This window comes from Mustela erminea, chromosome 18, assembly GCF_009829155.1.
Source record: "Mustela erminea isolate mMusErm1 chromosome 18, mMusErm1.Pri, whole genome shotgun sequence".
Classification (NCBI taxonomy): domain Eukaryota; kingdom Metazoa; phylum Chordata; class Mammalia; order Carnivora; family Mustelidae; genus Mustela; species Mustela erminea.
Window position 1 is genome coordinate 41261087 of NC_045631.1, and position 137112 is coordinate 41398198.

Consider the following 137112-nt stretch of genomic DNA (forward strand, 5'->3'; position numbering starts at 1 on the left):
GCAATACATGCCCTCCATAACACCCACCACCTGGCTTCCCCAAACTCCCACCCCCCGCCCCTTCAAAACCCTCAGATTGTTTTTCAGAGTCCATAGTCTCTCATGGCTCATCTCCCCTTCCAATTTCCCTCATCTCCCTTCTCCTCTCCATCTCCCTATGTCCTCCATGTTATTTGTTATGCTCCACAAATAAGTGAAACCATAATTGACTCTCTCTGCTTGACTTATTTCACTCAGCATAATCTCTTCCAGTTTCGTTCATGTTGCTACAAAAGTTGGGTATTTGTCCTTTCTGATGGAGGCATAATACTCCATAGTGTATATGGACCACATCTTCCTTATCCATTCGTCCGTTGAATGGCATCTTGCTTCTTTCCACAGTTTGGCCACCGTGGCCATTGCTGCTATAAACATTGGGGTACAGATGGCCCTTCTTTTCACTACATCTGTATCTTTGGGGCAAATACCCAGGAGTGCAATTGCAGGGTCATAGGGAAGCTCTATTTTTAATTTCTTGAGGAATCTCCACACTGTTCTCCAAAGAGGCTGCACCAACCTGCATTCCCACCAACAGTGTAAGAGGGTTCCCCTTTCTCCACATCCTCTCCAACACACATTGTTTCCTGTCTTGCTAATTTTGGCCATTCTAACTGGTGTAAGGTGGTATCTCAATGTGGTTTTAATTTAAATCTCCCTGATGGCTAGTGATGATGAACATCTTTTCATGTGTCTGATAGCCATTTGTATGTCTTCATTGGAGAAGTGTCTGTTCATATCTTCTGCCCATTTTTATATATGATTATCTGTTTTGTGTGTGTTGAGTTTGAGAACTCTTAACTCCAGGAAACAAACAGGGTTGCTGGAGGGGAGGTGGGTGCAGGGATAGGGCTAACTGTATGATGAGCATTAAGGAGGTCACATGATGTGAAGAGCACTGGGAGTTATATGCAACTGATAGATTATTGACCCCTACATCTGAAACTAATGATGTACTTATATGTTGGCTCATTGAATTTAAATTTAAAAAATAAAATAAAAATAAAAATAACAAAATAAGAAAACTCACAACGGCCAGCCTACATCCCAGACCAATTAAATCAGATTCTCTAAGGGCAAACTCAGGCTTTAGCTTTTTTTTTAAAGTTCCCAGGTGATTCCAGAGTACCACCAAGGTGGAGAAAAACTGTCATCATGTATGATGATGATGACAGAATACCAGGAAACAATTTAAAAGCCACATGGAAGTATTTAAGGGAATGTAGAATACATTTACTTACAAAATTACAGTTCAGCTACAGGGATTGAGTTTTCTGTTTTGAAAAAAAAAAAAAAGGCATATCTGGGCTCTCTACTCTGTTCCACTGGTCTATGTGTCTGTTTTTTGCCAGTACCATGCTGTCTTGGTGATCACAACTTTGTAGTAAAGCTTGAAATCAGGTAACGTGATGCCCCCAGTTTTATTTTTGTTTTTCAACATTCCCTTAGTGATTCGGGGCTCTTCTGATTCCATACAAATGTTTGGATTATTTCCTCCAGCTCTTTGAAAAATGCCGGTGGAATTTTGATCGGAATGGCATTAAAAGTATAGATTGTTCTAGGCAGTATAGACATTTTTAACAATGTTTATTCTTCTGATCCAAGAGCATGACAGAGTAGAGAGCCCAGATATGGACCCTCAACTCTATGGTCAAATAATCTTCGACAAAACAGGAAAAAATATACAGTGGAAAAAACACAGTCTCTTCAATAAATGGTGCTGGGGAAACTGGGCAGCTATATGTAGAAGAATGAAACTCGACCATCTCTTATGCCATACACAAAGATAAACTCAAAATGGATAAAAGACCTCAATGTGAGACAGGAATCCACCAGAATCCTAGAGGAGAACATAGGCAGTAATCCCTTCGATATCAGCCACAGCAACTCCTTTCAAGATATGTCTCCAAAGGCAAAGGAAACAAAAGCAAAGATGAACTTTTGGGACTTCATCAAAATCAAAAGCTTCTGCACAGCAAAGGAAACAGTCAAGAAAACAACCCACGGAATGGGAGAAGATATTTGCAAATAACAGTACAGACAGTACAGACAAAAGGTTGATATCCAGGATCTATAAAGAACTCCTCAAACTCAACACACACAAAACAGACAATCATATCAAAAAATGGGCAGAATATATGAACAGACACTTCTCCAATGAAGACATACGAATGGCTATCAGACACATGAAAAAATGTTCATCATCACTAGCCCTCAGAGAGATTCAAATTAAAATCACAGTGAGATATCACCTTACACCAGTTAGAATGGCCAAAATTAGCAAGACAAGAAACAATGTGTGTTGGAGAGGATGTGGAGAAAGGGGAACCCTCTTACACTATTGGTTGGAATGCAAGTTGGTGCAGCCTCTTTGGAGAACAGTGTGGAGATTCCTCAAGAAATTAAAAATAGAACTTCCCTATGACCCTGCCATTGCACTCCTGGGTTATTTGCCCCAAAGATACAGATGCAGTGAAAAGAAGGGCCATCTGTACCCCAATGTTTATAGCAGCAATGGCCACGGTGGCCAAACTGTGGAAAGAAGCAAGATGCCATTCAACGGACGAATGGATAAGGAAGATGTGGTCCATATACACTATGGAGTATTATGCTTCCATCAGAAAGGACAAATACCCAACTTTTGTAGCAACATGGATGGGACTGGAAGAGATTATGCTGAGTGAAGTAAGTCAAGCAGAGAGAGTCAATTATCATATGGTTTCACTTATTTGTGGAGCATAACAAAAAGCATGGAGGACATGGGGAGTTAGAGAGAAGGGGGTTGGGGTAAATTGGAAGGGGAGGTGAATCATGAGAGACTATGGACTCTGAAAAACAATCTGAGGGGTTTGAAGTGGAAGGGGGGTGGGAGGTCGGGGTACCAGGTGGTGGGTATTATAGAGGGCACGGATTGCATGGAGCACTGGGTGTGGTGAAAAAATAATGACACTGTTATGCTGAAAATAAATAAATGAAAAAAAAATAGATAGATAGATAGATAAATACTTAAAAATAAATAAATAAATAAATGACAGAATTTACAGATCCAAAATCTTTGCTCTTGGCCAGAATCTCCTTTGTTCTAGTGATAGCCTCTATTCAAAACATGTTTGGAGTTTTGTGTTTTGGAAATGTCTGTATCTTTTTTTTTTTTCAGCATAACAAAGAAGGAAGTTTACAATAACATCCAAAAGAATAAAATACTTAGGAATAAAAGCAACCAAGGAGGAAAAGACTTGTACACTGAAAACTGCAAAACTTTACCAAAAGAAATTAAAGAAGATACAAGTAAATGGGGAAACCTCCTGTGTTTGTGGAAGATTTAGGATGTTTAAGATGGCAGTATTGCCCAAAGAAATCCCTATCAAAGAGATTCAATGTGATCCCTATCAAAATCCCAATGATGTCTTTCTAAGAAATAGAAAACCTCATCCCTAAAATTTACATGAGATTTCAAGGTACCCCAAATAGTGAAAACACTCTTTATTTTTTTTTATTTTTTCAGTGTTCCAAGATTCATTGTTTGTGCACCACACCCAGTGCTCCATGCAATATGTGCCCTCCTTAATACCCACCACCAGGCTCACCTTTAAAAAAGAAGAATGAAATTAGAAAATTCACACTTCCTTATTTCAAGACTTACTACAAAGCTATAATATTCAAAACAGTGTGACACTGGAGTAAGGACAGACATATAGACCAATGAAATAGAATAGGGAATCCAAAAATCATTCCTTCACATATATGATCAAATGATTTTCAAAAAGGATGCCATTCAGTGAAAGAAAGACAGTCTTTTCAATGAAGGGTGCTGGAAAAAACTGCATACTTACGTGCAAAGAATTAAGTTAGACCCTTACCTCACAACATATACAAAACACGAGCCCAAAATGGATCATGGACCTAAATGTAAGAGCTAAAACTGTTAAACTTTTGGAAGAAATCATAGAGAAAAACTTCATGGCATTGGGTGTTGCAATGATTTCCTGGCCATGGCACCAAAAGCATAGATAACAAAAGAGAAAAATAAGTAAAATGAACTCCAGAAGATGTAAAAACTTCTGTGCACCAAAGGACACTATTAAGAGAGTGAAAAGGCAGCCCACAGAATGGAAGAAAATATTTGCAAATTGTATTTCTAATAAGGGATTAATATCCAGAGTATATAAAGAACTCCTACAACTCAACAACAGCAAAACTGAAAGACTCCATTAAAAACATGGTCAGAAGACTTGAATAGATATTTCTCCAAAGGTAAACAAAAGGTCAACAAGCACATGAAAAGGTGCTTCAACATCACTAATCATCAGGGAAATGCACACTAAAACCACAATGAGCTACCACTTCACACCAACTAGGATGGCTATTAGCAAAAAACAAACAAATAATCCAGAATTTTTAAAGTTCTGGCATTGTAGGGATAGAGTAGCTGGGCGATGGACACTGGGGAGGATATGTACTATGGGGAGTGCTGCAAATTGTGTAAGCCTGATGATTCACAGACCTGTACCCCTGGGGCAAATAATACATTATATGTTAATTTAAAAAAAAAAGAAAATGAAAAGTGCTGGCATGGATACGAAGAAATTGGAACCCTTGTGCATGGCTGGTAGGTATGTTAAATGGCATGGCCTCAAACAATTAAACACAGTTACCAAAGGATCCAGTAACTCCACTTCTAGGTGCAGACACAAAAGAATTGAAAGCAGGGACTTGAACAGATATATGTATAGCAGTGTTCACAGCAACATTAGTCCCAATAGCCAAAATACCCATCCATGGACAAATGGACAAACAAAATGTGATATACACAATGTATATTGTGTTTTGGAAATGTCTGTATATACAATGTACAATTATCTAATCTTTAAAGGGAATAAAATTTTGATACCTGCTACATGAATAAGCCTTGAAAACATTATATCCAGTGAAATAAGCCAGACCACACACACACACACACACACACACACACACACAAAACAAATACTGTATGATTCCACTTATATGAGGTACCTAGAGTCTTCAAATTCATACGGACAGGAAGTGGAATGGCTGTTAGCAGAGGCTTGAGGCAGGGAGGGCATGGAGTTTAATAAGGACAGAGTTTTAGTTCAGATTGGTGAGAAAGTTCTGGAGATGGATGGTGCTGGTGGATGGAAATAATGTGAATGTACTTGATGCCCTTGAACTAAACACTTAAAAGGCAAAATTGTAAATTTTATGTTATATATACATATGTATTTTTCCACACACACACACACAAAAAAGAGAAAAACCAAGGTGTTGGCAGGGCTATGTTCCTTTCTGGAGGCTCTAACAGAGACTCCATTTCCTTCCCTTCTCCAGCATCTAGAAGCTACCTACTTTCTCGGTTTGTGGCCCCCCCTTCCTCCATCTTTAGGTCCTGCAACGAGGGCACCAGTCCTCATGCCACATTGCTCTGACCTGTGTCCTCGGTCTTATCTCCCTGTCCCTCTGGCTCTCCTCCGCCTCCCCTTCCATTTTGAAGGATCCCTGTGATTATATTGGCCTCATTGGATAATCCAGTTTAATCTCCCCCATTTTAAAGTCAGCTGGATGGCCGCTTCAATCCCCTTCTCACCTTTAATTTACCTTTGTGTACAACCTAACACATGCCTGGGTTCCAGAAAACTATATGCTCATCTTTGCAGAGAAGGGGGACAGTCATTCTGCTCACCACAGGAGCCATTAACATTACTTTTGCATTACTGTAAGATAATAGATGTAAGCAGAACGTGGAATAAAGGATCAAGCAAAATTATGGCTTCTGAACTGAGCTTGACCTCAGGTTTGGAAGAAATCACAGAAACAGTAGCAAACCACATCAGAGAAGGGATTCCAGGTCAGAGGCTGCTCACGAGCCAAGCAGGTGTGCATATCTGAATCCCTGGAAATTTGAGCTTTAAAAATAAGTGTCAGTGGTAACAATTATGGTGGAAACAATAAATAGTTGCTTTATCAAATATATATATAATTTCAATCCATTTGGTTATTTTAGTACACAAGATTGTGTTTCACCAAAGTGGGGTCTGATATCTGCCTCAGAAAGCCTGGTTTGATGGGACAGTTCATGGGAAAAGGAAGAAACCTGAGTGCTTTCTGATCGTTTCATGTCAAAATGGTCCTCTGGGGTTCTAGAAAGTCAATGCTTAACATTTCCTTGGCTCTTCTTTGAAGTTAAAGATTCAAGTTCAAGCCTTTCTTGATGAATGCTACTGTCATTTTCAGTACTTGGTGATTTGTTTGCAGCACGAGCCTGAGTGTTCAGTGTCGGGGACAATGCCTTATGATAGCATAACTTAGGGACTAGTTTTATTCCTCTACAAGTTGTAAAAAAAACTTGCAGCCAGGACTATGTCTTTCTTGACATGTGTCTCCCTTCCCCACTATCCAGGATGTGCATAGAGTAGGGAACAGGTAGTGGTTAGGATAGACTGAAAAAGGTAGGAATTATCAGATGAAGGTATCAGATCAGTTGGGAAAAGAAGTGAACCCCTGGAGCCCAGGGTGATAATGATTCACTGACACAGGAGGAAGGAGGAAGACCTGGGCATAGCAGGCAGGCCAGAGCACCCCTTTGCTGGGTGTTCCTGAGGCTGCCTGGAAAGCCGGGACCACCAGGAACCAGGAAATACAGCACTGGACCTGAGGCTTCCTGCTGAGAAAAGATGAACTTTCCAGAGCCTCTTTCTCATGCCCAGCTCATGCCTTCTCCTTTCGAATTTAGAGGCAGTCAGCTCTAGAAGATGTCCAGGTCAACAGGGGAGAGTGGGAAACATGCAGGAATGGTCAAGAAGAGATGAAGTCTACAGCACTAGGGCTGCTCTGCCCTCCCCTCTGACAGCCTGCCTCACCCCTGCACCCAGGGCGCCAGGCCAGCCATCTGCCCGCCAGGCAAAGAACGGCTCTTGTACCCAAGAGTCAGGCCATTATGCAGCCTGACTTTCAAGTGGCTTTTTATAGAGTGCTCAAGAGATGGGCGCGGCAAAACGAATGAATACCAATGAGAAAGGCATCTGCTTTGCCAGGGAAATCAAGTTTATTAGCAGGTTACAAGGGAACGCCCTGGCATTTCCGAGGGTTCCCTGGGCGAGTGAAAAAGGAACAGACCACAGTGAAGAGAAGGGTGGGCAAGGAACAGCCTGCGGGGGGTGGGGAAGGGTGAGTTTCATGGCTGCCTTATTGGGGCGGCTGGAGCCATGTTCTCTGCCCCTTTTTGTCCAGAAAGCCAGTGTCGGGTTGAAGCTCTGGAACCTTGTGCCCTGCCTCCTTGCTTCTCTGGCAGCCCCTGGGCTCTAGCGCACGAAGGAGTTGCAGGGCCCACAGCGCGGGCGGGGGACACAGGGCGTGCAGGGGGCACAGGAATTAGAGACACAGGACCCGGAGGATCCACATGCATTCGTTGTGGCACAAGGGTTGCAGGGCAGCCTGGAGAAAAAGAAAGACGTGGAAAAGGTGAATCGAGGGAGGCTTGTAGTATATAGAAGAGCAGAATGCCTGTGGGATTTGACCTGTAACAGAGAGAGCCACAGATTCACCTGCTGTAAAGCTCCCTATCAGATTGCTAATGTGTTCCTACCACATAGTGCCCAAAGTACTAGACAGAAGCTCTAGAACTCTGGCTTTGACTCCCAGCATTGTTCATTTGTAGCTAGTGAGACTAGGAAAGTCGCTTAGCCTCTCCAAGCCCCAGTTTCTTCACCTACAGAATGGAAACAGTACTGATCCAACCGGCTTGGCAGTAACTACAAGGTCAGATAAGGTAGCGTATGGAGATGCACCCTCAACACAATACAGTCTTGTAAAATGCAATAAACATCATTGATCTTATATCTATATGACCACAGTTGAATGCAAAGAAATAGCTGCACAATTGCAGTTTGTCCATCAAACAACTCTCTTTTTTCTGTATTTCTAATGATGGCTATATTGTGTTTTCTGAGTTCTGTTTGATCATGTCTGGTGTGGAGTCATAATTTCCTTTTGAAAGAATGCAATCTGTCTGGAGTCCAACGGAGAAGCACACTTATGTGAGCATGGTTTCATCAGATATCTCCAGCTAACTACTCACTTGCAGTCCTCGCTCTCTAGGAGGCCCCGGTACGTGTTGATCTCGCACTCCAGCCGGGCCCGCACGTCCAGCAGCACCTGGTACTCCTGGTTCTGCCGCTCCAGGTCACTCCTGATCTCAGCCAACTGGGACTCCACATTGGTGATCATGCATTGCAGCTGGGACAGCTGGGAGCTGTAGCGGGCCTCGGTCTCCGTCAGCGTGTTCTCCAGGGAGTCCCTCTATGTGGAGAAAATAAGGAAGGTCACAGAGTGCCTCCTCAGCGAGGTTCCCCATGGGGCTCCAGAGAAGTCCCAGGCTTCACAAGGCTTCCGCTGACTCTGGTTCCCCAACCTTACATTGGTCACCAGGAGGACTGAACAATACCCACCAGGTTGTGCTGGGCCTGCAGCTCGATCTCCAGGGCGTTGACTGTGCGTCTCAGCTCAATGATCTCCGCCTGGCAGGACTGCAGCTGCTCTGAGCTGGACACCACCTGCTTGTTCAGCTCCTCGGTCTGAAACAGCACAGGGAAGAAGACAGGGTCAGACCCTGCCTCAAGGGCCCTGAGGGGTTACGGGGTCCTTAGCGGCCAAGTGCTGAGATGCCCACCTGGGTGGTGAACCATTCCTCCACGTCCCTGCGGTTGGTCTCCACCAGAGCCTCATACTGACACCTGGTCTCATTGAGGACGCGGTTCAGGTCCACAGCAGGGGCTGCGTCCACCTCCACGTTGAGGCGGTCTCCGATCTGGCAGCGCAGGGTGTTGACTTCCTGTGGATGCAGAAAAGGCAGGAGTGACTCTCCTCAGTGAAGAATAAACTTGAGCCCCATTAGTCTATTTCCTTGGAAAAGAGACTTTGAGTGGAGCAGTCTGTGACAACTCAAGGCAAAATGCTCTGTGCTCCACGTGGCAGAGCTCCCTCCTCACACAACTGTGCCATGGCACTTGGGCTCAAATCCAAGGATTTGCTCGGATGCCACCAAAAGATGGACTAATTCCCAATGTTCCCAATTTGCAGACTGACTGCAGAAGACCTCATAATACAAAGAATTCACTGTACAATTTCAGATTGTATAGCAAACAATTCTTGCCATCAAATAAGATCATGGCATGGCCCCTCCAGGAGAAAGGAGGAGCCCCAGAACATTTTTCAATAAGACTTTGCAAGAGTGGAGATTTAGATCTACCAGGCTTGATTCTGTGACTTTTGGGGAGAGAGATGAGTTGGTACAGCATGAATACAGCAACGCTGAGGTTCATTCAACAGCTCAGTGATCAACCAGAAGCTGATGGAGAGACTCTAGGAAACTCACATGATGCACCAGTTTTGAGTGAAAGATACACCTTATCTGAGAACATGGATAGGTTTCATCTCTTGTTTTTTCATTCATCCTGAAGTTTTGGTGTTTTTAAAGGAAAATCATAACCTCATATTCCAGTTTCTGCCATCCCAAATCACTCAGTACCTGAGGCTGAGCTAGGGTACTTCATTTTTCATTTCTGGTCTCACCTCCTCATGGTTCCTCTTGAGGCACAGGAGCTCCTCCTTCAGGGACTCCACCTGGGCCTCCAGATCGGATTTGCACAGGGTCAGCTCATCCAGGATCCTGCGCAGACCATTGATGTCCGACTCCACCAGCTGCCTCAAGCCCAGCTCTGTCTCATACCTGCACAAGGACAAGGTCAAATCAGTGACCAGCAGACCTCCAAGACGTACAGAAATTACCTTTGATAGCCCCCATGCACTTAGCCTTTCCATTTTCTGCAATGAGTAGACCCAAGAGACAGAGGGTTCTGGAGTCTCAGTCCAGACCAAATATTGATCCAAAAATAAACGGATCGATTTGAGTCCTCATCTATTTTTGTGATTCCTTTACTTGGTTCTCCTCAATCCCTATCGGATTCTTCACGACCAATGGATGGAAGTGTGGTTCAGTAAAGCTATGGAAAATCCCTTTCACTTAACCAGAGATGAAACAAAAGGAATGACATCAGTGTGAAATCTGAACAACTCACTTGGTTCTGAAATCATCCGCAGCCAACTTGGCATTGTCGATCTGCACCACCAGCCTGGCGTTCTCAGACTTGGCACACAGAATCTGAAAGCAAGATTCTACTGTGAGGGCCACTTGAACTTGAGAAGGTCTTATTGTTCAAGGACAGTCAGTTGCTGTTGCACCCTCACAGAAGACCCCCCTCACCTTTTGCTGGAGCTCCTCAATGGTCCGGAAGTAGGACTGGTAGCTGGGACACACATAGGGCTCCTGCTGCTGGCACCGTTCCCGGATGCGGCTCTCCAGCTCCGCATTCTCCCGCTCCAGCTGGCGCACCTTCTCCAGGTAGCTGGCCAGACGGTCATTCAGGAACTGCATGGTCTCCTTCTCGCTGCCATTGAAGGAGCCCTCACAGAACCAGCCGCAGTTGCCCACATTGGCGGGGATGTTGCAGGCCCCGGGTAGAGTGCAGGTGTGGCAGCTGGGGGGCACGCAGGGCCGGGAGGAGCAGGTGGAGCGGCAGCTCACGTTGGGCAGGCAGCAGTTGTAAGGCATGGTGCTGGAGGGAGCAAGGCACCTGGCTGAACACAGAGTCCAAGTTCTCCAAGGAGCTTGTGGATTTCCTTCCTCTGACGAGGATTTATATTCCCTTCACAGAGGGTGTGGACATGGTATGTAATGTCTTTTTTCTCTCTGTGTCTTCTCTGGTTTTCAAATGCCCTTCCCTCAGTCTGTTATTTGCCTTCCTCAGAAGAGTCCCTTGTCCCATAAAATTCTTTACTTGGGCTTCTTGCTAAGTCAGGACTCCTCTTCAGGCAGTATACCCATAAAATCAGAGTTTTGTGGTAGATCTTAAAAGAGGCCACACAGTCTGGCCCAGGTATCTGCCCTTGTTAATTGGGAGTTGGTCCATCCAATGACATTCTTCTGTGTTATGTGATCCTGTAAACCCATACTCAGACTCATTTCCTGGCCCACCTGGCATTTCTAGGGAGGGACTGGGATTGAGTCAAAGAAGAAGTTTCATTGAACTCCCTTTCCATCTGCTTTAAGGGAAGAATCCTTCAATAGTGCACCATTCCAAGCCTTGTAAGCCTTGATGTGGATAAGGACTGAGTTGGGCCATGGCTGAGAAGGATGGAGAACTGTTTGTGGAATGCCTCCTATATTTTGTGTACATGGATTATAGAAGCATTTCAAAGGAAGAGGCTCTGATCATTGCTTTAAGAACAGGGAAGTTTCTGGAGGAAGAGATCATTTGGAAGGATTCCTGAAAGAATCATGTAAATGTATTTTAACTGTCCAGGAGAAGTATCTGGGACTGGCTTGGAAAGGAAAAAGGCACTGCTAGTCAAACCTTACCACTGGTCTAGCTTTAGACCAGGATGAGCAGATAATCGGGGAAATCGAGAGATTGCCCAAAGGAGCCTACTCAAGGAGGATGATCTTAAAACTTCATGTGAATTGACCTTATATTCCATCATATGCCCATGTTGGCTTTAATATTTTCAAAGAACAGTTTTACAATTTCCAGTTAAACTTTCTAAGATTTTGCCCAATCTTCTCAGTGAAATCAACACACCCAGAAGATGGGCCACATCCCGTCCTGGAATCCCATCCCCAGCCTCACTGAGTTACACACAATCTGGTTTAAGAACCAAATGTTAAAAGGCACCGAGGAGGGCTCTGTGGTGGTATAATTGAATCCAAGGACTAAGGCACCAGGATAGAAACTGCTGAGACAGAGCAGAAGCAAATTGGCAGAGCAAGCTTGAAGTCATACGGGGTTGACTTGGGAGGGGAGGGAAGGCACCAGAAGGTCTGTGGAAAGGGGTGGCCCAAGTTCTGAGTATATAAAGGTTGCATAATTATAGGCCCCACTGGGGTACCCCCTGCATCTTGGGTAGCAGCATCTCAATTTCCATTGTGGCTTTGGCTCCCAGCCAGAATGGTAGTTTTATTGACAACTTATTGGAGTCCTTCTCCCCAACAAGCTTTCATGATGGTATTCATGCAGCACTCCGCTTGGGTCCCAGATAAAAGGTCCTCCATCTACCCTCTCCAAAGTCATTATCTCACCACTTATTATAATGCCATTCAGACAGAAAGCCCCACCACACTACAAAGAAGCCCAGACTTATAATAAAACCAAAATTTCTTTGTTTTTCTCCCAGACAATTAAAGGGGCAGAAATAGGTGGGTCCTGAGGCAGGCACCACTGAGACTTTCCAGAGGAAGGATGCAAGGCCAGGCATAGGGAGCATCTGTCTCACTTGAGCTGGGCTTGGGACAGATGGAAAGGCCTGTCCATCAGACTGATGAGTGTTTGCTTAGAGGGAATAGCACTGGCATCCTGCTTCCTGCCTCTTGTCAGCCTGTTCCAGAGCACTGGCTTTCCAGCCCAGAGCAGTTCCTCACCCCTGCCTTCCTCCCTACCCAAGGACACTGGCCGCTGAGCACAGAACAATGGCCGCAGTTTTTCAAGTTCTCTGGCCAAGCCCACTGATTGGCCAGCACAGCCTCACAGGGGCCTTAGTCCAAGGAGAGTGTTTAGGTCTAAGAAAGAGAAGATTCAAGAATTGGGTCAACAAAAAAGCAGAACTAGAATTTGCATGCAAAGCCAAGAAACCAGAGAAATGGAAACCAGGAGCAGTGCATTGAATAAGAGATAACAACGGACCAGAGAAGCAAGGAAGGAATCCTCAGAACCGTTGCAGCCATGCTGCTCCGACAAAGTGAGCCCATCTTCAAATGAGTGGACCTGGAGAATGCAATGCTGAGAAGTAGCCAAGACGACCCAAATCCATGGGCAGAAGACTGATCCACCCTGCTGAGAGTCCCACATGATGTAAATCAAGATGATTCAGAAAAGATCTACAGACATGGGATCACAGCTTCTGAGGCCTCCAAAAGAAGTGACCTTTCCCGAGGTGCCCAGACCAGAGCATCACCTCCATGATCCTGTCTGAGATTTGTCTGTGGCTGAGAAATACAGGATTGTCTATACGCGGCAACATAAGGTCAGAAGGGGACAATGCCTCCTGTTCCTGAATGAGTAAGGTGTGAACAGGAGAAAGGAAGAAAGAAGCAGAGGAGGACAGAGCTGCACAGGCTTCAGATCATGGCCAACCAGAAACCACACCAAACACACAGGAATAAACAAGCTACAACCAGAGATTCTTTTTTCCCTGTTGGCCACCCCACAGATGCAATGGCACAAGGATTCAGGAGAGGGACAGGAGACGGAGTGACTGGTGAGTGAACACAATGCTGCCATCCCTTGTAAATCTTGCCTCTGCCTTGTAGTGTTTTTTAAAATTCCAGTAGGCTTGAGTGAATTTGCTTCTTGAATTAGTGGGGGGAAAGGGACTCCTGCACTGTAAGGTCTTCGAGAACTCACACGGGCTAGGAGTCAACTTTGTGTACTCTCTCGATTTCCTAATTGAAATATCTGCAAATTGTACTCACTCAAAGAGAAACTGAGTGGTCAAGAGACAATCAAGGTCACGTTCTTTCTTTAGATCAATTTTATTCAAAGCACATTTATGGTGCAGCTTCTCCATGCTGGGCACAGGGATACATTGGAACAGAAGAATCATCGTTCTGGTAGAGGATTATATTTTTATGAGCAATTCAGGCTCATATGGGTCCCCAAAATATCTGAGAAACAAAACGGTGAGATATTTAAGAGATGTGAGATGGACATGTCTGGAAATATGTTTGTATTTAATGTAATTAGGAAATTGCATATACAACATTAAGGGCAGAAGTCATTTATTGAATCTCTGGCAGGGCTGGGGACAGGGACAGGGAGACAGGGACACGGGGACAGTGGGGAGATGACATGCTGCAGTCCTCTGTGAGCTCTCAGTCCTGCTGAGCACACATATGGGCCCACAACAACCTCTAGTATAAGGTGATATCTTTGGACCCTACCCTCCCAAAAGTTTCTTCCTTATTCCTTCACTTCTTCCCACACATACTCCTGTCCCAGCCTCCAGTCAGATCATTTTAAACCAGTGTCTGATTCTCTGCCTGGAGATGGGGGATGAGACCATTTCAGATTATTTACCTGTATCCCGAAGGAGACTGAGTAGTAAACCCTATTCCCTAGGTGACTCGGGGGTAGGATTCAAAGAAGCAGTCTCCTCAGAGCCCTTAATCCCTTTAAGAATCCTGTCTTCCATGAGGTCTGGTCATTATTTTTTTGGTAGTTGGTTCTTTTTGCTTTGGACACCACAGTTGAGTGGTCTGGCTGCCCCGCGGGATCCCCAGAGGCATCATGGTACTAGGGTACGCTTCCAAGCACGTGGAAGAGTTCTCCAGGACACAGTATGGGGTAGCAGAAGAAGAAGCAGCAATATTAAATCAAGCAAGTGAAAGAGGAAGTGTCAAAGGGCCTGAGACTTATGTGGGAAAATGGGGGTGACGCGTGAGCCAGCTGGTGAGCAGGCACACGCCGGCCACCCTTGGGATGAGAGAGATCTACTACCAGGAGAGGCATCTTGGTGGAGGGCCTTGGGGCACGTGTTTAGCATGTCCGGCAACCCTGCAGGGAGAAAGGAGAGGCAAGGGAGGGAGCTTTAGACACAAAGTCCAGCGTAAAACGGGAGCCTCAGCTGAAGAAGGCTAGGGGACGGCCAAAGGACAGAAGCTCGGTCTGAAATGTGGTTGGGATGGGGAAGATCCGGCAAGCGGGGAGTAAACACAGGAAGATTCTCCTTGGGGAGATTCCCAGGCCCTATAAAATCCATCAGAGCCGCCTCACCGCAGGATCAGACAGTCGGTCTGAATGGGCAGTCTTAGGCAGATCTGCCTCCAGCCCTTAGCAGTTGCGTACAGGGACCGGGCAAAGGGCTTGAGAGACAGACCACAGGGAGACCTCGTGGGCTCATTTCCCTCCCAACCCTGAACTTCTCCCCCTGCAAAATGGGGACTGTGGAGCCTGCTCTGCCTCTCCCGGGCGTCTGGGGCATTTCAAACTGGATAGCCTGTGTGAAAGCACGTTGTAAGTGGTGAAGGGATGGATAGCTAAGTGATTCGGACGGTTTTTCTCTCCTCTTCCTCAGTAGACAGAGTGTTTTTAACAATGGTGGGGGGGGGGGGTGACCTTCTTTCATGATTTGCAGTCCTTAAAATTGCCAGGGTTCTCAGACTATTTTGAAATGAGGTACAACCTTTATTTCTTGTGCTGCCCTTTGTGGCAGAAATTCTCAGCAGTGGTTCTGCTAGCATAAACACTCTACCATTTCCTTCAAGGAAAAGGAACCAAAACAATGGGGTGATTATGGTTCTGTCATCCTGCCCACACAATCGGAGACTTGGGCTATGTGCAGCACAGTGGTTAGGAGTACAGTTGCTAGAGGTAGACAGCCTGGATCTGAATCCTGGCTTCACCACCTACTAGCTGTGTGACCTTGGGCATGTTCCTTAATCTCTCTGAGCCATGGTTTCTCACTCCAAAACGGGGATTATATGAGTTTATATACATAAATGTATCTGTAACTTAGATGAGTGCCATGGCTCGATGAATGTGAGCTTCAGTGTTGGTGACGATGATGGTGATGATGGTGGTGATAAGGGACTGGTCTCTGAGGAAGCTCTTCACACACACCCCAAGCAGAGTGATGCCTCCACCCAGCATTTCTTCCCAGGAAACCCAAACCACTTCACACATACATTACGCACCACACACAGACACACACACACACAATGTCTCATCAAATCTCCTCTTTTAAGTATAATCAAGGGGCTGGACATGAACTTAAGAAGCACAGGTCAATTACCCTGGGGCCCCACTGACTCATTTCATGTCACCAGAAGAATCCCTCAACCACTCAATGACTCATCTTCTCTCCCTCTCCTTAAAAGGGAAAAGCAATGCTTACCTACTGTCACGGTGCAAGAATAAGTGGGTTTGTTTTGTTAGACTGCTTTGAACTTGTTGGATGAAAGGAGCTTTTAAAGTACAAAGGAAAAGCAAAGGTATTTTGGCCAGGTGCTAAATTAAGACTTACCAAGATTGTTCTTTCTTATTGGGACCTACCCTTAGAGATGTATCACCTGAGACACCTGGGTGGCTCAGTGGATTAAGTGTCTGCCTTCGGCTCAGGTCATGGTGACCTGGATCCCAGGATCGAGCCCCATGTCAGGCTCCTTGCTCAGCAGGGAGTCAGCTTCTCCCTCTGCCTGCTCTGTCTGCCACTCCCCCTGCTTTGCATTATTTCTCCCTCTCTCTCTCTTACACACACACACACACACACACACACAATCTTTTTTTTAAAATCCTTAAAGGGGCACCTGGGTAGCTCAGTGGGTTAAAGCCTCTGCCTTTGGCTCAGGTCATGGTCTCAGGGTCCTGGGATCAAGCCCCGCATCAGGCTCTCTGCTTGCTGGGGAGCCTGCTTTCCCCTCTCTCTCTGCCTACCTGTGATCTCTCTCTCTCTGTCAAATAAATAAATAAAATCTTGGGAAAAAGTCCTTAAAAAGAGAGACAGAGAGATGTCACCTGTACCCAAATACCTATACAGCTTCGAAAAAAGAACAGAGGCAGAGTGGAGGAGAAGGGAGAGAAGGGTGTGACCGCCTCTGACCCTTCCAGATTCCCTGTGTTGGAAGTCCTGGTGCTTTCCAAGCAAATCAGTCTTGCCCACACAGATGGTGGCCAACAGGTAGGATTTTGGATTTGAGAACAGTCGGAGGCACAAAAACCAGGGCCTGGCTTAAGATCTCTCCACCCTTCAGGCTTGGGACTATGGTCACTCCTCACCAGGATGGGCTGGACTTTGTAAATTTCTCAGCAGGCTACTCTGATTTGGAGAGCTCACGGAGCAGAGAGGAGACAAGAACCAGCTTGTGGGGGCTGGTGTGTCAGCTCTCCTTTAACACTTGTAACCTCACCAATGAATAAGATCTAGACCTCAGGGGGTCATAGAATCTGGGAACTAAAACACCCTCTAAAACCATCTCATCCAGCCCCATCAGATGCCTGAGTATCCTCCTCAACAGCCCCACCAGGTGGTTATAAAGACCTGTTTGTTTGCCTCCAATGATGGGGAACTCACTGCTTCCCATCTCTGGGCAGCTCTGACGATGCTCTCTGGAGACATGCTGTTTTGGCCATGGCTGCCTAAACATGGAGCTTCTGGTTCATGTGTCTACTGTCTACAAGGTCCAAGCCAAGCAGCTGCCAGAAAGCTTGCTAGTGGAGCTCATGAGGAAGCTTGGGTGGGTCCATTTGGCCTTCTCTAGACTGATAGTCTAGACAGGCTCAACAACCATCATCCTTTAATACATTCAGCATTTCATAGCGTGCAGGGGAAAGGTGCTGCCTTGATCCGATGAGATACTGCTCACACACAGGATCTATAGGAGGCCACAGCCAACTCCTTCTACAACATATCTGGCCCGTGAGGGGTTCAGTCTCCAAAGAAATGCCCTAACCCAGTTATTCTCAAACTTGAGCCTGTATAGAATCACCTGGAAGGCTCAATAAATCAGACTGCTTATTCAGAAAGTCGGAGGTGGGGCCCAAGACTTTGCATTTCCTAAAAGTCCCCAAGTAAAGCTGGTTCTACTGGTTGGAACACTTTTAGAACCACTACCTCAAAACTTCTCATGTTTAATATTTTTCCCTACAGTGCCTCCAAAGTATGGGCTTTGGGCCTAACTCAGGGAGACCAGGATTCAAGTCTTGATTCAGCCACCAGATGCTCCCTCATTGCAGGCTTTGGCAGGCCTCTGTTGTCACAAGATCTCTGAATCCCCAGGACTGAGCCTTGCTTGCCATGGGCCCATGATCACAAAAGCTTACTTTAAGTAGAGCATTCTAGGGGTCCTGGCAGAAACTCTGACCTGAGCTTCTCCTTTGCACAAGGATGAAGGCTCTGCCCTGATAAGGGGAGATTTTAGCTGGTGCGAATATTTTAAAAGCTCTGTGAATCCAGCTCTAATAAGCTTTAGATACTTATGGATACCCAGTTACAGCTGGGTATCTGTCAACGGTGTCATTTTGCTGCAGGCCGATTTTCAACTGTGGTCCTGGCTGCCTTTGCCATCTCCCAGGACCCCTTCTGTGAGGGAGCCCCCAACCCCTGCTTCTGTGGGAACAGCTGTCTCAAGGGGTCCCTCGGCAACACTCTTGGCATAGGATGGAGACACTGACCACAGGCCCTGGACTCTTCGTGCTGCCGAAGTGAGGTTTATTAGCAAAATAAAAACAAGGCTACCTACCACTTCTCAGACTGTGAAGCAACAGGAGAAAGCAAAAGAAGTGTTCAGGACACCCTAAAGAGAGGAAGCCAGAGCTGAGCCGCTGGACTAGAAAGCCCATCAGCAGAGAAGCGTCGCCGGGCATCAGTCTCCTGCCCTATAGGCCAAGGGAGCAAGCCCTCGGGGGTCGGGCCTGCGGAATGGAGACAGCGGAGCTGCAGACGGTTCCCATCTCCTGAGTCCTCAGGGCTGAGGAGTGTGTCAGCATCGAGGTGTCGAGCTGGAGCCACAAGAGGCCCGAGGAGGCCCAGAAAGGCAGGGAGAGCAGGGGGTACAGGCTGCAGGGCTTGGGCGGGGGGTGCTGGAAGCTGGGGTCGCACATGGGTTGCAAGGGAGCCTGCGGAGAGAAAAACGTGTTTGAAACACTGACGTCAGAAGTGCATGAAAGACAAAAGTACACAGGCATTTCAAAATCGGAAAAGCAAAAGGGGACTGTAGACCTTGGAGTTCCAGCTGGGCCTAGAAAGTCCACAGTGGAGCTGGGACCAGAGCTCATGGTGCCCCTGTGCAAAACCAGCCCTTCCGGCTGCAGGTAAAGGAACACGGACAAGAAAGGCAGAAAGGCTGGCCAAGCAAAAGCAGCTCAGCTGCCCTCCTGATTGACACATAGCCCCCAGTCTTGTTCCTTATTGCTTAACGGGGTGTTCTATCCACCTTACCTCTTGCACAGCACAATGGGAGGACAAAATGAAAGAATGGTTGCAAATGCCCTTAGCAATGTTTTTTAACATTGAGCATCAAGAATCCCTGTTACTAGAATACTTCTTCCAGAGAGAATTTAACAAAACCTAAATACACTGAGCTTTCAGTATTTCAGCCCCCCTGTGGCAGTGATTAACATCTGGGAATATAACATGGTCAGCAGAATGGATGGCATGAGCTGAAAAGTTCCCTCACACCTTCCCTTATGTCCAAGCAGCTCACCAGGCTTACCAGGTAGCAGGTTTGTCCCCAGAGATGCAATCTGCCATGCCACCCCTCCTTTCAAATCATCCCCACAAAAGGGCTTTGTTTTTATACATGACATTGGCACAAACATTGGGGTACACACTTGCAGTCCTCGCTCTCCAGAAGTTTCCGGTACGTGTTGATTTCGCCCTCCAGCCGGGCCTTGACGTCCAGCAGCACCTGGTACTCCTGATTCTGCCGCTCCAGGTCACCCCGGATCTCGGACAGCTGCTCCTCCACATTGCTGATCAGCACCTGCATCTGGGCCAGCTCGGTGCCGAAGCGGGCATCAGCTTCACACAGGGAGTTCTGCAGACAGTCTTTCTGTAATGGCAAAGGGGGAGGCAGGTGGAAAATTGTGGACTGCAGCTCTCAGTCTCTCCAGTAAGACTGTGATACCCCGGGGTATTGCCAGACCTGGAGAGCAATCTAGCTCCTGTTAGAAGACCTCAGATAGAATAACCAACAATGTGCCATTGCTCTTCATTGCAGACACAGGATAAGTGTGCAGGACCTGCCCCATAGGGGTGAATGTTCATTCCCCAGCATCCACATCTATGAGAAGGTTCTTGCACAGGCAAGGAAGTTGAGGTTTGACCTGTGTCCTGGTCTGTATTTAAGGGGGGCCAGTACTGAGCCAGGAACTGCTCTTGGGAGTGGGAGCCAAGCAGAGGCCTCTAGGTGTACACAGGAACTCACCAGCGTGTGCTGAGCCTGAAGCTCCACCTCCAGGGCGTTCACCGTGCGTCTCAGCTCCAGGATCTCCGACTGGCAGCACCGCAGCTCCTCGGAGCACGACATGTCCTGCTTGCTGATGCTTTCAGACTGAAGCACAAGCCACAGAGACATGATCAGCAACCTTCCCATGGGAAAGCCGGGGTCCCTCCCAGCTCTGAGGCAGCACCCTCACCTGATCTTGGAACCACTCTTCCAGATCATTGTGGTTGGTCTGCACCACGGCCTCATAGTGGCACCGCATCTCCTGGAGCACACTGCTCAGGTCCACGGTGGGCTCAGCATCCAGCTTAATCTGGAGCTTGTCCCCCAGTTGGCTCCTCAGAATGTGGACTTCCTGTGGGCACAGGAGGGGGACATCCCAGTCATGGAGTCCCCACTGCCCTCCACCCCAAAGCCTCATCTCCCGCTATCTACCCTCCCCAGTGATTTCCCTGTGCTCCTCTGCAGATAAGGCACTAGCCTAGCATTAGCCTAGCAACTTCCAAAGGCTGTGGATGAAGAGCAATTTCCTACTGAAAGCTGGAGCTCACCTCCATAGCTTTTGAGGTTTAACCACAGGGCAAGGCCTGCAGATCTTCCATCCTGAGCAGGAAGAAGAGCTTCACTGCTCCCCCCAAACGAGCCCGAATTCATCCCCAGAAAGTCTGACACAAAGGGCCATGTACCTGCTCGTGGTTCTTCTTAAGGCAGAGCACCTCCTCCTTGAGGGATTCCAGCTGGGCCTCCAGGTCACATTTGGCGAGTGTGAGGTCATCCAGTGCCCTGCGCAGGCCACAGATGTCGGCCTCCCCCAGCTGGCAGAGCGAGTGTTCCGTCTGGTACCTTTAGCAGGAATGATATAGGAGTAGGGGGTAGAGAGCAAAGGGTCCCCAGGACACTGGCAGCCATTCTACCAGCATCCTTCTGCAGTCTAATTGTGAGCTGACATTTTGTAGGTGGCACACTCCCAGCCCAAAAAGCAATGGGGTATGTCCCATTCATTTGACACTAAGCACCACTAGGCAGAGCGGCCAGTACTGAGGGTGCTGGGGTAGACACATGGTCAGCACCTGCCCTCATGGGCTAGTGGCGAAAGACAGGGCAGTAGAGTAATCTGACAACTGCCATGCCAGGTGATCCCCACAGACCCTCCTCTTCCATGCCCCCTACTAAGGCAGACTCTGGGTCCTCTCTCAGATTAGAAGCCAAACGCTTCTAATGGGAGGTTGGAAATGGCTTTCTTTAGCCCCAGAGGAGTGAGGCTTCTACAGAGCTCTGAAGAAAGACAATAAAACACAATGCTCCTTCCTGTTCCTGGGTTGGACCTTCTCGGGTGGCATAAATCTTTTGACCTTCCCAAGCCTCCATCATAGACAGTGGAGCATGATATTTGTCGTGAGTTCCTAGTGCTAGTGCTCACAACTGGCTGGGCTGCAGCATGGAAACACCCTCATGGAGGCAGCAGAATTCGGTAGGAAATGGACTTTGGGGTAGGAAATGTGGTGCCGGTTCCAGTCCTACCACTCAGTAGCCACGTGGCTTCAGACAGGTCACTTCAGGGCCCTGAGCTTTGGTACTTTCACAAGGATGGAGCCATTACTGCCCTGCCTACCTCCCCAGGTCCTGGGAACAATAGCAGCAAATGTATGATGTATTCTCAAACATGCCATGAACCATAAAAGCTAAACAACCGAGGGGCAGAGGAGTGTTCTTTCAAGACCTTGGACATCATGCCCTCTCTTTTCTCCTGCTGTAACTATCAGTTTGGGATCTTGGTCAATTATATCTCTGATGCGAACTTCATCACAAGAAGCAAGAAGTTAGGCTAGGCACCTGCCTCCTCCCTCTGCCTGTTCTACCCCAACTCACTTGGTCCTGAAGTCATCTGCAGCCAGCTTCGCATTGTCTATTTGCACGACCAGCTTATTGTTCTCAGATTTGGTGCACAGGATCTGGGGAAAGAAAGTAGGTTTAGTAAGTCCCTATCCCCAGAGCCATCAATGGCCTCGGGTCAAAAGAAGTTACATTGGCTGAGATTCAAACGACAACATCCCTTTGAACAACACAAACTCCCAAACATGTAAGAAATGCTGCTGTGATACAGGGTTGGAGCTATGCTTGAGGATGCTTGGCAGAGACAAAAGGCATATAGCCAAAAGAACTGGGAGATGGAAAGGAATAGCAAACTGAACATATAAGAGAGACTTAATTTTATTTTGCCAGCCATGATACTTAGCCTGATATAAACAAGATCTGAAATCTAGGCCACAGAACAATGAGCTAGCTGGTTATGAAAGCTTTAAATGAAGGGGGACAGATTCTCAATCAGAAGTCCCTTATGCTGGTTGGCCAACTTCCCCAAAGGTCTTCTGTGAATCTATCCGGGTTTCTGTGGCCCCTATTTGACATGATTTGCCTTCCTATCTCCAAAGCAAAGGTGTAGTTTCTTAAGAAGCATTGGATTGATTATCAAAGGGGCCAGTAGCTATGCAGAAGAGACAAATACTACTGAATGGACATATATTGGTTCATAAAAGACACTAGAATACACTGCCTTGTACTGCGCCAGAACTTAGATTGCACTGTTTTTGCAACTACAATGTTAGAATTTTTTTTAAGATTTTATTTATTTATTTGACGAAGAGAGATCACAAGTAGGCAGAGAGGCAGGCAGAGAGAGAGAGGAGGATGCAGGCTCCCCGCCAAGCAAAGGACCCAATGTGGGGCTCAATTCCAGGACCCTGGGATCATGACCTGAGCTAAAGGCAGAGGCTTTAACCCTCTGAGCCACCCAGGAGCCCCAATGTTAGAATTTTAAGTACCGAGACTAAGTAAACATAGACTCAGAATCCTGGAGAGATTCAATTCCAACATCTCATCTTTTACATATTCCCATTCATCTGCACTCGAGAAATTATCTTCCCACAACCAAAAAAAAAATTTTTTTTCAACAGTGGCTGTTTCTACTTCCAATCCAGGCCCTGAAAATTTTGTGCAAGTGTCAGTAATCTTTTTCTATAAAGGGCCAGACAGTAAATATATAAGACTTTGAAGGCCATGCATCTCTATCACAACTATTCAGCTCTGCCATTAGAGCACAGAAGCAGCCATATGCAATACATTAATGAATGAGCATGGCCATGTACCAATAAAACTTTATTTATAAAATCAGTCAGTAGGCCAAGTGGGCCATAGTTTACCAACCCTTGATCTGAAGCACCACAAACCTCACCTTCTGCTGGAGCTCCTCAATGGTCTGGAAGTAGGACTGGTAGTCTGGACACATGGTGGACTCGTGACATTTGCTCGACTCTCGGATCATGGTCTCCAGCTCCTCATTGTCCCGCTCCAGCTGGCGCACTTTCTCCAGGTAGTTGGCCAGACGATCATTCAGGAACTGCATGGTCACCTTCTCATGGCCATTTGGGGCACCTTCCACATAGTTCTCACAGACTCCAATGTTGCCGGGAATGTTGCAGGTCCCTGGCAAGGGGCAAGCGGTGTGGCAGCTGAAAGGCATACAGAGGCTGGGTTTGCCCAGAGGGGTTGCCCCCACACGCGCTCGGTTAGCATGTGCCAGGATGGCTGACAGGCACTGAGAGGCAGCCTTGGTCTCTGGAACCTGTCCGCTCAGAAGAGAACTACAGCGATGAGAAGTCATGGTGCTGAAGACCAGACGTGTGCTTTGCCTACAGTTAGATTTGCTTGAAGTAGAAGCCTTCTTCCTCCAGACCTTATATAGGTCTGTAGTGGGTGTTGGTGCAAGAAAACAGGCATTTTCCTCATTAATATTTATGTTGATTCTCATACAATCACTCTATTAGTCAGTGATTTTTTGTCTCTTATAAAGAGTTAATGAGCTCATGAAAGAGGCCTTCACCCACACAGGATACTTCCCCTCACTGCAGGGTCCTAGAACACAGAGAAATGAGGTCTTTTTCAAGCCCACATTCTGTGGCTTATGTCTCTTTCCCCTCTGTCAGCTTATGTCTGTGAGGTAATTAAGAACCGGAGTCTCCTAAAATCCCCTCAAAATCTCTCCCACTCCAGTATTCTTTTCCTGCCTTCAAATCTTCCCGTCATGGCAAAGTCTAAAATGGTCATCAATCAGGCACATTGAGGAAAGCAAAACAAATCACAATTAGTTTCTTTCGGCAGGTGTGTATAGAGATCTCCACTGTGGGACACAGCTTAGCCTGCTTGGAGGGAGGGGCTTAGATTTTAGTAAAAGGAATAAGAAAGTAAATGACCTTTACTATAAATGCAATAAGAGAAGGGGTTTAAAAAGAAGCTGCATAGATTTTAAGAAGAGAGCACACTGTGTGACTAGAAAAAGACTTTATGGAACAGGGAGCATTTAAGATGTGTTTTGAATGATAGTTTCCAGGATACAGTGGGACAGAGACCATCACTCATAGAGACCAAAATGAACAGAACCAAACGCGTCTGGAAAATGGAAGATAGTATAACTGTGCTGGCATTTATAAGGAAGACACATATACCAGCCCTGGAAAGTTGCATTCAGTCCAGGTTGTGGGAAGCCTTGAATACCAGGACCACCCCATATATAGCCTTCAAGTAAACCCAAATCAAAGGTGGGAATCTGTCCCTGGAAGCTGACTCTCCCCAAATATGAGGAAAAATAAATATCCATGTTCCTTATGGAGGAAAGTAATAGAGAAGAGATGAAAATCTCCAGTATCATCATTAGAGGACAACATCAGACCAGAAACAACAAAAGAGAAACCTAACTTCCAGATTGATTTTGGTGTCTGAAAACTGAAGAGACACTTTTTAACTACCATGGGTCAAAGGGTAATGAGAAATTAAAGTATTTTAAACTGAATTAAAATGAAAATAACACCTATCAAACTGATTTGGGCAATTAAGACTTCCCTGTGCAAGCATGAGACAAATTAGCTTGGGAGGTGGGGGGAAAAAAATTCATGAATGAAACAGGGTAATCTGTGATTCTCAAGAAATAAAAAATTATGTTTTTGTGTATTAGAGTCTATAGGCTAATTAAGGCAGGCAGTGATTAGTATTTTATGGTGTCTGTTCTCAGGCACCTCCCCCTCCTTTCCGGCAGCTTTCCTTGTAAGACATTGGTCCTCTCACCCACTGACTCCCTCTTCACCTTGTTTAAGAAGATACGTACTCAAGAACTTTGATCTTCCATCTTTTGAAACTTGGTACATTTCTTTGAAATGCACCTACCTTGATGGTCCTTTACTTAGCAGACTGTAAAATAAAATTTAAATTTCCTTAATCTTCAGACACACTCAGCGCATCAGAAGCTTTATGGCCTCCTCTATTCCTAAACAAATAAGCCAGTGGCCAGTTGTTCAGTAAGCTCTGGAAAAGGGCAGCCAGCCAGCTTCTAGGCTATGCTAACGAAGACGCTGCTTTGACCCCATTCCTGAGATGAATGCATTCACCAGGAGGGCCCTTGAGGCAGTAGCTACGTGTTTTAGGTAGCTCTAAAACATGGAATATGAGCCAAAGGAGATCTCAAAGTCCTCTAGTCTAAAGCCCTTTGGCATTAAATGTCTTCTGATAACCTTCCAATTCATTGTCCAGTCCACCGCTCCCCAGAAGGCCCCTCCCGTCATTGGTCAACTGGGCCCCTGTGGCTCAGTTTCCCAGGCTTTGGGCAAGATGCTAGAGTCAAGAGATAATAACAGCTAGCTCTGTCTTCTGGAGTTATAATACAGGGGACAGTTAGAATGTCCTTTATGCAGAAAGACATATCTACCTCCGTGCTGTTTATGGCTCTTGCTTTTATTTGTTCCTGCATTCATTCAATAAACATTGAGTGAGGACCCATACTGTGCCAGGCAGGGTCTGATGTTGGATGCTGGTGGTATGCTAGCAAGTAAGTCAGAGAGTTTGCCTTTAGTTAATTTACTTTCTCGTTCTACCCATGGGGTCCCACAGAGGATAAATCAATCATTCGGCCACATGGCAGACCTTCAATTCTTTCTAATCCCCTTTCCATCCTGAATACATTCCTATGAATACATCCCATGGAGTCTCTGTTACTCTTTTTTTTTTTTAAGATTTTTATTTATTTATTTGACACAGAGAGAGAGAGATCACAAGTGGACAGAGAGGCAGACAGAGAGAGAGGGGGAAGCAGGCTCTCTGCTTAGCAGAAAGCCTGACGTAGGGCTCAATCCCAGGACCCTGAGTTCATGACCTGAGCCAAAGGGAGAAGTTTAACCCACTGAGCCACCCAGGCACCCCCTCTATTACTCTTAAGTGAGGACCCTAGAATGGAATTTCTGATGAGCTGGCATTAAGAGGCTGCCAACAAATGGCCCAGCAAACCTTCTTGGCCAGGACTCCTGTGTGCTCTATGCTGATCCCTCCAACTCTCATATACAATACGATGTCTCATATACAATCAGTGAGACCCATGGGAACACTTCCCCCTTAATTACTCTATGTATGGATATGGGCAATATTTACCAAGGCAGAGGCTTACCACCATCTGTGAATTTGTCCCAGTGAGCTACTCCAAGTGATTCAATATTCATATAACCTCCTCCAATGTTCAAAGCCCTTTCAAGTCACCATGAGGATTGCAATGATGAATCAGAGAAGTGCCCATCTCTGAAAGCAGGAAGAGCAGAAAGAGCAGAGGGGACTCAGAGCAGAAAGAGAAATAGTTCATGTCACTCAAAGGAAAGAAAAGTCACAGAGAGAGCTGCAGGCATGGGGTGGGGGGTTGGACATCAAGAGACTTTAGCTGGAGCTTGAAAGACAGGTAAGATCTGGACAGGCAGAGGAAAGAGGGAAAGAATTTCTAGAAAACAAAGATAACCACAGGCACACACTTGGAAGCAGAACCATAATGGTGGGCTCCAAAGAAGCAGGGGTGCAACCTCAGGAATGCGAGCATGCAGCCAACAGAGGCCTGCCCCAACAGAGATAACTTTGAATGACAGAAAAATGTAGACCCCCAAGAGTCAAATAGCATTTTTAAAGCCTATAGAAGTGGAATTTATACTAATTTATGCAAAAAAATCATCTCCTTATATTTTTATAACTTCCACACAGTTGATTCTCAAACTTTAGGCTGTATCAGAATCATCTGGAGGGCTTGCAGAAAGACAGATTGCCAGAGCCCCATACCAGGGTATCTGATTCAGTAGGTTTGGGGTCAGGCCCAAGAGTCTGCATTTCTAACAAATTCTCAGGTGATACCAACTCTGGGGTTTGGGGACCACACTTTGAGAACAGGACCTCTGTTCTACAGAAAGAGAAGAGCTTTCTGGTGGCCGTCATCCTATATAAATGAAGCCCAATGTAGCAAACTGGTATTTGAAGATTCAGGAGGGGCCAATGTTTGCGCACACTTGAAATGTGTTAGCATGGGTTGTCTTTAATATAATAAGCAATTCTGTTTGTTTTCATCTTCCTAGTTTACTCTTCTTCACAAAGGTTTGTTTTCTAAGAACATCTAAGACAGAAGGAGAAGGGAGGGACCAGAGGGGAAACCCATACAGTGTTTGTTAAACCTGTGGGTATGAAGTCTGTCCACAAGAAACAATGTCTGTAGCGGACAGATAAAGGTCAAGTGAAGTGGTACTGATTAATATCTACTAGGTGCTGGGAATCTGGCTTGGCAGTCACACAGAATTTCATGACTCTCTCTCTCTCTCTCTCTCTCTCTCACACACACACACACACACACACCACATATTCAGAGTTGAGACACACTATCACGTTTGACTACCTACTATGTGCTCCCCAGTATTGTACCTCAGGCTTTAATCCTTTCAATCACACTGCAAAATGGTTGCCAGTATCCCATTATAGAATAAGCAAAAAGCTCAGAGCAGTTAGGTTACTTGTCTGAGCTCACAAAACTAGAAAAGGAAGTCCGAGAAACATTAGCTCAGGTCGACCAAGACCCTCAAACCCAAGCCAAGGCTTCTTGCCAGCCACCACGGACACCCATTCCATCCACGTGCTCCACTCATTGAACCAGTGCCGCAGTCCCCTCTGGGCTGCACGCTCATCCAGAGAGCTAGGAGTATAGCGGGGAACAGGACAGAGTCCTCTGAAGGTTTTGACTAGACAAGAGAGATGACCAAAGGGTAGTTTAGGAAAAGCAGCGCCCAGAATGCACCCTGGGATGGAAACACTGAATCTCCATTCTGCACAATCTCCAGCACCTAGTGTAGTGCCTGGTACATAACACATACCCAGGAACTGTTAAATGAAATGGTGAAAGGCTGAAGTGTGTGCAGGATAAACTCAGTACAGAGGAGACGGGGCAGACGGAAGAGGAGAAAGTTCCTACAAGATCCCTAGCAGCATGTGGTAAAATCAGGAGTGCTGACAGAGAGGAAGAGAAGACAAGAGGACTCTACCAAAACACTACAGGGCTGAGTGATATGGGGGTGGTCAAAGGAGAGACAGCAAAAGTCTTTGAGGTCCCTGGGTTCCTGGGACAAGAATGGGGTGATAAGGGAAGCCGGGAAGTCAAGGCAAAGAGCTGGCTCGAGGGGTAAGATGCTGACTAAGTTCTGAGAACGTGAAATGTGGCCCAGTGGGACTACCCACCAGGAGGACAGAGGGAAAGGTCTGGAGCCACACGAGAGCAACCTGAGTGGCTTGGACTCACTGAGACACTCTCCAGAGTCTCTGAGATTTCTTACACCTGGCAGGCAGGTAGAGCCTGGGTTGAGCTAGCCCAGAGGCTCCTACCTGAACCAGGCAGTGATTCTCCAAGGGAAAGTCCCCTCTCCCTGCCAGAGGGGACATGGTGAGGAGGATATTTTGGTTAGAGGGAGTGTCATTTAAAAACAAACCGCCTGTGTTCTCAATGAGCTTTTAGCCATGACGGGGCTCGGTATTCATATTTTTGAGAGCTAAAACAACATTAAGTGAGAAGTGAGGGGTTTTTTTTTTAATATTTGTTAAAGAAAAGCCACAGATAAGGAAGAAAAAAAGGCTGAGAAACACTAAATTAGGTGACAAGAAAACAAAGAAATGATTCAATGAGACGAACTCGGGGACATTATTCTAAGTGGCCCACAGAAGGGGCAGATTTGATTTTGTTCTTAGTCAGGAAGACGAAGGGAGGATGAAGGAGTGGCGAGGCAAAGCGTTAGCGATCACACGTCATGGACCCCAACGCACAAAAATTAGTATCTAAATAAAAAATGTTCCTGTTCGGAAAAGTCCAGAATTCCACCTCAGTACTCTTGGCTTCCAGGAGTACACGGTGGTGGGAGCAGACATGTGGGCCCTTCCCCAAAGCTGGCTCAGTGACTGCCAGCCTCTGTCCCGGGGCCTGCAGCCAGCTACCCTCACTCCTTCCACTTTGCTGGTATTTGGGAGAAATGGCATTTGGAGTAAAAAACAGGCAATGAGTGGAGAGGCCTGCAGAGGCCTGCCTGGTGTTACTGTGTGAAGCCTGGAAAAAAACATTACAGATCAGCACATTGGTAGTGCAGAGGCAGTAATCTGAAAACTAGTGGGCTTGGAACTTAACTAGGTGGCTCAAAAGAGGATCTGGTTCCAAGCCAAGAGAGCAGTAGTCTCAGGGGGAAAAAAACAATCAACCTCATTGAAATCTAGACACAAAACTAGACACTGCATCCAGGGTTCCTATCAGTCCAATATGCGAGGACAGTGGAACCAAGGGAGGCGGGAGGGCCCAGGGTGGAATGTACAACGCGAGAACCGGTCTGTAAATGGAGAAATGCTTGGGTTTTGGCACCAGAGGGCGCCCTGAGCTGCCGGGCATCATTACGGATGATTGTAAAACCAGTGTCTAGGTGCCCTGGGCCAGGCAGGATAGCCACCTGCCAGCTAAATAGCCACCTGCCAGCTTCCCTAGACTGCAGTGCCCCCTGTGTCGGAATAGCCTTTCCTATCACATCCACTAACCGTGGGGGTCCCAAATTAGAGTGCATGCAGATTGTGACCTGGCCGGTCAAGGCAGGAACAGGCCAGATTTTCACGACCATGTTACATGAAAAAGTTATGGCCACTCCTTATAACATACGATTCTTGTGAGTTACTTATTAGAAGGAGGCCCACAAGAGCCCACTTGTCCTCTAACAGCCCAAAGAATGTCTTTTGTTTGTTTGATTGGTTGGTTGGTTGGTTTGGGTTAGGCCATTTGGAGAGAAACACTAAGCTCCAATAACAAGAGTGGTTGGTTTTCCTTATTGCTTAGAAGTGGACAGGAGGATGGTCAAACTTCCAGGCCACCGACTTGGAAATACATCATGGCCCCTGATCCTGCTAATGGGTTCTGCTATCAACTCTTCAGTCCCGCTTTCCTTCTAAGAGGAAAACGTCATCCCTGTTGGTTCCCAGGGAGCCCCATAGGCCAATATCCACTGAACACCCTCTCTATGCCAAGAGCATTGTATGAATTACCCCTCAACAACAGTGAAAGGGAAATAACATTTTTCTACTTTGACAACTGAAGAGTAGGTCTCAAAAGAGTGTAGTGGCCTGGCCACTGAACTGGGGTCACAGAGGGTGGGATCTGAGCCCAAACTGGCCCAACTCCAGAGCAAGTGCTCTTTCCACAATACTATGCTACCATGCAGAAGAACCGAATCCGCCTTGGTCTTTGGACCAGGGTACACAGGGGAGCCAAAATCTGAGAGTTTTATTCTTGGACACGCTCAGCCCATACCAGATGCTAAACTGACTTGGACAGCAAAGAAGGCACATAATCTCACAAGTGCTATGCTGCCATGCCTGGCTGTGACCCACCTAAGTCTGGGTCAGAGCCATGTCCAAGTGGCAGACAGGCATACGAAGCACTCACACCAACTGCATTCCTCAGTCAGCATCGGTGCTCCAAAGGCATCAGCAGTGGAGACCGGCACACATCTCTCTGGAAGAAAATATGTGCAGGACCCAGACAGCTGTCCCCAGAGCCCAATCTAAGACAGTATGTGGTAACACCATGCCTCCATAAAAGGAACAATCTGAATGAGAGAGAGAACTTGGCAACCCGATCAGGGCAGTTCTCAGCATGATCTCCCTTTGGCTAGCTTGGAAATCTAAGTTGTGTGATTTTGTTCTTGGACAAAATCAAAAGTCTGAAGATGCCAAAAGCATGATAGAGACATGTTAGTCCTGAGCTGTTCTAAAGGAATTCAAACCTGGCAGCCAGCATGGCTTGCTTTCACCAGTCCATAGGAATCAATGGGCAAGGTAAGTACACATCCCATGTCAGCAAAGGGCCTTCATCCAGAGGCTAAGACCCCAATGCCCCCAGAGAGATCCTGGCAGCAAAGAGACATGTTGGAGCCAGCGACCACCCAAGGTCTTGAGGGCCAGAGCTCTTTATCTCCCCATATACATTGCCAAACACCAGAAGTATAGAACTTAATGCAGGAAGGAGGTTTATTGACCATTTTGTACAGGAATCCAATTACATCTTAGGAGAGGCTGAAGCATTGGAGTAGAACCAAAATCCCAGAAGAGGTACTGGGAACAAACAATAGCTCAAGTGAAAGACAATTACAGCTTTGGGGGAGAAACACAGCCTAGGGACGCACAGGGAGTGACTGCTTAGAAGTTTCTGTTACACTTTGATTCAGTGAAAATGCCTCCAGTGAGTTTGGTCTTCCTGGGAGGAAGACTAAGCAGGTGAGGGCAGCCAGTCTTGACCTTCCATGCTGGCATTCAGACCTTCAGAATCGGGTCTCAGCGCTCGTGCCACCGGCTTAGAGAGGGCTGCAGGTGGCAGGGGCACAGCCTGGACAAAGGACACAGGAGGCAGCCATAGAGCAGGGATTCATGGGGAGTCTGCAGGGAGAGAGAGAAAGAGAGAGGAAGAGTTAGACACAAGAGGTGCAAAGGTGTCTCAGGGACGCACAGAAAGGGTGACGCCAAATAGGTAAAGGACGGGTCTACCACCAAGTCACAGGGCCGCATGAACTCCATATGACCAGTTCCTCGTCGACCCTCATCTATGTTTTTCCACATCCAGGAGCCCTCTGGGGGGACTTGACTTAGGAATCAGCTCTTCATATAACAACTGACCCACAGGGGAGTCTGCACACAGCAGAGAGCTGAGTGCGTCCCTTAGCCAGCATGCACAGGGAGCTTTGTTCTTTCCGATGACATCTCCTTCCACAACCCCATCAGTTATCTCTGAGGACCCGCCTGACCATCAGGTATGTATCTCGGGCAGAAAAAGACCCAATCACACATACTTGCAGTCCTCGCTCTCCAGAAGTTTCCGGTACGTGGCAATCTCGCACTCCAGTCGGGCCTTGACGTCCAGCAGCACCTGGTACTCCTGATTCTGCCGCTCCAGGTCACCCCGGATCTCAGACAGCTGCTCCTCCACGTTGCTGATCAACACCTGCATCTGGGCCAGCTCGGTGCCGAAGCGGGCATCAGCTTCACACAGGGAGTTCTGCAGACAGTCTTTCTGTAATGGCAAAGGGGGAGGCAGGTGGAAAATTGTGGACTGCAGCTCTCAGTCTCTCCAGTAAGACTGTGATACCCCGGGGTATTGCCAGACCTGGAGAACAATCTAGCTCCTGTTAGAAGACCTCAGCTAGCAGACCTCAGCTAGAAGAACTAACAATGTGCCATTGCTCTTCATTGCAGACGCAGGATAAGTGTGCAGGACCTGCCCCATATGCCCCAGCATCCACATCTATGAGAAGGTTCTTGCACAGGCAAGGAAGTCGAGGTTTGAACTGTGTCCTGGTCTGTATTTAAGGGGGGCCGGTACTGAACCAGGAATTGCTCTTGGGAGTGGGAGCCAAGCAGAGGCCTCTAGGCATGCAAAGAAACTCACCAGCGTGTGCTGGGCCTGAAGCTCCACCTCCAGGGCGTTCACCGTGCGTCTCAGCTCCAGGATCTCCGACTGGCAGCACCGCAGCTCCTCGGAGCAGGACATGTCCTGCTTGCTGATGCTTTCAGACTGAAGCACAAGGCCACAGAGACATGATCAGCAACCTTCCCACGGGAAAGCCAAGGTCCCTCCCTGCTCCAAGGCAGTGCCCTCACCTGATCTCGGAACCACTCTTCCAGATCATTGTGGTTGGTCTGCACCATGGCCTCATAGTGGCACCGCATCTCCTGAAGCACCCTGCTCATGTCCACAGTGGGCTCCACGTCCAGCTTAATCTGGAGCTTGTCCCCAAGCTGGCTCCTCAGAATGCTCACTTCCTGCAGGAACAGAAGCAACCACATCCTGAGTGAGGAAACGGCTTTTGACAGAGCAGATGGCACCTGAACCTCTCCTCAAGACTAATAGCTTGAGGGGTGCCCCCACTCGTGTGCTGATATGAAAGGGCTTGCCTATGGTCCACTGGGAAGAGCCCATTTGGACACCTTCCTAAACTGACAAGACAAACCTTTATAAACAAGAAACTCTCTTTCCACCACCTCCCACACAGTCAGCCTGACTCCCAGACGCAGATCAACTCTTCATCCCAATGCCAACTGAGCCCAGGTTTGAATCCTAGAGCCCCAAGCTGAGCAGTGTTCTCCTTCCTGCCCAGGACCCTCCCCCAAGGGGCTGCAGCCCCAGGCCCAGACCTGTTCGTGGTTCTTCTTGAGGCAGAGCAGCTCTTCCTTCAGGGACTCCTGCTGGGCCTCCAGGTCAGCCTTGGCCAAGCTCAGGTCATCCATGAGCTTGTGCATCCCACACATGTCTGCCTCTATCACTTGGCGCAGGGCGTGCTCACTCTCATGCCTTCCAGCACAGGAAATGCAAAGTCAGCGGGACACCAAGGACATGTCCTCTCAGCTGCCCCTGGTTCCCACCAGCGTGGATCCTCATTTCCTCAATTCATCAACATTCACCCTATTGGATCCTGTAGCTACAGAGCTCATGGTCAGGACAACTATCATTATGCCCACTGGATGGGATGAAATGGGAAACTGAGGCTCAGAAAGAATAAATGGATATTCCAGGATTGTCCACTTGGTCAATAATAAATACACAGATTCAACCAAAGTGTTCAAACGAGAATGCAGTGTCCATCTGGCTAAAAAAGATCATTCAGCTGGAAAAGAATGGCTTAAAAGTAAGCCTTCTGGACCTAAAGCTTTCTAGTTTATCCCATGGATTAATCATTTTGCAGGATTTTTACAACTTTCTCATTCATTCAATTGCAACTCTTGAAAACAAGGAACTACAGTGACAATTTCTCCCACCGATGAATTTGGCCAAGAGTCAGTGCATCTGTCAACAGCCAATGCATTGAAAGTTTATTCTTACAATGACTTGATTTTGTTTCTGGCTCTAATACCAAGTTCTCTTATCTTCTAGATGTGGGGAGAAAATGACATGGGACCTGACCAATCTAGATGATTCTTCCTCTTTTTGTTTCAATGCTTTTGTTCTTTTTCTCCTATATAAGGACAATTTCTAGTAATAGGTTAAATTATGGTTTGGAAAGGAAGAATGTGAACACTTAGGTATTGATCCATTAATGCTTCTATCCAGCAACTATTTTCAAACATCTACTTTGGGCAAGTACCATGATGGGCACCTAGAAATAGAACAAAAAAGAGGAGTCACTCTGAGCCCTCTTCTGGCCCTACTTACTTGATTCTGAAGTCATCAGCTGCCAGCTTGGCATTGTCAACTTGGATAATCATCCTGGTATTCTCAGCCTTGCTGCACAGGATCTGAGGAAAAGCAGGAAGACAGTTCACACACAAAACATCATACTCTGGGCCCCAGCTCTACAGGTAGCATCTACACTCATATTCGAGAGAATCCAAGAACCCAAAGCTCCTTGAGCCTTCAGGACCATGTCCTATGGGTGTGAAGCTAACAAATCTCTCACTGACTTGGTTCTGGGGCAAAGGTATGTTTAATGGAAGGGAGAAAAATGCCATGCCCTTCCACCTTCCTCAGACCCAACGCACCCCAGGCTACTCTAAACCTCACCTTCTGCTGGAGCTCCTTGATGGTCTGGAAGTAGGACTGGTAGTCTGGGCATATGGTAGACTCATGACATTTGCTTGACTCTCGGATCTTGATCTCCAGCTCCTCGTTGTCCCGCTCCAGCTGGCGCACCTTCTCCAGGTAGTTGGCCAGACGGTCATTCAAGAACTTCATGGTTACCTTCTCGTGGCCATTCGGGGCGCCTTCCGCATAGTTCTCACAGACTCCAATGTTGCCAGGAATGTTGCAGGTCCCTGGCAAGGGGCAGGCGGTGCAGCAACTGAAGGGCATACACAGGCTGGGTTTGCCCAGAGGGGTTGCCCCCACACGTGGTCGGTTGGCATGTGCCACGGTGGCTGACAGGCACAGGGAGGCAGCCCTGGCCTCTGCCCCAGGCTGGGTCACAAGGTCCATGGAGGGGCCATAGACACTTGTTGGGGCAGGCAACCTGGTGCTGCCCGGACACTGGGATGAGCTGATGTAGCAGGAAGTCATGGTGTTAGGCTGAGGTTGCAGAGAAGGTTGAGAGCAGCTGGAAAGGCCAAGCCACTGAGTCTGACAACCTCCTTCCCTCCTGGGCCTTTTATACCCCCATCCCAGGTGGGTGTTGGCTCCATGCTTTGACCTCAGTGCCTCGATTCCCTCCCTATTGTTGTACGGTCATCCTGTTACTCAGCTGTTTAGTTTACTATTAAGAGTTCCCTGCCTCATTATAGGAATGTTGATGAATTTGTGGTGCCCTTTGATTTTTATATCAGGTTATCTATTGACAAAAGGTCAGAGATTTCTATGTCTACCCAACAATCACCAGCAGTTAATTCAACTTCTAGACATCCTTTCTCTGGACTGGGCCAGTATCTCTATGGATGTGGACACACTCAAGGATAGACTCTTTCAACCAGTGATCTTTGTAGCAAAAGGGACAATGACTCCTGTGCTCAGGCTCACCCAGACTTTCCTTGGAAGAGAAACACTAGTTTATAAAACTGGTAAGTCTACAGATACTTGATCATTGAGAGGTCCGATTTTTTCTTTCTTCTATCCTTTACACTGCACACTCCCCTTAAGAAGCTTAAAAGCATTAATGCATCCAGAAACATTAGAACTGGCTAAGTTTTGGTTGACTAGTCACAATCAGTTTTCAGTCATTCACTTGTTCAGCATGTTTCCTGAACATTTCCTAGAACTTGGGCAGTGTGCTGGCTCTTGAACATGCAATGGCCCCTATTCTTCAGGAGAAAAGGGTACCCCAGAAACCTCACGATGTCTTCAACAAATTTGAATGAGAACCATTGATCAATGGGAATTGGTGTAAGAGAGGATCCATGGTCCTAACCAAGGATATTTCTAGTATCTAGAGCAAAGCTACTAACAAACAACAACAACAAAACAACAATAGCAACCACATAAAAAACCTTTTATTTGACCCAGAAAAGGGAACTGGGAGGGGGTATAGCTCAGTGGTAGAACATCTGACTGCAGAAAAGGGAACTGGGACCAGAGCTCAAAGGATATCTAAAGAAAAGTTCAAGAACTAACATTTATGAAGATGTAAGTTACAATAGCTATTCTGTGGTATTCTTTCTTATTTAATCCTTACCACCTATGAGGCAGCTAGTCATAGCCTCAGTGTGCAGGTGAAGAAACTAAAGTCCATCTTCCAATTGACAGAGAAATAAATTGTCAAGAGCTTGATTCTGTCTAAGGTCTATGGGGCCCATTCATTCTCTTCCTACCCTGCCATGACCCCCAGTGAGAACAACTTATGTACTGCCTATGTTGTTGCTTTGTTGCAGGACTTAGTTGTTGGGCAACTTAGTTGTTGGACTTAGTTGTCGCAGGCTTAGTTGTTGGGCTAGAGGCTAATGTGAAAAGAAATAAAATATCTGAGGATCCTTGTGTTCCAGCAAAAGAAGATACCTACACCCAGAGCAGAAAAGACAAAAAAATGCACACAGAAAGTCATATAAAAAGTCAAGAGTCTAAAGTGGGCCTCACATCCCAGAGATTTTTGTTAGAGACCAAAGCAACCATGGGCTGTGAGGTCAGAGGTCACCCCTCCAGAGTGCTAGAGGGAAAGTAGACAGACCAAAGAATGGAGGAAGAGTTAATCAGAGAACAGCCCAGGAGAATATAAACAGGTCTTTTCTCTAATTCCTAAAATTCAAGAAAAAGCATCTCTAAGAAAACCAAATGGGAGGCAGTGGGTATAAGTATTGCTGAGTCCTGGGCTCTTAGAATTCTCTCAAAAAGAAATAAAGAGATCTGGAATTCTTCCCAAAAGGAAAACCCATTGTGGGGTCAGTGCCAGTTACCCTGAGGTCACCAGTGAATAACCCCTTACAAACACTATAATTAGGAGACATCACCAGACTTGGCCTTCCCATCCTTCAGAGGCTTCTAGGTCCAATCTGCATAAGTTCCATCTTCAAACACCTCTTTATTTCCCTCTTGCCTCATCCCAATGCATCACTTTAATCCAGAGAATTGGACCATTACAGTCATTTCCTTTGATTTGCTAAATAGGCTCCACGTTGTGGCCCTACTTCCTGGAAGGATTTATCCCATTGACTGAAATTATGGTTCCTTCCATCTCAGGACACACGCCACTTGTTACTTCTTGGGCTTCCCAGCTAGAGTGTTGATGCCCTCCCTGGCACCCCTCTCTAAAGTCCTGGCTTGGACTCAGCGTGGTCTGTTTTACATAATGACACTGATGCCACCTGTTGCTCTTAAAGAAGAGGGTTCTGCTGATTTTCTTTTGTCTCAAAAGAACTGGTAGTAAGTGGAAGGCATGAGACAGGTGTTTGAGATGGTGTGAGCTGGGGAGGAGCCCATCCTTGACATGCCAGTCTGCCTCCTTTCACTCCCTGTAAAGAGACCAACATATGGGCCAGGTTGTGTGGAGGGAAGTCCTGGCGATGAGTTGTGAAAAGAGAGGCAGTCTAGCAGCCCTCCTTCATTCACAGGGACCACCCTGTCGCTCTTTGGGAGTACAAGTTTTAGAGTTATAGTTTGTCTTCAGGGCTAGGTGAAGCCCTGGGTCGAGAACAGCATCATTCAATGCCGGCGCTGGGACCTACCGAGACAACTCTTTGTGAAAGAGAAAGCAGTGAAATTGGAGCAGCCCAGGGTTAGGATCTAGTCTGCAGCTACCTTATCTGTTGCCAAGGGGAGATTCTGAGGGTGTCTAAGGAAGCAGGTGCTGTCCACATGCAGCGTGCTCTGTGTGTGTTGCACCAGGAAGATGTCAAACCACAGCAGGTGATCCATCCTGACCCAGCTGTGTCCGTACACCCTCAGACATGTTGGATGCGGGGGTTCCAGGACGGACACCTTCAGGGACATTTGTGAGGAGGAGGTTCTAGGACGGACACCCAGAAGGCCACCTCAAGAGGCTTTGAAAAAGACCAAAAGCTGCCACTGTCTTCTCTATTAAGTGAGATTTTATGATATGATTACTTGGAAATCTTATCTGATTTAAGGATCTTTATTAATAGTTTCTGCTTTATTCTTATCCCAGGTTCTCTAGGGCATCAGAGACTAGCTGATAAAAACAATTATCTGTACTTCCTCTCTCCATCCCCTGATAACAGGTTTCCTTTGTAACACTCTAGGGCAGCACATTTGCCCTTATTTATCTCCTACCCAGGCCCATTATGAAGCCCTTTAATGCAGCATAGCAGTGTAGTTAAGGCCAAGAACTCTGGAACCAACCAGCCTGGATTCAGATTTTGGTTCTACCATTTACTAGCTGTGAAAACTTGGCCTGGTGGCTTGACCTCTCTGTGTTGAGATTTCTACATATGCAAAACAGAGGCAGTAATAGCACCTAGCTCATAGACTTGTTTTAACTATTAAAGAGTTTGATCTCTGTAAACCACTTAAAATAATGTCCGGCACATGGCAGAGTAAATACTAAAATAAGTGCTAGCTGGCTTTTTTCCAGTGGCTTTTAATCATCGGTTTAGATGCTCACATCATTTGAAATTTTAAAATGCTTATTAAATTACCATTTTTTAACTATGTAAATGAGCAAAGATCAAACAGGTTGATGTCACAATGTTGGCAATGAATAGAAAACTGGCATTGTCGAACACTGTTGGGTGGGCCAGTAAATCATGCAGCCTCTTCAAGGCAGTTCAGCAACATCTATGCAAATAGCAATTGCGCATCCCCCACGATCCAATAATTCCACTTCCAGGAATTACCCCAGATGCACTTACATAGACACGTGCATAAGAATAACAAGAATATTTATTGCAATATCTGGGGAATCATAGCAGACTAGAGAGAACTGAAACACCCACCGAAAGGAGCCTGGGTAAGTGAATTGTAGTATATGCATGTAGGGAAAAGCTTGCCACCATTGCAAATAATGAGGTAGATATATAGAGATACAGATATAGTAACATAGAAATAACACCTTCAATGTAAACTTCAGTGAAGAAAAGGTCAAATGCTCAACAAGATACCCAGTATGCTACTTTTTATATTTACCCAAAGGGGAATACATTTATGGTAAGAATGAATCTCAGACCATAAAGTCAGGTGTAGCTTTACTTTCTTGTGCTTGAACTAAATTGTAATTTTAATCTTCATCCTACATGACACCAAGTGGCAGAATCATCTTGAGGACCCCTTCCCGAGAGGTGACCCTGAGTTCCAGGGGCCTTTTCTCCAGGATGTTGGGAGACAGGAGGTGGGCAGGGATCAGCCCTTGGCATTGTCCTCCATCCACACTGTAAGAGAGACCCATGTGGGCCCTTCTGCCCAGTTCTCAGCTATCAGAACACCCCGGTGTTGCCATGGAATCCTCATCGTCACTCGCATGTATCCCAGCCTTGAGCTCTTGGGGCTCCCTTTGCTCCATTTGTGCTACTCTCTGATCCACAGAGTCATGTCTCAGCTTCAGTACCATCCTGGGCCTCAGGATTGTCTATATTTTCTCAGGCCCTCTGTCCAGACTCCCCATGAACTATTTCTCCCCTAGGGTCTTGGTGCCTCTCCAGGTTCTACCTGGGAAAGGGAGAACAGATGCCCTCTGGTCCTACCTTCCCCAACCTATTATCCTCCTGACCCTTGACTCTGTATCCCAGCCTGGGGAAAGGGGTGGGACAAACAGGGGATCTTCCAGCATCTACATTCTCTTCCCTTTCCCTCCTCTTTGTTCCTCAATCCCAGATGCCTTCCTCTGACTGGAGGGTGGGACATTTTCCCTTACTCATCTCATCCAAGGCCATTCTCTTGTCAACTCAGGGCTTGGACTCATGAGACTCAAAACCTCTTCCCTGTCTTCTGCTATGCCATCCTTCTCCCAAATCGCTGAGAGCTGCTTGGGCTACAGCTATTAGAAGGGCCCAGGGTACGAGGAAATATAGTGATGATCATCTGTTAGAACCTCAAAATTTGCTTCCTCTCCTCTGTATACATACGGAAACTAATTTGTGGAGGAGGACTATTTCCATGGTGTAGGCTTCACTTCTGTTTCAAGTTTTCACAAGATGTATGTTCTATGTGTATAATTTTTGTAAGCTAGTTTTTTTTTAAGAAGACTTTCTACAAACAAACAAGCAAACAAACAAACAAACAAATGCTTGGTGTTTTGTGAGAGTTTGCACATCCTTGGGGTCCATTTCCCCTTTCAGGAATCTGTGACTTTTGTGCTGAACTGGTTGGGTTCAGATGTTGTTCTGCCCAGCATTCAAAAGCCCCTTTGCCCTCCACAGTCTCATCTTTGAGTGGTGATTCTGGTTGATGAGGTCCTTGGGACATTAGGCTAGGAGCCATGTCCTCTATCATGTGCCCCCAAAGGCTTGTGGATTTCCCCCCAATGTTGGGAGTCCATTTCTCTGAGCTTCTCAGGATACCATGTCCTATGGATGTGAAGCTAACAAATCTCTCACTGACTTTGTTCTGGGGCAAAGGTATGTTTAATGGAAAGGAGAAAAATGCAATTGTAGAAACATGTAGAGTGGATGATTTTAGGAAGCTGGGAAAATATGAAATTCTGAATAACTCATTGTCAAACTATTTATTTGGTCCACTTCACAGTTTTTATGCAATATAAATAGGTAAATATTGGGGTGCCCAGGTGACTCAGTCAGGTGAACATCTGACTCTTGATTTCGGCTCAGGTCATGATCTCGGGGTTGTGAGATCAAGCCCTGCATCAGGCTCTGTTTTCTGTTTAGAATCTGTTTGCTCCTCTCTCCCTCTTGCTCTCCCTCTGCCCTCCCCCTGCTCACTCTCACTCTCTCTCTCTCTCAAAAAAATAAATAAACAAACCTTTAAAAATAGGTAAATATTGACAACTCTCCATTATTTTTCACACTGAAAACCTATTATTAAATACCCTAATTCTGAATCATTCTTAGGGTCAAGTGTATCTCTGGGGATTCATGTTTCTCAACTGAAAAGTTGCCTTCAAGAGAAAGCTTCGTCCAGGTTCCCAGAGCATTCAGTCAGTGTTCCTCTTCTCCACTCACACTGAATCCTCAGTTTACCTTAAACATATCCCTCTCCATAGATTTCTCTGTTGCCAGCATATGTGGAAGACCCTTGGAAGCAGGGATTTTGCCTTATTATTTTTGTCTTGTTCATCTCTGTAATTCCCAACACAAGAAATCAAAGGAAATGCCCAATCAATAAAAACATGAAAGAAAGAACTAAATGAACTCAGCTCAGAGCCAATCACACTCAGTTTATCCTCCACTGTGCCTGGTACATAGTGATGCTCAGCAATTATGTGATGAATGAATGAATGAATGAATGAATGAATGAAGTATGAACCAAATAGTAGCTTCTTGCCCCAAGGACAGAAAATCCTTGAATTCTAAACGCTGTCATCTTAAATCAAATCAAAATCAAGATAATGTTTGTTTTCATCTAGGAACATATTTCTATGAAAAGTCCTACAGAGCATTCAAAAGCAGATCATACTGAATTATGTATTTAGCCCATGTCCTTTTGGGAAAAGAATAGAATTATTTAATGACAGAATCAATCACTTTGATTGTACTGGGAACAGTCCTTCTCTGCTAATGACATAGTCCCCCCTTCAAAGTCATCCTCGACCCCTTCTCAGATAACTGATTTGACCCATGAAATGTTCAAAACAGACAAGGCATTTAGGAGGAACTAGGCAGCAGTGAGCGGGGGCAGATTAGCTCATTCAGGAACTGATAATACACTGTCCTGTAAGGTTTATACTAATAAATCAAATGGTTTATATGGTTTCAGTGACCATTCCCAAATTATACTACGTCAGTGATCCTGAGTATGAAAAGTGGGGCTATCCAAGGCTCACATTGCAGGGTCTCCCTATATTGTTTTCTGATTCAGTGTACTTTCAGATGTACAATACAGTGATTCAACAATTTTATACGTTATTCAGTGTTCATCATGATAAATGCATTCTTAATCTCTTCTATCTATTTCGACCCTCTCCTCATCTGTATCCCCTCTGGCAACCACTGGTTTATTCTCTGTATTTAAGGGTCTGGTTTTTTGTTTTTCTTTTTTTTTTTTTTCCTTTGTTCATTTGTTTTGTTTCTTAAATTCCACATATGAGAGACATCATGTGGTATTTGTCTTTCTCTGAATAACTTATTTCACTCAGCATTATACCCTCTAGAGCCATTCATGTTGTTGCAAATGGTAAGGTTTCATTCTTTTATACAGCTCAATAATATTCCATTGTGTATATATACCACCTCTTCTTTAACCATTTGTCTATCAGTGGACCCTTGGGTTGTTTCCATATCTTTGCTATTGTAAATAATGCTACAATAAACATAGAGATGCATATATCTTTTCAAATTAGTGTTTTCATTTTCTTTGGTTAAATACCCAGTAGTGGAATTACTGGATCATATGGTAATTCTATTTTTAAATTTTTGAGGAAAGGAGGTATCTTTTTATAGTACATCAGTAGTTTTTGATGTAGTGTTAAATGATGCATTGGTTGCATATAACACCCAGTGCTCATCACAAAACGTGCCCTCCTTAATACCCGTCACCCAGTTACCCCATCCCCCACCCCCTCCCTTCTGTAAACCTCAGTTTTTTTTCCAGAGTCCAGAGTCTCATATGGTTTTGTCTCCCTCTCTGATTTCTTCCCATTCAGTTTTCACTCCCTTCCCCTGTGGTCCTGCATACTATTCCTTATGTTCCACATGAGTGAAACCATATGATAATTGTCTCTTTCTGATTGATTTATTTCATTTAGTGATTTCCTCCAAGCCCATCCATGTTGATGCAAAAGTTTGGTATTCATCCTTTCTGATGACTGAGTAATATTCCATTGTGTATATTATCCACATCTTCTTTATCCATTCTTCTGCTGAAGGGCATCTCAGCTCTTTCCACAGTTTGGATATTGTGGTGCATATGAACACTGGAGTGCCTATGACCCTTCTTTTCTACATCTGTATCTTTAGGGTAAATACCCAGTAGTGCAATCGCTGGGTCATAGGGTAGCTCTATTTTTAATTTTTTGAGAAACCTCCACACTATTTTCCAAAATGTCTCTACCAACTTGCATTCCCACTAACAGTGTAAGAGGGTTCCCCTTTCTCCACAACCTCACTAACATTTGTTGCTTCCTATCTTGTTAATTTTTGCCATTCTAACTGGTGTGAAGTGGTATCTCATTGTGGTTTTGACTTGTATTTCCCTGATGGCTAGTGATGTTGAACATTTTTTCATGTGTCTGTTAGCCATTTGCATGTCTTCTTTGGAGAAGTGTCTCTTCATGTCTTCTGCCCATTTCTTTTCTGTTTTTTTATTTTTTTATTTTTTTATAAATATATAATGTATTATTAGCCCCAGGGGTACAGGTTTACACACTTCACAGCACTCACCATAGCACATACCTTCCCCAATGTCCATAACCCCACCACCCTCTCCCTCCCTCTCCCATAACCCTCAGTTTGTTTTGTGCGATTAAGAGTCTCTTATGTTTTGTCTCCCTCCCAATCCCATCTTGTTTCATTTATTCTTTTCCTACCCCCCAAACCCCCCACATTGCATCTCCACTTCCTCATATCAGGGAGATCATATGATAGTTGTCTTTCTCCAATTGACTTATTTTGCTAAGCATAATACCCTCTAGTTCCATCCACATTGTCACAAATGGCAAGATTTCATTTCTTTTGATGTCTGCATTATATATATATATATATATATATATATATATATATATATATATATATATATATATATATATCACCCCTTCTTTATCCATTCATCTGTTGATGGACATCCAGGTTCTTTCCATAATTTGGCTATTGTGGACATTGCTGCTATAAACATTCGGGTGCACGTGCCCCTTCAGATCACTACGTTTGTATCTTTAGGGTAAATACCCAGTAGTGCAATTGCTGGGTCATAGGGTAGCTCTATTTTCAACTTTTTGAGGAACCTCCATGCTGTTTTCCAGAGTGGTTGCACCAGTTGCATTCCCATCAACAGTGTAGGAGGGTTCCCCTTTCTCCACATCCTCACCAGCATCTGTCATTTCCTGACTTGTTAATTTTAGCCATTCTGACTGGTGTGAGGTGGTATCTCATTGTGGTTTTGATTTGTATTTCCCTGATGCCAAGTGATGTGGAGCACTTTTTCATGTGTCTGTTGGCCATCTGGATGTCTTCTTTTCCTGCCCATTTCTTAAAAGATGATTTATTTGGAGGGTATTGAGTTTGAGAAGTTCTTTATAGATCTTGAATACCAGCCCTTTATCTGTATTGACATTTTCAAATATCTTCTCCCATTCTGTGGGTTGCCTCTTAGTTTTCTTACATTTACTCTGCTGTGCAGAAGCTTTTTATCTTGAAGTCCCAAAAGTTCATTTTTGCTTTTGTATCCCTTGCCTTTAGAGACGTGTCTTAAAAAGAAGTCCCTGTGGCCAAAGTCAAAGATGTTATTGCCTATGTTCTCCTCTAGGATTTTGATGGATTCCTGTCTCTCATCTATTTTGAGTTTATCTTTGGGTATGGCCTAAAAAATTGGTCCAGTTTCATTCTTCTATATGTGGCTGTCCAATTCTCCCAGCACATTTATTGAAGAGACAATCTTTTTTCCATTGGCTATTCTTTCCTGATTTGTCAAAGATTAGTTGACCATAGAGATGAGGGTCAATTTCTGGGGTCTCTATTATGTTCCATTGATCTATGTGTCTGTTTTTGTGCCAATACCATACTGTCTTGATGATTACAGCTTGGTAATATAGTTTGAAGTTAACCATTGTGATGTCACCAGCTTTGGTTTTCTTTTTCAACATTCCTCTGGTGATTCAAGATCATTTCAGGTTCCATACAAATTTTAGGATTGTTTGTTCCAGCTCTGTGAAAAATATCAATGGTATTTTGAAAGGGATTGTTTTGAAAGCATGGATTGCTCTGTGCAGCATAGACATCTTAACAATGTTTATTCTTCCAATATATGAACATGGAATGTTTTTCCATCTTTTGTGCCTTCCTCAATTTCTTTTTTTTTGTTGGTTTTTTTTTGTTTTTTTTTTATTTTTTTTTATAAACATATAATATATTTTTATCCCCAGGGGTTCAGGTCTGTGAATCGCCATGTTTACACACTTCACAGCACTCACCAAAGCACATACCCTCCCCAGTGTCCATAACCCCACCCCCCTTCTCCCAACCCCCCTCCCCCCAGCAACCCTCAGTTTGTTTTGTGAGATTAAGAATCACTTATGGTTTGTCTCCCTCCCAATCCCATCTTGCTTCATGGGGTTTTTTTCATTTTTAATTTTTTATTTATTTCCAGCGTAACAGTAGTCATTATTTTTGCACCACACCCAGTGCTCCATGCAATCTGTGCCCTCTCCAATACCCACAACCTGATTACCCCAACCTCAATTTCTTTTATAAGTGTCTCTCTTTAAGAAGGCAGCTCACTCATTCAAAGGAACAGAGGATAAATGCGTTACGTGATAAAATGAGAGTTGCTTTACAGCCAGTGAAATTCAGATCTGAGTCCTATATCAGCCACTTGCCAAATTACATCTATAGTCAAGCTATTTAACTTCTGTGAGCGTCACTGCTTCGTATTTTAAAAGCAGTTATAACATCTGCCCTACAAGAATGCTGGAGAGTGGTATTCTGTTCTTGGGAAGAAGAGACAGCATTTAACATTGGGTGGGAGAAGACACAACTATATAAAACTCCATTTTACAACTGTGCCGTTAAAATAAACTGAGGGTTTTGGAGGGGTGGGGGTGGGGTTGGGTGAGCCTGGTAGTGGGTATTAAGGAGGACACCTATTGCATGGAGCACTGGGTGAGGTGCATAAACAATAAATTTTGGCACACACACACACACATTAAATTAATTTTTTTAAAAAGGAAAAAAAAATTTTTTAATTAAACTGTGCAGTTATATTCAAATATTTAACCATCAAAGAGGAGGAGAGCAAAGCAGGCTCTGTGCAACGTAGATGTTGCTTTTCACGAGAAGGAAAGAAATGCACCAGTTACAAAGTGAGGGGACTGAAGCTGGGCAAAAGTAGGAAACTGGATCGTTCCCGAAAGGCAGTGCTCCAGTGGTGGGCGCCAATACAGCAGTTCCCATCTCATTCATTTCACTTCTCAGAAAAAAAGCAAAAGTTGCAGAGGAAGCTTTCCATCTCATGGGGGAAAAAAACAAACCAGTTTCTGGAAAGACTCCTATTCCTGCCCCAACACAGGCCAGTCAATCCACTTCAGACAAAATGGTGAGTTGATATCATAAGAAGTTCTTCCTGAACATCACCCCTCAGCACCAGGACACACTCAGGACTGGTATCTATAGCCCAAAATGCCAACAAGCAGTTTGTCCCCATGGCTGCCTTGAGCCATCCCAGTCTTTACTCTGACATAGGTGGTCAACGTGACTTCATTTCTCCTTGTTGCTTTTTTCTTTTATAATGATGGCACAAGACCTGAGAAGCAGTGAGGCTAATAGGAGCTGTTCTTTTTTTTTTTTTTTTTTTCCTTCCTTTTTTTTTTTTTTTTTTAGCTATTCTTTTTTAGCTGTTAACCACATTTAGAAGACAGGGCTGCAAATGGTAATAATCTGTATTCCCCCCAAAACAAAGCCTCCAAAATGGAGTTCTACAAGAATCATAGTAGCCTTTAGAATTAGTGAGTGCCTCTGGGGACTAGAGTGTATTCTCCCATCACTTCAACAATGGTGGATCCAAAGGAAGAAAAAAGGAAGTAAGAGCACCCACAAAATTGGGCCCCCTGTTGTTGGATAGATTCAATAGAAAGGAGTTGCTAAGAAGGCTCTATCTACCCCTTGGAGCAAAGTTTTCTTTTTCCAGAGCAAAGTTTGCTCTGGAAAGCAAGTTATTAAGTGCGCCATTTTGTTTCTGATTGTATTTAGCTGCTGGAGGAAATTCATTTTAGCTGCCCAGAGGAAAAAACCTGAGGCCCTGGGTGAACTCTGAGCAGTTTGGCTCAGCACTCACATTCCTACTTATATGACATTGGCTCTGGATGAAATTAATATGGTGCTTTCTCCTTTTCAGACTTTTTAAATTTCTGTCATCTCACCCATAGAATCCATGACAGATCTAGGATGTAAGTAGGAAAGATGACATATCTTTCCCCAGCAGGGGGGAAACGCTGAATTACATGATGATTCTCAAGCCCCGTAACAAGTCAGAGATAAAGTCAGGAAGACACATTCGTTCTTTCAATAGATGTTTATTAAGCATCTACTCTTTACCAAGCAGTGAGCTAGGCTCTGGGGAAGCAGCAGTGGACAAATGCTAATCTCCAGGAAGCATTTTAATGAAAAAACAATGGAGAAGCGGGCAATTTTAGTTGTTGAGAGCTACCATGGTGACAGTAAGCCGGACAGAGGATGACAAGGCTGTGATCATTGTGGACCAATGGCCAAGCAGGCGCCCTCAGAAGAAGTGACATTTCTGCTGAGGCCTGAATAACAAGAAAGAGGGAGAAAGCATTCCAGGCAGGAAGAAGAACAGGCACCAGCCTCAGGCATGTCCAAGGAATGCACTGGTCAATGTGGTGGCATCATGATGAGGAAAGAGAGGGTGGGAAGACATGATGTGGGGGCATAGAAAGTAAGCAAGACTAAAAATTTTGAAACAATCGTAATGCTGTATTTTCCATTACCCTACATCATCAAGTCTGTCACATAAGGCAGTGTGACCTATTTAATCAATAGATTATTTCAGGAGAAAGTACTAGAAAAAATAAAGTCAGCATTCAAATTTTACTGTAAAATTAGATGAAGAGATAGGTATAACCAGATAATTGTTAGGAGAGTCAAGATTTCTGGAGAAGATTTTTTTTTTAATCTGAAAGTTCCCTTTATATAGCAAGAGGCAAGCCTGGTCCTTTGTCAGAGATGAAACTCTGAGTGAAGAGGCTCATATCTGATACAAGGGAAGCTCCCATTTAACCCGAGAGAAGAAATGGAGCCACTTCCAAGGCAGGGAGGCAGGAGGATAGGAGAAAGGAAGTAGAAGAGGAAGTAGTCAGATACGTAGTATCTAGTTCCATTGCCCCCTTGCAGGAACCATTACCCAAGGCTGGAGATGTGATAATTAGTACATTGGGAAGAATCCCAAACACAGAAGTTTGTTCCTCACTTTCCTGGTCACAAACTGAAAAGTTTTCAAACTAAAATTGGTATTTGAAATGCAAATGCAATCGCGGGTCCCACCCTATCCTCTCCTCCAAGATACTTCCTCAATCTGATCCTATACCAGAGTCTCTCCAATGTAGATATCCCCAAGCCACCACTGGTGGCTGGAATCCAGCCACTACGGTCATGGAACTGATCTGGGAAAATTCAGAGCTAAAAAGGAAGACTCTCAACTAAGATTCCACTTCTCCTGATATCTTGTGGCCTTTGAAAGGCCTCTGCATAGAGAAAGTCAGCAATAGTTAGAAACCATACTGCCTGGATGTATAATAAACATTTCTCCTTGGCATCCCCTCACTTTAATCGCCCCTGCTGGTGCATGGGCATTCAGAACCGGCTCCCAGTGCTGGTTCCACAGGCTGGCCCAGGCACACAAGTGTTGCAGGGTGTGCAGCTTGGACGAGGTGCGCAGGGGGTAGTCACACAGGAGGCAGAGGTGGAGCATGGATTGCAAGGGAGTCTGTGGAAAGATAGAAAAGGTGAACAAAGTTAGGGATGGGAAATGAGTGATATGTGATGGAGAACAAAGAAGAAGTCCCCACTCCAAAACTACAGGACAGGGACCCAACAGAAGCCCTGGCCATTGACCCCTACTGTGCATCCCTAGGACTAGACTGAGTAATCTTAAAATGCCTTCCAGAATGAGGTTTTCTATATGAGAATCAGGTTCTATCCTACAGGATAGAAAATACAAAGAAGGGTTGACAAGAGAGCAAAAGCAAGTCTTGCTGGGGACTATACTCAAATCCCCTGCTGGAAGTGTAGCCACATGTCTACATATCTGCTCTCCCCAGTCAGTGGCTAAGCCAAGCAGCCCCACTGAAGACCTGGCAATGGACAGTGGACAGTCACTCCCTTCACATTCTCTCAACAATGCACAATATAAGAAGAGGACAGAGCAATGGGTCACTCAGCAGAAGCATAGACTGCCTTCTTCTTTGTAGACAACACTGCCTGAGAACACTACCCTGAGAATCTCATTAGAATTGAGCAAATGATTTGTCCAGGTGCCTAGATCACACATACTTGCAATCCTCGCTCTCCAGAAGTTTCCGATACGTGGCAATCTCGCACTCCAGCCGGGCCTTGACGTCCAGCAGCACCTGGTACTCCTGATTCTGCCGCTCCAGGTCACCCCGGATCTCAGACAGCTGCTCCTCCACGTTACTGATCAGCACCTGCATCTGGGCCAGCTCGGTGCCAAAGCGGGCGTCAGCTTCACACAGGGAGTTCTGCAGACAGTCTTTCTGTAATGGGAAATAATGGGGTTAGAGACCAAGATGTCCCAAAATTCAGCAGTGAAAATCATGGCCAGTCTCACCATAGGGCACATTCCAAGAGGTGACAGGACATTCCCACAACTCTAGAGGAATCACCGCCAACGTCACCATGACTTTTCACAAAAAAATCTAGCTTGAGGAACAGTGTCCTGGTCATCCCTAGATTCCCATTACCTGACAAGTAGAAGCCCAGTGAAATCTTGTGGAATGAATGAGTGCCTGAACCTCCACATGTTATTCTAAAGAAAGTGGAGTTGACTTGTAAGAGGAACTGCTTTTCAGGATCAAACTAACCTTGACAGCAAGACACCTTCCCCAAGGATAGAGGGACCCAGACCCTGAGTTCTGCCTGTCAGTGGAACTGATGAGTGGGACTCCTGAGAGATGCCACTAGCAGGCCATGGTCTGCGGCACTAGCAGCGTGGTGCGGGTGTAGGACCTCACCAGGCTGTGCTGGGCCTGAAGCTCCACCTCCAGGGCGTTCACCGTGCGTCTCAGCTCCAGGATCTCTGACTGGCAGCACCGCAGCTCCTCGGAGCACGACATGTCCTGCTTGCTGATGCTTTCAGACTGAAGCACAAGGCCACAGAGACATGATCAGCAACCTTCCCATGGGAAAGCCAAGGTCCCTCCCTGCTCCAAGGCAGTGACCTCACCTGATCTTGGAACCACTCTTCCAGATCATTGTGGTTGGTCTGCACCATGGCCTCATAGTGGCACCGCATCTCCTGAAGCACCCTGCTCATGTCCACAGTGGGCTCCACGTCCAGCTTAATCTGGAGCTTGTCCCCAAGCTGGCTCCTCAGAATGCTCACTTCCTGCAGGAACAGAAGCAACCACATCCTGAGTGAAGAAAGGGCTTTTGACAGAGCAGATGGCACCTGAACCTCTCAGGTTCAGGGGTGCCCCCATTCGTGTGCTGATATGAAAGGTCTTGCCTATGGTCCACTGGGAAGAACCCATTTGGACGCCTTCCTAAACTGACAAGGCAAACCTTTACAGACAAGAAACTCTCCTTCCACCACCTCCCACACAGTCAGCCTGACTCCCAGACCCAGATCAACTCTTCATCCCGATGCCAGCTGAGCCCAGGTTCGAATCCTAGAGCCCCAAGGTGAGCAGTGCTCTCCTTCCTGCCCAGGGCCCTCCCCCAAGGGTCTGCAGTCCTGGGCCCAGACCTGTTCGTGGTTCTTCTTGAGGCAGAGGAGCTCTTCCTTCAGGGACTCCTGCTGGGCCTCCAGGTCAGCTTTGGCCAGGCTCAGGTCATCCATGAGCTTGTGCATCCCACACATGTCTGCCTCCACCATTTGGCGTAGGGAGAGCTCACTCTCATGCCTTCCAGCACAGGAAATGCAAGGTCAGCAGGACGCCAAGGACATCCCCTCTCAGCTGACCCTCGTTCCCATTTCCTTCACCAACCAGAATTTTCATTTGCTCACTGTGCTCATTTCTAGCCTCAGAGATGAATTAAACTCCACCCCTCTACTCATTCTGCTCATGGTCTAGCAAAGCACTCCTAGTGGGTATCATTTTGCCATCGGGCACTGAGGCAACTTTGATTCCAAAAGATTACCTGGCTTCCCTATGACAATGTATCTTAGGATCCAAGACCGGACTCACACCAGCTACTATCACTTCACCAGAATAAGCAACAACCAGGTGCCAAGTCAGCACTTTGCTCCCTTATTCCTTGTATTGGACTACTTCTCTATCTCTGATCTTTGTTTAGTAGAAATATCTGGTATTTGAGGCCCCATAGGTAAATCTGGACCCTGGCTCATCTGTAAGTTGATCCTCTAATTACATATGAAATTCAGTGACTGTCCTTGCTCAGTTTATTCTTCAAGTCACCTTATTCTGCCCCCAGTTAGTGAGCTCAGGAAGCCTTGTCTTCCATTTTAGGAAAATAAATGAAGAAAGGCTAACTCTAGGCTATACTATACATGCTAAACTTGGTGGTATTTTTTTCTCATCCAGCTTCTATTAGTTTTGTTTGTAATTAAAATTTTTGTTTGGTGAATTTAGAAAGGAAGAAATAAGACAATAATTCTGTTAATCAAGTGTTCGGCCATTGGGAGTTAGGGTGGAGGAAGGAGTCACTCTGAGCCCTCTTCTGGCCCTACTTACTTGATTCTGAAGTCATCAGCTGCCAGCTTGGCATTGTCAACTTGGATAATCAGCCTGGTATTCTCAGCCTTGCTGCACAGGATCTGAGGAAAAGCAGGAAGACAGTTCGCACACAAAACGTCATACTCTGGGCTCCAGCTCAGGTAGCTTCTACACTCATATACGAGAGAATCCAAGAACCCAAAGCTCCTTGAGCCTTCAGGAAATTTTTGCCTCCCAAGCCCTTACCTTCCTCAGACCCAGCACACCCCAGGCTACTCTAAACCTCACCTTCTGCTGGAGCTCCTCAATAGTCTGGAAATAGGACTGGTAGTCTGGACACATGGTAGACTCATGGCATTTGCTCGACTCTCGGATCTTGGTCTCCAGCTCCTCATTGTCCCGCTCCAGCTGGCGCACCTTCTCCAGGTAGTTGGCCAGACGGTCATTCAAGAACTGCATGGTTACCTTCTCGTGGCCATTCGGGGCGCCTTCCGCATAGTTCTCACAGACTCCAATGTTGCCAGGAATGTTGCAGGTCCCTGGCAAGGGGCAAGCAGTGCGGCAGCTGAAGGGCATACACAGGCTGGGTTTGCCCAGAGGGGTTGCCCCCACACGTGGTCGGTTGGCATGTGCCACGGTGGCTGACAGGCACAGGGAGGCAGCCCTGGCCTCTGCCCCAGGCTGGGTCACAAGGTCCATGGAGGGGCCATAGACACTTGTTGGGGCAGGCAACCTGGTGCTGCCCGGACACTGGGATGAGCTGATGTAGCAGGAAGTCATGGTGTTAGGCTGAGGTTGCACAGAAGGTTGAGAGCAGCTGGAAAGGCCAAGCCACTGAGTCTGACAATCTCCTTCCCTCCTGGGCCTTTTATACCCCCATCCCAGGTGGGTGTTGGCTCCATGCTTTGACCTCAGTGCCTTGATTCTCTCCCTATTGTTATAACATCAGCCTGTTACTCAGCTGTTGAGTTTACCATTAAGAGTTCACCGCCTCATTAAAGGAATGTTGATGAATTTGAGGTGCCTCCTGGCTCTTTGATATCAGCTTGTCTGTTGATGGAAAGTCAGAAGCTTTTCATCGTTTTTCAAAGAACAAAATCCTTTTGGCCATCAGAGGTTTATTCCTTGACTAGAGTTCACACTGAAGGCATGATTGCTCCTTTTGGTCACAGGAGTGACAAAAGAGATAAATCCCTATGCCCACAGTGGTGCTCACCTGGGCTAAGAGTAACCCAGCCTTCCCTATCCAGGGAAGAAACTGCTTCTTTGCTGGGTTTCGATTACCAAAAATTTCACATTACTTCTTTCTTCAGTTGTGTGTCTTTGAAAATTAGTTTGAGGAACAATAAAACTTTAATAAGTCCATTCATTGTACATGCATCTCCTGGCACATTCTATGTGACAGGCACTATGCCACACACCTGCCATACAGTTATTTAAGCCTGGATTATTTCCTGTCCATCAGGATGCAACTCAAACTTGGGTAGCCATTGATGTTTTCAATAGGTTGTTCTGAGAAGCTCATCAGTTTGAGGATGACCCTGAACTTTGCCTGATCTGGACCAGGAAAGATGAGTTCAATAAGCCAGAAACAAATTAAAATGAACAATAATCTTTTTTTAATCCCAAATAAGAACCTGGTCATGGAACTCAATGGGGCACTGAGTTATCGGAGTTATCGATTATGGGGGTGGTTTTCCTGCCTTACTTCCTTGATTCTGAAGTTCTTCATTGAGCACTTACCATATGTGTTGGGGGATTTATCAAAAATATTGTTTAATCCTTCCTACCATTCTATAAAGTGGATATTCTTATCTTAATTTTACAAAAGAAATAAATAAGGCATTAAAGTCCAGAGATGTGAAGTCATTTTTCCTAATCTCTACCCCCACTATGAAGTGGCAAAGCCTGTTCTCAGTTTCTTTTGACTCCTGTGTGCATTCTTTTTCTCTTCACCTTGACCACCACCACATCCCTCATCCCACCCCCCAAAAGGAGAACAACTGTGTCATTGCCAGAACTAAGAAAGATTATAAGGTCTAGAAACTGGGTTAGAAGTTAAAATTAAAAGACAAAATAAGAATCTGACATTCTATGTGATTCTTTGCATCTCAGAAAATACAAATGTTGGAGTACCAAAGCAGTAGGGCAGGGTTTCTTCAAGGGCCAAGCAGAAAAATGCCCAGGAGAAAGTTTCATCTCTATTATTGTACTACATCCCACACCCCACTAGCTCTTGGTACTGGGGGAACAAGGCAACTAATTGCTAAGGTCCAAAAACTTTTCTCTCAAAATTTGTGGCAGGAGATAGATGGTCCCCTAGGACTGAGAAAGACCTAATGTGGAATAAGACCCCCTCAAAGTGGTTATAAATATATCTTTGTGAAAATGAATATTTTCCAGTCCTCTGGGCATTGAGCAAAACCTCAACAAATATCTCTATAAGGGTGAGATATGTATCTGGGAAACATAAGCTATTGGAGTTCTAGCAAGAAGAAATACAGAATCTGAGACTTCTTTCCAGATTGGGTTTCCCAGGAAAGGTAACTGGTGGTCAGCTCTGTCCTAAGGGTTACTCAGAGCTCATCAATGAATAACTCTTTATAGACATGATAATTAGAAGACATCACCAGGTGAGGCAGTCTCACCCTTCAGAGGCCTCTGGGTGCAATCTGCATAGGTTACATCTTCAAACATCCCTTTGTTACTCTCCTCTGCCTCATCACATAGCAACAAGCTTCTCTATAAACCAAAGAACTAAACTTATAAAGTCTTTTTTTTTCTTTTTCTTTTTCTTTTTTTTTTTTTTTTTTTTTTTTTTACTCACTAAACAGAATTTATCTTTTGGCCTTATTCTCTGGCAGGATGCATTCCATTAACTAAAACTCATTATTTCTTCCATCTCAAGATACACAACACTTGTTACTTCATTAATGTCACTGCTGCAGGTGTCTACATCCGGGTGACGCTCCTCTCTACTGAGGCTTCCTCATGGTCCTGGCGTGCGCTTCTACTGAGTATGCTGTTTTGCATAATGACACTGATGTTGCATGTCTCTTTGTAAAGTTGCTTGGTTTCACTGATTTGCATTTTTCTCAAAGAAGGTCAGTGTGAGGTGAGGATCCCTGCCCTTATATCTAAGACCATCTTTCGTCCTGACCCTTTGGAAAGAGTCCCTCTGGCCCTTATTGACCAAATATGAGCCAGATTCAGTGACAAGAAGTGGTGAAGATGGAGTGTAAGAGACAGGAACTTTAACCCTGCTTCACTCATGGTGTGCACAAAGTTGTCTCACTGATTCTGACTTTAGAAATACCAGTCTCTAGAGGCAGGAAGCCTACTGCAGATGGAAAGCCCAAGTGATGTCTTGAGATGCTATTTTCAAACATGGCGTAGTTACAGATGGATGCATCTCAGCCAGTGGGAGGGAATGATGTGGACTTGTAGACTAGCACCCAGAAATTGTGCCTAGCCCACAGCCTACCTACCTTTCTATGTCATGGCTGCGGGAAGATGTGTGGAGCATCGAAGTGTTCATGCCCTGTGTAGGAACTTTACCCATCATATAACACAGTGGTTGCAAAGGTTGAAGCCAGCTCCTGTGTGTGGAGCCTCATACTGTCATGTCTCTTCAATGTTAGAAAATGGTACCAGAGAGAATTAAAGGTCAAGAAAATCATGAAGTCTCTCGAGAGAAGAGTAATAAATAGTAATAGTAAGTAATAAATAATCAATTTATTATTCTTGGTATGCAACTCTTCAGGCTTTGACAAATGGGAAAGATCATGCAGGTGGTGCCACACTCACTCTGAGGTCTGCAGACATGTCACCATCTTTTTTCCAATTATCCTGTTGATGGCCCAAGAGCAAAATCGACTTTTCTTTCACAACTGCCTATTCTGTACACCAAGCAATTCTCTGTCACACCAGCTGCATGTCCTATATATCAATTTAATTCTGATGTTATCTACATGGATTTAGCATCATCTCACAAGGTAAGGACTCAGGGCAACAAGACTCTCTCTACTTCAGACACCAATCCCAAGTCCCAGTTTGTCACCTGTCCTTCTGAATGACTGGCTATAAGTCAGGGTTCCCATGACCCCTTCCTTGAGTTGATAATTTGCTGCAATGGCTCACAGAACTCAGGGAAATATTTATGTTTATAGTTTATTATAAAGGACACAGATGAATGGCCTAAAGAAACGCATAGGGCAAGATATGTAGGAAGGGGTACAGAACTTTCAGACCCTCTCTGAACAAGCCATACTCCCTAACCACCACATGTTCGCCATCCTAAAACCTCTATAAGTCCTGTACTTTGGGGACTTTTATGGAGGCATTATTATGTAGGCGTGATCAATCACTGAGGTGAAAAATGCCAAGATTCTAACAGCTTGGTCTTTGTGATGACCAGCCCCCACCCAGAAGTCCCAAGAGTGGCTTCATTAGAACAAAAGACACTCCTCTCACCCACAAAATACCAAGGGATTTGGGAGTCTGTGTCAGGAATCAGGGTCAAAAATGAAATATTAGAACTAAAGATGCTCCTAATGTTCTTATCACTTAGGAAATTACAAGAGTTTTAGGAGTTCTGTGCCAGGAACTGGGACCAGGAGAACAATATACATTTTTTTTTTATAATTTTCACAGTAATGGGAATAGAAAATACCCAAACCTCAATTTCTGAGCTGCCTGACTTCAACCAAGTTACATGACCTTTAAATGTCTCTGTTTCCTCCTATGAACACTTACAATGATATTTATCCCAGGGCTACTGGTTAAGAGTTAAGGTACCATCTAGATAGAACTCCTAGCATAATGCCTAGCACAGAGTAAGCACTTAATAAATGTCAGTTCCCTTCCACTTCAGGGTCTCCAACTATCACCACTACCCCCCCCTTAAAAGGCCTAGTGTTCTCAGAAAAATAAAAATCAGGATGGCTTATAAATACATGAATGTATGCTAACTTTTTGATGTAGTTCCACTTGTTTTTATCTTGTTGCTCGCACGTTATGTGTCATATTCAAGAAATCGAGACCAAGACCTATTTTTTTCCACGTTTTCTCCCAGGATTTTAATGGGGCTGGGTCTTGCATTAAGTCTTTGATCCACTACGGGTTAATTTGGGTGAGTGGTATAAGATGGGGTGAACGGTCATGTTTTCCAGACCATTTATTGAAGAGACTGTCTTTTCTGTATTGAGTATTCTTGTCTCCCTTATCAAATATTAATTGGCTGTGTATATACATGGGTTTAGTTCTGGGCTCTTGATTCTGTTCCATTGGTCTATGTGTCTATGCTTATGTTAGTGCCATGCTGTTTTTATGTCTATAGTTTTATAATATAGCTTGAAATCAGGGAATATAATGCCTCTTGCATTGTTCTTCTTCAGACATCGGTATTTTTTTAAAGCTCCCCAAGTGGTTCCAGTGTGCAAGGCTAAGAAGCAGTGACTTAGAAGAACAAGGAAAGAGAGAATGGGAAAACCATTGTGTATTTGTGAAAAACATCACTTTGGAGCCACTCAGGTGTCATTCTGGCTCGACTAAGTTTTTTAAGCCACAGAGTTTTCATTTTCTCCAGTGGAAAGTGAAGGTTATAAAATCTGCCCTGGGAGTTACTTGGGAGGATTTACACACCCCAGAAAACAGATTTCAGTTGCTAATGAAACTATTTCTAATACAGCAGGATAAAACCATAAGAGCTTATGTGCAATTCCAAGATCCAAAACATTCTGAAAATTGAAGTTCGCTCCTAACTTTTTTGTCTTTGTCTAGTGTTTATTTATCCCACTTAGTAGAACTATCCATATACTTCACGGCAGAATCAGTAAGGAGTTCATTCACAAGGTCTTCCCCACAGTTATCTGAGGTCTGGGAGAAAGATCCCCCAGCCACTGGGGCTCTGTAAGGAATTCACTCTCTCATGCTTTTTGGGTATCTTTCCAGTGAATGCCAGGATTAATATGTTGAATCTGGTGTGGTTGAAGTCTGTGGGGGTAGAGCAACACCCCTGTGCTATGTGGGTACCCATTCAACATGTCCATCACTGGCATAGGAGGGGCAGTCACAGAAAGGAAAGAGACACTTCAAGGCTCAGCTCCTTCTTGGTCCAGCATCTGGGAAGGAGCTCCTGGGAGCCGAGGGGCTGGTTATGATGTCCAGAACACAGGGAAATAAGAGCTAGAAGGAGAGGATCTCAGACAAGATCACTTTCCTCACAAAACCATGCGATTAGGACAGCTCTATATGTCCCACAAGCAGACGGTGAGCCAGGTCATCTAAACTCATGACCCATAGATCCCTTTTGCTGTCATCAACATGGAGCTGAATCCTCTCTCAACCACCCATCTCCCACACAGCGGCAGGGAACCTGGGGTCCTTTATTCACTATTGACCAGTATCAGAGTGAGAGAAGGCTCCCAAGTCCTGGCTGTGGTGCTAGGGACAGTCCCTAAGGGCAGGTGACCCAGAAGGCAAGACCAAATTATTTGGCCCCTTCTCCATCCCAGAAGGGCCTCCTTCTAGCGCTGACAAGGCAGGATTAGGACTTTGTTTTCATTTAAGGATGGGGTATTTCTAGACAGTTTCTTCTCCCAGCTCTGCCTCTCACTAGCTAGGTGGCCCAAAGCAAGTCAGCCAGTTCTTCTGGTCCCCAGTCCCCCACTGAAAATGCAGACTCTAGAAGAGACCATGGGCTTGAACAGTTGAGCATAACCCAAGTAAGAATTACATTGCACATTTTGCAACCTAACACACACACACATTATTTTCTATTCTGTTCTCTCTCTCTCTCTCTCTGATCAAAATCCACTAAAATGACTTCACAGATCATCAATGGGTCGCAGCCATAGTTTCCAATACACCACACCCAGTAACGCTGTAACTCAGTGAAATAACCTGACAACAATAGACACACTCAGTAGGCAACTTCACATGTTCATGTATTCATTTAATTTATTGACCAGGATCCAGAAGAGAGAAGCAGCTCCCCAACTGCTCCAGAAGGAAAATGGCCCCACTAAGAAAAGTTGAAAGTCAAAACACATGTCAAAGTCATGAGAAGCTGCAGAGCCGCAAGGGCGCCACACCTCAGAGATGAGCCATTCAGGAGTGGGCGTCAGCCACAGGTGAGTCCCTGAATTCCTGCATCCCTCTCATGTGTGGTGACAGGAGGATCCCCACTGCCCCAGGTAGAGGATCCACTGCAACCCTGCCAGCCTCTCATGGACACGAAGACTGGGCTCAAGAAGGAGGTGTTCTGAGGCCGTGTAGGATGCAGGTCATGGGATGCCCTTGTGTGTTTCCTGAGGGAGTGACATGTGGACTGAAGACATTCTGCAGCCCAGACACTCAGCACCAGGGCCCCAGAGACACCAAACAGTAGAACAGAGAGGAGCAAAGGTGCTGGAACTAAAGAAAAATAAGAGTGACTTCAACCCCCTCCTGCTTCAGCCAGGGCTGTGAGCTCCTCAGGGGTACAGAGCTAGTCAGCCACAGGGTCCAGACGATGGCTCAGGGCTCCTGATTCCAGAACGTTCTCTTTCCCCTACATCAAACTTCTCCTATTAAAAAGCCAAATGGTGACTATTTTAGGCTTTGCAGGCCATACAGGCTGTGATTGTAGCATAGGACAAATGCAGATGGTACAGAAGCAGATGAGAGGGGTCGTATTCCAATAAAACTTTATTGACCGAAACAGGCAGCAACTGGATGTGACCTGTGAGCTGTCACTTGCCAACCCAGCTCTACGCAGCACAGTGAATGAGGCCTAAAACTTGGATCCCTCAGAGCACGTGGGGTTCATGTCAGCCTGCCCTGGAGCTGAGGGCTGGGGCAGGGGAAGAGCCTCACCCAGTGTACTCCAGAAGTGGACACTGGACCTCGGACACTGGGCCCTTCACTGCACTGAACCATTTAGACCAAGACCAGAAATCTATCCAGAAGCTCTTCAACCTCAGAAGAAGACAAAGCTGCTCAGACAGTGGTGGTTAGTGTGGTGGTGTCACTGTTCTTTCTGAATTTGGGGGTAAAATGGCTCTGAAAAGTGACTCAGCTGCCATAGTCCCTAGGGGATGTCACAAGAGGGACCTGTTGTCAATGCCAATTTTTAACTGACATAATTTGAGCGCTTAGGGTCTGCCAGACATCATAATGGACAGTTAAGAGGCATTCTGTCCCACTGACTCGTGGAGGAGATAGACTGCCATGCATGGAGTTAGGGGACCCATCACAGTGGCACAGCTAGTGGCGGCAGGACTGGGATCCCAGCACTGGATTTGTGAAGCCAAAGTTGCTGATAGTTTCCCTTGTGCCAAGAGGCACATTGGTGTATTTGGCTACTTATTTAGGGCTTAGGGAGAGGACTTTTCGGAAATGAATTTATCTTGACCAGCTGTTCCAAAAGATAAAATTCAAACGATTTTAGGAAATTTTTACTTAGCAAAATTGAGATCATTGCGTGATTGGTACTAAAATCTACGAAACACACAAAAAATTGTTTTCTTATTCATGATCTTCCCAATTTTCAACAGACATCTCCTTTTCTGGTTCTATTGCAGACATCCTTCCCAATATCATAGGGAGGGTACCATCCAGTGCAGTTCAGTCCACAGACTATCCTGCCGATTCTCTTAGTCAGTGTGTCCGAGAGCTGGGCCTTTCTGGAAGCTTCCCTGAACCCAGCTTTGCCCTGGTCAGCCCTCACTCCCACCCCGAGAAGGGGGCCTTGCTCTAGGGCAGTGAGACCCAAGGCTGTGCACCTGTCCCCTTGATGGCCTCAGGGAAAGTCTCATCTTTGAAACACATGTCCTTTCTTTTCCAGTCCCCACTCAGGGAGGATCCAGCGACCTGTGGGAGTTTCTCTCAAACATCAAATATGCCAGCGGTTTTACTACTTTACTCTAGTCCTGCCTAAGTTTTCCTATAAACTGGAGGTCATTAATTCCGAATGCTTTGAAATGAGGACAGAATTCCTCTGAGAATCCCCATATGTGTAGCCCTGGGTCCACTTTCCAGGAGATTCTGGTGCTGGTGAGTATAACGATTTCTCAAAGTTTACACCCCTGGTTTTTCCATCCATCAAAAAAGAGAGATGGGCTAGGCAGGAGGATAGCTCGCAAGCTCCCTCACTTGGAAGCACCATCCAAACACAGAAGATGGTGGCCACCCATGTCCAGCAGAGGGGGCCGCACTCCGGGCTTGGTATCATATAAAAAGCTTTAACAGGCATTTTGGTGGTCAGACAGGTCTTGTCAAGTTGGATGACACAAGGGTGGAAACAGAGACCTGGATGAATTGGACAGGACGCTCTGAGGGAAAAGAAACCTGCAGAAGTCCACAAAGGGTCCAAGGGCCTGGACTCCTGGCCTGCAAGCCCTGTGTGGTTGCTACGGCTCTGGCCGCAGCCTGGGGTCTGTGATGTTACTGAGCCACATGCTCCAACAATAAGGCAATTCTAAGTTTGGTGGTTTCCAGTTGTTGTTGTTTTTTTAAGGGGAACTATATCATCCCAGGATCGAATTTCAGCATCTCAGAGAAAATGCCTCTGCTCTTAAGGACATGAAAGGAGGAGAAAGAAAAAATATTTATTAGCCTGAAATAATAATAAACCTTGGTCCTAGGAGAAAACATGAAGGGCTCAGAGAGACTCACCAGACTTTGATTCTCATCTGTTGGTTGTATGTCTGTGAGCACATCTTTCCAACTCTCTGGGCCTTAGACTCCTCATCTGTGAATGGAAGAGGCTAGGCCAGATCATCTGGAAGTCTCCTTATGATTCTGACAGTTTAGGACAGTGCTGGTGAATAGAACATTCTGGAATAATGGAAATACTCTACATCTGCCCTATCCAGTATGGTACCCCATCACCGTGAGCACTTGAGGCACGGGTTGTACAATTGAGGAACAGAATTTTCCATTTTATTTAATTAAAAATTCAAAAGCCATCTGTAGTTTGTGGCTTCCATATTGGACAGAACAGGCCCAGGATTTTAGAACCAAAGATCTGGTTCTGTTCAGTCTATTGTGTTTATCAAGCTAAGCATATTCTAGGCAAATTTGCACAGGGATTGAAAACAAGAAGGGCCGCTGGTTGGTACTCAGTTACAAGATTATCCAGTTGGCCAGAAGCTCCTCTCCCTTGGCATTCCAGCTCGATGAAATGTTCCCCTCACCTCCACACTCACAAACCACAGCTGGCTAAGCAGTGTGTTTGTGTGTCCCGTAAGGCTCGAGGTCCTTCCTGCCAGGTCTGCATGCAGGATCATGTCCTAAGAGCCCCAGGCAGTGGCAGGAGCCAATCCGTCTCTCGTCATTTCTTGGCAAGGCCAGAAGGTATATCTTTAATAGAAACATCACCTCAGCTCATTAAGGAAGAACGGTGTGTTTGGAGGTTGAGGTTCAGAAAGGGGTGCAAGATTCCCATTTCTGGCGTTCTCCTCGTCATCTGCCATGGCCAGCCTTGCCAAGTGGGGTTCTTTACTGAGCCTCCCACATTGACCTTCCCACTGTCACAACCTGAGCTGAGGTCCCCTTAGCTTCTTCCACACACTCGTATGATTTCTCCCCCTGCCTCTCAGTCATCCTTTTGACACTCCTTGGTGAAACTTTCTAAAATATCACTCCAGCCATGCCATCCTGGGGCCCAGAACCTGCAGCAGCTCTCCCGCTGCCTTCGGGATGGAGTCCGGGCTCTTTTGGGTACACAAGGCACCTCCCCCATAGTCTGATACCCCCCTACCACATGAGCTTTATTCCCACCAGGCTTCCACAGGGACACCTGCTGCCCCAGCCACTCACGACTTCTGCTTCTATGCAGGCCCCACACGTGGCTACCTCTCGTTTGCTCTGTAGACATTCAGGCCCATCTCAAATGCCACGAGCTGCTTGAGGCCCTTCCTACTCTCCCCAGTCAAGTACTTTCTCCCAGTCGTTGCTAGTGTGTGCTCTTTCTCGGTGGGAAGGTAGCTGTCCAACAGAGTGTTTCAAATAAATTTTTCGGTGGAAACAGCAGGACCTGGGTTTGAATCTCTGTCCTTGCATGGAACTTTGGGCAACTGACTAACCCATCTTCCACTCCTTGGTTTCTCTTTTCTAAATGGATACGATGCCTCTCTTACATGGTGATTGTACGAGCTGCTGTAGGCTGATTTACGTAATGTGCTCAGCACAGTTCCTGGTGCATCGTAAGTGCTCCGGAAGGGGTAGTCATGATTATTACTATTGTCGTTATTGTCGTTGTTGTTATCTGGCCTTTGTTGAGGAAGAGTGGGGCCTTATACACACTGCCCTCAGCCCCCTCTCCAATCCTAGACATCTAGACAGTAGGGATCACTTTCAATTTTTGTAACCCCTGCATCCAGCTCTAGTTTGCAAATATGAGGACTCAGAATTATGAATTGCTTGAGTGTCCCTGGGGTCTAACAGCCTATACTGAGTCCTGGGTCCACTTCTTACTAGCTGTGTGACCTTGGGCAAGTTTCTTAACCTCTCTGGGTCTCAGTTTCCTCATATGCAAAGAGAAAATAATGGTACCTTTCTCACAGATTGTCGCAAGGAGCAAGCAAGGCATGAACAAATGTCTGGAGGGCTACCCAGGCACTGGCCGGCTCCTAACACCCAATCTGCACATAGGAGGCCATAGTAAAGGTTATTTGAATGAGTGAATGAATGATCGTATTGTACCAGCTGTAATGAGGTAGGAGGGGTGGGGTTATAACAGTATTCTCAATTACAGTAGTTTGGCCTAGGTTTCTGGCTTAATTATCTCCCTCTTCTCTTTATTCTTTTATTACTTGGCTCTGGACCGATGGCCTAGCTTTAAGTAGTATATGGCATGTGGGTCTTTCTAGCGAGTGCCTCCCAAGCCTGTGGAAGCAGACGGGACATAAAAATAAATACAGAGTTTGGCGACATTCCTCTTGAGCCCAGCTGAGTAGAACTGGCTGGTGGATACAGCAACAAAGCGACAAATAGAGAAAGATGTGTTTGCAGGGCCACTGGATGAGGCTTTATTTACCAGTTAAAAGAATATGCTCTTGAGGCCAAACAGACAACCATGAACATCAGCAAAGAGCAATGGGCAGGTGGAAAGGAGAGGCAGCGTCTAAGAAGTGGGAGCTAGGGCGCCCCCTGCAGGCCATAGCAGGTTGCACAAGCCCCCCTCCCAGCACCGCTGCTGGAGGGCTTCCTTGGGGCCTGGGACTGTGGTCAGACTCTGCCTGAGGAGGCTCCAGCCACCCAGCTCTGGTGTCTGCAGGATCCATCAATATGAGAGACTTCAGAAGCGGCTCTGAGGGCAGGGCACGCAAGGCACACAGACGGTGCGGGGCACACAGACGGTGCGGGGCATGCTGGGGGAAGGTGCACAAGGAGGACAGGAGGGAGTGGAGCATGGGTTACAGGGCAACCTGCAGAAGAAAGACATGTGGGGCAGGATTAGAAAAAAGTCCAACTCAGCAACACATGCCGTGGTTCTGCCCCCCGGAGGCCTCTCACCTTCTCCGCTCAGCTTCCCTAGTCCCACCTCCACCATCTTTGCCTGTATGACCCCAGCAGCCTCCTCATTGGTCTCCCAAGCTCCACTCTTGCCCCTCCTAACTACTGTCAACTTCGAGGGCAGAGCGATCTTCTACAAATACAGATAGAAGCGCGCCTCTCCCTGCTCCATGTGGGCCATGAGGAAGAACGGCTTCCTTCAACTCAACAGCCACATCCTTGAAGCCCTTCCTGATCTCTCTGTATCAAGTCCCCCAGAACTACCGTGTTCCTCCTCCCAGAATGATTCATGATTATCCTGTTACAGTCTGTGTCCCCTAAAACAGTGAGGTCAGCAGCCGTGTACGTACGCACACCCTGCCAACCTGGCCTGGAGCAGGCACGTCATGAGAATGTGTTGAATAAGAAGAGGTAAGTAGGGGCGCCTGGGTGGCTCAGTGGGTTAAAGCCTCTGCCTTCAGCTCGGGTCATGATCCCAGGGTCCTGGGATCGAGCCCCATATCGGGCTCTCTGCTCGGCGGGGAGCCTGCTTCCCCCCCCGCCCCCCGCCCCGCCACCTGCCTCTCTGCCTACTTGTATCTCTGTCAAATAAATAAATAAAATCTTAAAAAAAAAAAAAAAAGAAGAGGTAAGTAATGCATGCAGAAGGCATACATGGCAGAGAAAAAAGGGTGATCTCAGAGACTGGCAGATGTGGGCTCAAAACCAGAAACAACACACTAGACAATATATGGGAACCAGATAGCCCAGAAACTGGACAGGCACCCAGGGACCATATCCAGCCTGCAATATGTTTCATATGGTGCTGTATTTTTTTCTAATTTGTTGAAAATATGTAAAAATAAGAAGAATTTGATGTTTAAAAGACATCAGGATTCCCAGCTTCTCTTGAACAATCGAAAGACCTAACAATACTGGTTGTTAGAAATGGCCCCGAGGCGGGCAGTGCCCTCACTGGGTTAGGCACAGCTCTCTGGTCCTCCACAGCCCCACAGTGACCCATGTCACTCGTGCATAGTAACAGCCTGCTCCCTGAAGAGCATTTGACTTTGCAACTCTTGCCCCAGGGGGTGAGACTAAATGACAGAAAAGCAAGGCTGAATGCAGAATAAAAAAAGGTCTGCAACAGCGGTCAGCCCACCAGGTGTCCACAGTCCAAGGCATCCTGTGCCCAGGTGACCAGCAGGCCGTGCTGAGCCTCCTTGCAATGCCCAGCTTCTGACCCTCCCTACTGTTTGCCCAGACCATGGCCAGGGCCTCTAGAACACGCTCCTTGTGGGGACGCCCCCGCCCCGACTCTGTCCTTCCTGCAGCCATCTGTGCCATCTTCCTGAAGAGCAGCTTTGAGTTTTCACGGACTCAGTCAAGGAACATTTACTGAGCATTTACTATGTGCCAAGTGCAGGAGATAAAGAAAATTTATAATGTCTCTGAGTTATAGGTGTTTACCATATCACTGGGGAGATAGGCAGTTGAGAAAATTCTATCATTTCCTTTTCAAAAAAAAAAAAATTAAGGCCTTTCAATTGTCTATGAAATAAGGTCCTCCCTCCCCAGCATGGACTTCGTGGTTCTCCCGGAACGGGCCTCACCGGTCTTTCCTATTCCCCTTCCCACCATAGCTCAGTCATGTTAAGCTACCTTGTCCTCCCAAGTGCAGAAAACCTTTACCCCAAGTATGATCTCCAGTTGCTTGGCTGTCTCCCTAAACAGATGCAAACAACTTGAGAGCAGAGGGCTTGCCACCATCTATCCCCATGTCCCCCATGGTGCCCTGCCCCTGGAAAGCCCTTGGAAGGAGTGTGCCGACACAGAAAGGAACACAACGGTCTCCAGTGGGCCGGGTTTGGGACGGCAGCACCAACACCTGCCCGAGTTTCTTTGGATCGTACCGGCTTCCCAACTGTTTCTTAATCATGGCAGGGCTCCATCTCATGGGTAGGCCCAGTGGCTTCCCATAGCCTCCTCCAGCCCTCGCCTACAGCCATACAGCCTCAGCCAGGCCCACTCACTTGCAGTCCTCGCTCTCCAGCAGGCCCCGGTACGTGTTGATCTCGCACTCCAGCCGGGCCTTGACGTCCAATAGCACCTTATACTCCTGGTTCTGCCGCTCTAGGTCACACCTGATCTCGGCCAGCTGGGCCTCCACGTTGCTGATCAGGCACTGCATCTGGGCCAGCTGGGAGCCGTAGCGGGCCTCGGTCTCTGCCAGGGTGGATTCCAGAGAGTCCCTCTAAGGCAAAGGGAAAGACAAAATTGCCGAGGAATAGACCTATTTTCCTGGTTCAAAAAGAACCAAGAAGAGTCACCTCTCTCTCTTTGGGGCTGGGAATGACCCCTCCCCACCTAAGTCACCATGAAAACTAATCCCCAAAAGGCTGGGGTGATTTATTCAAACTTAAGCAGCTGGCAGGTAACAAGACTAGAATTTGGGGGCACCTGGGTGGCTCAGTGGGTTAAAGCCTCTGCCTTTGGCTCAGGTCATGATCCCAGGGTTGTGGGATCGAGCCCCGCATCGGGCTCTCTGCTCAGCAGGGAGCCTGCTTCCCCCACTTTCTCTCTCTGCCTGCCTCTCTGCCTACTTGTCATCTCTGTCAAATGAATAAATAAAATCTTTAAAAAAAAAAAAAAAAGACTAGAATTTGAACCCAGATCGTGTGATCATAAATCCCTTATTTCTTCTTCAGCCTCAGTCTGGCTTTACACTTTGGATTTGAGGTTCACCAGGCTCATCCCCTACGGCATTATTCAGATCTGTGGTCTTCAGCCCTGGCTGCACATTGAAGTCATGTGGGAGCTTTCAGAGAATCCTGGGGCCTACGCCCCAACTCCACAGACTCTGATTTCACTCATCCAGAGAGGAGCCTGAGCGTGGGAAGTGGTAAAACTCCGACAGGCAGCATGGGTTTGGAAGCACAGACCAAGCGGAGAATAAGCCTTCCTGGGGAGTTGTGTTCAACAGCGCCCACCTGCCCCATGTCGGACGGGAGACACGCCATGATGGCTGAATCTGGGCCTCCATCTGCCTCCTGAATGCCTGCCTCTAAGCACAATGCCACCCGGGGTTCCAGAGACCACCCAGTGGGCAGCACCCACCAGGCTGTGCTGAGCCTGCAGCTCGATCTCCAGCGTGTTGACCGTGCGTCTCAGGTCAATGATGTCCGACTGGTAGCTCTGTAGCTGCTCGGAGCTCGTGGCCACCTGCTGGTTAAGTTCCTCCATCTGCAATGGGGGGAGATAGAAGAAGGGCAGGTGTACCTTCCCGGGGATCCGAGGGAGGCCGGCCCACCGGCGAGAGGCCCACCTGTGTGTTGAACCATTCCTCCACGTCCCTGAGGTTGGCCTCCACCACAGTCTCGTACTGACACCGCATCTCCTCCAGCATCCTGTTCAGGTCCACGGGGGGCGCAGCGTCTACTTCAATGTTAAGGCGGTCCCCCAGCTGGCAGCGGAGGGCACTGACTTCCTGAAAAGGCACAAGGGTGAAGTCAAACGGTCGCCACCCCAGCGAGACACAAAATGATGGAACAGAAGATGCTAAGATGTCTAGGTTCGAGGGGCCCTTTGAGGACTGCAGTCCACTAATGAAACGTGCCCTGTGGTCTTCCAGCGCCGGCCGGGTGCTCCCATAACAGCAGAAGCAGTCCATCGCACTCCCTGTCACTTTGGCAGAAGCCGAGAGCAACGACGGGATTTGTTTGATCTCCTTGGGCTGAAAAGGGAAACCCATGCCCCTGTATCGCCAGCCCCCCTCCCAGCCTGTGTATATCTGGGACAGAGGGCAGCAGGAGCCTGGCTTCACTTGGTTCAAGGCCTGAATGTGAGCAGGCAACCCCCCGCCCCAGGCTTGGCTGCCAAGGAGAGAAAGTTGTCTCGGAGGCTGCCCGGAGTGTGTGATAATGCCTCATTAGTGGCCTCTTGGTGTGGTTCCCAGCTCTCTGACTTAAGCAGGATGAGTCAGTTACCTTAGGGCACTCAGTGAGTATGTGGTACCAATTGTTACTTTACATCTAAGCCTAAGGAGACCCAGCCAGGATTCCAAAACACTTGTTCTTTCAAATCCCAAGTCAAGAGGTTGAGAATCCATTCAGAGAAGGAGAGGGAAAACATCAGAGCTCCGGTGGGCTTTGCAGCACACCGGTGCCCAGGGTGGAGGAATTTTCCTTCGAGGACCTGCCGGTGACGAGGGGGGAACATCAGAAAATAAAGGGTTGACCTGCAGCTTTTGGATATGCAAACAGGAGAGCAGAAGAAGAACAGGGTGGGGACAGAAAAAGGAAATCCACCTCGGAAAGGTTCAGTAAACTGGGCAAGTCCCAGAAACTTTACACGGCAGTCCCTGGGAATTTCAACCCCAAAACCTCGCATTCTTCCCGCTCGGCTTCCCAGGGCCAAAGTCATCTTGACTTCAGGTCTCACCTGCTCGTGGTTCTTCTTGAGGCACAGCAGCTCCTCCTTCAGGGACTCCACCTGGGCCTCCAGGTCAGCCTTGCACAGAGTCAGCTCGTCCAGGATCCGGCGCAGGCCGTTGGTGTCGGCCTCCACCAGCTGCCGCATGGTCAGCTCCGTCTCGTACCTGGGCAAGGGCAGGGGCAGCAACTGAAGGCTAAAGCTGAAGACCGAACTCAGAAAAGGCCTGGAGCTGCTGGGGCTTCTCCAGCCCTCTCTGAAACTAATGGAGAGCTGCTCCCTGAAGACTTGCAGGGAGGGAATGGCCCGTGCGCCCCCGCCAAACTCACTTGGTCCTGAAGTCGTCCGCAGCCAGCTTGGCATTGTCAATGTGCACGACCATCCTGGCGTTCTCTGCCTTGGTGCACAGAACCTGGTGGGGGCCAAGGCACAAGAGGTGGTTAATCCAGGACAAGGAAAAGGAAAAAGATCCCAAATGAGAAGCCAGTAGCTGATGGGGTTCAGCAGCCTGGGACCCATCACTGCAGAAGCCCTGTTTTCCTGGAGCTCTAGAGAATATTAGATGAACCACTAATCATTGGAGAACATGTAATTTATTTATTTTTTTAAGATTTCATTTATTTATTTGAAAGACAGAGATCACAAGTAGACAGGCAGGCAGAGAGAGATGGGAGAAGCAGGCTCCCTGCTGAGCAGAGAGCCCGATGCGGGGCTCAATCCCTGAACCCTGAGATCATGACCTGAGCCGAAAGCAGAGGCTTAACCCATTGAGCTACCCAGACACCCCCAAAATTTATTTTTTAAGCACTAGGTCTTCATGAATCCAACTGCCCCTATTTTGGCTGCAATGAACATTGTGGAAGGAAAGAATCTCGTTAAGTCTGAAGTCATTCATGGGACAGACGGACCCTTAATAAGCACTAGCATTTACGGAAAACTCGCCGTTTACCAGAGGCTATGGTAAACACATTACCTGCCTCGATTCTTGGAATCTTCTTACCAGCCCCACCAGATGAAAGCTCTTTTCATCCCCATTTTACAGATGAAGAAACTGAGGTCTAGGGAAGAGAAGGGCCCTCCCAAAGTCATGCAGTCGTAGAGCCGAGACTAGATCCCAGTCCTCTTCTGCATTAAGGGCTCTAGCTGAACACTCAAATTATGAGATAACCCCATGCCCTAGGGAAGTGTCTTTCCCCTGAATGTGGCTTAATGAATTAACAAGATTCAAATCTGGAGCGCTAGCCCTTCTGGCTGCCTTCCCCGTGAGTCTGTTTGCTGCTTGCGCTCACCTTCTGCTGGAGTTCCTCAATGGTCCTGAAGTAGGACTGGTAGTCAGGACTCATGGTGGCCACTTGAGACTGGCAGGCCTCTTGGATCTTGCTCTCCAGCTCCGCATTCTCCCGCTCCAGCTGGCGCACCTTCTCCAGGTAGCAGGCCAGGCGGTCGTTCAGGGACTGCATGGTCTCCTTCTCGTTGCCATTGAAAGAGCCCTCGCAGAACCAGCTACAGGTGCCCATGGAGCTGGAGATGCCGCTAGTGGGCCGGCAGCTGCTGGGCCAGCAGGAGCTGGAGAGGTAGGTCTTGGAGAAGCAGCTGGAGGGACGGTAGGTGGTGGGCACGCTGACAGAAGGCACACAGCTCACAGGCTGGCAGACATAACCCAGGCACATCTCGGGCCGGCAGCTCATGCTGCTGGAACAGACAGAGGAGGGCCGTGGGCAGCTCTTGATGGAAGCTGAACAGTTGGAAGTCATGTCTGGGAAGGTCCCTTCTCCTCAGCGGCAGCCACCTGGATTGCTGGTGTCTACAGACCCTAACCTGCTTGGGCCTTTTTATACCCCTGGAATGAGGGGGTTCGCTCTAGAAAGTCATCATGGGGTGGTGTTGATGTGCATAGCCCCAGAAGAAGCTGCTAATTAATTTATAATTTGGTTTCCAATAAGGAGTTCCTTTTCTCATAAAAGAGGCTAAGCTAGTCATTTGGCTAAAGCAGGACACCGGGCTCCTGTCACTGATCACCAGGGGAGAGCTTTGGGACACATCTTCAAAGGATCAGCTCGGTGGCTGGGCCCTCATTACTAGGGCGGGGCTGCCAGGAGACCACAGCACCTGGCCCTGAGCCGCCAATGGCTTTGCCCACTGCACCCCCGCCTGCTCAGGCCCTGAGAAAGGCTGGAGTTCTGTGGGGCAGCTGCTGTTCCTTTTAATGAGAGCATTCCCCGTGGGGACAGGCCTGCCCCCTAAGGAGGAAGTGTGTGGGTGCTGGAAGCTGCATGGATAATGGCAGTGCTATGGTATAAATCCAAGGAGATAGGAAACAGAACCTCGGAGGCTTCTAGACCTGTATCATCTCTCCAACCCGGGGAGACAAACTCTGGACACAGACAGAAAGCTGAAGAATCGGGGGCATCTTTTTAGTCAGATGCTAGTAAGAAAGAGAGACAGGGGCAGACATTCTATCTGGACCGTCTCGGGGATCCTCCCTTCGTTTAGCCCTGCTCCACAGAGATGCTGAGAGTTTGAGGATTGTCTGTCGGAAGGACGGGGTCAGGCTGGAACAGGCTCTGTTTTCACTTCCTGCCACGCGGGCCTCACTTCGGGACCTCAGAGACAGGAAACAGAGTGAATCAGCTCCCTCGAGAAGCCACCCTCTGCAGCCCTGGAATGAACGGAGCTAGGGGACTGGAGCAGATGTCTCCAGCTATAGACGCCTTAGGCATTCCTCAAGAAAGCAACAGGCAAGGGGCACCTGGGCGGTTCAGGTGGTTAAGGACCCGACTCTTGATTTGGGCTCAGGTCATGATCTCAGGATCGTGAGATTGAGCCCTGAGTCGGGCTCCACACTGGGCATGGAGCCTGCTTGGGATTCTCTCTCTCCCTCTCCCTCTGCCTTCACTCCCTCTCAAAAAAAAAAAGGCACTAGGCAAGACCAGTGGTTTTCAGTCCTGTCTTTGATACCTGCGGGCTCACATATCAATTTTTCAGTATGTGGGGTTAGAGAGCCACTATTTTTTTTAAAGATTTTATTTATTTGACACATGGAGATCACAAGTAGGCAGAGAGGCAGACAGAGAGAGAGGAGGAAGCAGGCTCCCTGCTGAGCAGAGAGCCCGATGCAGGGCTCGATCCCAGGACCCTGGGACCATGACCCAAGCCGAAGGCAGAGGCTTTAACCCACTGAGCCACCCAGGTGCCCCAAGAGCCACTATTTATTCATTCAGCTTCTCAGTATAATATTAGGGTGTAAGTACTTGCCTTATTTTTTTTTTCATCTATTTCTAGAAATGTTGGCAGAGAGCCAGGGAAGGGGAAATGCCGTGTAGCCCAGTTCCCTGAAATTTGTTGCACCAACCATAACTTCCAGTTCTTTTGTCTGGATTAACTGTTCAGAGAAGACAGTAGCATCAGATAGAAGGCGGTTACGATGACGATACCAGGTAGCTGGAACGAAACTCATTGGACCAGCCTGCGAAATCGTAACCAGCATCTATTACATCTATACAAGCACCAGGCACCAAGCTTGGTGCCTAACATTAATTTGCCCACTTAATCCTCACCCCCCCAAAAAAAAGGTAAAATAATTATTATTGTAATAAGATGTAGCAATGGTTCTCCAAGTGTGGCCTCCAGACCAGCAGCATCATTTTGAGAATGTGTTAGAAATGCAAATTCCTCACGCCCACCCCAGGCCAGCTGAGTCAGAAACCCTGAGGGTGGGGCCCAGCCATCTGTGTTAGTTAGACAGGTGCCTTTCCCAACTCACTCTGTGTTAAGTGAGTTCTCCAGGTGGGCTTGAGAATCACTAAAGTGTAGGAGCATCTCTCAGTACCTGCCACCAGCTTTCCTCTTGCAGAAAGAACAATCCTTTTTTTTTTTTTTTTTTTTTTTTTTTTTAGATTTTATCTATTTATTTGCCAGAGAGAGAGCGCCCACAAGCTAGGGGAGCAGCAGGCAGAGGGAGAAGCAGACTCCCCGATGAGCAGGGAACCCGACGCAGGACTCGATCCCAGGACTGGGATTATGATCTGAGCTGAAGGCAGACACCTAACTGACTGAGCCACCCAGGTGTCCCAGAACTGTCTTTATTAGAAAAAAATACATAAAGTTCTTGGGGTAGAAGATAAGACTCCAAATACCTGGATATTGACTAGCAAGACGTTAGAGGGAGACAAGGGAGAGGAGTTGGAAGTTCCCAGGACAATCATGGAAGCAAAGGGTGTAGGGGGAAAGGATTGCAGGAGTGAGGAGGACGGACACCAGGAAGGAGCTGAGAGGCCGCGCTGTGAAGTGCAGTCCCACCCCGAGGCATCCACGGGAACTTCAGCAAGATGCACTAAATCGAAACTCTTGGCATGAGCTCCGGTTCCCATGACAGAAGAAGGACTGGGTCTCACGCCCGAGTGTGTGTGAAAAAGGAAAACAACGGTGTTCAAAGCCGAGATCGGGTGAAGGTTGGGGACAGGGACAGGTAGCGCAAGGGCAGGAGCAGGCGCAGCCGGTTCTCAAACACAGATCTGAGTCCAGAGCCTAGCCACTGTACACCAGCGCCTCTGAGGCCAAAGTCAACCACTGGGCAAAGAAGTATATTTGAAAAAGGGAGAGAAGGGAAAGTCGCTCAGAGAAGGGCAAGGAAGTGGGAGCAAAGGAGGAAAATGAGAGCTAGGAACTGACTATGTTCAGGGTGGAGGGCCCCTTTAAACAAGGGTAGGTGGGCGGTGCCTGGGTGACAGTCAAGCGTCTGCCTTCACCTCAGGTCATGATTTCAGGGTCCTGGGATGGAGCCCCTCAGCGGGGAGCCTGCTTCTCCCTCTCCCCCTGTTCTTACTTGTTCTATCTTGCTCTCTTTCTCATAAATAATTAAAACCTTTAAAAATAAACTTATAAACATAAAAATAAAGGTAGGTAGGATGCACATGGGGGCCTGGCCCCAGACTGTCTCGTTCTCACCGTTCTTTGAAAAACTGGATTGACCCCAGACAAAAGACCTATCAGAGCTGAATTTAGGTAGTTCTATCATCCAAAAAATCAGTTTGCCAACCTGCCTATAGCGTTGTGTCGACAAACATAAGCAGAAGGATCATCAGACATTTGAGAGAAGTTTCCAACATTGCAGACAGAGACACAACAAAACAAGCAAACACATGGAACAGTGAAGAGGAAACTGGAGGAAACGGAAACAATGCAGAAATCTAGAACAATCTACTAACATGGACACGTGTGTGTATTTTTTAATGACCTCAGAGTTAAGAACGGGAGTCATGAAACAAGAGCTGGATGTTATAAAAAGAGAAACAGAGAAGAAAAAATAACTCTCTGGAATTAAAAATATGATAACTGAAATTCAAAGTTCAGCACAGATGCTTGAGACTAAAGCAGAAAAACAAGCCAGAGCTGAGGGGTGGTCCAAAGCACCTGTCAGAGATCCACTGGGACTGAGGGCTCACAGCCTGAGACCCCCCAGCTGCCGTGCAGAAAGGCCCTCGCCCTAACAAAGAAGGCCCCAACCCTGGTTGTGCACTAGAGTCACCTGGTAAGCTTTTTAAAACCCCGACACTCAGCCATATCCCAGACCAACAAAGTCAGTATTGCTGGGGGTCAGACCAGTGACCCGTCTGCTTTCCACGTCATTCCAGTGTGTGGCTAAGGCTGAGAATCTGTGACTTGATGGAAGCAGCATTATGTTCAAAGAGCACAAGCAGATGGCATGAATAGTTAATGAGGCAAGGCTCTACAGGCTCTGGTTCGCTGCATCTTGGAGGGATACAGGATGACTTTGGAAGGGGTTTGGACCACAGAGGATGTCATTAAGGAGGAAGTGCAGCTGATGGGACTTGGAGTTCACTCAACCCTTGCATGGCTTGCTGACAGCGGGTCCCCCATGCCTGACTTTCCTCCGAGTCAGAAAAGATAGTAAGCCACAGAACGGCATCTCTCCTTTGGCTGCTTGGAATTGCTACCTGGAAGGAAAGCTCAGAAATGACACTCTGGGCAGGGAAAAGGCAGATGTCAGCCTCAGCACAACCCAGACCTCCAGTTAGAGTAGACGGTCAACAATACTGAGCCAGCTTCAAAGGCCCAGCATATGCTTGGGAAAGCAGTACGGACCTCACAGTACGCTCAGTGTCCTGGCCCCTGTTTTACTGATGAGGAAACTAAGACTCAACCAGGGGCCACCCCCTGCTAATCTCCCACAGGCAGGAAGTTCTGGGGATGGGATTTGAACCTGGATCAGTCTGACTCCATGTTCGGTGCCCATCTTCATCACACTAACTCCACGACCCCTTCAGCAGGCCTCCTCCTACCACTGAGGCAGGGAATGGGTACCCTTCCTTTCCCACCCCCAGGCCCCCTCTGACAAGGCTTAATCCAGATCCGGGCACCTGAAACCCTGTCTGGCCCAGGGAGGTGCCCAGTGAAGGTTTGTTGAATGAAGTGAATGATCAAGAGACCATCATCCTCTTCGGGGTGGGGGGCTGAACCTCAACAAAACCAGGCATGATGTTCCAAGAAGACCAAAGTCGAGGCAGTGGAGGAAATCAGGAGTGAGGGGGCTGAGAGAAACCAGAGCCCCAGGCTCTCCTTTATGGGGGCTTAGGAAGGGAATGACTCTAAAGTCGAATCAGGGTGAATGATATCAGGACCCCTTCAGGGGTGGGAGTCTCAGGCCCGCTGGGTCATCTGTCTTTCCATAATCCAATCTCCACCTTGCGTGCTGTTACAACTCTCTTAACATCACTCAACTTCCATAGTGGTGTTCTTGGCATCTTATGAGGAACACAGGATTATCTGGAGACAACCCACCTTCCTTTCTACCTGAGGAAGTTTTACCTTCGTTGCCATGTCCCATTAGAATCCATGGAGTTTGGCATTTTCCAGTTTGTTGGGGGAGGATTGTCTGGACATAAATGAGAACCTTTGGGCAAAAATGCTGGGAGCCCCTGCTTCCATTCGGAAATGCTCTGGTACCCAAAGGCACTGTATGCAGCATCAGATGCCACAGGCACACCGAGCACAATGAGTCTCTTACAGACAAGAATCTCTGAATTGTAGCTGGAGGTCACAATGGCCAGCTTACTCGTGCACCGGAAGGGGTGTAGGTCTTGGAGGGACCTGCTGAGCTGGAGAGCTATATGATAGTATCATGGTGGAAGGAGGGAAATGAAAATACCCTGGTGTGGGCTGTCTATGTTGCTGCTCTTTTGAGAACCACAGGCATGAAATGAAAACCAGCTTAACATGCTTCACCTTGGACTGCCCCCTGGCTTTATCCACCTTCCTCTGGGATCCCAGGGTGGCCATGTAGACCAAGGAGGGAAGTGGGGGAGGTCTGGTAATACGGATCACCATATAGGAATCTTGAAGAAGGGTCTTCATCAGGAGAGCTGAGCCACTGAACAAAAAAGCCCCCTGGGAGGCCCTTAGTCATCCCAAACAGGGCCACAGGATCTGTCGTCCCCCGGGTCATATGCGGTCAAACATCCCTATCCACCTGGCCAGGAGTCACCCCTCTTCACGCAGCAGAGACACACAACAGGGACACCGGAACGGTGCCATTAGGCATTGAGAGCCAAAGCCAATACACTTTATTATTCTACCCACAGAGGCCCTCTAGTATATTTCAGAACCCACAACAACAACACCCAGAAGGAAACCTGACCCAGGAGGCAGCCTCAGAACAGACAGCCCGGCTGGCACCCACTGAAATGATGAGGAATTGAGGCTTCCAGGGACAGCCAGCCTTAGCAACAGGCTTGGAGAGACTTGGAGGGATATATTTGCAATGAGCCCTCCTGGAGCCAGGCCCTGGTGCCCCGGGCTCTGCACAGAGAGAGGGGATTGGTCTTTAGGGTCAGGGTTGAGCAAAGGCCAAGTTCAGCCCCTGGAGACAATGACCTCAGCTTTCTAGGCCAGTTCGTCTCAGAACCGGCCCCCCGGGCAGGGCACACAGATGGTGCGGGGGCTGCAGGTGGAGCGGACCGCCCCAGGTCCGCAGGAGACAGCGGGAAGGCAGGGGAGGCACGACTTGGCAGGAGTGTGGTCAGGGGCACACGGGTTACAGGGCAGCCTAAGAGAAAGAGAAAGTTCACATTACTGTGATTTTTTGATTCAATAACTCAGAGCACCTTAAAAATCACCCAGTCCTGCCCGCCTTGTTTTACCAATGGGAAAAGAGAGGCCCACAAAGGACTGGCCGGGGTCACGTGATAAATTTATAGTAAAAGCAGAGCTCAAACTCCAAACGCTGGGCTCTCCCCAGGCACCAAGGCGTCTCCCCAGAACTTTGTAGACTGCATCGGGAAGATGCACTCACTTGCCCTCCTCGCTCTCCAGGAGGCCCCGGTACGTGTTGATCTCGCACTCCAGCCGGGCCCGTACGTCCAGCAGCACCTGGTACTCCTGGTTTTGCCGCTCCAGGTCACTCCTGATCTCGGCCAGCTGGGATTCCACGTTGCTGATCAGGCACTGCATCTGGGCCAGCTGGGAGCTGTAGCGGGCCTCGGTCTCTGCCAGGGTGGATTCCAGAGCATCTCTCTGTGAGGGCAAAAGGAGAAGGTGAGAGGTCAGAGAAGATGCACTTAATCATCGTGGGTCTCAGTGAGTCCTCAGAATCCAAGAACAGAGACTCAGAGAATCACTTTGAACCCGGAGGAACCATAATCAGACATCTCATCTGAGACTGCCAGTTAGCCCCTGGAGCCTCCCTGATCTAGAGAGCATCTCACCTAGTAATGAGATCTCTGAGGAAGTGATAATTACTCAGAATGAACCTATTTACACAAGGACAGGAGCTACTGTTGCTATAGGTCTCCCATCTTTTCCTCCCAGGACATTTGTGAATGGGGGCTGGGACCTCATTCCACCCTACACAGAAAATTCCTAAAGCACGAGAACTTGAATCCCCAGAGTCGGCCTGTGTGGTCAGAGCATGGAGGCCCAGAGGGCCCATGTGCTGCTGGGTTTGGTCCCCCAGCAGCCCTGCTCAAGCCTCGGGCTCACCATACTCTGCTGGGCCTGCAGCTCAATCTCCAGGGCGTTGACAGAGCGTCTCAGCTCGATGATCTCCGCCTGGCAGGACTGCAGCTGCTCCGAGCTGGACACCACCTGCTGGTTCAGCTCCTCAGTCTGAAACATACACACACAGGACTTAGTCAGGAACATCAGGACTTAGCTTCAGAGGTCCACGGAGACCGCGCAGAATCATGAGCCAAGAAGGACCTTCCAGAACACCCAGTCCAACCCACTCATTTCGTCCTTGAGGACGTTATTGCTAAGAGGACAGCAAGGTGCACAGCAAGGTCCAAAGAGAGCTGAGGCTCAAACCTGGTTTCATGATTCGGAGCCCCAAGGTCAGTTCTGTTTGATACCCCATGTCTCTGTTGCACTGACTCTTTCCAGGTACCTACCTGAGTATTGAACCATTCTTCAGCATCCCGGCGGTTATTCTCCACCAGGGTTTCATACTGGCACCTCATCTCATCCAGAACACGGTTAAGGTCAACAGGTGGGGCAGCGTCCACCTCAACGTTGAGCCGGTCACCAAGCTGGCAGCGCAGCGAGTTCACCTCCTGTGGCACAAATCAGGGTCAGCATCAATTGTCCCAGCCCGCTGCCTCACTCACCCTCCTCCCCTACTCCTACCTGCTCCCCATGCTCACCTGTTCCCCTGTGCTCACCTGTCCCCCTCATGCTCACCTGTTCCCCCATGCTCACCTGTTCTCCAATGCTCACCTGTTCCCCCATGCTCACTTGTTCTCTAATGCTCACCTGTTCCCCCATGCTCACCTATTCCCCCATGCTCATCTGTTCCCCCATGCTCACCTGTTCTCCAATGCTCACCTGTTCCCCCATGCTCACCTATTCCCCCATGCTCATCTGTTCCCCCATGCTCACCTGTTCTCCAATGCTCACCTGTTCTCCAGTGCTCACCTGTTCCCCCATGCTCACCTGTTCCCCCATGCTCACCTGTTCCCCCATGCTCACCTGTCCCCCCATGCTCACCTGTTCCCCAGGCTCACCTTCCCCCTATGTTCACCTTCTCCATCTCCACCTCCTTCCCCATATTCACCTCCTTCCCATGCTCACCTGCTCCCCTCCTCCCCTGTGCTCACCTCCTCGTGGTTCTTCTTGAGGCACAGCAGCTCCTCCTTCAGGGACTCTACCTGGGCCTCCAGGTCAGACTTGCACAGGGTCAGATCATCTAGGATCCGGCGCAGGCCGTTCATGTCTGACTCCACCAGCTGCCGCATGGACAGCTCCGTCTCGTACCTGCCACATACGTAACAGGATGCCTGAAGCTCCATTTCCTTTTTATGTCCAAGTCAGATCTGACCCCAGGCTGTCCTCATTCTGTGTGTCCCACCTTAATACCTCAGTGACTTAAGACAGCAAAAACCCTGCATCCTGGCATTGCCAATATCCAGGTCTACCAGCCCCCAACCAAGGAGCAAGCAGGACACTCACTTGGTTCTGAAGTCGTCTGCAGCCAGCTTGGCATTGTCGATCTGCACCACCAGCCTGGCGTTCTCTGCTTTGGTGCACAGGGTCTGGGAAAATAAAGAAGTGACATGTGAAAGGAAGGACAGTCTGCTAGCCAGAGCTCTCCAGAGCTCCCCAAAGCTGGCAAGAGCCACCTCCAGAGGGAAGGAATCAACCATCTCTGGATTCCTGGCTTCTGAGGCTCCGTGAAGTCTTAAGGGCACACAGTAGGGATCAGACAGGGAAGCCTCTACAGCCCCACCCAGTGTAGAGCCTCTGAGACCCATAACGCAGCATGGACTAGGGGAGATGAGGAAATGCTGCAGCCAAGACTGGCAGGGGGGCTAACTCTTGCCTTCCTAACTCCCAGGCCACTGGGGCCTCAGGGCAGGTCCTGAACAGCAGCTACTCTCTGATTCCTTGGTCACAAATGGTCCCTCCCAGGAGCCAGCAGGGACCCTCAGAGGATGTGGGCTGGGCAAAAAGGAAACTGCTGATGGGTTTTTCCTTCCCTGAGTTCTTTATAGAAAATCTGACCTGCTCCAAAGAAATGAAGTCCAATCCCCTCACCTTAAAAAAAAAAAAAAAAAGGAGGGGGGAAAGAATTAAAACTCATAGAGATAGACCATGCTAGCAAAGGTTATGCAGTCAGTGAGTTCACAGAGCCTGGCTCCACCAGCTGCCAGCCGGACCACCTAGAATAAGTCACTTAATCAGCCTGAGCTCTGGTGTTCCCATCTGTAAAATGGGTAATGATATCTTCCTCATCAGATGACGGGGAGGAGCAGATGAGGCCACAGATGTGCAGATGTGCACACGCTCCGTGACCTCTGAAGTGTCCCATAGGAGCAGGGCCAACAGCATGGGTGTCCTAGCTTCCAGTCCGGGGCTCATGGCTTCAGACTCCCGAGCAGCCAGAGACACTCTGAGCCCCTTACCTTCTTCTGGAGCTCCTCAATGGTCCGAAAGTAGGACTGGTAGTCAGGGCTCAGGTAGGGCACCTGCTGCTCACACCACTCGCGGATGCGGCCCTCCAGGCTGGCGTTCTCCCGCTCCAGCTGGCGCACCTTCTCCAGGTAGCTGGCCAGACGGTCGTTCAGGGACTGCATGGTCTCCTTCTCGCTGCCGGTGAGGACGCCATCCCCAAACCAGCCCCCACCCAAGTTGTAGCTGGTGGTAAAGCCTCCGGCCGGGAGGCAGAGAGCAGACAAGCAGCCAGCTGCCCTGCTGCTGCTCCTACCCAGCCCGACAGAGCATGCCGAGAAACTCCGGGCCCCGCGGGAGAGGCTGGGGAGCTTGCAAGAGCTGCTGGAGTACATCGCGGACACGCGAGCAGAGCCGCCGCCAGCTCCCCCCAGGCCCCTGAGAGATCCTGAAGAGAAGCTGGCCTTGAGGCACTTGGAAGCCATGGCCTCAGCCGCCCAGACGCAAGTGAGAGAGGTCTTCAAGGCCGGATGCCCCCCAGTGCAGAGAAGCCGCTCTTCACCCCAGGTTTATACCTCTGCTCCAGTGGGCGTTGGCCTTTACAAAGGGTTTTCTCCTCATTAAAGTTAATACCACTTTCTATAAGAACCCCTCATTACCCTGTTAGTTAGCTTCCCATGAACATTTCCCGGCCTCGTAAACTGGGAGTCCCGTTGAACTGACGGCCACGTCGAGACGTCTCCTCCGCCCCGTGTTGCCGAAAAGACCAAGTATCCTCAGTTCTTCAAAGGGGCCTGTCATCCAAGCCCAGACCTCAGCCTCAGCCTCAGCCTCAGGAGGTGTGGGAACCCACAGCCACAGTCTTGACTTTCTCTAGCTTCATCTCCTTTTATGGGCCCAGAGCGGGGGGAGGGGGGGGGGAGGTGTAGAGGAGGCTCCTGGGTTGGCCCCTGGGTGATGGAAGAGCAAGCCTAGTTATTGCAGGAAGCAGAGACCTCATGCCCAAGGAGACACAGAAGGCTCTAGAATGACCCTGGAAATAGGGCCATGGCGACCAGTTATCCCCGTTTCCCCAGGACTGTTCTGGTTTTAGTACCGAAAGTCCCCTAACCCTGGGAGCTTCTCAGTCCCATGCAAAATGGGAAAGTTGGTCACCCCAGACAGAGCAGAGCCCTGGGGGACAGATACACCCCCACTTCCTCCCTCCCTCCCTCACAAGGAAATCTGGCTGGTTGTATAGCCCCGACATCAGCCAAAAAATCTAGAGGTCAGCTAATTGAGCACCAGCCCATGGTGACACGTACCCTACATAGGAAGATATGTCTCCCCAGGCCCTGGATGAGAAGTGGGGCAGCCTTTCTTGCAGCTGCTTGGGGACTGAGACAGAATGCCGGGCATGATCACAGACCTCAGGAGACACAGTCCGAACTTCAGAGTTTCAGCTCTGCTACAGGAGTTGTCTGGGCAGATGTCCAGAAAGCTTGACAAGGGTGGGTTCTTTTTCCAGAAAACCCAATGTGCTAAGGGAGCGAGGCCTGGGAGAGGGGCCAAGAGCTGAGCCAGAGGGCAGGTGGAGCTTCAACGGATGGGGCCTCATCAGGAGGAGCCCCATGTAACTTGCCTTCCAGGCAGCCCTGAGGTTTGGGGTCCTGTTGGCTCTTCTAGGGATAGCTTTTACCTTCTTGTCAGGAGAACAGCAGCAAGCTGAGCTCCAGCAGCCTTCCTGGTGTGGGACTCACAGCTCTGCCATGCATGGTCTCACTTCCCCCTCATGTTGCCCTGTGAGCCCAGGCTTGTCACCCCCACCTCAGAGCCAAGGAAACATCTAGAACAGCACCTGCTCGTAGTGAGTGCTCAGGAACGGCAACCACTATGATTCCTGGTCCCCACATGGGTGGAGTCTTGCTGTAGTCAAGGTGACAAGGCTAAGAAGCTGTCACTGGGGAGTGTGGATGGGCTCTGAGCACCTGGGCCACCATCCCACAGGCCGGGTGCCTGTGTTTGGGGGCCTCAGATCTAGAACTCTCATGAGTCACCATGCCCTTCCCACACCCAAGAGCCTGGTGAGACCGGCACCCGCCCAACAAAATCCCAGGACCCATTGGCTGCCTCACCTGCTCCTCCCTGGAAATCCATGCCCCAGTGCAAAGGACGCAGCTGAGCTGAGAGCCCGGATGAGCCACCTTTGCCGTTCATGTTTCCCATCCATGTGCGTACAGGGCTCCACCCAAGCCCTGCTAAGTCACAGCCTCCCGTGCTCTGGGCTCAGTGAGGGTTACCCTGGATCCACAGGACCCAGAAAAGCCACAGCAGCCAAGGCCTGGGAAACCTCATGCTGTTTACACACCCCTGGGGGTCACATGGGTTCCTAGGCAGGGCTCCACACCTGGGCTGCCCAGAACAGGTTTGTCTCCCCGACACAGACCAATTAATGACAAGTCTAATGGTACCTGCCATCCGTCGCTAAGTGCTTAGGACTGCCAGGCCTCGTACTGAGCTGTCTCCAGGCATTGTCTCATTCACAGGTCACAACAATCTCATGAGACTAGCATCGCCAATAGCCCCATTTAGTAGATGAGTAAACTGAGGCTTGGAATGTTTCTGGAGCCTACCCCTGCTCCAGCCCCACTTTGCCCTCCTGGCTCTGAACATCCATGGCAGTGACCAGTGGTTAATCTGCTGACCCTCCCTTCACTGATGTGCTCAAATTGTCTGGTGTTGGAGCCCTATCTTCCCAGGGAGACTTGTACATTCTTGAGGGCAAGGACAGACCTCCTATTTCTCTTGAAATCTCTATTGTTCAAGCACAGTGCTGGCTTCCAGATGTCTCAGAAGGAAAGGGTAAATGAATGAATGTTTCGCCTGTGGTGAATTGTGCTAATTAAGAAAGCAAAGGAAAGATTTTGAGGGAAGGGGAATATAAGAAAAGGGGAGAGAAGGAATAAGGTAGGAAGGAGAAAAAAAAAGTGGGTAGGGAGCTGGAAGAGAAAGACACTTCCAAAGTCAGTCTTACTCTCTCTACTGCTATACATAGGGAAACTGAGGCTCAGAGATGGAAAGAGATTAATTTTATAAAACATAGAAGTAATATGTTTAGGGACGCCTGGGTGGCTCAATCAGTTGAGCTTCCAACTCTTGGTTTCAGCTCAGATCATGATCCCAAAGTCACAAGATCAAGACCCACATCTGGACTCGGGCTCAGCAGGGAGTCTGCGGGAGATTCTCTCTCCCCCTCCCCTCCTGCTCCTTCCCCCTGCTCGTGCTCACTTGTTGACTTGCTCTGTCTCTTAAATAAATCTTAAAAAAAAAAGTAATATTAATAATTAATAATATGAGATAACCTCTAAATCATTCTGGACTATTTCCATTCTTCCTTAGCACTCTTCTTATTAGAACAAAATAATTACCTGGAACCCCTTATTGGCAAGAACCAATCTTGCTTAGTAAGTCTCCGAATTACTTTCCCTCCAGGACCTGCGCCCTCTGCTGAGATGGGCTCTGCACTGTCTCCAGAACATAGCCATGCTCTAAAAACCCTTTGCCCTCCTCCTTCCTGCTCTGCCCATCCTTCAAGGCCCCCCCCAATTCCAAATCTCCAGTACACCCCCAGCCCTCCTTGATCTCTCCCCGTCCTGAGAACCCGAGAGCCTGCCCCACACGCACACTTGCCATGCCCAGTGCTGGGAGGGGCAGCACAGGCATCGTGTCCCCAGCTGGGCCATCAGGTTCTTGAGGACAAGGCCTGGGATCCCACACTGGGTCCAGCTGCCTCTCCAACGTCCCCACTTCTCCATAGATGTGCCCCTGCTTCAGCACTGGGTTTCCCACACGCTGAGTGTTCAGTACCTATCTGTTGACTGACTAATTGACCTGGGTGTGTGTCAATGAGCCAGGTGGAATCTTGGCATCAGTATCAACAAGATCAGAAATGCCTTGAAAAAAAGGTTTATGTTCACTCTGGGGAAATTCGATAAAATGTAATGTGTCCTATCATCTCTCTCTCTGCTATCGAGAAAAGAGCAATGACATGGGCATCAAAAGGTTTGAGAGGGCATCCTAAGCCTGCCCCTTGCTGCGCCGGTGTGGGCCCTGGCGGTGCTAAGATCTGGTCTGCCCAGTAGTGATGAATTTAAGCTAGAACTCAGTTAAGAGTAGGTTACGAGGTTGAGACTAGGACGGCTTCCTTACCCAGTGCAGATGCTCTGAAAATTTCATGAAAAGCTGGATAAAGCTACATAGAGAAAGCACCCACAATCCCACACGGTGGTGTGAGCGCCCGAGATGAGGCATCCCATACCCTGTGGAGTGAGCCCATTCAGACAATGCACGGTGCAGGGGTAGGAGTTGGCTGTGACTGCTGGTCCGGACACAGCCCTGTGTGGTCTGTCTGCCTGCAGCAGCAGGAGGGAGACAGCTCGAGCGGAAGTCAGAACAGACGTCCGTCCCTGCCCATCCCTGGTTGTCTCCGTGCACCAGCACGCAAGGGTGGGACACACTCTCCGCACCCCCAGCAGCCCACCTCTCCTGTCCAGAGCCTCAGGCCAGAACGGAGAAAGGCGGACCTCAGGGGTATGGAGCACAGGGAGGAGTGGGACAGGGCAGGGCTGCCCCGCTGACTTCGTCCAGCAGGTAATAATGACTCGGGTCATTGGGGAGGGGTGAGACAATACTAGGGGGAAGAGCGCCAGCATCCCAAGAGGAATGGCCGGACCATGCCTCTTCCTTGTCACTCACTGCTGTGTGGCCCGGAGCAAGCTGCTGTCTTCTCCGGCCCTGTGTTCTCCACAAAGAATAAATCAGAGGGACAAAGAATAAGCCATGGGGCTCTCAGACGTCTCACAGGTCATGCTTCTCTGCTCAGAGGGGTGTCCGGGGCCGGCACAGTTAGGCTGAGCTCCAAGAAGGGCACAGCTCAGCCAGGAGAATTCGGGGCGCTCTGCCCTCTGCCCCACAGTGAGCTTCCTTCCCCCTCCTCCTTGTCTGACCCCCCACACCCCCTTGTCCCTGCCACCCTTCATTTCAGCCCTGTATACAGCACTGGGAGTCAGCTGGCCCTCCTGCCTTTGTCCCCGAGCTCCCCTCCCTGAGGTGGTCAGTCCAGGGCTGGCTGCGGTCTGCCTCTCCCCACTCGGTCCTGGAAACTGCTCTCCTGAACTGTCACCAGGGTCAGGCCTGGGGATGAGCCAGCAGGGTGGTGGAAGCTAGACAAAGGAGGAGAAGCTGAAGGGGAGGAGAGGGGGCCCCCAGATCCAGACAGGGCAACTGAGGAAGGCTGGCTTGAGGAACTGAGGAAGACTGTCCCTTGTGGGGCCGCCCCAGGTGGGTACCCATGGGCAGGGCCGAGCCTGTGGGTAATGGCTACGCCCGTCTGTTCGCACAGGCCAGGGTCTGAGGTATCCCCATTTTTAAATATTTTAATCGTCCTGTCACTTCCTACCACTCAGACGCAGGAAGACAGACCTGAGACCCTTGATCAAACATCCGCACTAGCTAACCTCACAAGAACAGACAGAGTCAAGTTTGCAATGCCAAGAGAACACAGTTTATTGGGTATATTTCCAGAGGAAACTAGTTTTGCATAGCATAAAAGCAGTGAAGTCCAGAAACACAATATAAGAAGCATTTTGGTAGAAAAAAATCTGCTGAGCGGGGAGCCTCTCTAGGGAACGGGGGGGTCATTTAAAGCTGAGAGCCGTAGGCATGTCCTTCCCGGGGCTGGCTACAGCGGGCAGGGCTGCAGGTGCTCCCTGGAGGAGATGACTTTCCCATCTCTGATCTCCTCGGTGATGGTGCGGATCTGGGTGCTGACCTGGGGAGCCGGGCCGCAGGGCACAGCTGGAGCACAGGGCCCGGTCGAGACGTAAGGTCCCCTCATGGAAGGTTTGCATTCCGTAGCACAAGGGTGCGCAGGCAGCCTGAGGAAATGAAATCAATCAGAGGGCATTGGGCATGGGGCATGGGACTGAGATCCCCGTTAAATAGATTTAGGGGATAGAGTGACTATAGGTGGGTGACAACGACGAATGGCTTCAGGGCCTCTAAAAACCCCAAGCGCTGCAGGGATGAAGACAAGGAGCCCCCAGCCAACCACGACGGTTGGGGATGAGCTGTGGCAGCAGGAGGGGGCAGCTTGTCCCCACGGTGATGACCAAGCTGGGACGACAAGGGATCTCTAGAGAAAGGCTTTGAATAGATGCCCATCCTCTGCGCACTAACCTCTGCAGAGACTGACACCCTCTCCGAGGCCCCGAGGGGTGGTCCAGGGAGCCCTGTCCCGACACCTGGCTCTCCGGGACCCACAGCCACTCACTTGCAGTCCTCGCCCTCCAGCAGGCGGCGGTAGGTGGCGATCTCTGACTCCAGCCGGGCCTTGACGTCCAGCAGCACCTGGTACTCCTGGTTCTGCCGCTCCAGGTCACACCTGATCTCAGCCAACTGGGCCTCCACGTTGCTGATCAGGCACTGCATCTGGGCCAGCTGGGAGCCGTAGCGGGCCTCAGTCTCCGTCAGTGTGGATTCCAGGGAATTCCTCTGTAAGGGGAGAGAGGAAGGGCTGCTCACGGGAAGTAGTCCCACCCAGATCCCCGAAGCCCCGGGTATCTCCAAATCCTGCCCGGGTATCTCCATATCCTGCATGATCACACCCCAGGATAAGTCCTGTGCCAAGGCTGGTGGGTCAGGGCTTGCCAGGGGCTGCAGCTGGTCCCTCAGGCAGAGGCCACTCACCAGGCTGTGCTGGGCCTGTAGCTCAATCTCCAGGGCATTGACCGAACGTCTCAGCTCAATGATCTCCGTCTGACAGCACTGCAGCTGCTCCGAGCTGGACACCACCTGCTTGTTCAGCTCCTCGGTCTGAAACGCAAGAGGCCCCAGAGTGTGGTCAGACCAAGGGAAGCTCCTTTCAAGGAGAACCACTGCCCCAGGAGCCTATGGTCCCGGGCGGCCCCAGCCCCACCTGGGTGTTGAACCAGGCCTCCACATCTCTACGGTTGTTCTCCACCAGGGCCTCATACTGGCATCTCATATCATCCAGAATCTTGTTGAGATCCACTGGAGGGGCGGCATCTACCTCCACGTTGAGTCGGTCCCCAAGTTGGCAACGGAGCACGTTGACTTCCTGTGGAGGGGAGGCACGGTGGCACCAAGATTGTGGAAAGGATGCTGGATTGAGGGTACAGGAGGCTGGGTTCAAATCCTCCTCCCTCAGCGGCCGGCTGTGTGACCTCAGACTTGGATCTTAACTTCTCTGAGCCTAGGTCCCTCCATGGACATACACCTACCTCCTCTGGGGATACAGGAGAGTCAAAGATGATGCAAATGTCAGGCAAATAGAAGAAATGTTATCAGGCACTAACGTCCAGAGGAAGATTTAGTGTCATGGGCAGGAATATGGGATCTGTGTGACCTTAAGCAAGTGACTTAACTGCTCTGTGCCTCGTTTTTCTCATCTGTAAAATGGGACGATTGTGAGGATGAAATGAAGTGAGAACAAAATGCAAAGTATTTAGGGGTGCCTGGGTGGCTCAGGTGGTTAAGCCTCTGCCTTCAGCTCAGGTCATGATCCCAGGGTCCTGGGATGGAGCCCTGCATCGGGATCCCTGCTCAGCCGGGTCCTGCTTCTCCCTCTGCTGCCACCCTCCTCTGCTTGTGCTCTCTTTCTCTCTATCAAATAAATAAATAAAATCTTTTTTTTTAAATGCAAAAAGTTTCATATAGCTCCTGGCATACAGTACGCTCTCAACAGATGGCAGCTGGAGTTCCTGTGGGGGCCATGGTCACCGTCGTTGTGCGCAAGGGTCACCCAGGTTGGGAAACGCTGGAAGGTTGCACAGCACCAGCCTCACCTCCTCGTGGTTCTTCTTGAGGCACAGGAGCTCCTCCTTCAGGGACTCCACCTGGGCCTCCAGGTCGGCCTTGCACAGGGTCAGCTCGTCCAGGATCCGGCGCAGCCCGTTCATGTCCGACTCCACCAACTGCCGCATGGACAGCTCTGTCTCATACCTGCACACGCAGAGCCCTGCTGAGTCTGCAGGGAGGGAGCCGGGCACAGGCTGCCCTCCATCAGCTGAGAGGGCTGACTTGGGGTCAGCAGCACAGTGAGCCTTTCCTCAGACCCAGAAGGGATCCAGGGCCTGTGCTGTATTCCCACTTACGGTTCCCTCTAGCCTTCCTCCCGGCTCACCAGCTCCCAAGGCCGAGGAGAGAGGCGAGGGAAAGCACAGCAGACCTTCCCCACTGGGGCCCACTCACTTGGTGCGAAAGTCATCAGCAGCCAGCTTGGCGTTGTCAATCTGCAGGACCAGCCTGGCGTTCTCAGCCTTGGTCAGCAGGATCTGAGGAACAAGGGGCATCCCGTGAGCTAGGAAAGGCCCCGCAGGGTAGGGTGGGCGGGCGGGGATCGCCCAGCTCACAAAGGCCATGCTTCTAAGTCCCACCAGTACCCTCAGTAGCCCCAGCCCTGAGCCCATGTATGGAGGGATCACCAGTCCAGGAGGGCCACCCCCAGAAGTAGGCCCCAGAGTGGCACGGCAGGATGCCTCAGGGCGAGGTGGAAAGAACCAGGCCAGCCTGGATTCTGATTCTGCATCTAACACTCAGAGGCTGTGCAATCTTGGGCAAGTTACTGAACCGCCCTGATATTTAACTTCTGTATCTGTTAAATGGGTCCAGTAATAGCTATCTCTCCAAGATGAGGAATAAATAATCCAATGGATACCAAGCATCAGGCACGGCGCCTACATCCTGTAGTCGCTATTGCCCTTCCTAAGGCTGAGATGGTGAAGGGGGGAGAGGATGGCTGGCATAGTTATAAGCAAGCAGAGGACTCGCACAGACGTGTGGGTCTCCCAGGAAACCAGGACCCCAGACAGAAGAGCTTGCCCTGGACAGAGAATTCCCCAAGAGCTACCATCTCTGGGTAGTCTCTTGGGATGAGACAGGGACCCCCAGGGCTGGGGATGCTGGAGAGGGGCCAGGTCCCCGTTACCTTTTGCTGGAGCTCCTCAATGGTCTTGAAGTAGGACTGGTAGTCTGGGCAGATGTATGGAATCTGAGACTCGTACCACTCCCGGATGCGTTTCTCCAGCTCTGCGTTCTCCCGCTCTAGCTGGCGCACCTTCTCCAGGTAGCTGGCCAGGCGGTCGTTCAGAAACTGCATGGTCTCCTTCTCGCTGCCGTTGAAGGAGCCCTCGCAGAACCAGCCCCCGCTCCCAACAAAACCAGAGGGGTGGCACCCAGCAAACAGGTAGGAGCCAGGAAAGCAGCTCCCAAGGCTGGACAGGCCCATCCTGATGGAGGAGGCAGACCCCACAGCTCCAGCAAGACTGGGGACCCTGCAGGAGCCCACAGAGCGGACGGAGGACACCCGAGAGAGGCCGCCTGCTGGGCTGCATAGGCCCTTGGCAGACCCAGAGGAGAAGACCGGGGAGCAGACCTGGGTGGCCATGATCCTAGCAGAGGCAGGTTATAATTTAGCAAGGAGCTTGGGTTCTAGGCTCTCAAGGCCTCTCTGGAGTATTTATACACATTCTCTGTGGGGTGTTGGCATGTTAGTCTTGGGAAAGCCTTTTCCTCTTCCAGAAAGCTAATCTCATTAGAATGTGAATTTTGCCACCCATCCAGAATTTCTTACCTTATAAAAAAAAATTTTTTTTTTAATTTCGTTTGCTAAGTCAGGACTCTCATCTGTTGTCATTTCCTGGGAGAATATGAATTTTATTGCCTCTTCAAAGTCTTTGCACCAGATCCCATAAATTGGGAGCGGCCTCACAAATGACATTTGGTTCCTCCTCTCTGTCCTGTGCCTTCCCCTGAGCATCCTGGTCACCCCACTTGTCACCCGCACCCACTTTCCCTGCACTCACAGGTGCTCACGGATGCCCGGACCCCCGGGATGGTTAAAAGGGAACTACAATTCATGGAGCTCCTACGCACCAGGCCCTGGTCACTTCCTCTATACCTCACCACAGTCCTGGGAGGTGACCGATCTGTCTCCATTTCACCGACGTGGAAACAGACGCCAAATGGCCAAGAACAAGCTTGCTCAAGGGAAACAGGCAATGAGTGATGGAGCCTGGAACTGAGACCAGGGCTCTCTGATCCCAGATCCTACACTCTTGTCCCAACACTTCTCTCCTACAACCAAGGGCAACTGTAGGCACCCAGAATTTAGGGACCAGAAACCTAGGTCTGAATGGTGACTCTGTCATGTGAGCATATGTCCCTTTCTGGCATGCCTCAGTGTCCTCATCAGGACGGCGGAGGTCATCAGCCTACACTGCCTGCCTCACATGGATACGTGAGCATCAAACAGAACAGAAGTAAAAGCGTTTTTGAAAGCCACTGTGCCCTAAAGAAATACTGCTTACAAGGGACAGTCCTTGGTGATGGTTTATGGCTGTGGCCGGCCAAGGACCACAAGTGTGAGCCCTCTGAAGGGTTGCTTTGGAAGGCACTTTCCTTTGTGACCCACAGTTCTTTGAACCTAGAAGAGTAGAGACCTCGATCCTGGGGCAGTCTGCCCTGACCCCCTAGTCCCCAAGTCACGGGTCCGTACAGACTCTTTGGACAGGAGAGGAATAATAAGGACAAACAAAGAGCTGCCAGGGCGACCAGCGAGATGGGAGCGGCACCCGAGAAGTCACCGCCCCAAGGAAGTTCCTTCTTCCGCCTCACCAAGTGGGACTTCCCAAGGCTCCGGCAACCGGCTCGCTCTTCTCCCACACGGACTTGGTCTGCAAGGTTGGCGTTTATGGAAGCGTTTATGTGCTTCTGAAGCTGTAATTTAGCAACCTCTTAAAACGCTTTATAAGCTTCTCTCTGGAATTACTCAGGAGGGTTGGCTGTGGGGCACACGCCTCGCCCAGCACAGTGGGCACCTTGACGGGAGGCCTGAGAGCAGCCCCTCCTGGGAGTGAGAGCGAGGACCTCGGGCTCCTACAGCAGCTCCAGCATCCCTGCTGTCCCAGCACGGCCTCAGGGTTTCTCAGCCTCGGCCCTGTTGACATCGTAGACTGCTGAATTCTTCGCAGTGGGCGCTTAGTTGTGATTCCCCCACCTGATGCCAATAGCCACGTCCTCCCCCAGCTGTGACAACCCAGACAGTCTCCAGACATTGCCGGGTATCCCCTGGAGGCAAAACCACCCTTGTTTGAGAACCACTGGACCATCAGGACAGGAACGGGGGCTCTGACCAGACCTCCTACAAACACTGCCTTTTACTCCTAGGAAAACCGGTGCCGAGTCTGGCTGTCCCTGCGGGGCCCAGGCGGGCAAGTCCTTAAGGCTTCGATATATTTCATGGGCGACACGGCACTCACTCTCAGGGCAGCCCTCACCGAGCCCCGAAGCGGCTCTTCTCTGGGGAGTCTGGCTGTCAGGCATCTAAAAGGGATGTTTTCATTTTCTGGGGTTTTTAAGCCCCTCTGCTGTGCCATCTGTATCTGAAGGTGACGCCAGGTTTCCTTCAGGGCAGCTGCTGCTCTGGCTTTTCCCATCACTCTCAGCTGCTGTGCCAGGAGGACCACGGAGGGCCAGAGTCCAGGCAGGTGTCTTACAAGCTGTGAGGAAAGGCACATTCCCCTTCTGCAGAGAGGACCAGAGAAGGGCTTTTGGCCCCCCTAGGTCCCTTGCCTTTTCTCCATGTTGTAGGCCACAAGACCACCTCTCAGAGGAGAGTGTGGAGGGGAGCCAGGACCATCACGTGGAACAGATGTTCTACCTGTGTCAGGGACGAGAAGCCGGGCCTCACAGAGCTGCTTATCTCCCAGCACAGGCCCGGAGATCTGCCCATTCCGCTCCCCAACCTTGGAGAAAATCCACCTGTTTGGTGTGAAGTAAACCAGGAGTCCCACTCATCAGGTTTTATTTCAAAAGAGAGTCCCTATTCTGAGGCCATTCTTTCTGACGTTAATCTAAAATACACTGGGCTAAGGGTCAGGGCCTGGACTCCAGACCAAGCTCAGCCCCAAACTCCTTGAGTGAGCCCCGTCCACTCTGGACCCCAGAGTCCCAGTCTGAACAGGAAGGGCCTAGACAAGATAAGCTTGAGGCCCTTCCGTCTCAGACATTATAGGCCTTTCCTGTGCAGGGGCCCAAGCGTCACCAGATATGTCGGTGACTCTCACCATCCCTCACAACCACCATCCTTTTCTCTGCCGCTGACCTACAGCATAAAAGAATAAAGAATAAAAGAATAAAGTTATGGATCGTCAAGCTCATGACATAGAGTTTCATCTCTTATTGTTGTTCTGTTTCTGCACCCTCCCTTGGACCCCAGGTCACCCTTTGCCTCCAGCCTACACAGCTCAAGACTATGGCACAAGCTTCCCCCTGGCCTTCCCTCATAGGCAGAAGCCACACTGAGCCACCTCCCGGGGCTGTTTCCCAGGAGCCCCCATTCGGAGGGACAGCGTCACCGGGATGACGTGTGGGCAGCCCAGCATGTCCAAGATGGAATGACATCTCTGGCCACCTGAGCCAGGACAGACTTGCAAAAGAAGGGGCTCCAATAGTGTCAGGCTGGACAGCGGGGGGGCCCTGGGCCTGAATGCAGCCAGACCTCGGCTTGAGCCACTCAGCCACTCTGAGCCTCGGGTTTCCCCAAGAGGCACCACATTTACGGGATTGTGAGAAGTCAATAGAGGGGCGCCTGGATGGCTCAGTGGGTTAAAGCCTCTGCCTTCATCTCAGGTCATGATCCGGGGTCCTAGGATCGAGCCCTACATTGGGCTCTCTGCTCAGCAGGGAGCCTGCTTCCTCCTCTCTTTCTGCCTGCCTCTCTGCCTACTTGTGATCTCTCTCTCTCTGTCAAATAAATAAATAAAATCTTTAAAAAAAAAAAAAAGAAGAAGAAGTCAATAGAAACATGCATGACAAATAGGAACTGGAGTCATGGACTTAAGAGATCAAAACTGTTCTTAGGGGGAGCCTGGGTGGCTCAGTGGGTTAAAGCCTCTGCCTTCAGCTCAGGTCATGATCCCAGGGTCCTGGGATCGAGCCCTGCATCAGGCTCTCTCCTCAGCGGGGAACCTGCTTCCTCTTCTCTATCTCTTCCTGCCTCTCTGCCTACTTGTGATCTCTGTCAAATAAATAAATAAAATCTTTAAAAAAATTTTAAAAATAAATAAATAAATAAAATCTTTTTTAAAAATTATTAAAAAAAAAAAAAACCTGTGTCTAAATGTGGTCCATATACACTATGGAGTATTATGCCTCCATCAGAAAGGATGAACACCCAACTTTTGTAGCAACATGGATGGGACTGGAAGAGATTATGCTGAGTGAAATAAGTCAAGCAGAGAGAGTCAGTTATCATATGGTTTCACTTATTTGTGGAGCATAACAAATAGCATGGAGGACAAGGGGAGTTAGAGAGGAAAAGGGAGTTGGGGGAAATTGGAAGGGGAGGTAAACCATGAGACACTATGGACTCTGAAAAACAATCTGAGGGGTTTGAAGTGGCGGGGGGTGGGAGGTTGGGAGAACCAGGTGGTGGATATTATAGAGGGCACGGATTGCATGGAGCACTGGGTGTGGTGAAAAAATAATGAATACTGTTATGCTGAAAAGAAATAAATTTAATTTTTAAAAAAAAGGAAAAAATAAAATACTCTAAATCTTGAAAAAAAAAACAAACAACTGTTCTTAGAGCCCATCTAGTCTGAGTGTTATATCCATGCTATATCCAAGGGCACAAACCACTCACCCTGGCTTCATGGGATAGTGACCGAGCCCAGCTGTGCAAGGGAAGACTGTGGCTGGGACTGTGTCCAGAGCAGCAGGAACCCCTAGACTAGCCCTCTGACCCTTATCCTAGAAGCTTCCAAAGCCACCTCCACTTCCTGCTGGCACAAAGTGCTGGGTTTAGGGCTATGGAGCTGACAGGATGCTCTCTGCCCACCGTAGCCCCAGCTTCAGGGTCAAGAGGCAAAAAGGAGATGCTGCTGCGGGAGCATGAAACACCCTAGCTTTTCCCAAGCCCACCTTGGAAGGCCATCAAGTTCAAAATCAACCACTGGATTTGTGGGTCCTCCTTTGGTAAAAAGAAGTTTCCATTCCCAAATGAGCTCCCGTCTGAAAGCCAAGGTTCTCCGTGGGCAGCAACCCAAGAAATCAAGCCTGAGTCTCCCTCCCAGTGGATCAGTCCCTTCGACGTGGAAGGGACCAGGCACAACCTGTCAGTGTGCCTGAAGAAGAAATCAGCGTTCCTCTTTTCCTGCTTCTCAGGGCTGTGGTTAAAAGGTGCCAGTTGCCATCACCAAAGGCATCAGAGGAAGCAGACAATGGACCATGGGGCAAACAGGTCACCTACAAATGGGCACCCAAAGGAGTAAGATCATTGTAGAAGCACAATGTCTCTCTCTCTCTCTGATTCTCTCTCTCTCTCTCTCAGAGTGGACTGCTGGCTTATGCTTGAGCTTCCCAGCTTTCTCCTGGTACCTATTTGATCTCTGACACCCATACACACAGGTTCTGCAGAATTTCCCACTCTAAGAGGCATCTAAGAAATACTGATCCCAGGAGCACCTGGCTTGGCTCAGTCAGAAAAGCATGTGACCCTTGACCTTGGGGTCGTGAGTTCAAAGCCCACGTTGGGTATAGAGATTACTTAAAGAAACAAAAACTTCAGAAAATATTTTTTTAATAAAAATAATTTTTAAGGGGTACCTGGGTGGCTCAGTGGGTTAAAGCCTCTGCCTTTGGCTCAGGTCATGGTCCCAGAATCCTGGGATCAAGCCCCGCATCAGGCTCTCTGCTCAGCAGGGAGCCTGCTTCCTCCTCTCTCCTCTCTGCCTGCCTCTCTGCCTACTTGTGATCTCTGTCTGTCAAATAAATAAATAAAATCTTTTTTAAAATCTTAAAAAATAATAATAATAATTTTTTTAAAAGCAGAAATGCTGATCCCAATTCTTCAACACTTTAGACCCTACCCAGCCCCCTCCCACCCAGAGACGCGGAGACCCACACTGATCTTCATTTCTTTCCCCCACACAACTTGCTTCTCCATTTCTCCAAGCAACAAAGTGCCTGGGGTTCCTGGCTCCTCCCTGAAAAGCACAGTTACTATATATTCTGTTTCTAATAACCACATCAAAAGCTCGTGCCAGATCTGCTGCCAGCTGTAGGGTTCTAGTGTAGACATGCAGTAACAGGTACACAAAGTTGAAGGAAGCATTACGGGAGGGAAAAAAAAAAAAAAAACCTTCAATTAAGACATTCTGAACCACCAGTTTGATTTGTCCAAAGAATCAGAGAAAGGTCTTGCTTCTTTAGTCTTAATGATAGGAGACTCAGAGCTATTCCCAGACCTGCTAAGGATAGTGTTGCCAGATTCAGCAAATAAAAATGCATACAATATTGGGACATACTTGTACTACAAATTATTCTATTGTCTATCTGCAATTGTGAATTAACTGGGCAGGGCTGCCAACTTTGCCCTCACGGGCAACAGAGAGCTCGACTCAGATGTACCCCACTGGGTTGTCCTCTCTCTCGTCCTGGCCACCTCAGTGGCATTCCACCCTCGGAGCAGCTGCCTTGAGCAAGGTGACTCAGATCTTCTTAAGCAAGATTTGGCAAGTCCGTCTCTGCTCATTTTCACTCTCCCAGTCTGAGGCCCAGACCTCCACCTACCCCTTGCTGCTGCCTGCCCTCACCAGACTCAGGACAGTCGGGACACATGCTAAGTGGCTGGCGTGATCTGTCCCTACCTCCTCACTCCCCCTCTAAAGGGCTCAGAGCCCATGCTCAGGGACCTCAGGAGAGCTGAAGAGTAGACCACGACCCTGAGTAGTGGCCCCTTCGGGGACTCAAGAGCTCTACAAGGATTCTGGGGATGTGGCTTCCCAGCCTGCTGCTCCTTGCACAGTCCTGAATCAGTCGCCCACTGGGCCTGGACCTCACCCAGATTAGACCTTGAAACGCCCACTTCACCAGCCCTGGAACTCCCCCAGAACTCTCATTTCCCCCCAAAATACAAAGGTGCTTTCTGTCTCCCTGCGGTGTAATGTTGGCGATTGCCCAAGGCTTCAGGATCCAGCTCCAAACTTCTGTGGCCTTGGAGGAGGCCCAGAGAGCCACCCTGACCCCCATCTTCAGCCATACCTCTCCGGTTCTCTCTCGCTGGACTCCGCCTGTGGTGTCCCAGGGCCCACGTCCCTCACCGACAGCCAGCTTTTCCTGCACAGCTGTGTCGGCTGACAGTTCCCATCTGGAAGAGCCCAGGGCCTCCTGCTCGGATCCATTCAGCCCCTAACTCCCCCCACCCAGCTTTTATGGAAAATTCCAGAGCTGTCACTGCTCTCCCCAGTGTGTCTAGAGAACCTGTGGTTTGTGGGAGACGCGCAGCCAAGCCCACTGGGAGAAAGAAACAGAACCTCAGTGTCCCGCGTCCCCTTGATTCAGGTACCACTTAACTGAACTACAAAGCCAATTTCCCAAACAGCCTCTTTAATTGGATTCCCCCGTCCACATTTACAGGACCTGGTGTGCCCTTGGTCTCAGAATCTCCTCCTCACAACAGCATGTCTGCAAACCAGGTTGTGGGCACCAGGTTGTAATTAACTACGCTTTATACTGTAGATTCCACTTTCAAACTAGTCTGAGATCCCTGGATGAAAGAAGCCGCAGAGTCGTTATAGCAGTTCATAAAAATGGGCCAGAAGAGTGAATACCAGCTCTTTGCCAACTGCCCCCTCTCCCCACCCCCCGTGGGTACCTGTATGGGTCTCAGCACCCACCCACCAACCTGACCCCTCCCAGCCTCTGCAGAAGATGGAGTCTGATGCGTGCTCAGCTCCTGCAGAACCTCCCAGAGGAACGGCTCAAAGGGACACCACCCACATACCCTGCTCCACTCCAGCCACTAACAGCCCCAGGAACACCATCCACTAGGAGGCAGGTTCCCGGGCAGCCCTGAGATGTGCTGACCCAGGCAGAGAGACAAGACGCTCCAGCAGCTAACATGGGAAACATGGAACTGTGCAGAGTCACACATCCTTCACCACAGCCTTCCTGTGATACCCCTTCCTTTTCTTCCCTCAAGTTTCCCTTGGGAAGGACCTGAGATTCCCCTTCCCAGAAAGCCCAAGGGAAGGACCTGAGATTCCCCTTCCCAGAAAGCCCAAGGGAAGGACCTGAGATTCCCCTTCCCAGAAAGCCCAAGGCATGCTTCGTCTTACACTCTGGGTCTTTTGTGGACCCTCAAAGGTTGCCACCCAAAACAGAGAGAAAAGAGGCACCCAAGGCTTCTTGGGGCTACAGTTCTAGCCTCCACCATGCCCTGTTCTCCAGAGCTGCCCAACACGAGGCTAGGGACTGGCCAGGCCCTTGTGTCGAGACCAAGCCCAGATAGGATAGGGTCTGGGGCTCTGTCCCTCCAGCCTGGGTCCCAGCAGGTGGCCCAAGAGGAGCTGATCTGCTTCCTGGGGTGAGCCTGCCCCCTGCAGGGCCCAGGCAGGACCTACAGCCCCATCACTGAGCGCCGCAAGTTCACGGCCCCGCATCCGTGGGGTGGAGCCTGAGGGACAGGGAGGCTCCCTCTGCTGCTGGTGCAGGGCAAGGTGGCTGAAGCAGCCAGGAGCCAGAGGCAACACAGCAACTAGCCACCCTTGGGTGGCATCTACCGTATGGCAGCGCTTGCCTCCAGGGCCTGGCCAGCTCTGAGGCACTGGGACGCCACAGGAACATTCCGAGGTTGATGCCCTTGTCCCCTGAGCACTGGCCTTAGAAGGGAGCCTCACTTCTTTCCCTAGATTCCCAGGGATGATCACTTGACTCTGACAGAAGGCCAGCCACGGTCTTGGAAAGCGCCTTGGAACACGGATCCCCACTCTCACAATAGGCCACTTCACCAGTCTGGTCCTCAGTCTTCAGATGTGTGAAATGGGCACAATGGTGCCAGCTCATGGGCCTGTTATAAAGGTGAAATAAAGAATGAAAAAGAGTTTTGTAAAGAGTCAAGTGCTAGACACATTGTTCTTCTCCCCTTTATTTTTACCCCCTCTGGGTTGGCATCTCTTGCCTTCATGTGTGCTCCGTGGCAATCATGACGGAGTCTAGCCAGTCGCTCATAGCCGTAGCCCTGAGGAGCAGGGGTGTGAGTCCAGGGTGGGCAGGGGGCACCTAGACAACCGGGGAGGGAAATATGGACCCAGCAGCCCTGATGAAGCTGTCCCCCTTCCAATGGCCACCACCTGCAGATGATGGGGAGAAAACGGAGTCCCGGTTGGGGACTGAGTCCCCTCAGCAGCACTACTGAGGTAATCTCCTCTTCCCAGTTTGGGAAGCCTCCTGGGTTGGCGGGTACAGCCCCTCCTGGGCTTCCCTCCTGGCTTCCCTGGGACTCCCAATAGAGCCTCACCTTGTGGGGGAGTCCAGATCCTCAGGGTCCTCCCTGGGGTCTGGGTGAGGAAAGGGTCCCAGACCAGAGCTCCTACGGGGCCCAGAGTCCAGCTCACTTCACTGCTCCACATGGACCACTAACCTCAAACCCCACCAGGCTCCTCAAAACAAGCTCAAAAAAGTGGGGCTGCCCCCCTAAAGAGCTTTGGCCTACGTCTCGGGGAGAGGGGCTGCTCCTGGCCCAGCAAGCCTGGGATATGGACCCCCAGGGGCCTTGGATCAGCCATGGGGCTCAGCTCTGAGGAGCTCCTCCTGCCCAGGTCCCTCCCTCAGCCTGGGGGACACCCCTTCCCCGGGTGATCTCAGTGCAGTGCACCCCCTTACCTCTTTCATCCCCGGGGCTCGTCTTTAAGCACTCTGTCATGGACCTGCTCTTTCATCCTCCATCCAGCAGGTTTACTGAGCTCCTAGAACATTCTGGGTATGAGGAGGAGGATGACCACAAAGAACTGCCCTGCAAGAACTCACAGTTAGGGAGGAGAGGGGAAAAGCTCTCATTTACTGAGCACCAGCTGTGTGCTGGGGACTAAGCACTTGACTTTGAGCCTCCAAGGGCAATAGCTCTGGGGGGGGGGGGGGTGAGGAAAGTGAGCCCACAAGGTAAGTCTCTTGGCCAGGGTTAGGAACACAGCATGCAGCAGAGCTGGGACACACAGATGTTCTCCAGAACCTGTGGCCCTCATGCCCTCCTCTCCAATAACTGCTGCGATCATCATCAACACAGGGGGACAGATAGGGACCATGGGGAGGCTGTGGGGACAGATCGGAAATGCTGGGAGTGGTGGAGGGAGACCAGAGAAGATGAAGCATACACTGAGCTTTGAAGGTTTATTTTTGGGGGGGTGTCTACTCCCTTTGCCCCGTCAGTCAGTCCATGAGCTCCTTGAAGACAGACGCCACCTCTGCCCTTCTTTCCAGGTCCCCACACTTGGCCTGACACACAGCAGGCACTCAACAAATAGAAGCTGACAAAACTGAATCACGGAGAGGTACAAAGCTGTCAGGAGTGGAGGCCAGGTCCTGTTTCTCTTTGACACCCACCTCAGCTCGAGCACAGTTCTGGGCATGGGAGCTAGAACCCGGCCCTGCCTGTTCTGCTGGAGGTGGGATCTGAAACCGTCTGACTTAGTCAGCCGGGTGGGCCGTGTCTGAGGGACCCCTGCGGGACAAAGCCAGCCAGCTGAGCCCACAACAGTCTGGGGATTGGAGGAGGAGAAGAAGGGCATAGAATGAGGGGAGTAAACTGGGCAGGGGGCTGGAGAGGGAAGAGAGAGAAAATGAGGAGGGGGCAGGGAAAGGGGACAGCCGGCAGGGGCGGCAGAGCCCACCTATGTTCTGGCCTAAACCCCACAATGCAAACAGACACTGCCCAGTTCATTGTCTGTGCCTCTTGCTGGTTAGCGGGGCTGAACCCCGGCAGCAGACCAGCCCTGAGACAGAGAGACAGCCGGGCCCTCCGAGCCCAGGGTCAACACTGTACAAGCGCAGGCTTGCACACACCTGAACACACCCCACACTATCCGGGGGCCACAGAGGAGGGGCTGTTCATCTCAGGCAGAATGTTAAATAAAAACCTGGTCATCTCCAATAACACTAAGATGGGGATCCAGAGAGAAAGAGTGCAGGAAGGTCAGACTGAGGTCACTCACAGAACAAGGGCCCAAGGTTCCCAGCCACATGGCTGGGTCACCGAGAGCGGTTTGCCCTGGCAGGACGCAGGGAGTGGGGAGGCAATTATAGAATTCAGAGCTGGAGAGAGGCAGGAAGAGGCCCGGGGACCCTCTGCCAGGGAGGAGTTGGTGTTTACCTCCGTGGCGGGAGGGGGGGGGGCTAGCTACGGAAGCTTTGCTAGGCCAGGAGGAAGACTTTCCATTTCCAGCAATCGTCAGCACTGGAGTGTGGAGCAGAGATGCAGGAGAAGTTCAGACTGGAGACAGGGAGGCCAGGGAGGCTGTGAGGACATTACAGCTAACAGCAACCACAGGATGAACTTGGAAGGGAAGTAGGGATTGAAGAGGCCAAGGTGACTACTGGGCTCCTGGCTTGGGTTTCCAGGTCCTCTGGAATGGGGGACCAGGAAGGCACAGATCTGGGAGGATGAGGGGTGCTCCTTCCGACAAGTAGATCTGAGGAGGCAACGGCCAGTGTAGTGGGCCTGAGAGTCTGGCGCGGAGGAAAGGGGCCTCCCTGGCGTGTCATCAGAGTGTTTTGACAATTGTGACCAAGAACATGTTCCAGATGGGCCAAGGGAAGAGTGAAAAGGAGAAAGTCTGCCTGTTCCAGAACCCAGAGGATCAGATTCCATGTAAGGAGTGAGCCAAGCAAGAGGAGGTTGCAAGTCTGAGCTGGGCCAAGAGAGACAGGGGCACTGGGCTGCGGAGGGGAATTGGGGAGGAAGGTCAGTTCAGATGGAGGCTGCTCATTGAATCATGTGGCTGATGCATTGAGTGCTGGGGTAGGCCAGGAGCTAGGGGCAACTGAAGGTCTGGATGTCCCTCATCTTAAAAGAAAAAGGCTCTGGGGGAGCCTGGGTGGCTCAGTCAGTTGATCGTCTGTCTTCAGCTCAGGTCATGATCCCAGGGTCCTGGGATGGAGCCCTGCATGAGGGTCCTTGCTCAAGCAGGAGTCTGCCTCTCCCACTGCCCCTACCCCCACTCATGTGTGTGCATGCTCTCTCTCTCTCTCTCAAATAAATAATCTTAAAAAAAGAAAGAAAAGGAGGAAAGGCTCTGCAGAAAGCAAGGAGGCAGAATGTTGGGCCTGGGGTAATTGTCTTGGGTCTCCTGTCTCCTCCTTAATCAGCCCTGCACTGGCTCCTTGAAGTTTGCCACAGAGCCCTCTGTGCCTCTTTCCCACATCTCCCCATCACCTGACACTACTAGAACCCGTTGCTGACGTATGTTCTACAAGGTGTAGAACTGGATCACGTGTTCCCCCATGTCTCCAGTTCGCCCCATTTGTCTGTGTTTGCTGAGCACCATCATTGATGAGCCCCGATGGCTGGTCCGGGTGCCTTGTGTCCTTTCCAGCCAGGAGCTCCCTAGGCCAGACTTGTTGCGGGGGGGAGCACCCAGCCAACGGCACCCATTCACCCACCACCCCAGATCAGGACCTTGGCAGGTGCTACCCTCAGAGACCAGACCGGAATCAAAATACAGTTGCAAAAGAAAGCAAGAAACTTTATTGAATTATCTTTTCTTTTTAGTAGAGAAGCTGAGAAGCCTGAGGAACCAGGTAAGGGAGAAGAGGAAGCCCACGGGGAGAGAAGCAGGGAGCGCCTGCCCTCAGGAAAGTGCGGGGCCAGGGAGCATCCTGCGGTCTCCCCCTTTCTCCAGCAGGGACCCATCAGTTCTCTCCTCTGGATGCTGAAGACAGAGGGAGAAGATGCCGAGTGGATTTAAAGCCTACGGGCATCTGAAGTGCGGCGATTGGAAGAGGAGCTGGTGGTGGTGGTGACTGTGATGCTGGAGTTCCCTGAGACATGGAGGAGACAAGACATACTTAAGCTGGAGAAGACCCACCTCGGCAGGTCAGGGTCCCCCAGGAGAGCCCCAAGCCCCCTCATGGGTCAAGTTGAAGGTCAGTTGATAGGGATTCATGTTATTGTCCCCAAAGCTAGTTCCCTCCAAAATATGCCAGTGGGATATATCCCAGTGGGCAGACCTAGCTATTTTGCAAAGAAAAGAGACAAGCAAATGGCCACGTCCCGCAGAGCCCCCTCCCTCCCTCCCTACACTGGGGAGTCCAACACAGCCTATCTCCCAGCCCCCCAGGGCAGTGAACAGGAGCCCGACTCATCCCTCCCCACCCTCCCCTGGGGTTGTCTCCTTACCTCCTGAGGAGGTCAGGCCAGCCATCCTGGGAGAGAGAAGAGAGGTCATGTGAGCAGAAGGCACCAGAGGACAGTGGCTCACCTGTCCCCAGGGGAGCAACTCAGATCATCCTTCAGAGCCCCTGAGTTGGGCTTTTTTACCAACTCTGCCCTTAGCCAAAGGGGCAGCAGCTGGTACCTGCCAGGCCTGTCCACTGTCTGTCTCGGGCCCCAAATCCAGCACCTTTGTTGGAAGTTTTGTCCTCCTTCTGGTCCATTTGGTACCACTCCCTTCCCACAATCCCTCTCCCTGGGCCCACAAGGTTGGCCTGGTCCGTATAAACAGTCTGAAGGGAGTTAAATCACCATATTCATAGCTTTGTTCAGCTGACCTGAACCCAAGGTAATATTCTTCCAATATGAGATGTTCTGTCCGTGGTCCCTATTCCTGCCCATCTAATCCAAAGGCCCAAGCTACAGAGTTTAAAGGGACAGACCCTGCGGCCTGCTGAGGAAATGCCCCCATAGCCTGATTCCAGAAAACAGGGAGCTCTGGTCCTGGATCTGCATCCAGTCTAAGCTCAGAAGGTCCCCTTCTGGGAGGGCCATGAGGACCTGATCCCTAAGGCCCTGCCCGCTCGGCTGTCCAAGGGCCCTGTGGTCACATTCCCAAGAGGGAGACTTGAGAGGCCCCTACCTGGCATCCTGGCCCTCCAGCAGGCTGCGGTAGGTGGCAATCTCCTGCTCCAGGCGCGACTTGATGTCCAGCAGTGTCTTGTACTCCTGGTTCTGGCACTCCATCTCACTGCGGAGTTCACTCAGCTGGGCCTCCAGGCTGCCAATGAGCCCCTGGATCTGCTGCAGCTGCGTGGCGTAGCGGCACTCCGTATCTGCTACGGTGCCCTCCAGCCCGGCTTTCTGGGGGGGCGACAAAGAAGCAATGAGGGGAGCCCGGCCAGGCTAAGTTTGAGAGGCCACGGCTGCCGGACGGAGGGCCTCGGGTGTACCATGCTGAGCTGGGACTGCAGCTCGATCTCCAGGCCCTGGAGTGTGCGCCTCAGCTCCGTGATCTCTGTCTTGCTGGTCTGGATCATGGCAGTGCTAGAGGTCACCTCCTTGGTCAGCTCTGCACTCTGAAATTAGAGCGGGAAAAAGGTCATGGAGGAGCCGCGTGGAAGGCCCTGGCAGCCCCCGGCTCCGTGGGGTAAGAGGGCTGGGCACCTTGCTGTGGAACCATTCCTCGGCATCCCGCCGGTTCTTCTCCGCCATGGCCTCATACTGCTCCCTCATCTCGGCCAGCACGCGGGTCAGGTCAATGCCCGGGGTGGCGTCCATCTCCACGTTGACCTGGCCTACCACCTGACTGCTGAACTCCTTCATCTCCTATAGCGATAGAAGAGGAAGACACATGATGCTCCCCGCCCGTCCTCCTCCTCCTCAGCTCTGAGGGCTTCCAGCATGTTCCGGGAAGTGCTTCCGGGTCACCCAGCAGAAGGCTAAGTCTGGCTGTTCCCCTTTCTCACTAGAGGTGATTCAGCCATGGCAGCCTCTGCCGACCCTCACCTCCTCGTGGTTCTTCTTCAGGTAGGCCAGCTCCTCGTTCAGGCTCTCAATCTGCATTTCCAGGTCGGCCTTGGACAGGGTCAGCTCATCCAGCACCCGCCGCAGGCCATTGGTGTCGGCCTCCACGCTCTGGCGCAGGGCCAGCTCATTCTCGTACCTAAAGGATTTTTGTTGTTGTTGTTGTTGGAAAAGCAACACAGAAATGATATTAGACCCTCCCCTACTTCTGCACTGGAGTCTCCAAGACCTTCATGCCTGGGATGCTCCGATTTCAGTATTCAGATGAGCCTCCGTCTCAAATAAAAGACAGTTTGGAAAGACCAGTGGGGACGAGGAACTCACTTGAGCCTGAAGTCATCCGCCGCTAGCCGGGCATTGTCAATCTCCAGGATGACCCGGTTGTTGTCGATGGTGGCCGCCAGGATCTGCAAAATACAAAGGGTCATCACAGGAGGGTCCCAGAGCTGGAGGAGGAGGAAGAGAAAACACAGGCGGGGCTGTTGACCTCAGACATCTGGGTGCCTGATAAGGCACCGGGATAAGGCCCTGCTCTCTGAGCTCGATGAAGTGAGGGGCAGAGCAGGTCCCTCCTCTGAGTCTGTCACTCTGACTTTCTATCTATGCCTGCTCATGATGGGGAAGATCGGAATGTACATTTCAGGGGAATGACCCTGCCCAGGACTTCTTTGGTTAGTCATGTCTTGAAGGCCTCGGACTAGCGACCTCTCTAGCTCACCATTGGGACAGCCTTCTCCTTAAGGTCAGGAGAGGGTCAGCCTGGGTCCACACAGCTTATAGTAAGCTCACTGGAGCTGGCCTCCCGGCTGAGCAGAAGGAAGAGCCAATAAATACTCCCGTCCATTTGAATTCCTTGTCTAAACTCTCATATACCAAAGCAGTTAAAACCCACCCCACATAGCTGGGACCCAGCCCAGGCTGGTGAATTTCTGTTCCAACAAGCTGGGACCCCAGCGTGACAGACAGGCCTTGATGGAGCAATCTCAGCTCAGCTTAGCACGGCCTGGGCCTCTGCCTCCCCCTCCTGCTCCTCCTAGCCAGCTGAGAATAACAGTTTAAATGGGACCCCTATAAAATCAACTAGTATTCCCAGACCAGTATTCCTTTCTCTGCTGATTTGAGTCATTCTTCATGGTTTTTAAAACTGTCATGGTTTCCAAACATCTCCGTGGGTTGGAATTATAGGGATCAAGTCATTAACAATAACATAACTGTTTAGGAAGCAGTAAAAATGTTGACCTGAGTAATAACAGTAAAAGAACGCGTTTGCGGAGCAGTGGCCTAAGAAAGCTTATCAGGAGTAGAGACGCTTGGTAGTAAAAGACTAGAATTTTCCTCCAAAGGCGGGGTGAGGATTCCACCACACTCCATCTTCTGGTCCTTTGGGATGCCGTGTTCCCTGGCCTTTGCAGCTCTGCCCTGCAGGAAGAAAGCTCGCCAACACCCGAGGACTCACCTTGTCACGGAGCTCCTCAATGGTCTTGAAGTAGGGGCTGTAGTCCCGCTCCGGGCTGCTGGGGCTCTGCTTCTGGTGCCAGTCCCGGATCTTGACCTCCAGCTCTGTGTTGGCCTCCTCCAGGGCCCGCACCTTCTCCAGGTAGGAGGCCAGGCGGTCGTTGAGGTTCTGCATAGTGATCTTCTCGTTGCCAGAAAAGAGGCCTCCATCACCACCACCGTAGTCACCAAAGCCACCGCCAAAACCCCCACCAAAGCCACTGCCAAGGCCACCTCCAAAGCCACCTCCAAAACCACTACCAGCCCCTCCACCAAAGCCACAGCTCATGCCGCCCCCATAGCCCCCAGCTGAGCCCCCAGAGACAAAGCGGGTTGAGCAGGCAGAGACACTGCGGCCTCCTCCTAGCTGGCAAGAGCCACCCCCAAAACCACCGCCATAGCTGGCGGAAGAGCTCTGCAGGCGGCAGCTCATGGTGAGAGCAAAAGAAGCAGCAGGTGTGGACAGGAGCGGGGCTTGGCCTGGGCCGAAGACTGTGGCTCTTCCCCAGAGTGGGTGCCTTTTATACTGTCCTCCAGCAGGTTGAACAATTGCCCCATCTTCTCTCCTCCCTTCCCCACCCTCTGACTGCTGCCAGCTGCACTCTGTTTCCCACAAGCCCAGTTACCTCTGCTCTCCAAGGTGGGTTGTGCCTTTGGGGGTGGCTTTTTTTTTTTTTTAATCCTTAACAAAAGGGATGATTCAGAGGGCACAGTGTTCTGCCTGAGACTACCCTTTTGACAGCTGAATTCCACTTCAGCTCTGCACTTAGGGAGCTCACTCCACGGGCTCTCAGCTCCACCCTGTACTAGAATGGGGACAGAGGGTTTGCTCTTCTGGCCCCTCTACCAGTCCTCCACTCAGCCTGGGAAGCGGGGAGGTGACGAGGGACATCTCTCCTACACCGGGCAGCCCTCAGCCCCCTTCTTTCTATTTCTAAACCCTCAGACTAGGATGTTCTACATCCTTCTTAGCATTTCTCCTACTCCGGTGCTCCCAGCGAATCTGTGGACAAACTTGGCTTGGTCCTGTAGAATTGACCCCCTCGAAGCTGTTTAGGCTGATGGCGGGCAACCGGGGAGCGCCAAGACAATCCGATAAAGTCCCAGTGACAAGGGAACTTAGGGACCATCTAACACAGTGGGGGAAACTGAGGCACAGAATACAGAAGCAAGCAGCCCAGCACATCATAACATAACAGAGAACACACTCAGACCCCTCACCATAAGCAGGCACAGAGCTACATATACTCGCTGTGTCATTCAATCTTTGTAGCAACCTGGTGAGGCAGGTCCTACAAGTCACACCATTTTACACAGGGGGAAACCAAGGCTTAAGAGTAGTCAGGACTAAAACCCAAGTTGGGTTCACACTGACACAAAGACTCCTTTTCTAGGTATATAATTCATATGGTAAATTGTACGAACTATTAGTGTCCAACTCCATGCATGCTTACCTATGTAGGAAGCCTCAAACACGCGTACCCAGCACCCAGAACATTTGCAGCACTCCATAAAGCTCCCTGTACCCTTTCCCAGTCAATTACCTACACCCCCTGCCCCTAACGAGACCACGATTCCCACTTCTGCCCCCCTAGATTAATTCGAAGATCTCGGCTAAGAGCTCTTTTTCTCCCTAGAGAACGTTTGACAATGCCTGGAGACATTTCAGTTGCAACAACAGGGGGATCCTACAGGTATCTAGAGGACAGAGACCAGGGATACTACTAAATATCCTGTCATGCCCAGGACAGCCCCCACAACAAAGAATTCCCCAGCCCAGAAGGTCAATGGTATGGAGTTGAGAAGGGCTGGATCAGACTGCCCCCGGGGTTCAATCATACCCTCATATCAGCTGCCTTCGAGGCGTGGTTGAGCCCGGAAAGGAAGTCTTGGAATGCCTGACAGGGCTCCTTCTAGCCCCCCGGTCACAGGACATCTGTCCAGCTTGTGAGCGCTTGACCAAGAACCACATGGGAGGATATAGTCTCTGCCGAGGAGCCTCAGATGTAGCAAAAACTCAGGGACTGCTTAATCTCCCTGCCAGAGAAGGCTTCAGGCCCGAATAAAAGGGCCTAGAGGTGGCCTCTCAGAGCCCAAGTTAAATGGAAAAGTTTCCAGGGCTAAGAATAGAGAACTCGGGACTCCGGCTCCTACTCCCACTCACCAAGGCGGCCAAACTTACCATGAATGGCCCCTCAGGGGCAGCCTGCTAGCCCACAGCAGCCAGGGGGTCTGCACCAGGCTAAGGACTAGGGTAGGGTGACCCAGGCTAGAAGTGATCTCGAGAATCCCTTTGCTGATTCAGCAAGCCAGGAAACAAGGCTCAGAGTCAGGGCTTTCCTGCCCTTCGTCTTCTGCAGGGAGGGAAGGAGGCCTGTTTCATCCAGCAGCTGTCAGCACCAGGGAGGGGGCCACGGCATGCTTGGGGTCTCACAGGGAAGCCAGGGTTTCAGGCTGACCTCTGACCCTGCCCAGCCCTCCTGCCCCAAACTGACAGCTCAGCGCTCCCTCTCTCTGAAAAGCTGTGTGATTCAGCCCAAAGCAGGAGCTCTCAGGCTCTCCCTCTCTTCTCGCTCTCAGTAGAGGATCAAAACTGACAAAAAGGTGATTAATAAAACCTGCCAGGCCTGGAGTGACGATCCTCCCCCCCAGGGCTGACAGTGGGCTGAGACCAACGCCTCTTAGAGGAACAATGCCCCAGATCCTCCAAAGTCCCAGTAGTACAAACACAGGGGGGTGGCGACATGCCTCCCTTGCAGGGTCAGGGCACGGTCCCTCCCCTCCCCTCCCGTCCCCTCCCTGAGCAGGCACTTACAGTGCATAACACAGGAATGTCTTCCTCTGACCCACGGTGAACCCCAGGGCCCTTCTGGAGGAAGCTGTGCAAGGACCCATCCTGGGGCCCCAGTTTCACCGCTCCTGGCCCTACTCCTGATGGGGCAGGAAAAAAGTCCTGGGGTGGAGACCCCCTTCTTTGCTTTCTGACAAAATCACACCAACGTCGTAAGAGGAGGGGAAGCCACATGTGTGAGCAGCCCCACAAACAAGGCGGGCTTCACACACTGTCACTGGGTCCTCACGACAGTGGGCAAGGGGTGTTCTTGGCCCCATCTTACAGCTGAGGTTCGGGGAGGCTGAGTTACTTGCTCAAGATCACCATGAAGGCAAGGTTCAAAGCTCGTCTCTGGCTCTCTCTACCCCGACTAATGGTGCCTTGGAGCCTTGATGTGAACTCGGTAGATGATCTCTGAATGTTACATTCTGTATTTTTTAAAGATAATAAGATGACATTAGCTAATATTTCTTCAATGCTGTGTTAGACACTCTACCTGTGTAACCTCAAAAGAACCCTATGGCATTGGGCACAACCCCTTTTCACCTGAGGACGCTGAAACCCAGAAAAGTCTAAATTCCTTGGCCAAGATGCAAACCTCTGGCTCCAGGGTCTGCATCCTTCTTCACGCCTGCCTGCTAACCCCCCTTCAGGCCAGCCTCAGCGCCACCCCACCCAAGCAGGAGTGTCCTCTGTCACCCACCGTGCTCCCAGGTTTCCTGACACTGCAGGCCCAGCAGCTAGAGGGTCCTGTTTCCCACAGCAGCTGGGCCTGTGCAGCTGAAGGCCTGACGGAGCAGCCTGACTGCTATCTGTCCTACTGTGAGCTCCAAAGCTTGGGGGCTTACGAGGTACTCAGTGCAGAATGTCAAAGACAGAGTTGTCCCAGACCCAGAATGCCAAGGCCCAAGGCAGTAGGAAGCAAGGAGAAACATGCGGCTTTCCATCTCTACCACTAGCTCCCCGGGGGCTTTATGTTGAATGATTTCTAAGTCTCCCTGTGCAATGCCTTTCTGGGTCTCTGGTTCTCAAGGACTTGTCCAAAGTTGCCAGATTGTTCACCTGCACAGCTGAGGCTTCGATCCTGTCCCCCCAGCTCTGAATTCAGGGACTCTCGATTAGCTCTTGGATCAGGCTCCTCCCTCCCTCCTGTTTCCCTAGACCACATAGGGTCTAGAGCCCAGGATGGCTGACCCACCTCCCAAAATGTTTCGAGGCTCCCCCACGGAGAAAAGGAGCCACTCATGAAAAGCAGACCTTCCCCAGACAGTGAAGCTGGGCCGTCTGGTCAGCCACCCTCACCCTCAGAGACACCTGCTTCCCATAGCAGTACTCAGCAGCCTTCTCCTGCCAAGTGTCAAGGCCCCCAGTCCTCACATACCTATAATCCCCAGCTTTCTAAAATCCTTTACACCACCTGGGGTTCCCAGGAACCCAGGGAGGTCGCCAGAGGCTTTGAATTAGGTGGAACTGAGTTTCAACCCTGTATCTGCCATCGACTGGCTGTGTGACCCTGGGAAAGTTACTCAACCTTTCCGTGGTTTGGTGGCCACAGCTGAAAACCAGACATTAGATGAGTTAGCATTGGAGAAGCACCTGACTTGTGGGAAAACTTGTCAGGCAGAAGGTTGCTAGCCAGGCTCTTCCTTTTACAAAGGAGGAATTTCAAACTCATCCTAGGGTTGTGACCTGTCCTGGGCCTCCGTTCTGGGCCAGTTTGCTGTGCTTCCCTCTCTGGTCCCTTCAGCCAGCAAGGTGCCCACAAGGACCAGACAAGTGACAGTTGGTGGCATTCGTATCTTATTTCCCCAACTCAGCTTTACATTCCCTGAGGAAAAGGTCTTTGAGTAGCCCCTAATACTACTCCTGGCAGAGGGAAGCTATCAAACGCCTAAGAAGCAGGTTCAGGGAGACTTTGCTGGCTTTAGGGGAGAGGAGATGGGGACCCAGACAAGTATCCAGTGGGGTCATCCCCGCTGCAAATCTCATGGAAGAAGCTGCCAACCCCTGATTTCCCCCTAGGCTGTCAGCTGCCTATGCAGGGACAGGTGACCACCAGGCCCACACTCACCCAAATACAGGCCCACACTAGGGAATGTCCAGAGCCATGTCTAAGGCAGGAAAAAACAAAGGAGAAGCAAGGTCATGCATTAATTCAACGAATATTTATGAAGCTCCCACTCCGAGAGCTCAGAAGTGCAAGGAGGAGACACTGCCCCTGCTGTCACCGATCTCACAGGCCAGGTTCCCCTCGGAGGTCCCACGATACAGATGAACTCATAGAGAACCTTGAGTCTGGTCCAGCCAGCCTCCCCAGTTTAAAGCTGAGGACACTGAGACCTGGAGAGGGTCAGGGACCTGGCAAAGTTCCCAGGGAGCTGCGTAGTCATGTCCCTGTGTCTGCTCTGGGAAGACTAGCCTCGCCTGAGACTAGCCTACGTCCCTAATGCCTGGCCCCAAAGCTAGCCTCTCTCTCAGGGGGAAGGGAGGCCTGCTGCCTGCTTCCCAGATTGGTTGAAAACCAAGCCTGACCTCAGCCCAGGGGCAGGCAGAAGGCGGGCCATCTCTGCCCAAAGACTATTTAAAGGGCTCAGCCAGGAACAAGCTATCTTGGGGTGTGAGCGTCTCTCTCCAGGGTCAGGCAGGAAACAGGATACAGCAAGTCCAAGGACCTCTCTCGGACCCCAGGATCCCTGGAGAGCAGGAATGGGCCCTCCAAGGAAACAGAAGCAGCTTCCCCTCTCCAGCCCAGGGTCTGGCCTGAGAGAAAGCCCGCTGGATGAGGGGGGAAACCCCACCTTGCGTCTCTGCAGCTTTGCAGAGGTTATTTTGGCAAACTACGGGCTGAGAAAACCCTTGGTGGGTTGCTTTGAAGATCTGAGACTCCTCAAGAGAGGCCCGGAGGCCAGTGAAGCAGGAGCAGCAGTCAGGCCGTTGGGCCTGGGAGACCCAGGAAGGGGTCTGGCCGTTTTCAGGATGTCAGGGACATGACAGCTTCAGCAGGAGCTTAAGCCCCGTCTGCGAGAGACTGAGAATGATCTTTTTAGCAGTAATGGCTGGATGACATTTGAACAGGCTTCCCAAGAGGTGAAGAAAGGGGCTTCAGATTAACACACCCTCCTAAGAAAGATGTTGCCAGGGCCACCTGAGTGGCTCAGTGGGTTAAAGCCTCTGCCTTTGGCTCAGGTCATGATCCTGGGGTCTTGGGATCCAGCCCCACATTGGGGGGGGGGGGCCTCTGCTCAGCGGGGGGCCTGCTTCCCCCCTCTCTCTCTACCCTCCTCTCCACTTACTTGTGATCTCTGTCAAATAAATAAAATCTTTAAAGGAAGGAAGGAAGGAGGAAGGAAAGAAAGAAAGAAGGAAAAGAAAGAAAGATGTTGCCAGTTTCCATGACCTGCACGACATCCAGGAAAAAGCAAAGGTTTGAACGCAGAGAGACCAGTCCCAGGCCTAGCCTCACGGATTCCTGGCTCATGCCTTCAATACCACACTTTTACAAAACCTCTGGGGGAGCAAATCAGATGCTATCCATTGAATGCTCTGCCCAGAGCCCTGCATAGGGTAGATGTTTAATAAGTTCTGTTTCGTTCCTCCAGCCCCAGAGAAGTCTGGCCTCAGAGTGTGTACTCAGGAGATGTATTCTAGATTAAATCTTCCCCAGAAAAAAAAACAGGTGCCCTGCCCTCTCCAAACAGGATTGCTGGACAAGGAGTTTCACCCAGCAAGACTCATGGAGGCCCTCTCAGAAGGCCTGAATCTCCCCCCAAAAATGATCTGATTCTCAGGAGAAGAGAGGAACCTCCAACCTCCTCTTCCCAGCAGGACTAAGAAACCGGTTTTCCCTCTCCCCTCAGTCCTCACCAGAGCCCAGCCCAGCCACAGCACCGAGAATTCTCGGCTTCCTCATTCCTTGCCCTCTGTCTGGGGTTATGAATCCCTGAGGAACCAGTGTCAGACCTGAGGCAGCAAATTAAGTGTGTGTGAATGTGGCTGCTCCAGTGAGCCCAAGGTCAGAGATGCTGGGTATGGGGGATCAGGAGCAGGGTTTGGACTGAGGAGGACAATAGGGGTTGATGTTTCTTTGGACTTAAGCTTGGAAAAATCTTGGAGGGCTTCCTGGAGTTGGTGTCTTTCCCTCTGATTTCCCCTTAATTGCTTTATGGGAAGGAGATTGTGACTTCAGAGGGTGAGAGGGTGGATAAGGTCCCTCTTTGCAGAAGGCAGAGATGTTGGGTGGCTCAGTCACTCTGGAGGTCAGGTGTGCCTGGAGGGGAAAAAAAGGGAGGTTCTAGGAACACATGTGGGAGGGCCAGAAATAAGGAGGAAGGTCCTGGCAATGACCTGTGAAGGGCCAAGGCCTGGGCTCCCAGAACAAGCGGTGGACTTTGAGTCATGCAGATATGGGGCCAGTCCCAGCCCTGTTGTTCACTATAATCCATGAGGTCCCTGGCAAAGTCATTCACCTCTCTGACTTCCTCATCTCTCAGATGGGAATCATAAATCCTGACCACCCACAATCACATTAAACAAGACCCATGGGTGGGGTTGCCTAGCACAGTGCCAACCCACACAAGGGTGAACCAATACAATCTATACAGTCAATTGTTTGGTAAATAATTGTTCAAAGCGACAAGTACAGTGTTGGGTGCACCAAGATGTTCTGAGGACAACCCCAACTCCTGCTTCCATGATCACTGGTTGGAATAAGCCAGAACAGCAAGTCACCTGTGCAGCCTGAGTTGGTCCTAGGTGCCCTAGGCACCCCAAAGAGTGAATTAGGACCATACAGGGAAAAAGCCAAAGTAAAAAGAGATGTCAGCCTGTGAGTCCTAGACCCACAAGGCCCCCAACAAGAAAAACTGGACATACTACCAAAGATATTTGCAAAAGGAAAGGCAATTCTTTATTGCATGGACACATGGCACAAACAACCTTGATACACAATCCAGCGGCTTCCTGCCCGTCGCTGCTCAAAAGCAGATGGGGAGAGCTGGAGGGGAGTGGGAGGGGGAGCACTCAACAAAGAGAGCTTCACCCTTTGAAAGCAGGGACTAGGGTTTGCTCTTCTGGCCCCTCTAGCCAGTCCTCCACTCAGCCTGGGAAGCGGGGAGGTGACGAGGGACATCTCTGCTACACCGGGCACTCAGACCTCTCTCTTGTGAGAAGAAACCACCTTCCCGTCCACTGTCTCCTCGACATTGATGCGAACTTTGCCGCCGCCACTGCCTCCCAGGGATGCTGTAGGAAGAAGGAGCAAGCTTCAGAGTGGGGGACCCTCACTTTTCTCCCTCCCAAGGCAGCCAGGACCTTGGCTAAGCTCAGGGAGAACTGGACAGCACCCCGGAGAATGGCCACTGGCCAATCCTTCCAGAGTGGCCAGGAGGTCTGGTGTTGAGTCACTCATCATAGAGGCAGCTGGTAGCAAGTTATGCCCCGCAGTGAGCAAGAAAGCCAGGGATTTAACTGCAAGTGAACAGGAAGTGACTGGGGGCCTCTTAGCATTAAATGCAAGACATTTTTCCTTTGACAAAGCCTGCTCAAGCTGAAAGGTTCTCAAGAAATCTTTAACCCCCACTCTGCTGGGGCTGATAGAGGGTCCCTGTGGAAGAGATGTAGATGGGCGTGTCCCTGCCCAACTGGCATGTTTGGTGTCTTTCTCCTTCCAGCCCATTCCAGAGGGAACGGTGGCTTCAACAGCCCCCTTGCCACCCCACTCAGGAAGCGTGAAGCCTTCTTACCTTCTCTGGCGCCAATGCCAGCCATCCTGAAAGAGAGGGGAAGCTGATGTAAGAGAAGGGTGTGAGCCCGGGTCTCCGGAAGGGAGTCCCCGGTGGCTGGCCAAGCAATCCTCTCCAGCGGCCCCCACCACCAGCCGCACATGTGACTTCTCTAGAGGCTGGGACATCCTGAAAGCCTGTCCACACCTGCCACCCTCAAGCAGATAGATTCCGAATCACACTAACACCCCATCCGCTTCCTTTTCGCTGTCCCACTGCTGTCCGGGGAAGACCAGCCGGCCCCTCCCTCATCCCTCCCCCTGCACCCTCGCCCCCACCTGGCGTCCTGGCCCTCCAGCAGGCTGCGGTAGGTGGCGATCTCCTGCTCCAGCCGCGACTTGATGTCCAGCAGCGTCTTGTACTCCTGGTTCTGGCACTCCATCTCATTGCGGAGCTCGCTCAGCTGGGCCTCCAGGCTGCTGATGAGCCCCTGGATCTGCTGTAGTTGTGTGGCGTAGCGGCACTCCGTCTCGGCCAGTGAGCCCTCCAGCCCAGCTTTCTGGGGGTAGGCAGCAGATCGACAGACACCTTATCAGGCCAGGAAAGAAGCTGCCGCAGCATGTGAACCAGCATTGAATGGAGGACAGGGGAGCCCCTCAGCCGGGGCTTAGGAACCCAAGACTTAACCAGCCCTGGATGATGGGAAAGGCCAGGTGGCACTGGGGCAGGCTGGGGCAGGCTGCAGGTGAGCTGGGGGGCAGGTGGCCCTACCATGCTGAGCTGGGACTGCAGCTCAATCTCCAGCCCCTGCATCGTGCGCCTCAGGTCTGTGATCTCCGTCTTGCTGGTCTGGATCATCTCTGTGTTGGAGGCCACCTCCTTGTTCAGCTCCTCTGTCTGTGGGTCACACACAAGACCAGTGAAGCCCACAGGCATCCTAGGAGACCTGGGGAGCTGGGGCAGGGCTGCGAGGTCAGGCCCACCTTGCTGAAGAACCAGGCCTCGGCATCCCGTCGGTTCTTCTCCGCCATGGCCTCATACTGCTCCCTCATCTCGGCCAGCACGCGGGTCAAGTCCACGCCTGGTGCCGCGTCCATCTCCACGTTGACCTGGCCGGCCAGCTGGCTGCCGTACTCCTTCATTTCCTGCAGGGTGGACAGGGCCCATTTAGGGACAACGGGCTGACGGGAGAGCTGGAAGCCTAGACTCCCACAGGCCCATCCTGGCTTTGTCCCTAAGTCACTGCACACCCTTCGCATTCCTGTGTACCCACCCCAGCCTCTGTTTCCTGCTGAAGGTGAAGAGGTTCAATCACGTGGGCCCCTTGGCTCTGAGGGCCTCTCTTCCTTGCCAGATGCTACAGGAGGACCTCAAGACAGTGCAACCCCCCGTCTGAGCTCACAACACAAATCAAGACAGCAGGTCACACTGGCCCCCTGGCCCAGCTATGGATCTGAGAAGGAAAGGGGTCCTGGGTCCCCAAAGGATAATACCCCTTGTTCTCCATGGGGATCCCTGTTTTGGTGGAGGGGAGCATATCTGAACCACTAAGCCCTTCTGCTAACTAGAAGGAGGTACCGGGGCCCCACTCTGCCTCCCACCGCCAGCAGCCCTGCCAACCCTCACCTCCTCATGGTTCTTCTTCAGGTAGGCCAGCTCCTCGTTCAGGCCCTCGATCTGCATCTCCAGGTCGGTCTTGGCCAAGGTCAGCTCATCCAGCACCCGGCGCAGACCGTTGATGTCGGCCTCCACGCTCTGGCGCAGGGCCAGCTCGTTCTCGTACCTGGGAAGAGAGAGGGAGCCCAGAGGAAGGAAGGGGCTGTTGGAGCTGCAGGAAGGAAAGAAGGCCGAGAAAGGGGGCGGGGAGGCGGGGTATCCAGGAGGGGAAAGGAGGCAGGAGCGCACTTGAGCCTAAAGTCGTCCGCCGCCAGCCGGGCATTGTCGATCTCCAGGATGACCCGGTTGTTGTCAATGGTGGCCGCCAGGATCTGCAGGAGACAGGGAGTCGGCCCCTGGAGCAGTGTTCTGTCTTGCCTGGTGTCTCCCCACCCTGTGCCCCAGGTCAGACCCCTGGCCGACAGTCTCCCCACTGACACCAGACCCAGAAGCCTGTAGGCTCCCCAAGACAGAGTTCAGATGCCCCTCAAGTACCCACATGAGGTCTTCCTGCACGCCACCCTTCCTTGGCCGTGAAAGACCAAGGAATCCAGAGTGCCCAGACTCCCCCGTGGGAACTGCCTGGCCAGGAGGGGTTGTGGTGGGGTTCAGGGGGCTCTAACAATAGCCCTCTCAGGGATAGTCCACCAGCCTGCCCCAGTCACTGGACTCCAGCACACCTGGACACAGCCATGGACCCACAGAACATCCCCACAGCCAGGAGAACCCCAGAGGGCAGGTCAGAAAGGCATGCTGCAGCTGAGGAAACTGGTCCAAGTGGGCTGGAAGGGTGAGTAAGTGACTGGCAGAGCACATCATGAGTTCGAGGTATTCTAAGCCCGAATACTGCTTTGGGCACCAAAGATATCCTCAAAGGGTGAGGCAGGTGGTCCTGACCTTCAGGGCTCCTGAGGCAACACTTAACCATTCTTGCAAAAGAAGCAAAGAGGGACTGGATACGGAGCCCTGCTGTCGTGTGTCACTGCCCCCACCTCGGACCCCCTGGTCCTGACCCGTCTTGGGATCTTCCCACACCACCAGATGGAGCGGATGTGTGCCAGCATCCCACCGGGAAAGCGCTCCCTGCTCTCCAAGCTATACACCGACACTCACTGCCCGGGCAGGAAAGCGTTTCCTTGAGGCAACTGGAGCGCTGATGTTACAGACCTGGGCATGCACCAGCCATCTGCTCCCGTCTCCCTGACACCTGAGGACTCACCTTGTCACGGAGCTCCTCAATGGTCTTGAAGTAGGGGCTGTAGTCCCGCTCCGGGCTGCTGGGGCTCTGCTTCTGGTACCAGTCCCGGATCTTGACCTCCAGCTCTGTGTTGGCCTCCTCCAGGGCCCGCACCTTCTCCAGGTAGGAGGCCAGGCGGTCGTTGAGGTTCTGCATAGTGATCTTCTCGTTGCCAGAAAGGAGGCCTCCATCACCACCACCGTAGTCACCAAAGCCACCGCCAAAACCCCCACCAAAGCCACCTCCAAGGCCACCCCCAAAACCACTACAAGCCCCTCCACCGAAGCCGCAGCTCATGCCGCCCCCATAGCCCCCTCCTGACCCCGAGGAGACGAACCTAGCAGAAGAAGCCGAAATAGTGCGGCTTCCACCGCCCCCACAGAGACTCCCCCCACCAAAGCCGCCTCCCCCAACCCGGAGGGTGCCCCCCCGGGTAGAGCCACCCCCAAAGGTGGAGGAAGAGGTCTGCAGAAATGTGGTGCTCATGGCTGGGTGGCTGGGGAGTTCTCAGCAAGCACAGAGGCGCTGGAGAGGAGGAGGCTGGGCTGAGAGCGGAGCGCTGCCCTGTCACCCCCAGCCTGGGGCTCCTTATATACCCCTCCGAGGGGGTTGTGGGACCGCGTCTCCTCCCCCAAAGGGAGGCCAACTCCCTTGTTCAAACGGGACTGCCTGCACACCTCTTCAAGGCTGAAGTGGAGTCTCTCTTTCTTTTTTTTTCAATGCAACAAAAGAGATGATTCAGAATGAATGGTGTTTTGCCCCCAGGGCCATGGTTTTAACACTTGCGAGTAGTGGGGAGAGTAGCGGGGAGCAAAGCCGTGTCACCCTACAGCTCCCAGGGGTGGAGCAGCTCAGGCCCCATCTGTCCTCACCAGACTTCTCTGCTGCCCACCAGGCCAGGACCCTCCCCGCAAGGCGGCTAGCTCCCCTCTCTCAGTTTGGGGAGAGTGCTCTGTGTTGTCCCACTCTCAGACCCCAGGGAAAGCAGTGGCCTGGGGGTGGGGGGATGAGTGGGGGGAAGCTTTGCAGGGCTTCTGGGGACAGGCTGGGTGGGAGGTCATGGGTCAATTTCCAACTAAGGTGATCAGAGAGGCCTACACATGTCACTTCCCGGACAGGTCAGGACTCTCCTCCGCCAAGCCTCTTCCCCTTCCCCCCCACCCCCAGCCCCCAGCCCCCGTTGGCCTGGCACTCTCACAAAGGCCAGGAGGCTCAGGGCTGACAAGGCGCTGATTGATAATCCCGCCACCTGCCAACCCGCACATGTCCCTGAACCTTTGCTTGCTCCCGGGACGCGTCGGGGCAAACCTCTGCAGATAAGACTGGAGCACAGTCCAGAAAACCCCTGCCTTCTCCAGAGGGAGGCATGTTCCTGCAGAGCAGGGCCACATGAACTCCTTTTGTCCCATCAAGCGCTTTGGGGCTGGGGAGGGACCTGACTCCGAGGGCTCTATGTGCCTGAGTGTTGGGAGGGAGGATTCGGGGACGCCTGGCAGGTAGATTGGAAGACACCTCTTCTCAGAGAAGGACGCTGAGGCCAGAGAGGGAAGCTGAATGACCAGGGGCCTGTTTCAGGGATACATAATATACAAATCCTGGCCGGCCGGCACCGGCTCCAGGGCGCCAGGGGAGCGGGGGTGCTAGGGAGGGAAGCAAAGCTGATCTGAAGAATCAGAAGGATACTTGGTCCAGCCAGAGCTGACGTGCAGTGATGTACGTGGAGGTCTGGAGTCCCTCCGGCTCCGGTTCAAATCCTGGCTCCATCAGTTACTACCTGTGAAACCCGTGGCTTGTTCCGGTGGCGAGAGGCACTCTCAGCTTCCACCAGAGGCCTGAGAGCCCCCAGCCCGCCTCCTCCTGCCTCCCTATCTTCTAAAGAAGCAGACAGTGGGGCTCAGGACCTGGGGTTCCCCTGCGAGCTGGGGTGGTACAAGAAGGAGCTCGGGCCGAGGTGAGTGGGGGGGGATGAGCCGGCCTCTGAGCGCTGAGCGCAGACAGGGCGGTATTGTCTCGTGGGTGGGTGGGTATTGTCTTTTCCTCCGAAAGAAAAATAATCAAACTCAGATCAGCCTCAGCTCATTAAAGCCTCTGCAGACATCACGGCCCCAGCAATTAACAAGGGAACGATTACACGCCATCGCCCCAGGCTACACAAGGGATGGGCCCCAGCCAGCCCCTCTTCTGCACCCTGACTCCCCTCTAGCACCCCTTGAGAGATGGCTCTCACACGCTATCTGGCGTGGCAGCTGCCCCAGTCACAGATCCCTGTTTTCAATGCAAACAGCTCCTGTGAGCTCAAGGTCTTGGGCTCATTAGCCCCAGGTGGGGAGGCTGGGCAAGGGTGGGGACCCAGCTCTGTTTGGCTCCAGCCCAGGCTACAGCCCAGGGCCCTGCCCCAGGCAGCACGCCCAGGACGCTGTGCCAGTTTCTGTCCTTGGCCCACTGCAGACGTGCCGTCCCCGGGGCCTTCTCTCCTGGGGATGGCATGTGCAGCCCAGTGGAAAAGCCTGGGCTGGACTCCACCTCTGGGTGTGATTACCTCTCTGAGCCAGGTTCCCAACTTAATGTTGGGCCATCTTTCCACATATATGAGGAACTCAGGATAGTCCGAACGACAGAAGGAGTTAACTGTTTAACAGATTTAGAGTTTTGGTTTTACAAAATGGAAACCGTCCTGAGCACGCACGGCGATGCTGGTGGCACCATACGTGAACGGACTTCAGGCCACAGAACTGCCCGCTTAACCATGGCTGAGATGGTCAATTACAGTGTGTGTATTACCGGAATACACAAAAAGACAATGGAGCCATTAACACTCAGTTTTACTGGGGAGTGCCACTGAGCATCCAGTGACACACAGCAGCGGCTCAGTCCTCGACATCCAGCCTCACTCCCCACTCCCCGGGGCCTGGATAATTCCTCCTCTATTAGGTATGTGGTTTACTTAGTAATCCAGCTGCTGCTCTCAGCCTCAGTCTACCAATCTGGAAAATGGGAATAACCCCTGCCCTGTCTGCCCCGAAGGGGTAGAGCGATGCCTGTGACTGACAGGAAACGCTCCGCAAACTGAAGCGGTCACAAGGACCAGCAAGGAGGGAAAGACCTGCCCCCTGAAGCCTCTCCCCTCCTCTCTCCTTCCCTCCCTCTCCCTCTTCTCCATCCCAGCCTCTCTGTCAACAGGGCACCCCTGGTTTCAGCTCCGTAACTGAGACAGACAAGTGTCCCAGCCCTTGCCTCCCCCCACCTCCCTCCCTGCCCCCCCCACACACACACACAAAGGAAGGCTTCATTCCTGACACCCAGACCTGCTACCCGGTCACCTGTCCCACCTGTGTGGGGCCCAGAGCCCGCCCCACAGCCACATTCCAGGGGCCTCTGGGGTATAGGGAAGGGTTTCAGCTGTGACAACAGAGACTTTCATGAACAGGGGACAAGTATCTCTGGGCAGTCCCAGCCTGGGGGTGAGCCAGACCTCTAACATTAAGCAGGGGCGGGGTGTGGGTGTGGGTGCCGGAGGCCACAGCAGAATAGCTAGGGAGGAGCCGAAGGAGCTCCTGGCCCAAGGAGGGAAGGAAGAGCTGGGCTCTGGGGTCCCCAGTTCTGTGACCAGAAGCGAGTTAAGGAACGTCTCTAAGACCCATAGGAAACTGGCAACAAGAGTGCCTCCTTCAGGGTCCTCAGCACAGGGTACAACTGGATCTCAGCCTCCTTGGTAGAGTGCTGGGCACTCCCGGCGGCCACGTGTGCCCCTCCAAGAGACCTTCCGGGGGCACAGGGTGCAGTGTTCCCCCCCAGCCTCCTCCAGCACAGGATCAGACAGATCCATGGGGCCTAACAGACCCACTCAGCCTGAACCTCTCAGCCAAGGGGAAGTGGAACTACTTATTCACCTTTAATTGGCCTCAGTTCTTGGCAGCTGAACTGTAAACCACAGAGGCAAGACCATACCCACACAAGGGCAGAGTTAGACCGAGAAGCTGGGACTTAGGTTCCTTTGCTGGCCTGGGACCAACTTCAGGCAAGCCAGGTTGGGGGTCTGTACGGGAGGTCTGGGTCACAGCTGGGTCCCGTTCCGGGCTCTGGGCCCAGGTATGAGCTGGTGGTGGGCGTAAGGGGCTTCTGTGGGGCTGCCCAGGGATGGATGAATGTGTTAGTGCATGCACACACACACACACACACACACACACACACACACACACACCAACAGGTATACCCTCTTTGGCTTTCTAAGTGGGAAGCCTGCCCCCATCACTCAGGCTCTGACCCACAAAACCCCAGGGTCTCCTTCGGTTAGGTGGAGGAATGGAGCGATAGGACCTGGCCCAGGGGACTGCAGTCCCAGACCCTCACATGGAGCAAAACTGACAGGTACTAAGGACCTGGCATAAGGTGCATCAATCCCAGGAGACTGGGGTATAGGGTGGCACCATCAGGAAACTTTGTTTCTGGTCCTGGCTCTGCCATTAAGTCACTGTGTGACCTCTGACAAGTTACTTACCCTCTCTGAACCTGTTTCTTGCTCTATAAGATGTTACTCATCTGAACTGCCTTTTAGGGTTGTTTGATCAAATGGTTATATACTAGGTGCTCAATTAAGCATTACTTTCAGACACACAAATATATACCAACCCATGAGGAAGTGAAGTGGAGAGAAAACTGAATCTGAAGAGAAAAAAAAAAACCCAGTTTCAAATCCCACCTTTGCCATGTTAGAAGAGTCACATATATAACAAAACACTTAATCACTGACCCTTAGTTTACCCATCCATAAAAAGGGACCGATGTGGGGTACCTGGGTGGCTCAGCCTGTTGAGCTTCTGATTCTTGGTTTCGCCTCAGGTCATGATCTCCTGGGTCCTGGGACCTGGCCCTGCGCTGGGCTCCGTGCTCAGCAGGGAGTCTGCCTAGAGATTGGATTCTCTCCCTCTGCCACCCCCACCCCAGTCATGCACACTACACTTGTTCTCGCGCTCTCCCTCTTTCTCAAATAAATAAATCTTTCAAAAATGGGCGGGGGCCGGGGGAGCAATGCTTGTTTCACAAGCCTGTTTTAAAGAACAGGTTAGATAGACAAAGAGTTCCGCAAACAGGAATTACCCTACAGTAGCTGCTGGTGAGCACCCTCCCACCGTCCCCTGGGACAGGCAGGGTGCACTCTGATCTAAATAAAACCAAAACAGGCTCAAGAAGTTCTGGCCCATCTCTAACGGCCAAAAAAAAAAACCAAACCCAACAACCATCCTCAAACCATAAAACTTTATTGGCAGGTCAGGGGAAAGAGTCAGGGGTAAGGTCCCTCCCCTCCCATGGCCCTACCCAGGGGTCCCCTCTGCAGGAGAGCGGGAAGCCAGGAGGTGCTGGACTCAGAGTGCCTTGGGGGTGGGCAAGTTGTTGTATTGGGCGTCCTGGCCCTCCAGCAGGCTGCGGTAGGTGGCGATCTCCTGCTCCAGCCGAGACTTGACGTCCATGAGCTGCTGGTACTCCTGGTTCTGGCGCTCGGTGTCCGCACGCACCTCACTCAGCTGGGCCTCCAGGGTGCTGATCAGAGTCTGGATCTGGGCCAGCTGGACTCCAAAGCGGGCCTCTGTTTCCGCCAGCGTGCTTTCCAGAGCAGCTTTCTGAGGGCAGGGAGAGGGAAAGAGACTCAGGGGAGACTAGTTCCCGGAGAGGGCATGGGCACAGCCACAGCCCAGGCCATGCAAGGCTTCGTGGGCTCCATTATGCATCCCACTGGGCTGGGCATACGGACCATGCTTAGCTGAGACTGCAGCTCGATCTCCAGACCCTGGAGGGTGCGCCGCAGATCCGTGACCTCCGACTTGCTTATCTGCAGCTGCTCTGTGTTGCCAGCCACCTCCCGATTCAGCTCCTCTGTCTGCAAGAAGAGAAGAGGCAGAAGGAATGAGCACTGAGGCAGAACTCTGCCTGAGAGCATGAAGCTTTCTCTCCCTGCCACCTCCCCCAAGGACACCTGCTACCCACTGCGTACCCGGCTGATAAACCAGGCTTCAGCATCTTTTCGGTTCTTCTCAGCCATGACCTCATACTGGCTTCTCATGTCACCCAGGATCTTGGCAAGGTCGATGCCTGGAGCGGAATCCACCTCCACGCTGACCTGGCCCCCGACCTGGCCCCTCAGGACACTGATTTCCTGGAAAGACATAGCAGAGATGGGCATGTTAGAGCCCAGAGCCTGCTGGGCCTGGGCCAGATCACTCCCCCATTCCCCAGATGGAAGGGGCTGGTTCAGGTGCAGACCTCAGAGCCAGCACCACCGACAAGACAAACTAGTGGACCGTCCATCCACTGCTGGAGCCCTGGGAGCCCCGCTCCACACCCGGGGCCATACCGAGGGTGCAGCAGGTACGGCCAAGGTCAAGAAGATACAGGATAAAAATGTCTTCAGCCCTGGGAAGTTGGGGTGGGATGGAGAGATGGCCCAACCTGAAACCCACCTCCTCATGGTTCTTCCTCAAGTAGGCCAGCTCCTCCTTCAGGCTCTCGATCTGTATCTCCAGGTCACTCTTGGCCAGGGTAAGCTCGTCCAGCACCCGCCGCAGGCCGTTGATGTCAGCCTCCACACTCATGCGCATGGCCTGCTCCGTCTCAAACCTTTCAAAGGAAATAGATACGGTCAGAGCAGCATTTCCTCTGAACCCCTGAAGACTTCCCCGCATCTCCCGCAGGGTTCAGGAGTCCATGGGGGGCAGTTGCTTCATGCCACCTAGGGGGAGTGAGGACAGAGTCTGGTCCCCCCACTGCACTAAGCCCCCAAAGGGCCTGGGATCGCCCCTCTTTCTCTGCCCCGGCTTCAGCAACCCACCAAGGCAAACATACTCACTTGGTTCGGAAGTCATCTGCAGCCAGACGGGCATTGTCAATCTGCAGGACAATCTTGGAGTTCTCGATGGTGGCACCAAGAATCTGGAAGATAAGAGGCAGGAAGTTGGTACCAGTTTAGTGTACTGGCACTGCCCACCCCTTCTTCCTAGGAAAGAGAGGAGAGCAAATGAGTATGCCTCTAACCCCTAGAGACCAAAGCCCAGCCATGTCTCAGCCGTCCGTTGGCCAGCTCTCTGGGAGGTCTTGAAATCAGTCCAGGCCCGGGAGCTGCAGCAGGAGAAACCATCAGCAGGGACGCTGAGCCGACAGTAGAGCATGGGTGCAGGAGGACAGGAAGGTAAGTCTGGGAGGAAAGTGTCTGAGAACTGTACCCAGGGAAACTCTAAATGGTCTTACGGGAGGCAGTGTCTAGCGATCTGCCGACCAGATGCAGTGTTGGGGTCCTTTTGTCCATAGCCCCATTCAAAGCACATTCTGCCTCAGGAAAAAGTCCCATTTCTTGGGCATCAGTTATGTGCCAAGCACTTTGCCCCTCGTCTTTCACGCCAGGTCAGTGGGTATGCCTATTTTATAGAGGCAAGAAATGAAGCTCAGGATTCCTTGTCCAAGTTCACCCCGGCCTGAAGTCCCTCTGCTGTGATGGACATATTTACGCCATTGATTAAGGTACTTGGGTTTATGTTTTTCAAAGAGCAAGTCATGACTCATTAGTCATTGTACTGGGAGGTAATTTGCATAGTTTATTTAATGAACTTGAACAGAATATAAAATATGAGATCACCCACAGTACAGTAAGTATTGTTTCAAGAAAGTTTCGCTAGGGCACCTGGGCTTTGCTCAGGTCATGATTTCAGGGTCCTGGGATGGAACCCTGCACAGGGCTTCACACTCAGAGGGGAATCTGCTTGAGGAAACTCTCTCCCTCTCCCTCTGTCCCTACCCACACCTCTCTCTCTCAAATAAATAAATCAATGAAATAAAGAAAGAAAGAGAAGAAAAGAAAGAAAAAAGAAAAGAAAAGGAAAGGAGGGGGAGCCAGGCTTTCTCAGTCGTTGAACTTCCCAGGGTCCTGGTTCCCTGCACCAGGCAGGGAAGCCTGCTGCTCGCCCTCCCACTACCCCTGCTTGTGTTCCCTCTCTCGCTGTGTCTGTCAAATAAATAAATAAAATCTTTTAAAAAAAAAAAAAAGGAAATTTGCTTCCGTTTTGGGTGTGTGTAGGACAGAGAATGGGTGAAGAAGATACATGGTAAAATGTATTATTGTCAGGTTACAATTTTTTAAAGTGTGTAAGCAGTATTCTATTTTGTTGTTTACAACTCTAGCTGTCCCTCCTTGTCCACACGTCTGGTTAACCTGCTCCATGCTCATGGCACCCAGCACCTGGCGAGCACTGGGCGACATCGTGGGGAGCTGCGTGTTTGGAGCCCCAGCACGTGGGATCATTAAATGTCCCGCTGGTTACTGATATATTTCTTCCAGTCACCCTGCATGCCTTTAGGGGCTCCCTGTTAGACCTATGGCTCCAGCGCCAACCCCGAAAAGGACGGGGCGGGGGGGGGGGGGGGGTGGCTCTGCGTGTGTTATCTCGCCTTTACCAGATCCTTAGGCCATTAGCATATGTCCCCTCCCATTCTTTTCTGAAGTTTCTAACTACGCGGTGCCCTCCTGCCCCCAGCCCGGGCGGGGCAGGAGGGGCTTCAGCCTGAGCCTGATGGAAACCAGAGCTGCCCCACCAGAGAAAAGGAATGCAGACGGGCCCATACCGGGGGCAACAGAGGGCAGGTTCGGCCCGGGGTGGACTGCATTCCTCTCAGGCCAAATTCCTGCTTGTCCCTGCTGCAACTGCGCCCCCAGCCAAGGCCCCTGTGCAGCCTACAGCCTGGTCCCACCTCCTCCCACTCCCGGACCCCAACTCCCAGGCCTCCCCACCCACCAGCCCCGCCCCCGCCGCCTCGGCACACCCCACCCACTAACCCGCCCCCTTCCCGATACCTAGACCTCCACTTCCTGCCCCATTGTCCAACCCCTCCTTACTTGCCCCTGCTCTCGGCCCCACCCTGCGGCCCTCCCACCTTCTAACGGGCTAGCTCCCGCCCCGCCGGGTGGTGGCGCGGGTCCCTCCTCCGGCCTCGCCCGGCCCGCGGGGCTGGCTAGGTTTGCGCTACAGGTGCACCTCCCGCAGCTGGGCCGCCGCCCACCTTCTCCCGCAGCTCCTCGATGGTTTTCAAGTAGTGGCTGTAGTCGTGGGCCGGCCCGGGCCCCTGCTTCTGGTACCAATCCCGGATCTTCACCTCCAGGTCGCCGTTGGCCTCCTCCAGGGCGCGCACTTTGTCCAGGTAGGAGGCCAGGCGGTCGTTGAGGTTCTGCATGGTGAGCTTCTCATTGCCCGCCAGCAGCCCGTCGGACCGGGCCCCAAAGCTGCTGCCGAAGGTCCCGCCGTAGCCCCCGCCGTAGCCCCCGGAGGACGAGGACACGAAGCGGGCGGAGGACACAGACACGCCGCGGCCGCCCGAGCCCCCGTGGATGCTGGGCGCGCGGAAGGCACTTCCCGCCCCGAGGCGCAGGGAGCCGCCGCCCAGGCCCCCGAAGGACGAGGTGGCGGACGACTGGCGATAGCTGTAGGAAGTCATGGCGAAGGAGGACTCGGGCGACACTGGTCAGAGGAGCAGCGGTAGGCGAGAGGAATGGCGAGGGCCTCACCTGGCGCCTTTTATGCCCGGGGCGGGCGGGGAAAGGGGGAGGGAGAAGGGGCGGATATCTGAGCCCCGAGGAATTTGCAGGCTCCTGGGTACAAATATGGGCGTTCTTCCAATTGGTCAGTTCCTGGCGGCTCTACCTCCAGCTCTTCCTTCCCGCGGCCCTGCGGGGAACTGCCCTACCCCAGCTCCTCCGGAGCCCGGACTGCACTGCTGCTCACCTCCTAGCGCACTCATTCCTTTCTTCACCCCCATCACACACAGAGACGCCCTCATTCACATTCTGACCCTCCCCAGGCTTGAAACCCCCCAGGAATTAAGTGCCCCAGAGAGCAGACTCCTAAACCCTGTCCTCCCTCCAACCCCACGACACTCAGAGACCCCCCTCTGCAGTTATGTTCTGAAGCCCCTTTCTGGGGATTGGAGTTAAACACTTTCCTTCAATACATTCAGGAGATTCCTAAACCCCACTTGGAATTACAGCTCTCAGAGCCTGCCCCTTGGGGATTCACCCACATCCTGACTTCCTCTCAGTCCCCCAGAGGAGGGTGCCCTGGCCGCTGGCCTCCAGAGACAAAGCTGCCCCACCCTGCTGGAGCCAGACAAAGCCTTGGGGCCACCAGAGGCTCCTGGGGACAGCTGCAGGGAGGCTTCTGTCCCTGGACTGTAAGGGACTTCCTGGCAACCCCAAGCTCAAGCCTGCCCCCACCTACCCCCACGGGGGCCTCTTACCTCCCACCCCTCCAGAACAACCCCAACCTCCAGCTCCAAAATCATGCATTCATTCATCACAGATTTCCTGAAATCATGATGGGGGGATCTGAGCCTAAAGGAGGCAAATAACTTGCCCATGAGACATGTAACACCTGCCACCCAGAGAGGGAAAACGGGTTGGGATCCCTCCCTCCTTGTGAGCATCTTGAAGGAGAGTGTCAGGCTCAGTCCTGGATCTAGTCCCTGCATCAGTGAGTGGGCTGCTAGGCCCTGCAGGGTGCTCCCAGACAAAGCAAACAGCTTTGATAATAAAAGGAAGGAGCCCTCCTCTCCATGATCCCCGCTCTTCACCCTGCTCAATAATTCTACCCATCCTTTCTGATCACTTGAGAGGGCCAGGCCCCCAACCAGACACTGCCTGTGCCTCACCCCAGTTCCTGTCCCCAAGGACCTCACCCCTCCTCAGAACTGCCCCAGTGGTTCCTTAGGTCAGAGCAGTCACGTAGTTGCAAGACAGGGGCCCCAAGCCCTTTGGAGACGCTGTTAGGGAGGTGGGCCAGCAACAGGCCTCAGTTTCCCCCAGTGAAATCTCAGCCCTCCTTTTACACATCATCACCTGGATCACCTGTGGCTAAAGGAAGACTTGTCCTAGCCTCACCATTCCCCAATAAACTGCCTTCCAGCCACCCACTTATCCAGGAACGGGGGCAGGAAACTGCCTACACACCCCGTAATCCATCCGAGCAGCCCTGACCCACTCAGGAAGGCCAGCCTGAGGCTGTTTAAACTAATGAATCAGACCTACAAGTGGGTCCGAGGTGCCCGAAAGGGAAAGGAGACCGGCGTGATCCAAGCTGGCCATGAAAGCAGGGTGCGGCTGGGCCTTCACAAAGGTTGTAGCCGCCAGGGCTGGTCTGAGGTGAGTCACCCTTTATTTGACCCTGAGAAGGAGGCCTGTTCCTCATGGGCCAGATAGTTGCTACGCACACCAAGCCCCAGTTGGGATCTCTGGTTTTCTGGCCTGATAGGAGGGACTTTGTGTTAAGAAACAAAATAACAGAACCAACAATCCCCACCCGCAGATATTAAGGGGTTGTGAGTTCCTTAAACTCCAGAGGAGCTTTGGCAGCCCCGCCCATTTCACACAAGAGAAAACAGAGGCTTCAAGAGGAGCAGTGACCTGCTGGGTCCCTGCTTCCAGCCTCTCAACCCTCAGCCCTGTGGCCTGGGTTCCTGAATGTGACAGAGGCTCTGCTTTCCCCTCCAAAGAGGTCCCAGTTCTAGAACCACTCCTTTGGGTCCCATTTCCAAAGTCGTATACCAGTTGCCAGGGCAGGAAGCCCCAGACTGAAATGCAGGTTGGAGTCAGCAGGAATCCCCCATTCCCAGTCTCTTCCCAGCAGAGTCCCCAGCATCTTCCACCATGACCTGTGGCTTCTGACCAGTTCTCTGATTCATCAAGAACTCAGGAGAATGATCTCTACAGGCTGCCTTCCCCAGAGATGGAACTGAGGGCGTCAGTAATGGACTGCCCACCACCAGGAGTCTCAGATCTGCTCCTGGCTGTTTGAAGGCAAAACCTGACCAGAGACACTCCCTTCCCAAGCTCTGGTCCCTGAGCCAGGATTCTGTCGTCTCCATGGCAGGTGCACACAGGGTCAGGAGGGGGAAGGGAATATAAAAGCATGAAGGGACCCCACAGTGGATCCTGCCCAGCTGCCCCCAACCTGCTGCCCCAGGAATTTGAAATCATGAGGCCCCTGCAGGAAAGTGGGGCTCCGTCCAATAAGATCAGAAACACTGCTCGTTAGAGAATATCAGTGCATGGTACCCAAGTCTCTGATGCCCTGAGTCACTTATAAAATAGAGATAAAAGTAATAATAGTAACAACCTGATTCATGGGGTTGTTTTGAGGGTTAAATGAGATGGTGCTTGTAAGGGTGCCTGACACATACTGAGCACCAAAAAATGTTATTATATAATCTGAAATAGTAATATCACGATATTTCACAATATTATATAATAAATACTTACATGTATTTGTTATATTATCATTATAAGTATTCAAGCCCAGACCTTTAATACCCTAAAGCCACAGCACCAAAGGAAAGGACCAAAGCACCGAAGGAAAGCTGTGTTCCTCTCACAGGATGGAGGTCGGGTCCTTCATCCACTGGCCTGGAGCAAGAGTCATCAAGCTGGGAAAGGCATAGGGTCACCTGTTAAGATCCTAACCTGTCCTTCCTATTCCAATATGCAATTATTTATTTAGTCAGTGAGTCATTCAAGCGAAGCTCTAAGATCAGCGCCACAGAGGAGGTGGACTCGTGCACATGAACAGAACAGAATTCATAAGCTGGAGGAAAGAAAGAGAGTGGAGATCTCATGAACTTGCTTGTTGTGTAAATTGGCAACCCTTCCCTAGACACCATCCCCTTCTCCAGGGACCATGAGCCCGGATGCTAAAGGTACTTTCTGACCGGTGCCTCCATTCATCGACCCTGTATCTGTCCCCTGTCTGCCAGGCATAGTACTAGGTGCTGGGATACAGAAGGATATACAAGCTTTTGCTGCCTCTCAGAAGCTAACAAGCCCCACAGGGGATTATAGAGATGGATTAGTTTTGATGAAATGTGTTAGGCTGAATACTCCCATTAATTTCCACTCCTTCCTGAAACCGTGTTAAGCTGACAGTTAAGGAATATTGGAGAGAATAAAACAAGAGGCAAGAGAGGATGATTAACTCCTACAAAACGTTGAAACCCCCAAAATGATAACTCACAAGAGACAGGAGAAAGCTGAGACCAGAGCTTGGGAGCATAGGGAGAGGAGGGCAGGGCAGGAAGCTCAGAGCTCAGGAACTGGGGTGCCAGGTCCCCTGAGTGGGGCAGTGGAGGCTCGGACTGAACAGTCTGGCTGTAAGTTTCCATAAACAGCACCAGGCTCCCTTCCCAGACTCCCTCCCCAACCAAGGGCAGCCAGGAGAAGACAGCAGCTTTCCATCTTTCCACTCTTTCCCATCAGCCAAGGCAGAGTTACAAAGTCCTATCATGGAAGGTGTTAGGGAAGCTGGGGGGCCAATGAACTCCCTTAAACATGGCAGGAGGGGACCTGTTGTGGCCACTTTGCAGGCTGACTGGGCAGGTTCTTCCCACAAAAGTCCACCAGTGCCACACTTTCTCATTTACCCCAAAGAACCGCTCTACCCTACGTTCAGGGAGGCGTATGAAAGGATGCTCTCGGAAGCGCCGTTTGTCAGGGTGGAAAGACGAACCACTGGTGACAGTTGAGTAAACTGAGTAACATAAACAGAATGAGTAATGTCAATATACAGTGACAAAAATCCCTAAAGAATGAAGTCATAGATAAAAGTGGCAAGAGAGCATTAATGCTGTCATTAATGTACATATGATTATGCACATATGCGTGTGATGCACATATGATTATGCACTCAATGACATATGATGAACATGTGATTATGCGTGTAAGCATATATGATGTGATTGTGCATGTAAGTACATATGATGTAATATGATTGTGAATGTCAGCATATGTGGTATACATACGGTTGCGTGTGAGCACATATGGATGTACATATTATGCACATATGCACATATGTACATATGATTATGCACATGAGCACACATTACATGTGGTTGTACATGTAAGCATATGTGATGTACATATGACTGCATGTGAGCACGTATGGATATACATATCACATGTGTACATATGACTAGGCACATAAGCACATATGATTATATATGGTTGTGCATGTAAGCATGTATGATGTGCCTATGTGCCCATAAGTACATATGGTGTACATATGATTGTGCGTGTAAGCATATGTGATATACATATGACTGTGAGCACATATAGATGTACATATTATGCACATATGCACAGTATGATTATGCACACAAGCACATATGGTTGCTTCTGATTGTGCATGTAAGCATATGATGTGCCTATGTGCCCATAAGTACATGTGGTGTACATATGATTGTGCTCATAAACATATATGATATACATATGATTATGCATGTAAGCATATAGATGTGGGAGGAGATGCACCAGCCTGAAAACAAGGGATTCCTTTGAGAGAAGCCGAATGAAGGCTCATAGTCAAGGGGAGGCTTGTGTCAAGGGGAACCCACACTTATCTCTGCTGTTCTTATTTTTATAAGGATGTATTCATGTGGAACCTGTTTCATGTTATGTACGAACAGGTAATAATATCTTAAGAAACATTATACGATTGACATTGAGAACCAACCTCATTTGACTCCTCTCCATCGGTGCACCACTGACATCCTCGTCTCATACACTAGGGAGGAAGTTTTGGAAAGGGCAGCAGCAGATGTGGGGAAAAGAGAGACCCCCCCCCCTCCACCCAGGGGTGGAGGAACTCAAGACCTTGCTCCAGCCAGGTGTGTGGTGCTATAGGGCCAGCAACCCAGGTCTGGCTGCCTCCATGGTAGCTCATCTCAGTCACTCCCCGCACCATGGGAAGCCAGGGAAGGTGAGGCAGGGCAGGCCAAGTCAGGATGGCCCCTGGTGTTCCTCTTCAAGCCCCAGGGGAGGAAAAACCAGCCTGACAGGAACCAGAGCCAATCCTGGCGGAAGGGAAGAAGCTCTGAGTCCTAGGGAACTGCCCCTTGTCCAGGCAGTGGGGGAAGGGAGAGGGTCAGCTTCCCCCCCCCCCCCCCAGGTGCCACATTCCACACTCTGGGAAGACCGGCTGCCTCTCCCTTCCACCCCACCCCTCCTGAGGGGCTCAGAGTACGTGACCAGCCTCAGGCTCCTCGGCACACAAGGAGGGACTAGGCGTCCTCTTGGCCAGGGGTGCGTCTCTCTGCATCTGTCCTGGCCGTGGGCTCTCTGGGCCCCATCTGGAGCTCTGTGCCAAACCTCAGCCCATCCCACCTGGGCTGGGACACCAAGAGGGCCAGACGCGAGACTGACAGAGAGAAAGAAGAGTGTCTAGAAATTAGAGTGTCTGGTGTCTGCCCTGATTCTGTCCGAATGGTCCTCCCTTTCCAGCCAGCTAGTCCTTCCCAGCAGGGAAGCTGCGCTGCCTCCCTCGGGGACAGAGACTCTCAGACCTGGGGCACTGTCCATTTCAAAGCTCACGGGATCCCATTAAGTAAGAGCTCTATAGAGCCCTTGCTAGCCACACCCCCACAAGACTCCCATCCGGCAGCTGACAGGGTCTTCCTCAAGATCAGGTGTGGCTCCAGCACACTGGCTGCCTCAGCTGCTTCTCGGAACACCTACTGTGAGCCAGAGGCCAACAAGTGGCCATGAGGGCCACATCCCTGCCCTCCAGGAGGGACCAGGCCCTTCCTCAGGCCTGGAGAATCCTTGCTCCTCGCCTGCCTCTTCCCCTTCCCTCCATGTCAGGAACTCCAGCTCCTCTTCCAAGCCCAGCCTGGGCATCACCTCCTCCAGGATGTCCTTCTTGATGCACTCAGGCCAGGCCAGTTTTTCCCACTACTGCCCCTCACCCCCAACAACCCCTGTACTCTCCACATTAGAGGCACAGCCCTGTCTCCTCAACTAGATGACCTCGGAGCTTACCCCACCTCTGGCCCAGGGGCTGACTCCAGCCCTAGGGAATGATTAATGAAGATTTGCTGAGAAGGAGGACACGGAGAAATCCTTTTTTCTTCATTCAACCAATAATTATGGACCACCCTCTCTGTGCCACGCACCTTTCAGATTCTGGGCATCGGGAACAAAATGGTCAAAAACTCCCTGCCCTCCTGAGCTTTCAATCTGGGTGGGGCGAACATACAGGGGTGCGTGGGGATGATCGGGGAAGGGGTGAAGAGCCACTAACGGAGAGTGGCCATCGAATTCGGGAGGGCCCGAACAGAGGAAGTGGCACGTGGACAGAGAGACCTCAATGAGGCAAAGGAGCCTGCAGGCCCCTGGGGGAGCAAGGCAGGGGCAAGGTCCTGGAGGAAGAAGGGGCAGGGTGTGTCCCAGGAACTGCCATCACCCCCTGCCTGGGAGGGGTACCCTGGCGGAGGGGTGTGCAGGAGAGGAGGCCAGGCCAGAGCACAGAGCAGGGGCTGCAGTCCCGTTCTCAAGGGCTGGACTTTGTCCTGAGAGCTTTGTTCAGAGCAGCACTGGGAGCGCTGGGGCTGCTCTCTGGAGCTAGGTGGGGGGCAAGGGTTGAAGCTGGAAATCTGATAAGAGACTCTTATGAAGTTAGAGATGCTGAGAGCTTATTCTGAGGCCATGGGGGAGACCGTGCATGCGTACATGTGAGAGGTGGTTTGGGGGCATTCTGAACAGGGGGAGCGGGTGCGTCCCCTTGCAGCAGAGGGAAAAAGAGGCATCCAGATGACTCCGAGCTTGAGGTCTGAGGCTGGCCTTTGCATTGTAGTCAGAGGACAGGTTGGCAGGGGCCACGGTTTCTCTGATGCCCCTCCAGATAGACAGTGGTCACCCCAGGGTCATCCCCAGAGCTGGGTCCTCAAGCAGCCTTAGGTTCTCATTGGGTTCCTCTCACCAAGCACCAAGCCCTCACTGTGCCCAAGCCTGGCAACGCTGACACCCCCCGAAGGAGAGGAAGGACAAAGGACAAAGGCTGTACCCACCCAGGAAGCCCACAGATCGGGGAAGGAGTAGGGAGGTGATCTCTGACCTAGGGTTTTCCCCATTGTCAACAAAGCTACAATGAACGGGTATCACCTCCCTAATCCGAGATGAGGGGCGTTTATATATTCTCAATTCTGACTTGCCTTACGTTCCACTGGCTTCAAGTTGGCAAGTGGGGCCCCGCAGCCTTGGGGTAGGGATGGTCAGGTTAGCTGAGTTTCTGGAAAAGCTGCTTCTTCCTCCGAAAGGAAGACAGGCGGAGGGTGGGGGGCATTCTTGAGAGCAGCTGGAATTTAGAGCTGCTCTAGAGACAAAATGCTGAGCCCCCTCTCCTGGCCTCCAGCCGGCTGCAGCATAAACATTCGGCTGCAGCATAAACATTCGTTAGCAGACACCGCAAAGAATCCCATGGCAAGGTGGGCTGCCAGAAGCTGGGAACACTAGGAGTGCCCAGGTCTGGGGTCTGGGGTCTGATGGGTGAGATGGCCTTTATTCAGAGAAAGAACAGCTGAGGCCCCACCCTCTGCCAGGCGCCTGGTATCAGTGGACAGTGGATTGGGAGAGAAAAGGTATCTACACCCCAGCCAAGGCGCGCGCGCGCGCGCACACACACACACACACACACACACACACACACACACCATTACCAAAGGACAAAGCCTCATTGGCTCCCATGGGCACCTCACGGCTAGTCGAGGCAGGACCTATCCAGCCAGGCCCTCACCAAGGTGCCTGAGCACCAGCCTGAGGCCTTCCGACCAGGCCAACACTGAAAAGGCATCGGGAAGCAGCTAGGAAGCCCTCCAGTCCTACCTGAGACCCAGCCCCCCACCCTTGGAATGTGCTAGAGTTGGGGAGGGGATACTTCCTCTGCAGACCTCATCTGGGATTAGGGCAGGGGCCTGCGGAGACCAGAACATCCAGCAAAGACATCAGCCCTAGCTCAGTAAACACACAGCCAGGGCCCCCGGCACACAGAAACCAAACAGACGCCTTCACACACACAGATCGGTATCTGTGGTTTCTGAAGGAAGGGTTTGAGCTCAGGAAGGGGAGGGGGAGGCTTCAGGAACATAGAACTTGCCAGTTTTGCCAGGCCTGTTTTCCCTTGTCCTTCTCCTCCTCCTGACCACTGAGAAGCATTAAGCTTCTACTAGGAGGGGCACCTGGGTGGCTCAGTGGGTTAAGCCTCTGCCTTCAGCTCAAGTCGTGATCTCAGGGTCCTGGGATCGGGCCCCCCATCGGCCTCTCTGCTCAGCAGGGAGCCTGCTTCCCCCTCTCTCTTTGCCTGCCTCTCTGCCTACTTGTGATCTCTCTCTGTGTGTCAAATAAATAAATAAAATCTTTAAAAAAAAAAAAAATCTGCTAGGAGCCTAGCGAGATGAATCAGACAAACTCCTACCCTTGTAAGATGGGAGTGTCGGAACCTCCTCACCCAGAGGTTTCCAAGCGTGGCCCGCAAAGCCCACAGCAGAGAGCAGCTGCTGACCAGCCACACTCACACACACGTGCAGTCACGTATACACACACACTCGCCCACACTCTACTCACTCATGCACACACGCTCGCACACCCTCGCCTACCCTCCACACTCACTGTTACGTGTTCACATGCTCACACGCTCACTCACACCCTCAACGCTCATACACACGTGTGCACACTCCCCCAGAGCAGCTCAGCCCTCCCTACATACATACATACATACCGCTTCCCATAGGACTTTGCTTAAGCAGAAGGTCTCCCTCTTTTAAACTCCCGTAGCTGGTACGTCAGCCCAACTCCCTCTGTCTGCAGATCAGAAAACTGAGATAGCAGCTGATACTCCACCTGCCCCTGCGCACACAGCTGGTTTCCCGCTGAACTTGGGCCCCACAGGCAGGTGTCCCGGATCCGGACTGTCTGCCCCTAAGGGAAGATCCGTGCTCACAGGAGAGTAAGGTAAACATCACAGGTTCCGGACAAGGGCAGATGTGCAGGCCAGGGTTAGAAAAGGGATGCAAATCAGAGGGCTGCTGGGGCTCAGGGAAGGACAACGCCCCAAGGGAGGCCTAGGGTGAGCAGGGAGGGCCTCCTAGAGGAGGAGGGCTCTGAGTAGAGCCTGGGGCGAACCACCATAAACAGTGAAGGGAGTGAGCACACGGAGGTGGCAGATGGGCGGAACATCCCAGGAACAAAGGATCCAAATCTATCAAGTCCTTACTACAGGCCTGACTCTCTAAGTGCACGACATACACTGACTTGTTTAAATCATCAGGGCTCCTATGCTGTAGACACTGTGGCCAATAGCAACCTCCCATTTCACTGACTAGGAAACTGAGGCCAACTGGCTTAAGCTTAGAGTTTGGTAAGTGGCAGAGCTGGGGTTTGAACCCAGGAGGCCTGGCCCTATGACTCATGGTCTAACCTCTGTGCCAAAAAAGGATGAGCACAGTGGAGGCTGCAGAGCTGACTCAGACAAGGAAGGACCAGACTACCGGATTTCTTTCCTTCTTTCTTTTTTTTTTTTTTTTTTGAAATGCAGAAGCAAGGTGACACATGCAAAGTGTCAGATGATTCAGACAGCCACTGTAGGATGCCCTGAAGCTGGGACCCCAGGGCCATGATCCCAGCTAAGCATCCCCATACCCCCCTTCATTCCTTCCCTCTGTCGCCCCCCCCAGTCCAAGCCTTATCACCTCAAGAGCCAGCAACAGCGGTGCCTCCCTCAGGGCTGATCCCCCGTGCCTCTCCCAGTACCAGGCTCCTCCGTCTCCAGCCAGCTTCCTTCAAGTCACTCTGTGCACAAACTGCAGGGGCCGCCAGCTCACAGCAGTGACTCCCCGCCTGGGGTCCTTAGACTCCCCCTGCGGGAGCATCACCAGAAGAGCTTGTTTAAAACGCTGATGCCTGGGTGCCCCCCACCCCGCCCCAGGGTTACTGAATCAAATCTCTGGCAGTGAACCTACATTTTCAATAAGTACCCATCTTCTTTTCTTTATAAGACTTTATTTATTTACTCGACAGGGAGAGAGACACAGCGAGAAAGGGAACACAAGCAGGGGGAGTGGGAGAGGGACCAGCAGGCCTCCTGCCGAGCAGGGAGCCCAATGCAGGGCCGGATTGCAGGACCCCGGGATCATGACCTGAGCCGAAGGTAGACGTTTAATGACGAAGCCCCCCCAGGCGCCCCCAGTCCACAGCTTCTATATACTC

The 137112-nt window shown here is 50.4% G+C and overlaps 10 protein-coding genes across 11 annotated transcripts; all 10 read right to left on the bottom strand.

Annotated features, from left to right (window-relative positions):
- Positions 1-7090: 7090 nt before the first annotated feature.
- Positions 7091-10698, bottom strand: LOC116577928 (keratin, type I cuticular Ha1). The gene is made up of 7 exons (XM_032321715.1): positions 10313-10698; positions 10128-10210; positions 9622-9778; positions 8720-8881; positions 8499-8624; positions 8129-8349; positions 7091-7485 (listed from the first exon to the last, which is right to left on the bottom strand). The coding sequence occupies exons 1-7, from the start codon at positions 10658-10660 to the stop codon at positions 7353-7355; spliced, it is 1230 nt and encodes a 409-aa protein (XP_032177606.1). The 5' UTR covers positions 10661-10698; the 3' UTR covers positions 7091-7352.
- A 7879-nt stretch (positions 10699-18577) lies between these two features.
- LOC116576931 (keratin, type I cuticular Ha8-like) lies at positions 18578-23702 on the bottom strand. The gene is made up of 7 exons (XM_032319484.1): positions 23274-23702; positions 21911-21993; positions 20728-20884; positions 20235-20396; positions 20024-20149; positions 19428-19648; positions 18578-18713 (listed from the first exon to the last, which is right to left on the bottom strand). The coding sequence occupies exons 1-7, from the start codon at positions 23700-23702 to the stop codon at positions 18578-18580; spliced, it is 1314 nt and encodes a 437-aa protein (XP_032175375.1).
- An 8050-nt stretch (positions 23703-31752) lies between these two features.
- LOC116576932 (keratin, type I cuticular Ha7-like) lies at positions 31753-35441 on the bottom strand. Its single transcript, XM_032319485.1, has 7 exons — positions 34950-35441; positions 34602-34684; positions 33587-33743; positions 33053-33214; positions 32841-32966; positions 32245-32465; positions 31753-31834 (listed from the first exon to the last, which is right to left on the bottom strand). The coding sequence occupies exons 1-7, from the start codon at positions 35439-35441 to the stop codon at positions 31753-31755; spliced, it is 1323 nt and encodes a 440-aa protein (XP_032175376.1).
- A 13508-nt stretch (positions 35442-48949) lies between these two features.
- On the bottom strand, positions 48950-52895 carry LOC116577927 (keratin, type I cuticular Ha8-like). Its single transcript, XM_032321714.1, has 7 exons — positions 52300-52895; positions 52030-52112; positions 51081-51237; positions 50559-50720; positions 50347-50472; positions 49649-49869; positions 48950-49082 (listed from the first exon to the last, which is right to left on the bottom strand). The coding sequence occupies exons 1-7, from the start codon at positions 52789-52791 to the stop codon at positions 48950-48952; spliced, it is 1374 nt and encodes a 457-aa protein (XP_032177605.1). The 5' UTR covers positions 52792-52895.
- Positions 52896-64010: 11115 nt separating this feature from the next.
- Positions 64011-70691, bottom strand: KRT32 (keratin 32). Its single transcript, XM_032321719.1, has 7 exons — positions 70212-70691; positions 69252-69334; positions 68932-69088; positions 67817-67978; positions 67609-67734; positions 66525-66745; positions 64011-64424 (listed from the first exon to the last, which is right to left on the bottom strand). Exons 1-7 carry the CDS (start codon positions 70674-70676, stop codon positions 64295-64297), a joined length of 1344 nt encoding a protein of 447 aa, XP_032177610.1. The 5' UTR covers positions 70677-70691; the 3' UTR covers positions 64011-64294.
- A 5808-nt stretch (positions 70692-76499) lies between these two features.
- KRT35 (keratin 35) lies at positions 76500-80901 on the bottom strand. The gene is made up of 7 exons (XM_032322480.1): positions 80337-80901; positions 79384-79466; positions 79032-79188; positions 78327-78488; positions 77920-78045; positions 77234-77454; positions 76500-76987 (listed from the first exon to the last, which is right to left on the bottom strand). Exons 1-7 carry the CDS (start codon positions 80805-80807, stop codon positions 76840-76842), a joined length of 1368 nt encoding a protein of 455 aa, XP_032178371.1. The 5' UTR covers positions 80808-80901; the 3' UTR covers positions 76500-76839.
- A 5026-nt stretch (positions 80902-85927) lies between these two features.
- KRT36 (keratin 36) lies at positions 85928-89790 on the bottom strand. The gene is made up of 7 exons (XM_032321079.1): positions 89309-89790; positions 88573-88655; positions 88167-88323; positions 87278-87439; positions 87049-87174; positions 86633-86853; positions 85928-86237 (listed from the first exon to the last, which is right to left on the bottom strand). The coding sequence occupies exons 1-7, from the start codon at positions 89765-89767 to the stop codon at positions 86042-86044; spliced, it is 1404 nt and encodes a 467-aa protein (XP_032176970.1). The 5' UTR covers positions 89768-89790; the 3' UTR covers positions 85928-86041.
- A 12100-nt stretch (positions 89791-101890) lies between these two features.
- LOC116577417 (keratin, type I cytoskeletal 13) lies at positions 101891-106190 on the bottom strand. The gene is made up of 8 exons (XM_032320602.1): positions 105573-106190; positions 104441-104523; positions 104099-104255; positions 103757-103918; positions 103543-103668; positions 103233-103453; positions 102557-102582; positions 101891-102198 (listed from the first exon to the last, which is right to left on the bottom strand). Exons 1-8 carry the CDS (start codon positions 106041-106043, stop codon positions 102122-102124), a joined length of 1323 nt encoding a protein of 440 aa, XP_032176493.1. The 5' UTR covers positions 106044-106190; the 3' UTR covers positions 101891-102121.
- Positions 106191-106445: 255 nt separating this feature from the next.
- On the bottom strand, positions 106446-117644 carry LOC116577416 (keratin, type I cytoskeletal 15). Of its 2 annotated transcripts, XM_032320601.1 has the most exons (9): positions 117039-117644; positions 116069-116151; positions 115790-115946; positions 115147-115308; positions 114935-115060; positions 114502-114722; positions 114185-114210; positions 113572-113684; positions 106446-106502 (listed from the first exon to the last, which is right to left on the bottom strand). In XM_032320601.1, the coding sequence occupies exons 1-8, from the start codon at positions 117540-117542 to the stop codon at positions 113590-113592; spliced, it is 1374 nt and encodes a 457-aa protein (XP_032176492.1). In that variant the 5' UTR covers positions 117543-117644; the 3' UTR covers positions 106446-106502; positions 113572-113589. The 2 variants fall into 2 exon arrangements, with proteins under 2 accessions (XP_032176492.1, XP_032176491.1); XM_032320600.1 differs by lacking the exon at positions 106446-106502 and having other exon boundaries at positions 113320-113684; positions 117039-117642.
- A 4653-nt stretch (positions 117645-122297) lies between these two features.
- Positions 122298-126530, bottom strand: KRT19 (keratin 19). The gene is made up of 6 exons (XM_032320603.1): positions 126099-126530; positions 123898-123980; positions 123512-123668; positions 123046-123207; positions 122806-122931; positions 122298-122674 (listed from the first exon to the last, which is right to left on the bottom strand). Exons 1-6 carry the CDS (start codon positions 126528-126530, stop codon positions 122420-122422), a joined length of 1215 nt encoding a protein of 404 aa, XP_032176494.1. The 3' UTR covers positions 122298-122419.
- Positions 126531-137112: the final 10582 nt, after the last annotated feature.

Excerpts from the sequence above, each read along its gene's own strand:
- LOC116577928 (XM_032321715.1), bottom strand. The coding sequence starts at position 10,660 with ATGCCTTACAACTGCTGCCTGCCCAACGTGAGCTGCCGCTCCACCTGC. Across the intron at positions 8,882-9,621 it reads TCAAGAGGAACCATGAGGAG|GAAGTCAACACCCTGCGCTG; the intron begins GTGAGACCAGAA and ends CTGCATCCACAG. Across the intron at positions 7,486-8,128 it reads CTAGAGAGCGAGGACTGCAA|GCTGCCCTGCAACCCTTGTG; the intron begins GTGAGTAGTTAG and ends CTTTTTCTCCAG.
- KRT35 (XM_032322480.1), bottom strand. The coding sequence starts at position 80,807 with ATGGCTTCCAAGTGCCTCAAGGCCAGCTTCTCTTCAGGATCTCTCAGG. Across the intron at positions 79,467-80,336 it reads TTGAGGAGCTCCAGAAGAAG|ACCCTGTGCACCAAAGCAGA; the intron begins GTAAGGGGCTCA and ends TTATTTTCCCAG. Across the intron at positions 77,455-77,919 it reads TGCAGGCCCAGCAGAGTATG|AGAGATGCTCTGGAATCCAC; the intron begins GTGAGCCCGAGG and ends TTGCCCTCACAG.
- LOC116576932 (XM_032319485.1), bottom strand. The coding sequence starts at position 35,441 with ATGACTTCCTGCTACATCAGCTCATCCCAGTGTCCGGGCAGCACCAGG. Across the intron at positions 33,744-34,601 it reads GCTGATGACTTCAGAATCAA|GCATGAGAGTGAGCACGCCC; the intron begins GTAAGTAGGGCC and ends CTGTGCTGGAAG. Across the intron at positions 31,835-32,244 it reads CTGGAGAGCGAGGACTGCAA|ACTCCCCATGAATCCCTGCT; the intron begins GTATGTGTGATT and ends CTCTCCCTGCAG.
- KRT32 (XM_032321719.1), bottom strand. The coding sequence starts at position 70,676 with ATGACTTCCAACTGTTCAGCTTCCATCAAGAGCTGCCCACGGCCCTCC. Across the intron at positions 69,089-69,251 it reads GCGGACGACTTCAGGACCAA|GTACGAGACGGAGCTGACCA; the intron begins GTGAGTTTGGCG and ends GCCCTTGCCCAG. Across the intron at positions 66,746-67,608 it reads TGCAGGCTCAGCACAGCCTG|AGGGACTCTCTGGAATCCAC; the intron begins GTGGGTGCTGCC and ends CCTTTGCCTTAG.
- LOC116577417 (XM_032320602.1), bottom strand. The coding sequence starts at position 106,043 with ATGAGCTGCCGCCTGCAGAGCTCTTCCGCCAGCTATGGCGGTGGTTTT. Across the intron at positions 104,256-104,440 it reads GCGGATGACTTCAGGCTCAA|GTACGAGAATGAGCTGGCCC; the intron begins GTGAGTTCCTCG and ends AAAATCCTTTAG. Across the intron at positions 103,454-103,542 it reads TGCAGTCCCAGCTCAGCATG|AAAGCCGGGCTGGAGGGCAC; the intron begins GTACACCCGAGG and ends TCGCCCCCCCAG.
- KRT36 (XM_032321079.1), bottom strand. The coding sequence starts at position 89,767 with ATGGCCACCCAGGTCTGCTCCCCGGTCTTCTCCTCTGGGTCTGCCAAG. Across the intron at positions 87,440-88,166 it reads TCAAGAAGAACCACGAGGAG|GAAGTCAACGTGCTCCGTTG; the intron begins GTGAGGCTGGTG and ends TCCCCTCCACAG. Across the intron at positions 86,854-87,048 it reads TACAGGCCCAGCACAGCCTG|AGGAATTCCCTGGAATCCAC; the intron begins GTGAGTGGCCTC and ends CTCCCCTTACAG.
- KRT19 (XM_032320603.1), bottom strand. The coding sequence starts at position 126,530 with ATGACTTCCTACAGCTATCGCCAGTCGTCCGCCACCTCGTCCTTCGGG. Across the intron at positions 123,981-126,098 it reads TCGAGGAGCTGCGGGAGAAG|ATTCTTGGTGCCACCATCGA; the intron begins GTGGGCGGCGGC and ends CTTATCTTCCAG. Across the intron at positions 123,208-123,511 it reads TGAGGAAGAACCATGAGGAG|GAAATCAGTGTCCTGAGGGG; the intron begins GTGGGTTTCAGG and ends ATGTCTTTCCAG.
- LOC116577927 (XM_032321714.1), bottom strand. The coding sequence starts at position 52,791 with ATGACTTCCTGCTACATCAGCTCATCCCAGTGTCCGGGCAGCACCAGG. Across the intron at positions 50,473-50,558 it reads AAGAGTGGTTCCAAGATCAG|TCTGAAAGCATCAGCAAGCA; the intron begins GTGAGGTCACTG and ends CTTGTGCTTCAG. Across the intron at positions 49,870-50,346 it reads TTCAGGCCCAGCACAGCCTG|AAAGACTGTCTGCAGAACTC; the intron begins GTGAGGTCCTAC and ends TTCCCATTACAG.
- LOC116576931 (XM_032319484.1), bottom strand. The coding sequence starts at position 23,702 with ATGACTTCTCATCGCTGTAGTTCTCTTCTGAGCGGACAGGTTCCAGAG. Across the intron at positions 20,885-21,910 it reads GCAGATGACTTCAGGACCAA|GTACCAGACGGAACACTCGC; the intron begins GTGAGTTGGGGT and ends TTCCTGCTAAAG. Across the intron at positions 20,397-20,727 it reads TTAAGAAGAACCACGAGCAG|GAAGTCCACATTCTGAGGAG; the intron begins GTACATGGCCCT and ends CTGTGCCCACAG.
- LOC116577416 (XM_032320601.1), bottom strand. The coding sequence starts at position 117,542 with ATGAGCACCACATTTCTGCAGACCTCTTCCTCCACCTTTGGGGGTGGC. Across the intron at positions 115,947-116,068 it reads GCGGACGACTTTAGGCTCAA|GTACGAGAACGAGCTGGCCC; the intron begins GTGCGCTCCTGC and ends CTCTCTTCCCAG. Across the intron at positions 115,061-115,146 it reads AGGCCTGGTTCTTCAGCAAG|ACAGAGGAGCTGAACAAGGA; the intron begins GTGGGCCTGACC and ends TGTGACCCACAG.